Genomic DNA, 144,179 nt, shown 5'->3' with positions numbered 1-144,179 from the left:
TTACCTGAACTCTACTGACCGTAGGGGTTTTCTGACTCCTTGATGCTGTTCATTCCATTTTGGCCAAGAAACATTATTAAAATGTACTAGCATACATACGGTTATTATTTATGTAATTTTTAGTGACAGTTCCTAGTATAGTTTCTTTTTACTAGCAATCCTGATACCGATAGGATACACCTATCATCACATTTTTATTTTAAAGAATTAAATATATATGATATGTATACATATCATATGTACATATATCATATACAAAACATTAGTATTTAAACTGTATTTAAAATAATTATTGGCGTTTTGATTTTAAAAAAGAAAGTTTGCCACATATACATGCAAAATCTTGAGGTATTATTCTCACATCTTAAGCCTCAGGTCTTTGCAGAGCTCTGTTGATTGTGTGCACTTCTGTTTTTGCCATAAAACTTCAAATCGATGGGAGTTTTTTTGATGATTTGCTATAGTTGCTACTTTTCAACACTCTATTCATTTTTTTACCATCAAAGGCTACTTATTTTGGGTTTTAGTCAAGCTATGATTCTTCCTTAATAAACATTGTCTAATTCCCCAAAAGAGATCTTGAACTTTTTTGTTGGAGATTATTATTGTCTTCTCTTCTCTTAAGGATTTTTCTCTCTTCGCAGAGTCTTTGAGTCTTCCGAGTCTCTCTGCCCCTCTGTCCTCCAACACTCCACTCCACTACTACATCCTGGTATTCAGTTGTTTGCATTATACCTTTGGTGGACTGAGAGCTGCCTTCCACTAACATCCACTCATTTGTCCTGGATTCATTCTCAGAAATGACACAGAACAAAATTAATTCCTCTTCTCTTGGTGGCTCATCAAGAAGTACTCATGTTCCCTTCACATTTTCCTTCCAAACCTTATTCTGCCACCAAGTGCTTGTAACATTTAAGCTCCACTCTTTTTACCATCTCAGGGGTCCATTTCTATTTGTCAGTGTTCTTCCTCAAATGTGGTTCATAAAAATGATTGGAATTTTCCAGTTGTTATGGAATCATCAGAGAGTACAGTGGAATATTACCTTTTTGAACTGAAGAAATCTTCTTCAGTTGTATCTGAAGCATTTGTAGCAGGCATATTAGGCAAAGAAGCCATTAGCTAGTCAAAAGAAAAAACTTTAGTTTATTTAATAGCCATTTTGTCCTCAAGATGCCATAGTCAGTTTTCCTTTCCCACTTTCCCTCAAATTTGTTAATAAACATAGTTCATAAATTTAAAGACATAGAAACTTTCATAAAAGTAAATGAAGTGTCAGCTTGCATAGTATTGCTCTTTACAAAAGCAACCCATGTATTATCTCTTGCCCTGGTTTTAGACTCTTTTCCAGCACTTAGAACTGTTACATTTATGTACCTGGGATAAAACCATGTTTATTACAAACATTTACTAAGGATCACCCTGTGCCAGGTACGATATAGTAGGTTTTACAAAGATAAATAAGAAACAATCCACATTTTCTTAGTGCTCACATGAAGAAAATAAAAAATACATAATTCAAAATAAAGTGTTATGTTAGCTAGACAGAATGGAAGTCCAAAGAGGGACCCTAATTTGGAGCTCTGGTTACCAGGTTCTTGTTTTAACTCATGAGAGGAAATTCAAGAACACAATAAATAACAAGTAGGAAAGTGCAAGTTTTATTAAAATGAAAGTACACACTTAAAAGTGTGGGCAGCTACACTTTTGAGTCCCGCTGAGCTGTCTGAATTATGGGCTCTTGTTTTCTTGTGGGGAAGGATGGAGATGTGGTGTCTGCAATGCAGGTGATATTATAACGATATTGTGATTAGCCAAAGCTGAACAGAGGACAAGGGAAAAACTTTGGAGCCTTATTCTGGAGGGGTACTGTGGGCGGTGGGTGTGGGTGGAGAGGATTGTCCCAAGGCTATCTGTCTTGCCTCTCAGTTTTGACTGGTCTCTAGTGCCACCTGGAAGGGAGAGGGTGGCCCAAGGCCATCTATCCTGTCCCCTGGCCTTGGCCTGCTTCTCACAGAGTCAAAACTGGAAGAGGGTTGAGTAAGGGACTAAGGAAAAATTCCTGGAGGGGTGGGGAATGTCCCTTGGCTAACTATCCTGCCTCAGTATATATAATACAGGCATTGCTATAGAAGCATATGAGAACCTTCTAAAACTTCCAGTAGATCAGGCACTTCTGAGTGATTACTTTAGCTAAATTTAAAAGCTAAAGTTTTTTGGGCTCTCAAAAAATATTTCCTGCATGAAGACGTACCATATAAAGTAAAAAAAAAATAGACGCAAAGGATTGAAGTAAGTGAGTATAAAACCTGTTTGCAGAACTGCAAGTAGTTAGGCCCTTCTTAAGAAGAGAACATTGAAGCAGTTTCGGAGGATAGGCAGAAAAGCTAGATGAGGCCTTTGTTAAACTTACTGAGAAAAACTATTGTAAACAAGAGAAACATAATACAATTAGATGTGTGTTTAGTGATTAATCGCCAAGCATTTTCTGAATTTACACCTGCTCAGAACAGTAAACAATGTTATTGAATCTGGTCAAGAAGCACAAAATATGGCCCTTGCCTATAAATTTGAGAAGTATAAACTAAAATATATAAAATACTAGTGGACAAAGCAAGGCAGGACCAAGCTGGGAAGTATTCTTTCTGAGAGCATTCTAAGAAGGTAAGATCATGTGTGGATGGCATAATTGTCCCAGCATGGTCTGGGAGGGCACACTAGAGTCATAGTTTAAAGTATGGACATTGGAGTCATGAGCCTTGTGTTGGATGCACTTAGGCAATTTCTTAAACTGCCCAAGTTCTCATATCCTTGTCTACAAAGTAGCAATGATAATAATATCAAGGCTTGTATTTAACATAATGAATATAAAACATTTAACACAGTGCTTACCACATAGTTACACCACCCTCTCTGCACCCCCCCTCCCACCTCCATAGGTGATCTGTTGTTACACAAACTAGGCCTTGATGGGAAGGGAGAATTTGGACAGGTAGAGAGTATGGGGAAAGGCTAGCTTCTCAGATGAGGGGAATAATGAACTTGAACAAAGCTAGGAACACAGTACATTTGAGTTCACTGGGAAAGAAGTACACTTGAAGAAGTGAAGAGATAGGATTGGACATATGTAGATGATCTAGAGAAGTGGTTCCCAGTTTTGGAACCCTAAGGAAGGGAGTGGGATGTGTAGTTATCATAAGGAAACCTCACTTCTGTCAGTGCTTCGAACAATATTTTAATCTGAATATACATTACCTACCACTTTCCAATATGTGTAGTTGCTGTTAAAATTCATAAAATACAAATTTATTTAAAAGAATCATTAAATTAATAGATATTTAAAAATATATAAAAGAATTACATTCATCAGGTCTCAACTTAAATCTCATGTGCTCAGATTTTTCCTCATTTCATTACTTAAAATGGTGCCCATACCCATTTCACTTTCTAGTCTTTATTCTACTTTAATTTGCTTCATAGTACCAAATACAACCTGGAGTTACATTATCTATTTTCTTACTCCTGGACTACTCTCTTTGACTGAAAATTATTATGACGAGAAGGACTTTTTTGTATTTACTGCCGTCACTCTAGCATCTAGACCAGTATCTCTACATGGTGGGCCTTCAGTACATGATCTACAAAGTACTAGTTTTAAGTGCATACAGTAAATCAAATGAATTAATTATGTTATATACAGCCATTTTCATTTTCTCAGTGAATAATTTAAATTAAAGGAGCATCAGAAGACCCTTCATTTTCTCTTTATGGTCATCATTGGCTCTTTGCTGGCAATCAGAATTCCATTTTAATAAAAGAGGTGCCACAGAAGAATTGCCCAATTAGGAGACAATAGGTAGAAATGAATCATTGTTCTAAAAGGCTGCAGCTTAAACATGTGGAAGAACATTGCTTTTGAGATACAAGTACATGGCATAGCTATTCACTTCAGTGCTCAAATGACAAAGATGTTAATCAGAGCTTCCCCTAAACCCAAACAGGTTAAACCTCTAACATATTATTTAAAATTAGGTAATGTGTGTTGTCACTTGGATACCTCGTCCTCCAAGTGACAATACATTTTGAACTCCTGTAACCTTGGCCACCATAAGACAAAGAACATATGTCATGAGATTGCTTAAAGGTATAATAGAAACAAGATATGTTGTTGTATATTAAGTAAGCAGATCATCAACGGATATACTGAACATTTGATGAGAAATTTGATGTGATTCAAAGTATTTAATATATAGTATTATGTCAGAAGACAACTGAATTTTTAATATCAATGTCACATTATTTGATCTCTTATCTTTATCTTTGATCTTTGTTCTAACATTTGCAGACACGTATCAATTAGATTACCACTAATTATAGGACAAAAGATGATAGCTTCACTAAAGTATTTTATATGTCTGAACTTCCCTCTCTCAAAAGTTTGATAAGTTTGTCTTCACTTCATTTTCTTCCTATCAGAGGAATGGAAATTGTGGTCATATTGTACTCTTTCCTTCTCTCCAGTCAGGCTGTTATTCTTTAAACACAGTACATTAGCAAATTTGTTCTGGATATTTGGCAATGAATGAATACTATGCGTGAATATAAATCACAAGAGTAAGCAAATAAATAATTACACATGGAATAACCTGTTTACTCACATACTCACCTATTGCTACATCAGAATTTTTTCTGATATGTCTGTATCTGAAAAAAAATCCCAAACTCCACCTCTTGCAAATCAAGTAAGATATTTTCAGTGCTGATGACTTGAGTAGTTGCATGTATAAATCTCTTCCACCCACCATAGCATCTGTTACCTATGAAGCACAGAAGTTAGTCAAGAAATTTGTCATGGTTCTCCTAGTGGGACAACCTCCTCTACTTCCTTGGAGCTCACTAAATATGATTCTCTCTTCAGTTCCTCTTTTGTCTCTCAAACAAGTAACTATAAGTCTACAAAGATGGTTTCTAAAGTTTAAAATGGTTGCTTATCTTTTTAGTTAAGGTGAATAAGAAGCGACTCTAGAAAGAGAAGCTAATAGTAGGGGATCTTAGGATCACCAACTATGTTAGTTGGATTTCCTAGAAAACAGAGCCTGAGGCAAAAACCTTACTTTTTTTGTGAAGAAGGAGTGAGGGAAGAGGAGTAATGAAGCAAGAAGGGATGGAGAGCAAATGCAAGGGGTAGATTACCAATCTGTCTAGAGCTTTATATCAAGCTGGTGGGATATCTTCAGAGGTCTGTTGGAACTACTATGTTTCTGAATTGTCTGACCCGGGAGAGAAAGTAAGAATAATTTATTCTATCTTTTCCTGTCTGCCTGTGAACAAAGTTCAGCTTATGATGAATCAACAGTAATATGCTTTGCAGTAGTACCACCTGGCTCTTCCAGCAGCCATGAGGAAGCTGCATCACAAGATAGTGATAGCACCCACAGCAGCAGCCACACTGCATGGGGTTAGCTAGTGAGTAAAAACAAATCAGTGATTCTTTCTACTTGCCCATATGGAGACTTCAGTTTCACAGAATCAGCTGGGCAAGGCAGTGAGCCTAAAGTGTGTCTCAGAGTTAAAGGGAGAGCCTAGGTAGGAAGCAAGAGGTGTGTGAGACATGTTGTCAGGTCTTGCTAGAGAATCCTATGAGGGACTGAGAGCAGCCACCTCAATGAGACTGGTTGGCCAAGCAGATAGAATCCTATGACTCCACGATGAAGATATCAATAAGCTTTTCTCCACTAAATCTGTGGTCTACGCTTATGTAATAAGGTGCCAGGAAATCTTCTGGAGGATTACCAGGAGCATCCTGCAGAAAATTACAGTCTAGAATTGAAGGGATGACAGAAACTTGGTTCAGTTGTAACTCAACAGAACTGGAAGGGAATGAGATCATGATAGAAGATGGCAGTCACTGTACAAAAAAAAAAAAAAAAAAAAAAAAAAAAAAAAAAAAAACTACTTATGGAAATTACGCTTGTAAAAGAAGCAGAGGAATAAGCCATTTCTAATAGTTACCTGTTTAAACTAACTTCATTAAAGATATCCAACCATTTTGTAGTATTCACCAAAGTGAGTTAACCAAATCAAAAAATAGTGCCTGCACTGTGGGAAATGATGTAAGATATGAAAAGAAAACTACTTAGAAGTAAGGAAAACTGGATTGTAATCCAAAGTCTGTTACTCATATTGAAGTTTGAGAAGTTTACTCAACCTCGCTGATATCTCAGTTAGCTTTCCATTTTAATGGGAATAATAGTATAGACTTCACGGCATTATGAGCATTAAAAGAAACAAAGCAGTGAAAACGCTCATTACAGCATTCAGTACAGGAAACCAGCAGGTCTTGGTTAAATCAGAAACTACTCATGAACTATATTTAGTCATACCTTTTTATCTTCTCAAATATTTAATTTAATAGGCAAATATTTATGCCAGTATCTTCCGCCAGCTACCTAACACCAATAGGTTGGATCTTAAAGTAATTTTTCTTTGACTTAGTTAAAAATTGAACTGAGGTGTTGTTATAAACATTCTCTGAAGAATGATTGTTCTTGGATATCAATATCTGGGTACTGATAATAACTCCTAATAACAATACTATCTATTAAACATTTCCTATGTAGCAGGTGGTAAGCTGAGCGCTTAATAGAAATGATCTCATTTAACTTCCAAATAGCCTTATGACATAGAAACAGGCCATCTACTACATAATTAGTTGGGTGTAGTAAAATGTGAAAATGTGAGATCCCTTAAGCTTTTCCTCTGAAAACATTTTATTACTTATAAAACATAATAGGGATATTGGTGGTGCATAAGTAACATTATAAACTAGTAAATTTCAAAAGTATAATTTTGATGTCATAATTTTAGAAAATACAACAAATAATAATATTTTATAATGTTATATCTTGATATATTATAATAATTTTTGGCTTGCTTTTATAGAAAATCATTTGTTAGGTTATCAAATTTATACTTTTATCAACCTAATTTTCAATTAACACATTTGAAAGTAATATCAGTTGCTCTTGGCAATATCACAATTATTATTATTATTATTATTTTGGTTTTTTGAAAGACAAACTTTTTCATTGAAAGTTTATCTTAAATAAATTTGTTTTTATTTTGGATAGTTTTAGGTTTACAGAAAAGTTGCAAAGATAGTGCGGAGTTTCCACCCCCCCAACTTCCTCTAATGTTAACAATTGCTATGGTACATTTGTTATAATTAATGAAATAATATTGATATATTATTATTAAATAAGGTCCATAATTTATTCATTATTTTTTAGTTTTTTTTCAAATGTCTTTTTTTTGTTCCAGGATTCCATCCCAGATACCATATGATGTTTAGTTGTCATGCATCCTTAGGCTCATTTAGGCTGTGACAGAGATGACCTTGATAGTTTTGAGGAGTACTGGTCAGGTATTTTGCAGAATGTCCCTCAAGTAAATTTGTCTGATGTTCTTCTCTTGGTTAGACTAAGGTCATGGGTTTTTGGAAGGAAGACCACAGAGATAAACTGCCATTTTTATTACATCATTATGTACCATCAACATGATTTATCACTGTTGATTTGACCTTGATCACCTAGCTGAGGTAATGTGTGTGATGTTTCTCCACAGTAAATTTACTCTTTCTCTTCCCCTTCCCACACAGTACTCTTTGAAGGAAAGTCACTATTTGTAGCCCACACACAAGGAGTAGGGAATTATATTTCACCTTCTTGAGAATAGAGTATCTATATAAAAATTATTTGGAATTCTTTTGTATGGGGAATTTGTCTCTCGTTTACTTACTTAATAAATCATTTACTTATAACAGTATGAATTCACAGCTATTTATTTTTACTTTGAGTTATAATCCAATACTTTGTTGTTGAAATTGTTTCAAATTTGACCAATGGAGGCTCTTTTAGTGTTTGACGTATCACCACTGTGCTTTTTGGTTTTTTGTTTGTTTGCTTTTGGGTTTTTTTTTTTGCACTTAAATTCTGGGGCTACAAGATACTATAAGCTCATCTTGTATATCTTCTGCCCAAGTTCTAAAATTAGCTATTTCTCAAAGGAGTCGCTCCTTTTATTGGAGAATGGTGTTAAAACTAAGATCTGAGAGTTAAGTGCTTGTAGCTAGTGGGTTGTCCTTGCTTCTAAGCTCTCTCATCTAAAAGAGGGAGGAAATATGTGCTTGTATACATATATGTGTGTATACACTAAGTATACATATACATGTATATAGTAGATACATAGGAAATACATGTGTGTATATATATGTCCAGTGTATGTGCACATATCTATAAATATTCTTCTATGTAACAATTTGCATCCATATCAAACTAAATATGAGTTCATACTGATGTCTCCAAATCTAATTCATTACCACATGGATCATTCTATTTCATTTTTGAGAATTTCTAATTTTGAGAAAGTTTTTTTTACTGATGTAACTGCTACTGGATCTCTTAAGAGTATTTTAGAGGATATGACAACATTTGGATAAATTTCTAATAAATTATTTAAAATATGTTTTAGTACCTCTATACTGATGATTATCATAATTATTTTTCTAAAAATTAAAAAAAATTCTGTTCATAGAAATCAGTTCTGAGTAAGTCTGAAATCTTAAATTCAAATTTACATAATGGAATTTTAATCTTTTTTCTGATATTTCCTGTGACTTGTTGAGATCATTTAAAAATTGAGGGGGCCTGGGTTTATCTTCAAATCCCTCTGGTGTAGATTGACCACGGCATCTGCATGCAGTTAGCACTCAGGGCATAATTGGAAACATTGGTTTTTAATCCAAGGCTTTGCCTAGAATATCACATTTGAGAATGATGCTCATTTAATAAGAAATGACCTGACATGTTTAAGAAACTAAAGTTGACTTTATGGAGCCAATGGTTACAAAGCCTCACTGGCCTGGTACCTAGCTTACAAAGTTCCCAGCCTTACAGCATCTAAAACTTGACTGTCCGAGCCCTATCAGACTCTAAGTTGCCTTGCAGCTGGCTTTTCCCCTAGAATCTGAAGGTCTGCAAGCTAAAACTCAGTGACATGGCATTAACCCTAAAGGACCCAGCATTGCAGCAGATCATGCATGGGCTGGAATTCTCCTTGGACGAGCTAATGCAGAACCACTAAGGAAGTCCAACAACATGCTCAGGTCATGCATGCCCTTGGGCAAAGATATTTGTCAATGACATATTCGAAAAAAGATTAATTCAAAAATATATATGCATCCCTATGTTCATTGTACCATTATTTCAATAGCCAAAATATGGAAGCAACCTAAGTATCCATTGTTAAATGATTAGGTAAAGAAGGAGTGGTACATTACTCGGCCACAAAAAAGAGTGAAATCTTCTCATTTGCAACATTAATGGACCTAGAGGGTATTATGCTAAGGGAAATAAGTCAAACATAGAAAGACAAATACCATATGATTTCACTTACATATGGAATCTAAAGAATAAAATAAATGAACAAATGAAACAGAAACAGTCCCATAAATACAGAGAGTGGATGGTTGCCAGATAGGGGAAAGGTTGGGGGACTGGGTGAAAAAGGCAAAGGTATTAAGAAGTACAAATTGGAAGCTATAAAATAGTTATGGGGATGCAAAGTATGGCATAGGGAATATAGCCATTAATATTATAATAACTATGTATGGTGTGAGGGGAGTACTAGACTTATCAGGGGAATCACTTCATATGTTACATAAATGTGTAACCACAATGCTGTACACCTGAAACTAATATAATATTAAATGTCAACTGTAATAGAAAAAATTTAAAACAATTTTTTAAAATAAATTGAAAGTGGTTTTATGATTTGTTCATAATTCAAAGTGCCTGTATAAGGAAAGAAATTTTAAAACTGTCTTTTGCATTAATAATTGCTTTATTTAAAGTGTCATGTAAAAATAGTGTTTTTTTCCATCAAATGCAATGATCTTTAAATGTGATTTCTATTTCTAAGCCTGTGGGTATTTGTTTTGCAAAGTCGTAGTGATTTTCAAAATCAGAGATTCTAAACTTTTAAAGGAATTCTAATACCTTTTAAATATACTTTAATGAAATGCCTACCTGTATTCCTTTATTTTGTAATATCTTATTGGCATAGTTTATTGCCTATGGTCTTCTGCCAATGCTCAGGCTAGAGAATTAATATTTGTGCATATGCTGCACAGACAGCATCTTATGTATTTGCTAAACTTTGTATAATTTATATATACTAATATTATTACAATAAAATAAAAGTAAATCTACTTTAGAAAAATAAAATAATATTTCTTACCCTTACTCTCCATCAGAAATCATTTAAATTTCATCTCTCTTTTTCTTTCTCTGTACATACATACACAAATACATACAGACTCATGGCAGTACGTATGCAGAGAAATGTATTCATACATTAATCATTCACTTTGGGGTAGAATTACCAGCTTTAGTAAATAAAAAAACAAAATACAGAATGCCTATCTAGATTTGAATTTCAGTAAACAAAAAAATATTTTTTTTTATAAGTTACTAAAGATAATAAAAGTTAATAACTTTAATAACTTAAAAAGTTAATAAAGATATTGATTGTTCTAGTAAATAAGTAACCCATTGGGTTTTAAACCTAGGCTGTGTAGATATGGAATGCAGGAGTATGTCAAATTTCACATAGAATAACTTACACTGAAAAAAAGTTATTTATTGTTTATCTGAAATTTAAATTTAACTGGGCATATTTCTTGTATTTCATTTGGAAACCCTACATTTTAGGCCTTGTTGATAGATTAATGCTGATTTCCCCCCATATCTAACCTAGTTTAAATATAACCAATAGAATATATTTTTTTCAAATCTTTTGATCAGAGTTGGTAGCTCAATATTTCTCCATAAAATGAAACAAAATGCTGAAAGATTCAAACATGAAATTTTCATTCCCCCTGCTACTCTGAGTTTTTTTTTCTTCCATGTATACAAACACACATAAACTACACACACAAGAACATTTCCCTCATTTTCCACTACACATCCTCACTCTCATCGTCATAATGACCTACGATCTTCATTCTTGTGATCTATAACAGTTTTTTTAAAGGGAGTGAAGAAAATGGAACTAAAACATCACACTATGGAAGTAAAGTAAAATAATTTGAGTCAGAGTAACATCCTGTTCTTATTATCCCCTGGTGTCTAAGATGTATCTCTCCAATTACTATGTGAGTCATAGTTCTTCCTTTATTTTGTTGAATCACAGGTAATTCTTGGGTATCAATTTGTTTGTTTGCTTTTTTTTTGTTTGTTTATTGTGCAGAGTTAAATTAGCCTTGAGCTGAGTCCTCCAATCTGTTGTTACTTGATTCTTACCATTTTCACTCATTTCTTTTAGGCTGAGGGTTCAGACAATTTGGGTATCCAGATTGTGACCTGCAACCTACTCCTGCTGTCTAATATATTTATTTTGGCTGTATTTCTTTTTAAATTGGTCAATGGATATTTGCCACTTGGGTTTATACCCTGTCTTTTCTGCCTCATCTTTCTATGGCATTTTCTCTTTTCAGACAAGAGAGTCATTTGAATTTTTAAAAATTACTCTTCAGAAAATGGTGGCCAGGCCAAGAATGAGTCCATTCTTCCCATAATGAAACCAGCCAGATGAAGCCCATGAGGCCCCATATTTGCCCACTGGGATAACATCTGTGGAAGTAGAGGCAGGGGTGAGAGAGATTAGTTGTCATATATACCACCTCTTCATAGCCCTTGCTTAAACTCTGGAGAGGAAGCATGCAGAAAACTTTAGCACAGAGAAGAGACCAATATCTATCAACATCTCTTTAGAAATTAGTAGACAACATAGTATAATGGAAAAAGCAAATCTCTAGAAGTTAAAATCTTGGCACTACCGCTTACTGTGTGACTTTGAGTTTGTTCATGAACTTCTCTGAGCATTGATTTCTTCACCTTTTAAAGGAGAAAAATAATAGTTATCTCTAAGTTCTCTTGTATGGATTAGATGTGAAATAATAAAGCACATGTAATAAAGCACATGTGAAATAATAAAGCACATGGTACACGATTGAAACTCTTGATTATTATGCTCCCCTATTGAAAATTTAAGGTTGAAAGTTGCTAATAAAATACTTTTTATAAAAATGTAAATACCATTGCTTCTGTGAATATCAGCTCTCCTCATAATTTGAATGTGTCCAATATCATTGGTCTACGAGAAAAATGAGAGAGATGATGATATGTTCTTTACCTATTCTAATAGGGCCATAGACATATACAATTTCATCATACACACACACATACACACACACGACTCCTGAATGGACATGCTAAAGGATATTTCAGTGTTACTTAAGATCCTAGACAGGAAAAAACCCAAAGGTATTATAAATGTAGGCCTTATTTTGTTTTCTTATACTGATCTTCTCCGTAGCCTAACCAAGGTATAAATTAACCACATTCATATTGTGGTGGCTATCTCATAGCATAATTATTTAAAGATGTATTCTATGTGTATAAATTTTGAATGCAAACTTATAACTTTATAAATCTATATTACTGCCTTTAGGGGAGAAAAAAGCAAATAAAACTTCATGATTTAAGAAAAGAGTCCCGAGAGTTCCAGAATGCAAGATCTTTTTATACTGAAACTCTGTATTTCTAGAATTTTCTTTATTGGAATTCCCTATGACTACAATGATATGTCAAAATAAAAATTATACTTGAACATGGAAGCCTATATTCAAGGAATTCAAAAGAATGTTCAGTTTAGGTTCCAGATGGGGAGAAGGAAGTAAAATAAAAAGAGGGAAAAGAAGAAAACAAGTTACTAAAAGATCTAGTGGTTTCCATACTTTAGGAAAAAAAACAGGAGGTAGTATTACTCTCCAGAAGATTCAATTTGGAATATTGTAAAAACACAGTATTGTGGAAGTCGGGGATAGAAAGTATACATAATAAGATAATATTTTTAAAACTACAATAAATTACATTTCTCTTTTACATTCTTTTGTGCATGTACAACCCCCTATCATGCCAAAGGTACCTATTTGCCTTGGGGTTAAAATTTTTACAATGGAAATTTTGTAAGAGAAAAATATAGATTTTAAAATCCAAAATAAGATTAATTGAGAGAATGCAATAATTTTGAAAGCTAAACTTTGTCAAGAAAGAAAAGTATTTTCCAAATTCTTTTGGCTCCAATGATCATCTTTTGAGCTAGGCCTGAAAAGGATCATGAAATTCCTTCCATAGTGTAGACAGCATATTACTTCTGTCTTTAAACCAAATTTTGAGGCTTACTGCTTCAAGGAAGGAAGTTGTAACGTAAGGTGAGTTTATATTGGAGAAAGTGAGGAAGCAAACCCTCCATTCTTCCAAATTGGGTAAATTGTGGTAGAAAGAGAGAAACAGAATTGAGGAAGAGAGGTTAGATGCACATGTTAACCTGCTCCCTGTTGAAGTAGAATTTTAGGGTGAATAAAGAGGCAAGTGAAAACAGGAATAGGTGAGTCCAAGAATATTGGGGCTGTGATAGTTAAGGGAAGCTATAAAGTTCTAGGAAAAGTCTAGTGTGTAGCCTTGCCAAGCTTGATATAGGAGTGATGTTGCACATTTGATGGAGGGGGGTAGATAGATAGATAACTTGAGGTGTATTCTGTGGGTACAAGGGAAAAGGTTATACCCATGTACTCCAGTGACGAAATTTGTAAATGCCAAGAGAACACTGGGACTTCCAGAGACCTGGACTCAAACTAGTTGCAGAAAGAAGGGAGTCTGTGACTAGGAGCAAATGGTCAGGACCAGACTGTAGCGTTGGATGCCATCATACTATACCAAGGCTAGACAGGAAAAGTAATACCCCCTGACTCTGAGGCCCCCATTCCTCAGCTGCCTTGGTCACAAACACTATTTACTCATATATCAGTATTCTACTTTAGAGAAAAGCAGCGGAAGAGTAAAACTCAAGAAAAAAATATAATAAAAATGTACTTTTGCCTTAAGAAAAACTTTTAACAATTTTAATGAGAAGTTGATCTTTGAAATCAGGAAAAAAATTCATCCTAGCTAAGGAGTAAAAAGTTGGAAGAATTTAAATGAAAAGACACAGGTATTCAAGTCCTACTGCACACCACCCAGGGCAAAGGAGCAACAAGAGAAAAATACCATCTTTAACAGTGAGGAAAGAAATCACATTTCTTTGAATATATGAATGTACTAAGTAAATGTTGATCTGGTATGTCTCCTAAAATAGGTAGTGAAGAATAGAGGAAAATATCTAGAGCTTAATCTCAAGCCACAGTCTCTTTCTGCACCTACCATCACTATTCAATCATATTTATGAGATATCTTCAAGATAACTTTGGGATCATGCACTATGTAAAAAGAAATCTAGGAACACAGTTTAAAACACTGGTTATAAGGATGCTCAATGAACTCAGGGGAAGAATAGATGAACTCAGTGAAAACTTCAACAAAGAGATAATAAACATTAAAAACGGACATAGAAACTATAAAAAAAGAACCAGTCAGAAATGAAGAATACAATAACTGAAATGAAGACTACATTAGATGGAATCAACAGTAGATTAGATGAAGCAGAAGATCAAATCAGCAATTTGGAAGACAAGGTAGTAGAAAACACCCAATCACAACAGCAAAAGAAAAAATAAAATCCAAAATAATGAGGATAGTTTAAGGGGCCTCTGGGACAACATCAAGCATGCCAGCATTTGCATCAAAGGGATACCAGAAAAGCAAGAGAGAGGGCAAGAGATTGAAAACCTATTTGAAGAAATAATGATGGAAAACTTCCCATCCTGGCCTAGGAACTAGACGTAAAAATCCAAGAAGTACAGAGTCCTAAAATAGATGAACTCAAAGAGGCCCACACCAAGACACATCATAATTCAAATGCCAAAGCTTAGAGACAAACAGAGAATCTAGAAGCAGCAAGAGAAAAGCATCTAGTTACCTACAAGGGAGCGCCCATAAGTCTGTCAGCTGATTTCTTAACAGAAACTTTGCAGGCCAGAAAATATTGGCATAAAACATTCGGAGTAATGAAAATCAAGGACCTACAACCAAGATTAATCTCCCCAGCAAAGCTTCATCTAGAATCAAAGGACAAAGATCTTCCCAGACAAGAAAAACTGAAGTTCATCACAACCAAACCAGTATTACAAGCAATGTTGAAGGGACTTCTTAAGAAGAAGAAAAAAGATAAAAAATATGAATAATAAAATGACAATAACTATATACCTATCAGTAATTGCTTTAAATATAAATGTATTAAATGCTCTAATCAAAAAACATAGGGTGGCTGAATAAATAAGAAAAGAAGACTCAGTGTCCACGGATAGATGATTGAATAAAGAGGATGTGGTACATATATAAAATGAAATATTACTTGGTCATTAAAAAAAAATGAAATTTTACCATTTGCGACATCATGGATGGACCCAGAGTGCACTATGCTAAGTAAAATAAGTCAGACAGAGAAAGACAAATAGTATATGATTTCATCTATATGTAAAATCTAAAAAGGAAAAATCGATGAACCAACAAAATAGAAACAGACCCATAGATACAGATTACAAACTGATGGTTGCCAGGTGAGAGGAGGATTGGGAAGCTGGGTGAAAAAAGGTGAGCAGATTAAGAAGTATAAATTAGCAGTGACAAAATAGTCACAGGAATGTAAAGTACAGTATAGGGATATAGCAAATAATATTGTAATAACTATATGTAGTGTAAGGGGGCTACTAGACTTAACAGGGGGATCACTTCATAAGTTATATAAATGTATAACCACTATGTTGTACACTTGAAACTAATATAATACTGAATTTCAACTGCAATTGAAAAAATGTTTAAAAATCTAAAAAAATAAAAAGAAATTCAAGGACAATAATAAAAGATCCATATAGAACTTAATTTTTATAAGCATCATTTCTCAATGGGGAATTAATCCAAGTTATTTGATCATGAATGCAAAAGAAATAAATAGCAAGAAAGGATGATTAACAAAGTAAACATCTAAAACATGAATTAATAAAAAAAATAGTGAATATTTTGACCCATTCCTGATGTTTAATTTACTTTAATTTTACAGAAGCATAATAATATCACTTGATCATAAATTGTTTTCTTAAACTCAAAAGTCTTGAGGTAGCTATTTTTATAATACAAATACTATTTCTTAAATAAGATTTTATACATTTAGAAAAGACACGATTAATATCTTTTTTAGACAGGTTATCAAGCATTTTAGAATCTTTTCTATAAGTTATAGAACCCAAATTACTAAATAAATATAGAAAACCAATGATGTAACAGTAAGTAAGCAATACTGAAATAAGATCTTAAAATACAAGTTCTACAAGTTCTAGAAATCTAACATAGTTATATAATTCAGTTACAGAGTAGATATTTATCTGAAGGTATTAACATAACCAGAATTATCCAAGAATCTTTGCTGAGTGCCAGCTGCTATTAAGAGTTAATTTGGAAAAATACAATTTCTGCAAACCCAGCCACTAAGTGGACTCCTTTCCTTGAACTTTAGATGGTTATCTTTGGTTTTCTCACTGGTGTAATCTTAATTGTTTTTTTTTCTTTTTTAAAAATAATTTCAAAATTAGAGAATGTTTGGAAGATATTATAACAACTTTATTTCTTTACATAAGTTTTAATATGCAGTCATTATGTCCAATCACCTCCACATACTGTTGTATACATTTCCTACAAACTGGAACATTATTCTAGTAAAACCACCAAAATCAGGATGCTAAGATAAATACATAAATCCAAAGATCCCATTCAAGTTTCATCAGTTATCCCAATCACATTCATTACAGTAGAAAGATCACATGATGCATTTAGTTGTTTAGGCTCCTTCAACATAGAAGAGTTCTCAAGTCTTTCTTTGACTTTCTTTGACCTTGACATTTTTGAAGAATATAGGCTATCTATTTTGCAGGCTATCTCTTCATATGAGTTTCTGCATTTTTTGTCAGAAACATCACAGGAATGATGCTGCCACGTTCTTGTTATATCCTATCAAATAAGACACAATTTCAATTTGCCCCATTGCTGATTATATTAAGCTTGGTCACTTGATTAAGAAGGTATCTGTCAGGTTTCTCCACTGTAATATGTTTTATAACTAATAGGTAATTTGTGGGAGGTTTGTAGAGTCTATGCAAATAGTCTATTCTTTATCAACTTACTAGATTAGTGTTTTTTGACTGAATCAAAAATTGTTATGATGGTTGCCAAGAGGTGATTTTTCTAATAATATCATTCTTTTTACATTCATTGATGAATATTCTACTATAAGAAAAACTGTTTCTTTTCTCTGTTTTTTTTTTTACTTCATTTAGTTATTTATAACAGAATTGCTTCATAGCTTCCTATTTCACTTAATAGATTATAATCTGGTACTATTATTATTTCTATTGGTACTAAAATTTTTCTACATTTGGCCAATGGGAACCCCTTCGCACTGCCTTCTGTGCCTTTTTGACACGTTCCTATTATTCTTTCAGTACTTTCTCATTTTCTGGCAAAACATGCTCACTTGCATCATATGTGAATCAAACCTGGAATCAGTCATTTCTTAAAAAGCCATGTTTACTTTAACAGAGAATAGTGCTTAGAAACCAAAACCCGAATGGAAGGGGTGATCATTACTAATAGGGTACTGTTTCTCCCAAACTCTCTTTAGTGGACAGAGCTAAAGAATATATTTATATCTGTAACTGTCTATGTGTATGTATATACATCTTTACATCTATATTTCTTTAGTAATATGTTGAAAACTATAAATTCATACCAATACCTCTAATTTCAATCCAAAATCACAAAGTTTATTCAAGCTTTCTCCCTTTTAATATTTGTAACTTCCTCTCCTACTGTGAGAAACATGGCTCTTATTATCCTCAAAATATTTACTTATTTAGTCAAGCTACCATTGAGTAATCAACTACTTGACTCCTTGAAAGGTGGCTGCTTCTGCCTACTCCTCTCCAGCTTCTGAGACCCCATGTGAACATACTCTGCTGGACTCCAACCCTGAACTGGATTGCCACTGCTGCTACCTCCCACTTCATGGATGCCATCATCCAGCTTGGGCTCTCTTTAGACTGCTGCAAAGAGATACCTATGTCACTCAGCCCCACTTAATGAATTTTGGAAGGAATTGTAATAGAAGGAAAGATGAAAGCAACCAAGGAAAGGAAGAAAACAAGGAAGCAAGAAGGAAGGAAGTGTGGAACACAGTCTTAATAGATTTGAAAATCAAGAACATGTTAACATTTAGAAAGACCTGAGGAAAAAGTTTATTCTTCCCCCAGCAGTATACGAGACTGCCTTTTTCCCCAGACGTGTGCTAAGATCTGATATTAAAGTGTTTTTTAATGCTCATTTAATGGTTGCAAATGATATATTTCTAATTTAAATTCAGAGTTCCTTGATTTCTGCTGAGATTACATATTTTTCTGTTTTTTGGTCACTTGTGTTTCCTGTTTTATATTTTCTATTTATTAGAAAGTAACAATTCTTTATAGGAATTTTACTATAAAGTACACTAGAGAAATGATGAAATGGCTTAAGTGGGGGGAATCAAGGATATTCTTTCTTTTTTAAAAGTAGGTTTATTCAATAGATTTATATGCTAAAAGGAACAACCCAGGACAAAGTAGAAAAAATGCTGATGCAGAAGAAAAAGGCCATCAATTGCAACAGGGACATCCTTTGACAGACTAGTGGAAACCAGCTCAAGGGAAATAGCCTCAGGTAAGAATAGTTGATCCATGCGTACACAGGAGGGGAAAGAGGGCAGAATGTGTGGATTTAGATGAAGGCAGGTTTCTAGATGTGTGAGAATTCACTTCTGATTTACTTCTATTTCTTCAGTAAAATAAGTAATAAGTCCATCAGCTTAGTGAGAATGAGGAGAAGCTACCTGAAAAGAACAGAAGGTCAGAAATAATTGCCTAAGAGAATGTAAGAATTGAATGGATATATATAGTAGGATTATTAAGTAGCATTCAGGGGCACTTGAGTTTAGTGCCATTAATTTAAATAGAGAAGAGAGTTAAGAGTATATATAGAAGAGTGCTTATTAAGAAGGGCCATGCAATCTAAACTGTGTAACAAAGGAACTGAGGACTTTGTATGGGTGAAAAGCCACACAAAAGGTATAGGATCAATGGATTGAAGGTACTAGTGGGGTCCAAGAATTGTTGGAGTCAGGTTACTAGATGGAGGGACTGGAGAGATAGGCAGTGAATGCATGATAATGTCTTCATTTCTTCCTCCTCCTTAAGTAATTACGTATCTATAAAATGGAGTCCTAAATTCTATATCATTTTCTTATATTTTTAAAGATATTGCTTTATTTTCTTATTTTTCATCTGTGTTTTTAAAGAGTAAGTTGTGTTTTGATATGTTTGATTTGATAATTTTTCCTAGTTATTGGTATTCTTAAATTTTACTGAAATATTTTATAGAGGGGGACGTTTAAAAACACTTTATCCTACTTTAAACTCCTTAGGTCCTTTAATCTGCAGATTTATCTGCAGTTCTTAGAAATTCTTGGCTATTACTTCTTCTAATGTTGTCTCACTCCATTAGTTTCACATAAAAAACCTGTGGAATATATATATATTTTTTTTAATCTTACTCCATGACTTTATAGATAGTCTAGGTAATTCTCTTGCCATTTTAATATCAGAATTCCTTGGAACCATAATTTTAAATACCATTTTAAATGAGTCCATTTGTTCTAGATATTTACCAATAGCAAGACCTGGAGGTGTTTCTATAGTAACTTTTTAAAGATGACAATATACTAAATGAGACTATTTAAAAATATTTTTGTTACTAAAATATTTTTTTAAATATACAAGAAATTACGTATAGTTTATTAAAGGTTATCTAGTTAGAGGTTGAATATACAAATAGGGACTGGCCAGACCACATATAAAAATGTAACTTTAACCCATTGCCTTCATTAACCATCCTAGAAAGCCAACACAGTGTCTGCAACAACAAAAGCAATTGGGCAAACAAAAAACAGTTGGCCTTAAGTGACTATGACTTGATTAATTACTTGATTAATAACTGATACTTCTCTATTTGTTCTCCCCTCCCCTCCTCCAATTTAGGACCAATGAGAGAAAACTAAATATGCCTTGCTTCTAGTTAGCCCTCCTACAGTTTTCTCATGCTAATAGCCTGAAGGACGTACCTAAAGTCCTCTTCCTTTTCCATGACAAAGCTTTCCTCCTACTCAGACTGTCTTTGAGTCTCTGCCAAACATAAATGATGGCTGCTGACCACCTTGCTATAGCAAACTCTGAATAAATAGCCTGAATAAATAAATGGTTGCTTTTGTTTATTTCTATAATATATATGGAAAATTTATATATGATTATATGGTTTAGTTCCAACATTAAATTCCAGTGCTTTATTATTAAATAACTGTTTAAACCTTGACCACTAGGTATAGCTAGTAAAACTGTCTCAAAAATTAGATTTTATGTAAAATGTTTATGTATAAAGTCCTTATGAATTAGTAATAGATAATTCGTTACTTCAACAATATTTACAATGGTTCTAAGTACTAGAGAGGAAGCAATCCATGATTTTATTCTACTAATAAATTGATACACATATATATATGTGTATATATATATCTCATATGTATATATATACATATATATGAGAGATATACATATATATATGTATATACACACACATATGTGAGAGAGAGAGAGAGCAAGCTATAAATACTAAAAAAGAAGTTAGAGGTTGAGGATAGACAGTTATGGGGTCACTATTTTAGACAACATGGTCAGAGAATTCTCTTTGATGAGGTGGCATTAGAGCAAAGAAGTACAGGAAAAAGTCTTTAAGTATCTTCAGGAAGAATTTCAGAGAAAAGAGAATAGAAATTACAAAGACTTAGGGCAATAGAACTGGAACTGAGTGAAGATGAGATTGGAAATAACAGAGAAATAATAGAGTAAGATTATATATGGCCTTATATGCCAAGATAAGACTAAATTTTATTCTACCTGTGCTGAACGGCATTTGTTTATGGAAGACAGCAACATAATGTGACTAATACTTCAATAAGATCACTCTAATTATTGTATACAAGATAGACTAAATAGGGTAATCATGGAAGCAGCGATGCCAGTTAGGAAGTAATTCAGTATTTCAGATGATTGATGATCAGATTGTTGGTTAGGACGGTATTGGCAAAATGGGAATAAGTGGTCAGATTTGAATATATATTTTTAAGGTAGAGCCTCTAGAATTTTCTAATAGTTTGGATATAGAGAGGAGTCTAAGATGACTGCAAGGTTTTTGTCATGATTAACTGGGTGAAAATGGTGCCACTGAGTTTGAGAAAAGAGAGAATATGCAGTTATGAGGATTAGGGAGAATTGATAGTTAAGTTTGAGATGGAAAGTATAAGATGCTTATATGAAATATAAGTGAGTGTGTTGTGGAGAGAGTTAGATGTGCAAGTCTGGAGTTCAGAGAAGAGATTGAGACTGGAAGTGTAAGTTTGAAAATCATGATCATGTAGATAGTATATTTGAAACAAATGAAGTGAATCAAAGAGTCAAAGAGTAAATGTGATAGAGAAGATACTTGAAAACTGAACCTTAAGAACTTGCAAGATTTAGTGATTAGTAAAAAGTAGAGGATTCAGGAAAAAGTTTCTGAGTTGTTGCCCTGTAATGAGCAGTTGTTACAGAGTCATATAAAGTCATAATGCTTTGTTGATTCACGTTTCAGGTATCAGATTCAATTTACTATTGCCAAAGGCACACCAACAGCATAGTGTATAGTAGTTGGAACAGATCTCCTTTGTTAATTAGAAATAAATTAAAGTCAAAATGTAGCTACAAATTTTTTCTTGGGGTAATTACTCAATAACCTTTTAAACATTTAATTAAACTTGTTTAATCAAACGAAAATGTGAAAAATTTATTTAATAATAATGTCTGCTTAATCTTTGAATTTTTAGTGCCTAAAAGTATGTCTTGCAGTAGTAAGAACTAAATAAATATTTGTTCCATGCTTTGATGTTTCATTGGAAAGATATTTAATAATCACAAAGCCATTTTATGTACTAGCAAAGGACATTCTAAAAATTATTACTGTAGGGGATATTTCCCATTCATTTTCTTCAGCAACATAAAGGAATATGAATGAGGAAAAAAAAGGCATTTCTTAAAATAAGGAAAGCATATGCAGGTTCCTTTACCAATATTTTCACTTCTGACTGACTATGAGGCTTTGGTCAAACTGCATAACACTTGGATGTGAGCATAATGTTTTCTTTCTACATGTTGGAAACTGTAAGACCTGATGAGATGTGTGCTGTCCTCAGAGCTCTCTGGAAGACAGTCAGAGATAAAGATAACTGAGATTATAGGTATGTTAGAAATGTTAATTAACCTGCTGCTGTTTTTTAGCATGGCCTTATGATTGGCTAAAGAAAGATAGTATGTGACTACTTTCAAATTGGCAAGAACCCTTTTGACACTGTGGTTCGTGCCTGACCCATATTTAAAGGGTTAAGTCCTGGGAGAAGGAAGTTAACTCTGCTTTGTCTTTCACATATTTTGGATCTCAGAAGAAAGAATATGAAATTTCATTCTAGGACCATTTCCAACAGCTGCCGGCCAAAGAAGTAAATGCTATCTAATGACGGAACCACTTCAAGACTATAAACTACAAGGTATAGAAAACAATGGTTGAAGAAATTAATGCATAATTGTAAATTCTTTTGTTTTCCTTCTTATGCCCTGTTATAGTTTCCTAAGATATGATATATATTTTATGTTTACATTTTACATCTGTCTTGTTCAAATTTTATTCTCTCTACTTGAACCTTGAGTAAGTGATTAGGCATTTCAATTTATCTCTTAGAAACATACTTCAAGTTAATTAAAAAATATCTCTGGAGGTTTTTAACAGTATTTGTTTAGTTTGAAAAGTTTAACTCAGTTCTTCTCAAAGTGTGAATCATGAACTTCTGGGAAGCCCTGAGATGTCATGGGCTGCTGGCATTAAAACTAAAGTCGCATTTTCTGTTTCACTGTGTTGACATTTGTACTGAAGAAGCAAAAGCAATGCAGTCAAAACTGCTGACATCTTAGTGAGAATAAAGGCAGTAGCACCAAACTGTACCAGAAGTCATTATACTTTTTACTTTCAAGAACTCCAGAAAAAAAGAATTCCAGTTTCACTTAAAAATGTTTTTGATGAAGCAGTAAAAATTACTAATTTTATTAAATCTTGACGGTTAGGTACAGATCTTTTTTAATATGCTAGAAGACAAAATGGAAATCATGCATAAACACTTCTGCTGCATACTGAAGTACAATGGTTGTCTTGAAGAAAGTTCCTGGACATTGGAGTTGAAAGCTAAAATAACTATTTTTTCAAATAGCTACATCAGCATTTTTACTTGAAAGAACAGCTGGCAGACAAATCATGGTTATATAGCTTTAGTTCTTTGGCTGATAGTTTATTAAAAGTTAATAAAATGAGCCTGTAACTTCAAGGAAAACAACTAATAATTTGTGATAAAATTAAAACTCTTAAGTAAAAATAGAATTTTGAAAAACTTGTATAATTCTCTGTAAATTTGACAGCTTCTCAATACCTAAAGACTTTTTTATAATGAAATTGATGTTGATATTAAAAAATATAATTTTCTGATGTATAATGAAATCTATTAACATTTAGGACACCTACATGACTATGTGAACTAAGTGAACCAATACTTTATAATAGCCAATGCATGATATTACAAAATTATACACATTAAAAGATTCACTTAAAGTACAACAGAGACTGATGGATTTTAACATAAAAAAGTACAAAAATCTCATTGATATGGCTTCAGATCCTATATTGAACAACTAACCTCTAAGAAACTATCACTTTCAAATTTGAGTGTAGAATCAAAGAATATCCACACTTATTTGAAAAAGTTATCAAAATACTCCTCTTTTTTTCCTATATCTTTGTGTGAGACAGAATTTTCCTAAAATACTTTCATCAAAACAATATATTGCAATATAGTGAATTTAAAAGCTGATAGACATAAAATAAGATTCACATTTTCTTTGAAAATGTAGTTTTTAAAAAATATAAATGTTTAAAATGGTTTATTATTTTTATTTTAAATTAATAAATACATATTTTAAATTTCTTATTTCTAATTCTAATAAAGTAAATATTGATAGATAGCTTACATAAGCTGTAGTTATTTAGGGTTGTCAATAATTTTTAAGAGTATGAAGTGATCCTGAAATCAAAATGTAAGAGTACCTCTGGTTTAATTCTTTGCAAGAGAGAAGTCAGCCATAACAGAACAATGTAATTGTAAATGTGGTAATTTATTAGCTTTGAAGCTGTATTTTAAAAATACGTGAGACCACAAAAAATGTTATCTGTGTTTTTTATTCAATGAATCAGCCCATCACACATTTAATATAGTAATTATGCATCTAATGACTGTGCAGATCAGAACCTTTAAAAAGTATATTGCTAGTGAGTGCTCTGGGTGGCATTTTTTTGTATGTCTTACTTAACGTTTATCTCTTGGCCCCAAGCATTTAATACAATCAGTTCCACAATCACATTGAGGATCTCTGACTATATATTTTGATGATCAGACCTTTGTTTGACCCTACTTCAAATAATCTTAGGTTTGTCATAGATCATGTGATTAAAACCCTGGAAGTATAATTATTTTAGAATAGAAAAAGACATTAGAGATAATGTAGTCCAAATTTTTGGCAGAGACAAAAAAAGAGGCCCAGAGAGGGGTAGACAATATACAAGATTAGTATGTGACTAATTCTAGAACTAGAATCTGGTTTCTTAGTCTAATACTCTTTTCACTATACTACTGTTTATTCTTTCCTGATTTTTACTTTCTGATAATGTGAAATCTCTGTTCTTGAGTGCAAAATGTTGAATTACAAGGTTACAGCTATTCCATAGACCTAAACCAGTGACTTTTGAAATTTTCACACATTCTTTCAGTCTACTAAAAGGGCCTAATTTTATTAAGTTAATGTCTTGAGATATTAAATTAGAGTTGGGAAGATTCAATATTGAAAATCAACTTTGGAACTTTAGCTTAATTTTCCAGGTAGTACTGTAGTAGTTGCTGCTACCATATTTGTTTTATGAAAAAAAAATATAGATATTTTCACTGTGATTATTTGGGTAACAATGCCAAACTGGAGCTTCTGAGAATTTATAGATTAAAAAAGCATTTGAAGAGCCATGATCTGAGAACATTCTGAAGTTTATACCAAAAGGAATTTTGAGCTTTGTAATCTTCAGAATTTCTTATTTTTCTTCTCTCACTTTTTTCTTTTATTTTTTATTGTTTTATTCCCATTTTTTTCTTTCTCTTTCTCCTCCCTTCCCTGTCCTCAAAACTAAAATTAATTTTTACATTTAAAAAGATATTACATTTATTTAATAATTGTATGTTGTCAGTTTTCACAAATAAATATCTTTTTAGCCTTATATAAATGTCTTTTTATTTTGTAAGATTTTTGTGGATATATGTGCAGTACTTTTTCTTCTTTTTAAAATGTATATGGCTTTCTCTGCATGGGTCCTGAAAATTCCTTAAGCCTATTACTAGTTATACTGTACACATGCTTGCATTTGTGAAAGAAATAATTTTATAATTTTTACGGTTGGCTAATAGTCGTAAAGTTATTAAGTTTGATATATTTACTTTTTGAATCAAGTCACTTCGAAATTTTTTATTAGTTTAGCAGTTTCCCCCTTAAGTATCTTGGATTTTCTATGTAGAAATAGCATTTTTACCTACCAACCTTTCAACAGTTGTCTTCTTACAATTTTCTGCCATATCATATTATCATGAGCATACAGAAAACTGTTAAATAATATCTAAATCCCTTGTTTTAACAATGAGAATAAACATGGCTCAGAGGAAAGGATAACCCAGGTTAACATTAGCTAGTTTAAAAAGTATACATATTAATCTGTAATCAATCCCTATAATCCTTATTGAAACAGGTGTAAGGTCATCGTCTCCCTTGATGTAAAAAAACTGAGTGGTTATTCATGTAGAATTGAAAATAAATTATCCTCTTTTAAATCTTTACCTAAGTATATTTGATAAAATTTTAGCTGTTTATAATAAATTTCTAGAAATTATATAATAACGATTAAATCTCTGTTTGCAACTGGTCTTTATTCTAAACCAAAATAGATAAGGGAATAACTTGTAATATTTGAGATGTGTCAGTAAGCATAAACTTCTCATATTGCTATTAATTAGGCATCAAACTATAGCTTTCATGAGGAAATCCTGACCAACCAGCATTGCATCATGACTGGTTTCATTCATGAATACGTGCATAAAGAAACTCCTCCAGTGAGAAGTACTTAAATTATGCATAGGTAGTGAGAGAGATAATTATGAAATTAGTACAATCATTGGAGATGAATGAAACAAAACAAGTGGTTTAAAAAGGGATGGAGAGTAATAAACTGCATTGTTATGTGAATTTGGAATGAAATAAAAAATTGGCCAAAATTCAGTGATAATAAGTATATTTTTAGGTAGGGAGTAGAGTTGGGGAAGAAATTGAGAAATGGTGCTCAGGTCAGATCCAGACTTGGAAAGACATACTCTAAATAGCAAAGGTGGGGAGTCTTTAGGTGACACCCACCTTCAACTTGGATATTGGTTTTGAGGTACTATTATCTCTGTTGTCTATGTCTACTAGTGTAGAATTCAAAGAAAATAAATTAGCTCTTTAATTTCTATTTTCACCACTCATTATCAGAAGTCCAGTTTAGTTTCAATTTGTTTATTATTATTATTTGTTTCAAGTACATATTAAGTAGAAATTTATATAGTTTATCAAACTTTGAAATATATCTAACTCACAAGACCCCTTAATTTATTCTAGAACAGTTTCTTGGTAGTTCTAATTTGGATGGCTAAGGATCAAATTAGAGATATATTTCCAAAATCAGTACCATTACCTGTTGGTAATAAGGATGACTGTTTTGTGAAATGTATATGTCTATCTATGTGTGTACTGTGCTAGATATAAAATATATTTTTACGGTGGAACATAGGAAAAAATTTAGGGGGGAGATCTGTTCTAAGATGTGTTAGAATCCCCAATATTGACCATGAAAAATCTAATGCCCACAAGAATAACTTTAGAGCATGATGTAAGAGGTAGAGTGGGAGTGGGGCGTTAGTGGGAGTAGTCTAGCCCCCAACAGGAAGAAGTATTTTATCAATGACATTGTTTAGAATTGCTGGTGCATGGTGACAATAATAACCACACAACTTTAGTTAGTTTTCTTTTGTTTTTAAATTCTTTACAGATAACGTATGCCCTTCCCTGACCCCTTATTTCTTGCATTCAGAATATACTGCTTGTACAACCCCTGACTCCAATCTTGGTATGCTACTGCTTTACAAAAGCAGTGGAAATTCCAAGTTATTACATATCAGAGTCTCTTTTATCATTATCAATAAAGAAAATAAGCCATTTATGAATAAAATATATGCCACTGTAAAACCTAAATCAGCCACCAATAAAGGAAGGGAAGTATTTAGAGGAAATACTTAGGAGAACTGATTTTCTCTTAAGTGTAATTTATTAGAAGATTTCTTTTTCTCAGCAGCTAAAAAAGCCAAAGAGTTCTAGAAAGCTAACAATACAATTTTTATGCATAGAGGTTTTTTTCTTTTTCTTTTTTTTTTTTTACTTCTAAGTTCAAAGTAAAAAGAGGAAAAAGATCACAGTTACAACTTCTTGAAGTCATACATAGGGTAAAAAAGAATTATAGTTTGGAATGAAACAAATCAGTCGATGAAAGTGGTTTTTTTTGTTGTTTTGTTTTGTTTTTTACTATCCCGTTTATTTATTTTTTACAATTAAGTGGTTTTTGTATGTCCACAGAGTTGTGTAACCATTATCATAATCAATTTTAGAACATTTTTATCTCTACAGAAAGAAACCCTATACCCATTCTTCCTCATCCCTCCCAACCCCAGGGGAATGTTAATTGGCCACCTACTATATCAGACACTAGAAGACATCTCAGAAGCAGAAAATTCAGTTTTTTGTCTTTAGGGATTACATGTAGTTGAAGAGACAAAACTAGAATATATAAGACAATAATAAATTACACAAAACTGCATATCATTAAGGGCTAAATTATGTATCATAGGTTATGAGTGCTAAGAGAAGTATATCAGAGGAGAAGCTAGAGTTCTAGAATAATATAACACTACTTCTAAACTATGGATAAAGGTGATGGGGATGATATAATGTTTATTGAGTGATTACTCTTGTTAGATAATTTTCCAGGTTATCTATTCATTATTTCATTTGCTAGTCACAACTATAAATGCTATTTTCACCCTTTTTTTAATAGATTAATAAATTGAGGCACAGAGAAAATTTAGTGACCTAACTAAGGTCACAAAGTTAGTGGCAGAACAAAAATTAGAATCAAAGCAATTGGTACCCAGGAACTGCAGTTTAAACTGCTGTCTTAAACTGTCATATTTAAGTGAGAGAAAAGGATAAGGAGAACAACCTAATAGAAAGGAGGCTGTGATAATAAAACAGGAATTACAAAGTCAGAGTGAATATTACATTTTAGAGATGAGAGATCTTGATTAAAGTTCATGATGTGATACATCACGAGAAATAAAGTCGGGATAAATTTGATTTTTAGAAGATTCTGAAATTCATTGAGCACATTCTTGATGGCGTAGTAAATAAGAAGCCATTAAAATATGTTTTTTAATAGTCACATGTTGAAAGCCATGTTAATAGACAGTCTTTAATGAACATGAAGGTGAATCAGAAGGAAAAAAAGAACAAGAGCCATGGAGTTCAGCTGGAAAGCTGTTATAACAGTCTGAACTTGGCTAGGAAGAAAAAGAAATATATGGACCAAGAAGATATTGTGCTGAATGAATTAAGTCAGATAGAGAAAGACAAATACCACATGATTTCATGTACACGTGGAATCTAAAGAACAAAATAAACAACAACGAGAACGGAAACAAACTCATAGATATAGAAGATATTTTGAGGGTTACTAGACAGGAGAGGGGGCAGGGGGGATGGCGGAAAAAGGCAAAGAGATTAAGAAGTACGACTGGATAGATATAAAATAGTCATGGAGTTATAAAGTGTAGCATAAGGAAAATAGTCAACAATGTTGTAAAAAATATGTAAGGGGAAACAGGGGGACCTGATTTAGTGGGGTCACCACTTCATGAGTTATATAGATTTCTAATCATGTACAATTGAAATCAATATATTATTGTATGCCAACTATAATTGAAAAAAAAACCACCTCATTGAATTGTACAGTGTAAATATACTTCATTATACTTTAATAAAATTGGGGGGAGAGGGAGAAGAAAAATATATGGACCAAAGAAACAATTTGAAGGAATAATTATCAGAATCATTGTCTGGATACAGAGAATGTAATTGAGGGCTGAGTCAAGTATACCTTTCAAATTTTGAGTGTAGGTAATTGAGACATTGGGTGGTGCCACTGACAAAGACAGAGAAGCTTGTAGGCACAAAGAGTTACTGAGTTTGAGATACCAGACTAGACTATAAATTCTCAGAGAACAGGGTGGTGTCACATTTACCATTTCAGACTTAGCAATGTGATAAGCATAGTGCCTGGCACATATTAAGCGGTCAAGAATATATTTTTAAAAATATGACTGAATGTGATCATGGTAGGATAATGAAACAACGGTAGGCATCTATAGAACTACAACTTCACCGAAGGAGTAAAGTGGGGATACAAATTTAGGAGTTGTCTGAATAGAGGAGAGCTCTATAGTCTTGAGAATGAATTAATTTGTGAAAGAGAAATTTGTTTTGGAGAAAAAATTCTGGAGGACCTAGTACAGGAACTATCTACTTGAGGTCTTAAAGGACTTCCTTTAATTTAAAAATTATAAAAAAAGAAATAAATGCTTATCTAGCCATTGTGTCACAAAATAGTCTCTTTGGATTAAATCCTGCTTGGGGAGCTTATGGTGTGTTGATTAGTCTGACACATTTTTTCTTTCAGTCAAAGCCAGTTGAGATACAGCTTTCAAGAATGTAAAGTAGATTAGTCTGTCTTACACGGATCCAATATTATTTGATAAAAAAGAGAATATCTCAGTCTGCTTGATTGCAAATGAGAATCACCTAATGATTTTTTGAAAGTGTACACTAGAAAATGTTAATAGATCATATTCGTAGTTTATACTTCCTCATTGAGGAATGGTATACACCAAAACAACGTAGTGGTAGTGGTAGCGGTTAACTCTGAACAATAAGGGGAGAAACTACAAGAATAGGTATTCATCTGAGATATTAGTCATAGCTTAAAGGAGGCTGGATATATTATATTTTTTAAAGGTATGAGAAACAAAAGTTTGTACTTTCTCCCATGCTTCCTTGAAAAAGGTAATACTTCCCAATAGATCAAACTTCTGTTTATTTATTATTTACACTCAATCTTTTCTATTTTGTGAGGTGAGTTTAAATAAAACCAGATAATTTTAGTCATAAATAATTCACCTAAACAAATAAACACAAATTGCAATACATGAAAATATGATGACAGCAAACCAACAAATATCAGTGTCACTGTCAATTGAAACTCTAGTCTTTCCTTTGGGTATCTGGGATGCCATATGTGACATATGATCTGACAACCAAGGCTGAATAAAGATTCCAGTGTTAATCAAAATATTAAACATTAGTGAAACTTTGCTCTTTTTAAATTATTTAGAATAAAAAATGCATGTAAATAAATTCTAGTAGTTTCCTCTTACACTTCTGCTGATGATGTCATACCTTACCCGCTTTGTGCAGTGTAAGCCTCTACAAGTTAATAGTTGAAGATAAATTGGCAAAAATCAAAGCTTTCTCTTGGGAGTGGTTCTTCAAAATTTCTGGCAGCAGGAAATATTTCCTAGATGTTATCTTAAATGCTATCAACAGAACTATGTAAGGAAGTATTATCAAGATCTGTCACATCACCTTTGGGATCTACACAGCTTACGGCAACCAATCTTGGTTTATCAAATGGAGAAAACTCAGCTTTCTAAATATCAGGATATTAACAATTTCATGCAAAAAAATAATAGTAGAGGTAAAGATTTCCTTAATTATTCCTTTATTCCAGATTGATTCTTTCAGACTACATCCTCCATAGAAATGTTTTTTAAATAATAATAAAAAAATTAAGAGTAAAATTCAACTTTGAAAATGTCCCACTCTTCCAAGTTTTACTTTCAACATTATCTCGATAGCCCAAATAAACTAAACTCAGCCTTAGAAAACTGTTTATACATATAATTCAAAACTGCACTTTTCTTGAAAATTATGACATTCCACTGAAATCTATTTTATGAGTGAGCGAAATAAGGGCATTTAATCATTTAATCTAAATTGTTGGCCAAAGGTTAGATAGCAAATTTGTAGTGAAGTTACCCAAGAAACAAATCACGTGAAAATGTGAATGAGACATAATGAAGTCCTTATATACAGCACTTGGAAAATGTTGGAACACATTTAATTCATGTTAGAAAAAACTAATAATTTTGGAAGCCAATGACAAACAGTTTTATACCTACTTTGTAAAATCAACTACAAGTGTTCAATTTAGGAGAAATTTCTTAATTCTATATTATGTATTAAAGAGCAAAAGGATCAAAATGTTTCTTAATCCAATTATTTAAATTTTTAAATTTCTTCTCTATGTGGACTAAAAGTTGCTAACAAATTTCATAGTGACACCTCCCTTTCTTCCAACATAAGATTTTGAGTCAAAAACAAAATAAAGTCAAACCTGTTTACCTTATATATGAGAAAGTTAAAATTTGAATTAAAGCAAATTTTCTTTATCATAGTTATTGACAGTTACTGAAATTCTTGAGTCTAAGGTATTGCAATACCTAAAAGGAAGTCAAATAATCATGAGCTGAAAGAATGTTGGAGAACAATGCATAATTTGAAGTTATAAACGCAGTTAGACACTAGACAACTGGATTCCTTTTTCCCAGATTTTCTATAAATTCTTCAGCATTTTTGTACCTAATATATAAAATGCATTGGGTAAAAATTTCTTCTAATTTCTATCTCACTCTTTATTCCTAATCATTTAATAGGGGCTAGGAACGAGTCTGATATATAATGAAAATGAATAAATAAATATAGCTCTAAAATATTCTATAGAGTCATATTTGTATGTCTCACAAAGCTTTTACTTGGCAAGATATGAAACCTAAGGTCAGTAATACTTTAATTCAAATATAGAATGAAATAAAACTGTGTGTTGATAAACACTGCTTGTTTGATTTCTCTGGATCCTGGAGTTTTCACTGTAGTAGTCAAGTATGTTACTGTAGTCCCTTGTACTTCTGCTATCACAACATACTTTACTATGATTATTTGCTGAAATTTGTCTTTGCTCAGTTGTAAGGTCTTTGCAGATGGAATTTAATTTTGTTTGCTACAGTGTGCTCGGCAATTAGCACATTTCGTACATACTAGGTGCTCAATAAATATTATTTAATGCATATGCATAAATAAGTGAAAGTCTACATCCAATTTCTAGGATTCTTAATTTGAAAATTTCTAAAGATGACAAAGGTAGCTTGATTATTTTGAATGACAACATATTTTGAAATGAGAATTATACAGATACAACTATTCAATATTTTTTTAAAAATAAAGTATAACCATGTAAGATTTCTTTGCCAGACGTGTGAACTGAAGCAATCTTTCATAGGGACAAAGCTGGATCTGTGCTACAGAATCCTTGTGGTTATTTTCTATGGTTCTTTCCACACCTTTGCTGACTCTCCTAGAGGAAAAGGTTTCAGCTGCTCCATTTCCAACTAGTAACCTCATCGTGTTCTTAAGTAAAAAAATAACCAGATGACCAAGTCAATAGCAATTGGCTACTAATTAAGGCTAAACTAGTTGTACTACTAGTTAAGGTTAAACTTGCTCCAGGGGGGAAAAAACAGATTATTTGTGCAAAAGATTTTGATAATGCTCAGAATGAAACTTCGAATTGTGGTCCAGTAATCGTCCCTCTGACAATTAATGGTACACAGGTAGAAAATGATTTGGAATAATATTATAACCTAAGACAGAATGAATATCAATAAGAAGAGTGAGAAACAATGACTTCTTTAGTTAGGAAATGCATCAATTCTTGGGGAAGAATATTCCTGGACGACCGAATGCATCTATTTGAGAGATGAAGCAGAAACATTGATGTGGAGTTCTCAGATTATCAGTTTGTTGTAGAAAAATCATTATGAAGGAAATGCAATCTCAACTATAGTCATGAGCTATGCCTTCATGGTTTTGCCTGATGGTGTCAAATATGCCGTTTAGAGAGCTTTCAATATGGTTTTTGTTATTGTTGTTGCTTCTGTTCATGAGCTTGGCCATTTCTTATTCATCAACCATTCCTATTATCTACTGCATTAATTATCTGAACTTCATGATGACGGAGAAGCTCAGACTCTCTGTGAGGTCCAGAGAAACCCTTCCTTATATTACTATTTGGCATGGTATTATTGGTCACCTGTGATTCTGTCATTTGATTTTAATGCTATTATCACACTTAAAAAATTTTTAAAGACAAGTTCTTTTGGTGAAAGGATTCTTGACATTATGAAGTTTGTGTTATTTTAATTTTTTTCCTTATAGCCTCCTCTACCATATAGCATTCAAGCTGTTCATCAAGTTGGAGATGAGGCTCAAGGCTGTTTTTTTTTTTAAAGATGACAAGTGTTAGTCAATGCTGCTATAGAATGTCAGGAACATACATTCCTAGACTTCCTCAACCAAGTGAAAAAAGTTTACACAAATATTATTAAGCCTTTTACCTATAAGACCTATCCTTTGTGGAGAACCAGCATTGAAAGTGTGATCTTTCATTAAATATTCTTATGTTCTTTCTTCAATGGAGGAAGATAATCCATAAACTACAGATATACTGAAATTATGATAAAAAAATTTCTAAAAGTTTCCAAGAGTCAAACAATTTGTACCTAAAATATTTTCCAATAATGTCACCCACAGAATGAAAATAAACAGCTACTTGATTAGAAACAGATTTTCAGTGCTACTGATATTAGTCAATTCATTTCAGTCTAACCACTTGCATATCTACTGTGTTCCCAACATTTAGCTAGATTATAGATAGATCACAAAGTATAAAAAGTGAACTCTACATATAAGAATGTAGAAATATATTTTATAATTATTTGTGAAAAAACTTAAGTATTTTATAATTATTTGTGAAAAAACTTCTGTATCTTTAAATACAGAAAATGCTTAACTGTAAAAGTAAAAACTGAAATTTTATAAGATTTTTGTGGTTTTGAAAATGTCTAGGATATAAAGAATTGAAATTTTCTTCATGTTTGATATTTACTTGATTCTACTATTGCATAATTGAAAACAGAAACCTTTAAAACCATTAGAAGACCATCTAAAGACCACTGTGTCAGTTTCTGAAGTCTTCACTGCACGGCTTAAAACAGATCAATTGTTTTAACTATCGTTACAGATATTTATCAGCAAGGATGTCATTTATCATTTTAATACTTTATATTTAAATAATAGCAGAATATGTCTACAACTTTGATGATGGTTATAATAAAGTAATTAAGCTACTTATATTGAAATAAAATAATTTCTCTTTTATATGAAATATGTATTTTGCTTAAAAGTAAAAGTTTTCCAAAAGAAACAATTAGAATCTGAAAAAAAGATTGTCTTGAACTTTGGCTCAAACAACTTTAAGATTTACTCTTTGAGATTTAAAAACACAAAACAAAATACATATGTTTGACTTTCTCAGTTCCATAATTTAGTGAGCATATGGAAATGATCTATGGAAATGAACTGATCTTATAGTGAATGTCCCCAGTTTTTGTTACTTCCACTTTTTGGACAAATAATTGTTATTAATTCTTATAGTATATTAGAGAAAAGCCACACGACTTGGTTTTTTTTTTTTTAGGTCAGTGATGCATCCATTCTAATCCATGGGATTCATTGTTTCCATCATGGCAGTGTTCACAAGAGTGAAGGTGTGATCCTTCATTAAATATTCTTATGTTCTTTCTTCAATGGAAAAAGAAATACACTCATTGCCTTAATAAGTACAAAGCAAAACATAAGGTCAGCCCTCAAACCTTAGGCTATTAGTAAGTATAAGATTAAATTATATCTTTGCTGATAACTATTTAAGTTAATAAATTTAATTAATTATTATCGTGTGCAATTATAGGGAAATGTATACAATCCCTCTATAGACTTTAGTTATCTTTTTTGATTCCTTTCTTTTATTTTCAATGTTGAAGAAATGTGATCAGTTTGGGAGTATCTTGACTTTCCCCTTGATGTCTTGGTATAATGTCATTTTATTGTTGACTTTTCCTCATTGATATTCTGCCTCCTACACTTATTGTCTTTGATTGATAACAAGTCAATCAACAATGCAGCAATAAAAATCATTATGGTGCCTGCCCACATGTGGCTACATGTGCTGAGAGTGCTGAGAACGAATGAAATAAAATTCACATATAGTAAATTCAGTTCTATAGTACAAATTACTAACTCCTGCCAACCTTCAGAATTAGCTGATAGTTTTTCGGCCTTATAAAGAACATTCATTTAAAAATCTTCATATGTTACATTAGTTAGAACCTAATATATCAATGATTTATTTATTACAAGTAAAGCAAAGAACTTGAGACAATATTTTGCTGAAAAGAGAACCATATAGAGGAAGAATTTTGGAAAATATCACTTTTAAAATCTGTTGGAAACAATTAGCAATATAGTGCTAATCCTAGGGATGGAAAAATGAGAGCAGAGAAAGAATAAAGTACCTAATATTTTTGAGGGCTTTATTATGGACCGGGCAGCATTTTAAGTCTTTTATACTTCATATCCCATTTAAACTAGGTACAAATATTATCCTCATTTTACAGAGGGAGGAACTGAGATATAGAAAGGTGAAGAACATTCTCAAGTTCACACAGTTAGTTAATGGTAGCATCAGGAACTGAACCCAGGCGTCTTCTCCAGGAGCATGTTGTACTCAACCTTGCCGCTCCACCATGGTCAAGACGTCTTCACAGAAAATAAAAAAAGAGTTATTTTACATAGTCACTGAAAGCAAAAGGAGGGGAGAAAAGAAAACAAAGAAATAGAACTTTTAAAACCAAAGAAGATAATTTGCGAGAATGATGTAGCAGAAAAGTTTTCTGTGGGAGACAGTTAAACCTGTATTTTTGAGCTTTTAAAAATAAGATAGCTTCTCCTGCAATCTTTGTTTAAGTATTACTGTATTTCTTAATCCCCCCCAGTTCTATGATCCAATATAAAAATTGTGATTTTCTTAAATAAGAGAAGAAATACGTACCTGCCACATGGTTCATTCCAGAATCCTCAAAGCTGGTTTTTATACTGAATTTGTACATGCTTCTTCTATAGCATAATTTTCTTCACTAAAGCCACATACTATATCTTCTGCCATATTATTATTTATGAATGTAAAAAATGGAATATTTTAATAAATTTTAAGAAATAATAATTATAAGAATATTAATTCATTAATAAGAAATATTTTAATGTAACCATTAAAGGCATTTTAAAAGTATATTTTCACAATGTTAATTTCAAGTTAGCACAAGTACTATCATATAGAAAATCAAAATAATGGGTTATAATCATATGCTAAAATTACATAACTTTTTAACACCTTTTTTGTTAGATTTTTATCATTTTTTACTCTTGAGAAACAAACCTGCAAAGAACAAAATTACTTTAGTTAAATTAAGTTATCATTTTCAATTTACTTAAAGTTATTTGATAAGTTTTGTGAACCATTTATTCAGAAATATTCATTTTTTAAAAAATTATATTGTCACATCTTTTTGTCATATTGTTGATGATTATACATACTGATAATCTGCTTCTGTTTTTTCACTTGCAAAATGTCTTGGGAAACAGTTCATATTAATGCCTTAGCAGAATATTATAATGAAACTTTAAAATTAGATTCATATTCCATAGCATTTTAAATTAATGTATTCTATAAAAACGACAAAGATGCACGTTATAGCTTTTTTTCCTCTTTAATATCTCTTGGCTCTGAGCCTTTAAAAATAACTCTTAAAATTGTAATATTCATCCTACAACTTTACTGATCTTCACTGGAAGTTTATTCATTCAGGCTAAAATGTCTGTGGATGAAAATCATTATCTAAAGTGACTATAAATATTGGGACTTTACATATACTAAGATGGATTACAATATTTCTCATGATGAGAAAGGAAAAAAGAGGTTTTTTTTAAGTTTTCTTATTTTGCCTGTAGGGGGTAAACAAATTCTTGTAATAAAATTTGTTCCCTTTAGAGCTAAAATAGATACTATTAGAAAAGTATAACACAGTCCTGTCATTTTACTTATGAGCAAAATAAGTCCCAAGCAGCTAAGCAGCTTGACCAGACCACCAAGGTGGCAAAAACAAGCACCCTGGCCTGTAGCCCAGGTCTCTTCCACACCACCAAACCTCATGACTCTCCTCAAAAGGGAAGAGACATATAATTTTAATGAAGTAAGAAGTGCCATCGATGTACTCTAATTTTTTTTTTTTTTTTTTTTAAAGAAATCGGAGTCACACGTCAGTTCTGATCATTCCTCCCCAACCAGAAAAGTGTGGCCTTCTGAATCATCACCAGGTCTGTGCCTCCACTGCTTGGGGCTTCTCTGTGGAACCAGAAGTCACAATACTGATTATGTTCTTATCAGTCTATAGCCAGGCCTCAGTCACTAAACCCGTCAGACTTGTTTCCTTTCTTGTTGCTAATGACTGTCATTATTTTCTAGCCTCCCAGCCTTGACCTGGCTGATATAGATCAGATGGTGACTGAATAGAAGCTGTCCCAGTGCTGGGTCCATGATGTATGCGTAAGTACTCAGCTTTTCTCATTCAAGGTTATCAATGGGGACACAGGTTTACAACTCCTGGGTCAGGAAGGATAGATGTTGGCTGGTGGAGAGTGCTTTAAAAACAAGTTTTTCATGTGTGTTACTGTATTTTGTCTTAAAGTTTTATTTTGTTGTTGTTTTTAAATGTAAAAATATTTTTAAACAAAAGGAGCCAGTGTAGTCCTTTCTGTCTAAATATTAGAAGTAGAAATGATAGGCAGTAATAAATTGACAATATTATATTTAAACGTTTAGAAAAACTTGTGCTTCAAAAATAAAGTTTTTAATATTATTCACTTAATCTTTAATATGATCAATAGCTTAGTATAAATTTTTGTCCATTGCTTATTGAAGTATATCCTGGGAAAACTTAAAATAAACATGTAAAAGAAGAATTTATTAGAATTTTTTATTTCTTAAACTCTAATAGAAAGTATGGTAGCAATAAGATTATTGTATATACCATATGAATGAAATGATGAAAATTAAAATATTTATATCTAAAAATTATTGAATTGACAAAATCTAAACTACGTGGCATTTGTCATAATTGAACTCTAATTTGTTAATTAATGAATTTAAAGTAAAGAAATTTAAATACATTTATGTTTAGGTAATTTCAGGATACTGTTTAACAGACATAAAGAGGAATAACTGATATCTGATCAGAGTGACTTCATTAAAACTGCTTAGTCTAATTTGCTTCTCAAAAAGTTTCTTGATCTTTCTAGACACCAATTTCCTACATGTTCTGCATGAATTAATGTTTCAAACTTATTCATGATTTTGTGATAATTATAATTGTACAGTCATTTGATTTTACCTTCAATTTAAATATAATGCTTTAGGCCTGTAAGCTCTGACATTAAATGATGAGTGTTCTTGCTCTCTGTACTTTATTCTCAAATAAGAGCATGAGCCAGAGGAAGACCCCATTTCATGAATAAAGCTTCCCCCAAAGATCCTTTTGTGATGGCATGTTATAGCATATTTTCTGAACTTCTTACTAAATTCAAGAAAGTATATTTTTTATCTACCAAGATAAGGATAGAGTAAGACAAAATATGCAGTGGAAAAACTTGCTTCTATATTTAACAAACATTTATACAAATATGATATGTTAACCATTTTAGTTTTAAAAAATTAGTGAAGAGCTTTCCTAACAGTCTAGTTCTCCTCTTCCCAATTTATGGCATCATCTCCACTCACTCATTTTTCCACTCTGAAAATATCATTAAAAACATGGAATTTCTATAGTGAAGCCTCATCAGCTTTAATTCAGAGTTTATAGTTTTGAAGACTTTAAGTATCCTTTCTAATTGGATTCTAGATCAGTATTTTTTTATTAAATGTATTGGGGTGACGTTGGTTAATAAAATTATATGTTTTAAGTGTATAATTCTATAACATTTTAACATGGATATTGTCAAAAACTTTGGACTGTGCCATAGAGATAAGATAAGAAGGTTACTAGTTGAATTCATTAGTAAAGGTATTTTGCCCAAGGGATATAGTCTCAAAGAGTGGATGAGTTAGATAAGTAAAGCTTCCTTGCAGAAGTTCTTTCTCATTGAGGTATAGTGGAGAGTACTAGCATGAGATTTAGATGTATTTAGATCCAGCTTTACACTCATTTAAACAAGTCCCTAACCTCTCAAAACTACTTCTTTTATTTGTAATATGTGGGGAGAGTTTACACTAAAATAAATGGGGGAATTTGTTACCATTAATAGAACTTGAAATCATTATTGTGGACAAGCATAAAGCTATTTTTGGTTTATTGGTTTATTATTTAGTTTATTCTGGTATTATTTATTTTTTATCCATTGTGTTAAATGATAATGAAATAATATCTAATATTAATTTTGTTACACTTTTACTATATCATTAGTAGTAAGTATAAGTATTATATTGTGGAACTGTTATTTCAGATATGTGATTATGCGTGTGCCCCATGCTGCGATGTAGAACATTTCTAATTGTGGGTCATGGTCAAAAATATTTTTAAAAGCATTGCATTAGATAACTTTAAAATCCTTTGGAGTACTTAAATTTATGATTTGTAGAGTAAACAGCTAATTAATGTGGAGAACATTAACTTTCCTACGGCACTAGAGAATCATTTAAATTCCTAGAGTATAGTTTTTTTGTTTGTTTGTTTGTTTTTTTACTAGTTTCTGTATATGGAGCCCACCACAAGTGAGACAGAGATAAGAGATATGGTTAACAGCAACTACAGACCTCAGATGCAAGAAGCAAATCAATAAACCACATTTTGATGTCACACTCTGATAAAAAAAGAAACAAGGTGCTGTAGGGGTGTCCACTCAACCTCATAAAAACCCTTTTGAATATGCAATGATTGAATTTAGTCTTAAAAAGCAATAGGAATTAGTTCAAGGAGAAAGAAGGAGGTACTCTGGAATGCAAGAACATAGCCCTTGCAAAAGTCAACTGGGATCAGTCAGACTGGGAAGAGGCTTTTGTACCAGATTAATGTTTCTGAACTATATTATGAGAGTTGAATAAAAATTAAACAAGAGGAAGAAATAATGAAATTTGCAATTAGAACCATGAGGGTGGATGAGAGCAGTTTGATGGTTCAGTTACCGTCTGGGTACAGTTGCAGACCTACGTGGAGTGGCAAGGAGACCACCTATGCACATGTTTCTTTTGCCTACAATGAATGTTCCTTCTTACATTTGGTGAGACACTATAGTCTTCCTTCAAGATTCTAATCAACATTACTGTGCAATTTTTCTCCTACCTTCACATCTTGCATCTTAATTATTTCTGAAGCACGGCCATCCTATTCTAACTTGCATTACGCATTGTATATACTTCTGTCGGCACTTCACTGTATGGTTAATTATTTGTTTTCAATCATGTCTGCTCAGTTAAGCAGAGAGCTCTCTCTTATTCCCATTGTCAAACATTGCCCGGCCCACTGTAGACTCTCAATATTTATGTGTTGACTTATGATAAAATATATCTAAAGCCAAAGACCAGGTGCTGAGAAAAAGGGAATCTTAGGAGTAAATAAGAATTTCAGGTTTACTTTTCATTATATATCTTTTCAAGAGGGTCTATGAAATATTTGAGATACGGTAATTCAGAAGGCAAACAAAAGCTGAAATGATTTTTGTGGATAAGCATGAAGATATTTTTGGCTTATTGGTTTATCGTTTGGTTTATTTTGATATTATTTATTTTATCTGGAGAGTGGAGAGAATTCATTCCAAGTAAACTTATATTGTGGCACTGAGGGGGTTTACTATAGAAGAGATGAAAGTATTAGATAAATGCTTATAATCTAGACTTTAAAATTTCATTTATTCACTAATTCAACAAATGCTTATCATTCTAGCTTATAGTGTACTAGAAGCACACTATCCACACATATGTACATACCAACATACAATGTATACACATGATATATGTTGTACATATCTGTTTTATGTGTATACATACCCATATCACATGCACATGAACGAATACATATACAGACACATATATGAATAAAACAAAAATATTCTCTACTTGTATGGTATTTACAGGAGAAGACATAATAAACAACAAAACTAACAAATTGATTTGAATTATAAATATGATAACTATGAAGTAAAAGTTTCTTACTTTTTTCCAAAAATTTTTTTCTAATTCACTTCATTTATTTTATAATTCCTGATTTGATGATAATGCTGGTAAAACTAACTGCAGACTTTCTTTAAAATAAATTTTTAGTTTATATGATTATACTCTATAGTCTACTTTTGCTTATCTGTAAGATAAATGAAAGCTAAATTTGTAAAATACACTTTTAAAACACTACATACTGAAAAAGTTTCCAACTGTGCTTAAGAAGCCTTGTGAAGATCTAAATAGGACCCCTTAACACTATTTAACAAATGTAAGAAGACAGCATGGAAACAAGTATTTGCCCATGAAATAAGGCCATGTTGCTACACGCAGTTACTTGCAGTAGTCTTTAGAAAGGATATTGTGTCTTGGAGTACTGCGGGGTTAAGTGTGTTAGGTAGTGGATAGATATTTAGGGACAAATAGCAAGAAAGTTTTCATACTTTTGAATCATATAATCACTATATGGCTTCATAATTTATAAGGAAGCTTTCGAACGCTTAGCATTTCAGGAACATTCTTATTGAAACTTCAGATTTGAAAAACAATTAAAAGACAAATCAGAGATGTTCGCATTTGCTTTTTGAGATTCTGTACATTTTCTTCCAGTAGTATATATGAGCAAACTCTGATCCTTAATTGATGCCCTATAGTTGCCAGTATTTAAAATACATTAACCTGTCTTTAAATTATTTTGTAAAGGTTTTAAGATTTTATAATTAATTGGTTAATATTGCTCAAAATTTGAAAACAGGCTGCTTTGAGGCATTCAACAATTTATGTAACATTATCATTGGATGAAGAGTGCAGCCCACTTCTTAGGTATTTCATATAAAATGAAAATGAATTAATTTAAAGTATAACTATAGAAAATACAGTAGCATGATCTACTAGTGGGAACCATAGGAAATTGCCTATTTTGTAGGTTAAAAATGACTGAATACCAGAAATTTCATGGTTCAAACTTATCCGGTTTTTTCCAGATCTTGTTTTATTTATCCTAAAATATAACATATAAAATGACTATTGCAACTTTAAAATTATATGGTTTAAAAAACTACCAAAGAAACATTTGAAAAATTTTCTGTACTGTCTAAAAAAAATTATTGGTTTGGATACTAGAATGTTAAACAATCTCAAACACACGTTGCAACAGGTGAAATAAGACAGAGCAAGTTGGCAAGAATTAACTCTCGAAAATAGAAAAAAAAAATCCAATGCAAAACAGTGTAGGGTGTGTTCTAGCTACTATTGCTAAGCAAAAAGTGGGGGAGGAATCCAATTAATCGTTTGACCTATAAGATATCAATTGCCTTAACTGTTGTATCTATTCCTCTTAGACCATTGACAGATTCTTGTATAATCAGCCGAATAAACCTGAAAAAGCAGAAGGATCTAAAAAGAATGAAGCCTTTAGTGTATTACAGTAGTGTCAAATCATAAGCTATACAAAGTAAGAATCTACAGTTTCATCTTGATAAAAGTTTCTAAAAATAGATTAAAAATCAGGTCAGTTATGTTACTTTCATCGTTTACACTGAACTCATGATTTCAGTCATGCGTGTAGACCCGAACACATTGTAGAGACCTGTTAAGGACTGAGTTTGACAATTAGCATAGACACCACCTCGAAACTACATCAATGGTGTCATCTTAGCTTTTCTCTCTACTGAGTTCATGAGGCATTTCCTGCTGCATTATGACCATACTATTTACCTTCCCCTCCCACTTATCATGCATCCTTCCATAATCATCTTTCTCCTTGGTGGTTACTAATCTCTGATTATACTGTCATTTTCAATCTCACACTTCAGTTGCTTTAGGTGGTACTGGCCACTATTTCTGCGACTGATAAGGTAGAGGAGATCTATTCATTTTTTTTCATTGCTTATATATCATATCACTTTTAAGAACATATTAACTCACAGGATATTATGATTGGGTATTTGGGATATTATCCTATAAAATGATTGACACAAGTACCTTCACCTTTTCACATATTTAGCAAAGTTAACTCAAAAAATATGTCCTCTTTAGAGGTAAACACAGACTTAGATCCCTTGCCTTTCATGATTCATCTTTTTTTGAGTGACTATTTTTTGCTTAAGACTGCTCCTGTGTTCTTTACCCCTTGGCTCAACAAGAGCAGCAATAATTTAGTCAATATTTACTATTTCTTTAAAATTAGAAAAACCATTCATTTCTTCTTGTTTGCATTTATTTAGTTGACTAGCTGTCATCATTCTCTTGCTGACAACAGCTTTTTAAAGAACATAAACACTACTTATAACTAAATTTTGGCAACATGGAAGAAATGGCTTATTAGCCAAGAACTTTATTCATAAACTTAGGAACTTTGAATCAATTTTTTAGTAGTGTTGTGTATATCTATTTGTATTGTGTAGATTTAGTTGACCTAACTCTCAGGACCCTCTATTAGCTGGAAATTTTAATGACTTTGGTAGAGTTGCACTTTATTATCGAGGGACATTGTAAAGCTGAGTTCAGATTTAAACGTCAACCTACATTTTCTCAAAAAAAATTTTTTTAAGTGTGTCAGGAACTCAGAGAACATATCTCTAAACTAATGAAGATAAAGGGTGTTAATCTTTGTGATTGTTTTTCTGGAAGTGATTGAATAAATGTTAAATAAGATACACTTTCATTTATGGTCTATGTATTAGTTGTTCTAGATGCCTGGAACTAGATTATCTGCTTTAATTATGTTATCTATACATTAGAATAAATGAAATAAACATTATTTAGAATGTAATCTACCTATTAGAGTTGCAATTTTCTTTGATTCTTATGCTAATGTTGCATTTATAATGCTTAATTTCTTAATTACAAAGGAGAAATACATAAAAACTAGAATGAAAATCCTCCAATAAAAAATGAGATATGACTACTATTACAAATATAGTTGTAAGCTTTATTTCTGTAATTCTTTTTTAGAGCTTTATCTGTAGCTAGATATAATACTATAAGTTGATTAATGGATTATTATGCAAATATAGAATTAAATTTCTGTTTATTTATGAAAATAAAAGTAGAATCTAACAGTATAAAATTCACTAATAGAAACTTAGGTATTCCTACAAAGACAAAATTTAATACTTACATTGTTTAAACTATACACATAGTTTGTAAGTTTTCTTTAAAAGCTTAGAAGCTAAAATTCATATATTCTATGTGATTCTATAGCTACACAGTATGTCTTTTTAAACTTCTGGGAATTAGATTATTTTATTACAACAATTAATTAATGAATCACTTAATGTGTACTCAGACCTTCAAAAAGTAAAAAATAGCTATTTGAAAAATTATAAATCTGTTGAAATAGCATATAGGTTGTATGATATTTTAGTTCAATTCTCAATGAATAATAAGGAAACTCAGCATTTGAGGGGAAAATTCCAAGAATGAGAAGCTCTAAAGTTTCTTTGTATGCAGCACTGTAACCTACTCATTACTTATTTCACACATGGCCTTTCAGAAATGTGACAAAGATTCTGGGACATGTTAATTTTGTTTATCTAATATGCAGATTATATCAATCATAAATGAGAACACTGTTGATCTCTTTTATCTAGGACATTAATATCTTAATCATAGCTCCTCCTTTTTAACTAGATTGCAAAATACCACTGAAACGCAAACCCTTAGAACAATTATGCAGGAAGCTAAGAGAAGAACATTGGCTGCATATTGAAAGCAATTGCATTTTAAAATTCAATTAAAATTTATACATTTGATTATTCAGTTTGCCAGAAACTGCATAGTAATAGCACATTCTATTTGGCATCTATCATATATTTATAGTAGAACTGGTATTTATTGCAAGTTCAAATTTATTATAATTAATAGGACTTTAACTATTTGGTCTTTGAATAGTAAACAAAACATTGAAGATTTTTTAGAAATGTCATACCAAAAATGTTTGACAAATATACAAAATATTTGTCAGGAGAGTATGTGTTTAACAGTTTATGAATTCTTTACCAAGTACTAAGATTGTTTTAAGTCTACTCTCATCTCTAAAATATTCTAAACTCAAGTTGTATTTAGCAAAATTGATTTTCCAAGAAGCATTTTATGTTGTGTTGGCCGAGGATGGTTACAATTATTTTAGTTGAAAGAAATGAACTTGAGTTATTCAGAGGTAATTGAGCTATCACATAAAAAATAATTAAAAAATTAAAGAATTGACATAAGAGGTATGAATCCAGTCAGTAGGTGTGCTATACAGATACAGAAGGAAAGGTGAGGCTTAATATGCACTTTCGTGAATGCATCATAAATAACATATACGTTTTTCTTTTCAATTTCTCTTATGTCAATATTTGAAAAGAGAATTCTTGGATCATTTTTGAGTTAAAAAAGTAAATGCCCTGCCTTTACTTAATCTGAAGTCCAAATAACAAATGGAAAAGTCCTATTTTTAGATGATGTATTATTGTTTGTCTACAGTCTCATGGGACAAAATAAAACCTGAGACCAGGGATTCTTGGTTTGATTCTGGGAAATTATTATGGTTGTTCTTAGTTGTTGTTTGTCAAAGGTTGATTTATATCTTAGTTGTCCTCAGGGAATGCTGACAAGTTGTGAATATGGGGTACATTGTGACTCATATTCACAGGTGAAATTTTTCAAGTTGACTAGATTTTCTAACTAACTGCTATTCAAGGGCCTTTTGAAAACAGAAAAGAAACAAAAGACAAACTTCTGCCCTTCAGGCACTTAAAATCTTGGAGAAGTAAACTTTACACACATAAGCAGAAAGTAAACTAACATGCAATCAAGGACTGAACAGTGTAATAGACCATAAAGTACAGGTGTAAAGGACTGAAGAATGTTAATAATATGCCAAGATATTTATACATAATCATCACAGGTAGTATTTGTATAATTTGTATGCCTTTTGTCTATATCGCATCCCTGTTAATACTGTTTTTCCAACAGTTTCACAATTACTAAATTTAAAAAATATTCAGAGTAATGTGATACAACTCTGTATATTTACATTATTCTCTAATGAACTTTATATTCTATAATATTGGCCAGATTTATAAAATTAATTTTGCATACTCACACACACGAATTTTTGTGGAATTATTGTACATATTTTTTTTTTTTGCAGTGACTTTAGGCTGTTCTCTTTAGCACTATGTTTTCATCCACATTGGTTTTATTTAATTATATTTACTTGACAAGCTTCTACTCACCTAACATGCAGGCAGCATGTGTTGCTTCCTCTGCCAATGCTGTCCCCTCAAAGTTCACCTAATTAGATAATCCTTCAGGTTCTAGTTTAAATGTCCTCAGGGAAACTTTCCCTAATCCCTTACTCTAGATAAGATTTCTTATAAGCATAGAAGACAACCTTTCATTTCTCTTAGCTTTTCATGGCAATTACACACATATTTCTGTTACCTTTTGGGGTGATCCAAACTCCTGCATTGCCCTGGTAACACTTGGGTACTTGTTTTTTTGTTTTTTGTTTTGTTTGTTTTTTGTTTTGTTTTGTTTTGTTTTGTTTTTTACCAATGCAGAAAGAATTACAGCTCAGCGAGATTTAGAAAAGGTAAGATTTATTAAAGACACATTTTAAGGTAGAAGCAGGTCACACCTAAACAGGCTATAACACCGCAGAAACAAAAGGTATGATTAAAGTATGCCCCAAGTGAGGGGCGGGTTACAGAGAAGAAAGCTGTAACCTCGTGGACGTAGGGAGGTCTGTATTGTACTAGGGATGTGATGGGGAGTGGTTATAAAGGTGTTCCTAGATGATTGGCACGTGAGGTCATTCTGATTGACATTTGGCTGTTAAATAATTCCCTGCCTACTGTGCATGAGGTTACCCAGAATTCAGTCTGTTATAATTAATTTTGAAACTTCTGGGCAGAGGCATGATATTAAAATGATGGTATAACGAGGCTGAGTGAAGAGAGGGTCAGAGTACTCCTTACTGTACATGCATCTATGGCTGGATTAAACTAGTTATACGTTTATGGCCTTCCTTCATTTGTCTCTCAGGATGCAGGAGTGATTTATAACTACAAAATGGGGAGGCCTTTTGAGGAGGTCTTCGGGTAGTCTCTGGGCTAAGCCTTTGCTCCTTTGTTCTCCTGTCACTCATGACTAACTACATAACATTTCTATATTTTTTAACATCTGCATTTCTTCCTTGGCTATAAACTCGATGATTAGTCTGGTTAAACACTTTATTCCCATTGATTAAAAATTTTCAATGGCTATTTTTTGTATGAATACATAAATGCTAGATTCTTTTAAACCAAGCGCAAAACTGAAGACCTGATATCAAAAAGTTGATGGAAATCTTTGGTAATTATAATATCAAGCAAATGTAATGGGTGCTTCCAAATTGCATAAAACATAGACAAAAGTTTCTCAGGATAACCTTGAGAAAGAAGAACAAAGTGGGAGGTATCACACTATCTGATATCAAACTATACTACAAGGCTATAGTAATCAAAACAGCATGGTACTGGCATACAAACAGATACATTCATCAATGGAACACAGAATAGAGAGCCCAGATATAAATCCACACCTATATGCTCACTTAATAAATATCAAAGAAGGCAAGAATATATAATGGGGTAAAGACAGTCTCTTCAATAAATGGTGTTGAGAAAATTGGACAGATACATGCAAAAAAAAGAAACTCGACCACCTTCTTACACCATATACAAGAACAAAATGGATTAAAGACTTAAATGTATGACCCCAAACCATAAAACTTCTAGAAGAAAACATAGGCAGTAAAATCTCTGATATTGTTGACAATAATTTATTTTCAGATATATCTCCTCAGGCAAGGGAAACAAAAGAAAAAATAAACAAATGGGACTATATCAAACCAAAAAGTTTTGAATAGCAAAGGAAACCATCTACAAAACAAAAAGACAACTGACTGATTGGGAAAAGATATTCGCTAATGAAATATCTGATAGGAGGTTAACATCTAAAAATATATAAAGAACTCATACAGCTCAACAACAACAAAAAGCAAATAATCAAATTAAAAAATGGGCAGAAGATCTGAACAGATACTTCTCCAAAGAGGAAATAAAGATGCTCAAGGTCACTAATCATCAGAGAAAAGCAAATTAAAATCGTAATGCTATATCACCTGATATCTCATCAATAAATCATCAATAAATCAAATAAATCAATAAATCAACGATCAAGTGTTGGCAAGGATGTGGAAAAAAGGGAACTCTCATACATTGTAGGTAGGATTGCAAATTGGTACAGCCGCTATGGAAAACAGTCTGAAGGTTTCTGAAAAAAATCAAAAATGGATATATCTTTTGACTCAGCAATTGCACTTCTGGGTATTTATCCAAAGAAAACCAAAACAATAATTTGTAAAGACCTATGCACCCCTATATTCATGGCAGCACAATTTACAAGATATGGAAGCAACCTAAATACCTATCAACAGATGATTGGATAAAGAAGCTATGGTTCATATATACAATAGAATATTACTCAGCATTAAAAAATGAAATCCTACCACTTGCAATGACATGGATGGACCTAGATGTTATTATGCTGAGTGAATTAAGTCAGAGAGAGAAAGATAAATACTATCTGATTTCATTATATATGGAATCTAAGGAACAAACAGAACAAACTAATCAAAAACAGACTCATAAATATAGAGGACAATCTGGGGATTGCCAGAGGGGAGGGTATTGGGGGGCTGGGAGAATGGGGTGAAGGGTTAAAGCAGTACAAATTAGTAGTTGATAGATGGTCATGGTGATGGGGAGCATGGTATAAGGAATGCAGTTAGCATTAATGTAATGGTTAGGTGGAAAGCCAGAGGAGAGGAAGAGCAATTAGGAGATTGTTTTATAAACTATATAAATGTCTACTCAATGTACTGCATATTTGAAACTAATAAAATAAAATTTAAAAAATGTTTCTCAGTGGTTATAATAGTTTCTTTTTAAATGTTATTGTATGCATGTAATACAAAGCCATTGTCCAAAGTATCAAAAACTGAGATATAATAGAGCTTGAATTAAATCTTTTTTGAAATTTAAGAAAAATAAACTTTTTATATTTTTGGAAGAAACCTGAGGTTGCATGATTAACATTTAAGTATGTATAACAGTTTGGGTGGTTTTAATTTAATTAATTAAAAACCTAACCTCAAACTGGCTTAAGCAACAAGACAAATTATTATTTAAAATAACAGTAAACCCAAAGGCAGGGCTAGTCTCAATGGTGTTTGATATAACAGCTAAAATTTATTATATGAAATTCAATTTCTTTTTATCGCTCTACTTTGCTATCCTTAGTAAGTCAGTTTTATCCTCAGGCTGGCTCTTTTCAGAATTGCAAGATGGCTCCAGCAGTGCAGGGATCACATCGACACACAGCGTCAAGAAGAAAAGAAAAGGAGCCATCCCTTTGACTTATTTTCTTTTTAAAAAGATTTTTATTAAAATACAGCTAACATACAATACTGTATTAGTTTCAGGGTGCACCATAGTTAGTCATCAATTATATACCTAAAGAAGTTATTACTATGATAAGCCAGCAACCATCAGATTCTGTACAATGCTATCACAATACTATTGGCTATATTTCCTATGCTGTACATTATAGCCTCATGACTTATTTGCTTTATATGTGGAAATCCGAACCTCTTATTCCTTCACTTTTTTCCCTCATTTAAAAAAATTTTCAATTACAGTTGACATTCGACATTATTTTATATTAGTTTCAGTTGTACAATGTAGTGGTTAGACATTTATATAATTTATGAAATGATCTCCCTGACCAGTCTAGCTTATGGAATATAGTCAATAATATGGTAATTTTTGACTCATTTTCAAAGAAAGGAAGTCTTTCCTAGCAGTCCCCAACTAACCTCCCCTTACATATCATTTGCCAGAATTGAATGCATGCCCATTCTTGAAAAACCATTGGCCAGGGTAATGGAACTATCAGGATTAACTAACACTAATCACCTGGGGGCAAAATACATGTAGAGATGTGATTTTATAAACTTTTCGCCCATATACAAAGGATATTAATAGTTCTTTTTATAATTCATTGAATTGACGATTGAGAACTCTTAGAGGCAAAACTAGCCAGAAAGGTTTTTCAGTGAAGATGCTCAACTTCCTATTTAAGATAACATTAAATAATAATGGGATAATACTTGTATTACGTGCTCAGATTTATTTTTTGGTATATCTTTCTTTTTTTATTACTGCAAATACCTGTTTAAAATTTTAAGAAGTCACTTTTACCCACCACCATGTTAGGGAATGAATATGAAAGGAGACTTGACTATGTTCAGCTGTGAACATGATCTGACCACTATGTCTTTTCCTTTTAGAGTACTTTCTTTCCCTTTGATACTCAAGATAACTGAAAATCAAATATTTCTAATTATAACATTCTTCTTCTGGGAAAGTGACAGGTTTCCTCTAGTCTCAAAAACAGACATTTTGAAGTAATAAGTATTGAAAAGTTCTCATGCCATAGTACAAAAAAAAAGTATATTTTTATGATTTCATTCTCTCTCCTTGTTGTAATTTAGTCTGTGGAAATGGAATAGTCTAAGCCTTGCTGAATCATTCAGCTAGTTACAGCCTTACTAAGAAGGAAGGTACTAGTAGAAGAGAATTTTAACATAAAAAATTGCAAGCGAACATACACAGGATTTTCCAAGGATATTAGCCATAAATGCGTGGACTCCACCAAGAGACTTGTTACAGAAAAAAAAATAGCTAGTCTTCTTTTCTTTTATTTATGAAAATTATTTTTGTTGAATGTTAGATAAGAAAAATTTTCCTTATGTAAATCTTTTTTAAATTTTGTTAGGTTAATACTTAAGTATTTCATGGTTTTTAATGCAACTGTATATATGGTACTATTTTTGTAATTTCAATATCCATTTGTTCAATGCTAATATATGGAAATACAGTTTGATTTTTATATATAACTTGCTATTCTGTGACCTTTGTAAGCTTACATATTAGTCCCTTTTTGGTAGATACTCAGGATTTTCTAAAGAAAATCCTAAGCCTAGAAAACACTTCAGGTGACTATTCAATGAAAACAGTGAATAGTGAATGAATACTAATGGAACACTAAGTTAGCACTAAAAATTCAATTACTTGATTACTAGTCTTTATTCAAATGTGTGTGTGCTTTGTTAAATATTAAATATTAAATTTTTGCTGAGGTTCAAGGGTTCCTTTGGGCATTCAAAATTACATATAAAATAAATATCATATTTGTTTTCTGTTGCTATTTGTCTCCATTGTGTGTGTGTGTGTGTGTGTTTGTTTTAAGGAACGTTGTTAACCTCAATTAATCCATACGATTAAAGAGGTATTGCTAATCATGGATATTCCCAGAAATGAAGGCTTTTTGGCAAGAAGTAGAAAGAACTGTGCCCAAAGAGAATATCAAATGTGTATCTATGCTTCAGGTTGAATACAGATATGTTAAGACATGTGTAAGACATGAAAAAGAATTTCCCCTCAGGGTTGCTGCTGGGACAACATCTGATTAACACATCAATATTTATGCCGCATATGGAGGAGTATACCTCATTTACTCTAGGCTTGGTTATTTGCATTTTTTTTAGTACCAAGGTTAGTCAAGTATTTAAATTCTCATATTGATGGCATCAATTATCTGATAGATTCACTTCATCTACTTTAAATGAATTAATTGTACAGGGTTTCCTGTAACATTTTAACGACATTAATAATAAGCACAGAAATATACCCAATGAGAAAGTCATTGTAAGAATGATCAAAAAGAGATAAATAATGTTGGTCACACTCATTAAAGAATATTTATAGAGTCCTCACAAAAATAATTTCTCTTTTGTACTTTTGTACTTGGTCAACTTATCCTCCTTTCTTTTGTGTTACTGAGTCAAACTAATATACAACTTTATTCAACACAAACTCTTGGCTTTCTGTTTCTAATTTTGAGAGGCATCACTTAGTTAATTGATTTTAAAACAAAGTCATAGCCTTAAATTATGAGTGAGAAAAGAATACTTATAATGTTTTCAGGGAACTGTGCTTTCATCATTTATATTCACCTGTTATTTAATGCCTATTAAGATTTCTCAATTCTTGAAAGATATACAGGAAATGCTTTCTCAACATGTCCCTAACTGTTTTCTCAAGTCAGTAAGGAGATTTGGCCAGCTTGTGGAAGAAACTGGAAATGTTCACGTGATTTTGATTTATGTGATAACAGGGACCAATCTATAGATTTGTTCATCAGCAAATACACAGTGCCTGTAATGTTGCTGGGCATAGAGTAGGTTCTCAATAAGAACTTTTTGAGTGAATTACATGTGACAGAGGATTAGATCCATTTTGTGTGATCCTAAAGAAATATAACTAGTGTTATGGATATAAAGTTTAGGAATGCATTCCTAAAAAACATCCTTGGGTTACTCAAAAGTGAGAGAAGTTTCCTCAGGAAATTAGGAAGGAAGGGTTTTAAGAATAGGCTGCCTAATGTTGTAGTAGTAATATGGTGAAAAAGATTTTACCATTGTGAATGAAAAGGATTAATTATAATTTGACTATTAATTATAGTTTAACTATGAATTCTGAGATTCTATATGGGTTTCTGGGCAAAATCAAGAAAGGAGTCTTCAACTTCCCACTCCCATACTTACAAATACATTTGTATTTGCATCTAGTCTCAGAGGAAGCAGGTGTCTTTGTCAAAGACAAACTTTTCTAGATTCCAGCTTTTCCTATCTGTGGCCCTGGGACAGAGAGGGAATACATGGCTTATGTTTATATCACTGACTGCCTCCTGATTCCTTAGTCAAAGCTTGCCCAGGAGTTTCCTATGTTAAAAAAGATTTTATAGAGGTGATCCTTGAAAGATGGAAAGGTGCTCCTTGAGTGAATGGCAGGTAAAGGATAGAGGATGGAGGGGCTGTGTGACTGATCAGGCTGTGAGATCTCCATCATGGGGCACCTTTGGGGTTATGCTAAAGAGTTTGTATGTCAATGTGAAATTCAGCTTAATTCTTGCAAAAATGATTACATGATTACATACTGGTAGAGTTCTATACATCCTCTCCAACCAAGAACAGTTCTGTTTTAAATTAATGTTATGCATTAGAGTTCCATATAAACATTAATTTGAGAAAGGGTCTCACCACCTTCAAAATGTTTCTTTCTCCTGCTCAATCGAAACAAGTTGCAATCCTCCTTATCTCTTCTCTTTCTCTCACCTTTTGCAACCAATTCATCAACAAAGCTCTATCTTAAGATATATTCTGAATCCAATTATATATTCTGATGTCTTTACTGCTATCATCCCAGTCCAAGCCATCATCTTCTCTCACCTGAACTATTGCAATGGTACCCTAACCAGTTTCCTTGCTGTCCACCTTTCATGTTACCCCTAGCCCCCACCACAGTATATTCTCCACAAAAATGAGTCTTTTACCAGAACCATTCCGTTCCACTAATCGAAACTCTATAATGGCTTCCTTTCTCATGCAGCATAACATAAAGAAGTCTTTACTGTGACCTGATAGGTTTCGATATGGTACATGTCTCCTTCTTTGACCTCATCTTCTTCTCTTTTCTGCTTACTCACTGAACACTGGCCACATTGATCTCAATCTTCTGCAAACATACCAAGTCAGCCCCCACTTCAGGAGACTCAGATTTATTGTTTCCTTTATTTGTAATATTTTTCCTTCAAACATCTGCATGAGTCAATTCTTCCCTCAGTTCATATCTCTGCTTAGATGTCACCTTTGTAGAGGCTTCCCCTAATCACCTTAGTTTCACCCTTCCTCAAGACCTGCACTCATTCTCTATCCCCTTACTTGACACTTTATTTACATTTATGTGTAGTTTTATTTATTGCTCACTGTCTGTCTTTCCAAATAGGAGATATGAAGGCAGAGGATATATCCTCAGTCCTGTTATAGCTCTACTACTTAAAATAGTGCCCAAAACAAGTAGATGCTCAATGAACATATATCAAATGAATGAATGAATGAAATTAAAGGTGTCTTATTAACAGTATGCTTGACAGTCATAGTAACCATAAAGTCTTCTTGAGGCAGAAGATTTTGAAGAGCATAGTATATTTTTAAAGGACACAGGGAAACTACAGAACTGTTACTCATATTTGTAAGAATTAAATTACTATATACTGCTGCTCGCATAGCTGCTTTGACTTTGCTGGTATTACAGCCTGAAAGGAGGTTGCTTCTGGGTACTGACAAGATGATAATCATGATTTTAACAGGCATCCATAAAAGGGGATAGATCTTGTTCTAGATCCAGAACTCATAGATCTAAAAATATTTTTTAAGGAATTTTTGGAAAACATGAAAGTTTTATCACAGATATCCTGAAAAGTCTTATATGCTTTTTAATATCAGACTGCACTATGTAAATAGAATTTATTGGACTAACATTCCCTCCCATCCCCACATGTAAAGAGATATTACACATTCCATTAAAGGAGCAGGATGCTATGCAATTTCTGCCCACACTCTGCAACTTTGCTCTTCTCAATTGCCTGCCAAACCAGTCATGTCTAGCTGATAGGGAAGCTAATTTTGATGACTAACACATACTTGAAATTTTCCTCATTTCCCACCACTTTGCCAGTTTTTTATTCTTTTGTAGTAACTTATCATGACATTTTTATAATATGCCCTTATGTGCCTTTTTGATCAAACCAAAGACATTTCTTACCAGAGTCATTTGATTTGTGTTCCTACTCTTTGAAACTCTTATCAAGTCCAAAGCAAATTTTGCCTTATTATGAAAATATCAATGTCATTACTACTTAAATAGCTGTATCATTTTAAATGTGGCAACAACACAATCAGCTTCTCTATTTTACTACCCACTATTTGCCAATGTTTCTGATTCATGTGTTCAAGTATTGCCAACAGTCTTCTCATAGAAAGAGATCTCTCAAAAAGAATTTCACTGCTATTAGCTAAACTAAATTTAAACAATTACCATGATTCTCCAGATTCTCTTAAACTCATTACTTCTTGTTTTCTATCTAAAATATGTGAATTATTTTCTTTCGTCAATTTTGTAAATTTTTCTATTGAATGATAGTAAAAAAATTCTATTAATCTTTGACTTTTGAATAAATTCATGGCCATATTCCTGTTATGATAATGAGAAGTTGTGCTTGAGAGCAAGAATGATTGGTGTAGGATGTACTTAACTAGTATTACGTGCTGGGGAACTCCCTTTATCCTTCAAGGGCTAGCTCAGCTGTCATATTGTCTAAGTCTTTCGTGTACCCATTTTTGTCCCTTTCCTAAGTAACTTTTATTGTTTAATATTCCATGTTTTCTTATCATAGTACTTGATAAATCTATTATTTTCCCTATGACACTATGTTGGTTTTATTATTTTATGTCTTTCTACTCTACCATAAGTCCCTTGAATACAGAGTCTATGTCATTTTCGTTCGTTTAATAAAAATTTTTGTATTCCTAGTGTTTGGACTTTATTAGGCACATAATAAAAGTTTCTTAAATAAAATTGAATTAAATATAAGAAAAGAACCTGTAACAATTTTGCTAACGAAATCATACATCATGTAGCTCTGGGTATATTTCAATTTCAGTATCAGCTGAGCTTCATCTAGAAATGACACATTTTACATAAGCATACCAATTGTCTTATTATTAATATATAGTTTGGGGACGTTTTACCATGAATTCAATAGTCACATAGTAAGACTGTGGAAGAGAAAAGTACTGGAAAAACTTCTAATCTATTTAAAGTTCAGAGAAAATAGGTGATTCCTGAGTTTACAAGACCAACCTTTGCCTCTGCATCAAAAAATAAAATACTGTAGTTTTAGTGATATTTTTTATTAAATGGCTCTATTATATGTATATACACATATATATGCATATATGATATATATGTGAACAGCTTTGTTCTACAGATTCTCACATTAAGATCAATAATCTAAAAAATATACCTAGGTTGAGGTCTGAGAGACTGGGATATGTCTATACTATTATGAAGTCTAGAAATGGGAAAAGTGACCTCAATATATTTCAGTAATTAACTGATTCAAATCCCAATTTTATAGTTGAATAAACTAAAGCCCTGGGAGGTTAAGTTTAAAAAGAGGTAGATTACTGTACCAAACTACATGCTAATCAGTGACTTAAGTCATATCAAGCAAAAGGCAGGCATAAAATGAATCCCAAATATGAATTTAAAACTTAAACTTTTTGTCATCTAACTGATTGCGCCATCTAGCAAATACCTGGTAGTGATGTTTGGTGATTAAAGAAGTTTTGCTCTAGCCTAGGGATATCTCTCTCATCATATGAGTATCCTCCTATGATATGTACAATTCACTGGAACCCTATATGCTTACATATATTTCAATTTAACTCATTGAAAGGGTTCAGATAGATTAACTTTGAGAATTCTGGAATAAGAATCATTGAGGCAAAAATAGACTATCTTCATTATTACAACTTATTTGTAATTTATTATTCTTTACTTTTAATCTGGTCAAAAATTCTATGACTTTTTCATATACTTTCATATTTCATTGGATTTTTTAACAACTTCGTTCCATGGATTCTCACATTAAGATCAATGATTTAAAAGATATAGCTAGGTTGAGGTCTGAGGGACTGGGACATGCCTTAATCATATAACAATCTCTCCATTGTGTTAACATAAAAGACACTCATGCCATTTAATGCATAAATATATAATAAAGATGGCCTACTTCTGCATACTTCTACTTAAATTATACTGATTAACATTCCAATTAATTTGTCATAAAAGCCTCTATTTTAAGAAAAAGTCTATAAAACAAAGTGGAAAAGCAATTCTATTCCAATTACTTAAATAAATTTCTTAAAAGTTCAAAACTGAACTAGCTGTAGCTTCTCTCTAATAAGCAGTTGTCATATGTCCAATTGTCAGCCATCTTTGATAACTAATCATAAAGCTCATTACAAATGACGATATTGTAATTGAGAGGGGCCAAGCTTTCTCACCTATTTATTTAGGTATGATTACAGTGTTTATCATCAAAGTAGCTGCCTCTAAAAGAGGACATAACTATCAGGCTTAAGTGATAATCCACACAGGTAGCACTTTGGAACAGGCAGTTTTGTAGGTTATATTTGCTCTCTTGATCAGAATATTTGTGTGGCTGGAGAGAGAGAAAGGTGTAAGACCGAGCTTTTTTAATATGTCTTTTGGGTCTGTGATAATGTAGTTAGTCTTCTATATCTTAGTTAAATCATAAGAATGAAATAGCAGCATATACCTAGGAAAAATGTAAGCAGAGTCTACTTCTGTAGAAATATAGAAGGAATTTTTTTCTGCTAAAGAAACTGAAATGCTTCTCTTACTAACAAAATTTTAAGTTACAGAATGTTCATTGGTTTATGGCTACTTCTCTATAATAATTTTTCAATGGCCATTTCATCCAACAGGCCAAGTTATTTTTCAATAAAATCACTTCATACACTTTTCATGTGTCAGAAACAGACTTGCAACCATTCTACACATGGCAGATTTCTTCTTATCCTTCATGTCTCAGCAAAAATGTGATTTCACTGAGAGAACTTTCTTACTTTTTCCAAACAGTCTCCTCTCCTCACTCAGTCTTTTACCTTTTTATTTTCAATCACAGATACCTTATTCATCTTTTTACTAGCTCTTATTACCACTCGTAAGGATCTCTATGTTACTAGTTTTATTTGTCTTCCCTTACAGACTGTAAGCAGGATAACAGCAAGGACCACACATTCGTACTTTATTCACTGTGTACTCAATAACTATTAGTGTTTAAAATATGATGGGTGTTTATGAAATTGTTTGTTTTGTATTTAATAATACATTTTAGAATTTTTTGATTTTGTGTGCAAATGATTTTTATAGAGCTAGGATCTAGGCTGCATTTCTTTCATTCATCATTCATGCATTTATTCAAAGAGCAGCAAAATTTATGTTAGGAATTATACTAGATATTAGGGTTAGATAAGAAGTAGTATAATAATCTGTTATTTTTCTCAATTGGTATATTTTCTGATAATTCCTATTCATATAGTTCTTCAGAAATTATGAATTATCTCTACATGATTTTTAAAAATATCCTCACAACAACCTTGAGAAGTGAGGGATATTATCACCCTAATTTAATAGACAAGGGATTCTTAGAATCAGAGGCCTCAAGATAACAGGGTCAATATGTGACCAAACAAAGGTTTGAACCCTTGGATTTCCCATGCTGAATTTTATGCTTTTTTAAATACTCTTTTCATGTGTGTTTAATTATGATGGCTATTGTTCTATTTCTACTCAAAATTCCTAAAGGCTTTAGTTTCTGTATTTTGTTAACTGTAATGAATTTTTTAGTATGATATGGATTTCCAAACATGATAGTTGTTTTATATGTCATCACTACCATGATGTGATATCATAACAATGCCATTTTTATTTGATGTCTACATTGAAGCATTAAAGGATAAAGCAGTATCCCAGAAAGGTTGTTAGAACAAAGGAGTGAGTTTTATTTTAAATATTCTAGGTTGCCTTCAGACCAAGGATCATGTTTTATTTTAATTCTGCTAAGTGGTTGAACTAGTCAGGACTTTTTTTTTTGTACTGCAAACTAATAGATTTATATTCTCAGAGTTTATGTACCTAGAAATAAATTAATTAATTTTGCGATGAATCTAGAAACTGATTTTCATAAGTTTATAAAGAAAAATACATAAGTAACTTTGAAAATAATTGTCTTGGATTATAGATAACTTTGGAGAAAATATGGAAATACATTTTATTATAAACTGTCAGATCATCCCAAGAATGATATTTGAAGACAAGACCAAAAATAGAACAAAAAAGAGCAAAACAAAGCCATGAGCTTCTGTGAAGGAAATAAACAGGACTATCCTCTAATTCTTTGGATTATTTATTTGTACTATTTTGGATCCTAACAAAGTTGTAAAAGGTTTCTATTCCTCATTTTAAAGATTAGAAGACTAATTCCAGAATTTAACTAATTTGCTGATATAGGCAAAACCAGGATTAAACCCAGTTGATCTGTGTTTATTTCCATCATAAAAAAAGCAGTCCACTTCAAGCACATACCAACATTTTCTATTTAACATTAAATAGGCTGTTTTAATAGAGAAATAAGTTTGAGTTGCATTTTCTCTCCATTTATGTTTTCTCATTTTTTATTTTCACTTTATTTTAACAGAAAGAAAATAAAAAAGGGCAAATAACCCTTCTCCCCCAAAATAAACACTGAAAAACAAATTTATGCTTAATTCTCTTCTTTAAACAGATGCAATGCAAGGAACAATGAAAAAGTTCCATTGAGATTAGACTCATTCAGATTAAATGAATAATTGTCACATACAAATCAGAAGAAACATAGAAATATATAAAGGCGTTTTAAATGTCATCAAAAGAAAACAATCTTTTTCAAAGTTTGAACCAGTTGCAAATTTAAAAATTTCTTTCTAACTTTTTATAGCCAAGTTCTGAAAGTTTATTACACACGTAGGACTCCTTTGAATTTTTGTTTATTTAGGGTAAACACTACTTCCTTTGCAATTAGCTGGTGTGCGCATACAGCTCCTGCTAGCTGTACTTCAAAACACAGAAATGAGTATTTGGTAAAACTTATTTCAACATGACACAAAAATTAACATTCTAGTACATCAAACTGAGAATAGCTGATCATCTGACAAACTCATTTTAAAATTAAATTTGACCATGATAAAAAAAAGTTTCCTGTACTATACAGCATTATCGTGATGTAATATTTGGCTATGACTTCCATAAATTTGACAGAATTTGATTTTTGTCATTTCTTTTGCTTCTTACAGAGCTCAGGGTGCAGCAATTGAATTGATAAAACTTAGGAAAAAAAGAAGTGAGAACTTTTTTTAAAAAATTGCAGCAACCAAAATATCCTCACACTAAATAAAAATGAATATTTAATGCCATAGATTTTGGAAATGGAAAATTCAATTATGGGTGAGGAGAAAGTCCTTGCACATGGGAACATTAGAAACTTTTTTTTTTCTGCATTGTTTGGTATCAGCCTTAAGAGTTACTTTTATGAGTCATGCAAACAGGTGTTAGCAACACAATTAAAATAAAATGAGTCAAAGACAAAGTACACAAAATGGATACTTTCCATTTGGCTCAGACTTAAGTGTAAGGTCAGCACATCCCTCATTAACAACATTGATGCTACATCGGAAACACTTTCTCTTCATTTAACCTTCCTCATCTTGCTTGGAGGCACAATTGCTTACCTGGACATTGAAACAAGGGAGCCATTAATCCTTTCCTTGTCCCATAGCTAAGCAGTCAACAAAACTCAAGGGTTGGCCCTAAACCCATCTCTTTTCCACCCCACTGCCTCAGCCTTACTTCAGGCACCCACCATCTCTCCCCTGGAACTTCAAAATGACCTCTCACCCAATCTTCCTGTGTGCACTTTTGCTCTAATCCTCATTCACACCTCTGTGACTATTCTAAATTCTCCACTGAATTAAAATTTTTATTGGCTCCCATCTCCTATGGAGTCAGTTTCAAGCTCTTTACTCTGGGTTATGAGACTCCTTGTGAGCTGGTCCAGCCCACCAGCTGTGGGATATCGTTTTTCTAGTACTACAGTGCTTTGAAAGACTAGCAATTGTGGACATACTTTGGGAGACCATAAATTTTTTTGAGGGCAAAAGCCATATATTATGTAAATATTTTTATTTTCAGTGCTAGTTATTATTAATGAATGCTATTTCACGTTGCTAGTTTTGTTGTTGTTGGTTTGGTTTTTGTTTTGTTTTGTTTTTGCACGTTTTTTTTCCTTCTCTTTTTCATACTTGGAGAATTTTTATTACTCAAAATTTTAATCATGTTGCCTTTTAGATAAAATCTCCTGACACAGCCCTCAAAAAAGTTATTTTCTCTTGTATAAAGTTTTTTTTTTTGACACATTTCACACTATGTGTTAATTACTTGTTTCTACCTCCATATTCTCTTTCATTGCGTGAGTGTTCTAGAGCAGCAATCCCCAACATTTTTGGCACCAGGGACCGGTGCTCCTATGAGAGTCTAATGTCTGATGATTGGATGTGGAGCTGAGGCAGTGATGCTAGCGCTGGGGAACCACTGCAAATACAGATGAAGTTTTGCTCACTCTCTTGCTGCTCACCTCCTTCTGTGTAGCCCCGTTCCTAACAGGCCATGTATCATTACTGGTCCGTAACCCAGGGGTTGGGGATCCTTGTTCTAGAAGCAAAGAGTGTATCTTTAAGTCTTTATACCTCTAGGGCTCAGGAACAATTTCTGAAACATAATTATAATGTAGTAGGTACTATTCTAAGGACTTTCTATTATCTCATTTAATGAATAAAGTTTAAATAAATATTTGTTAGATAAAATTAAAAACAAAACATCTACAAGCATTAATATCTTATTCGAAGATATTAAATATTAAATCCCATTTGGAGATTCAGAAAATAAAGTAAATAAATGCCAACTTACAAATTGGAGAAAGAGAATTTAAATGGCTTAAGATGTTTTGAGAGGAGAATTTGAGATCTTGCTCCTTGGCATATGTCATCAATTTGGTTCAAATAAACTCATAAGAAAAAAAATAAAAATGTTTTGGGTGATCAGATAGTACATGAATAAGAATAGATAAGAGTCAAGTGGAAATGAAGAGTCTTCATGGGGACTGAAGTTTTATCAGGTACAATTTACAATTTGTGATTTCACTGAGAAGTACTAACAAAATGTGAAGAATTATGATCAGGTCTTCGAAAGTAATGTGAGTACTTTTACAGACAAGCCATTAAGAAATTTCAAAAAGTATTAAATTTAAAAAGTTTTTATATTAAGATTTTTATTCTTAATCAGTTAAACTGATGATTCTTATGTAACTTTGTTATTAAAAACTCCCATATTAAAATATGATAATGTTATTTATTAATTACTTTTTCTTTAAATGGGTCTTTGTATTTCATCATCCAAATTTCAAATTGCCAATACATCAGACAGAAAGAAGTGAGAAGATATCCTCACTTGAATGTCAACATTAAAAAAGTTTTAGTAAAGTTTTAACTAAAAGTTATACTCTGATTGGGGTATAGGGGATGGGTATACAAATTAAAACCTTGTGTTCTTTTTAAGATCTAAGTATCCTATTATTATTTAATGATATAAACTATTTTCGTAGAGTAACGTAGCAAGTAGACATAATGAATGTTTTTTGTCTCACTGTTTATTTCTTTCCATTATCACAGACCAGTTGAATTTTCAGAAGCTGATTACCCACAAGTTGAATATCAAAGAAGACAGCAATTTTGGGACCCTATTAGGCTAGCGCTGTTCACATTGGCAATTGTAGTAATCATAGGCATCGCAATTGGTATTGTTACTCATTTTGTTGTTGAGGGTAAGTATCCAGGTCACATTTCTATTGCTTAAGTGCTCCATGACTTAATATCTCTGTTGTATAAATATACTATGTGCATATTAGCATTTTAATTACTAATCTTTAACTGATGTTAAATTATAGTTTGCTATGGTATTGAGCTCTATGTTACATGTTTCCAGCCAGTGAAGTTTACAATATACACTACTACATGCATAGACACATCTAAAAGAAATACATATTTAAAAAGAGAAAGAATGACAAGATTATCTTTAGAATAAGTCAAATCACATGATGTGCTGAGTTTAATATACTTTGTTCAAAATCAATAAATTAATAAGTTGCCCCAAGAAAAGCTGATGATATGAGAAAAGTTACCAAAAAAAAAAAAAACCCCGTCTTTAAAGGGCTTAAGATTAAACATTATTTTGAGGAAAAAAGGGATTGTTTCATGACTGGGGGGAAAAGTTAGAATTAATTACACATTTATATACAAAATGGATAGTTAGTATCATAGTTAAACCAAATGACAATCAACCAAGATTAACTTACCTTTGTCTTTGGTATGGGTATTTATATATGTGACTGAGACTTTGCCTAAAATTTTACAGAATTATATGACTCGCAACAATAAAACCATACTTGAAAGACCTCCCAGGCAGAGATGAATATTGTCCAACATGCCCAACTTGTTTTCCTTCCTACTTTATTGGGGGATTGATAATATCCATTTCTTAGACTCTCATAAAATAAAAAAATAAACCAAGCTACTCTTTGCAATTGTATTTTACTTGTTAATATCCTCTTTGGTTTAAAAGGTAGTGAAATAGTTTTCTTTTTAAAGTATGCTCCACCCCCAGTATGACAGGTGCTCAAAAAAGCAAAAGTGAGGGAATAGCAAAAATAATGGGAAAAATAGCATTTAAAAATATCATAGATTGTGGTAGGCTGAATAATGCTCCTCCCTCAAGGCATCCATGTCTTAATCCTTACAACCTATGAATGTTACCTCACATGGCAAAAAGGACTTTCCCAGTGTGATTAAGTTAAGGGTTTTGAGAGGGAGAGGTTATTTTGGACTTTCTGATGGGCCCTACATGTCACCCCAATGTCTTTATAAGAGAGAGGCAAGAAGGTCAAAGAAGGAAGAGGACCATGTGACAAAAGAAGCAGGGGGAGAAGAGTGGAAAGTGGTGCATGACCACAGGCCAAAAAATGAGGATAGTGTCTAGAAGCAGAAAAAAAGGCAAAGAAAAAGATTACCCCATTAGAGCCTCCAGAAAGAACCAGCTCTGCCAACACCTTGGTTTTAGCCCTAAAACCTACTTCAGACTTTTGACCTGCAGAACAGTAAGAAAAGAAATTTATGTTGTTTTAAACAATTAATTTGTAGTATTTTTTTTACAGCAGCAATAGGAAACTAACACAGAGGTTAACATCCAAGAATGTGAGAAATCTATTACATGGATTACCCATGCAGTTAATTGAGAGTTGCCTGATTATAGATAAAAGTTTAGTAAAACAAAGGAGAAGATAGTCTATGACAAAGGATAAACAAGTGGAAGGGGGTAAGGTAGAGATATCTAAGATCACACACTCACATTTCAGAAAAGTAATGTACATATTTTTATAGCATAAAGAAATCAAAACCAAGTTAGTGAAGGAAATCACATTGCAGTAATCAGGATAATACCATGAATAAGTAAATATATTTTTAAAATACTAAAGAGTGGAAATAAATTGATCTGAAAGGCAGGAGAGTAAAAATAATAAAATATGTGAAACAATCAAAACAGAAGTAAGAATTTTAGCGGACTTGATAAAATTTATATCACTAGGATCGAAGTGTATTTGATAGTTATTTTTATCCTAAGAATCTCAAAAATTATCAATGATCAGCTTTCGCTATACTATAATACTGACCAACTATCTACTCCCTGCTATATCAGAATATTTAAAATAAGGATTATAAAATAATACGGTGACTTTTGAATATTAATGGTTTGTCAATGCCCTCCAACCAGAGACCACTGGGAACATATATGTAATTGAAAAGGTTTGATTTATTACATGTTGCTGAGAAGGAGAGTATATGCCATGGGTAGCCATGGATCAGCTTAGTCAGAGATTGTTAGAAAGTATGTGTTATAAGATTTTGATTCGTGTTAGGTTACTTGAGGAAGGGTTTTCTTTAGATTGGATGTTTTCAGGAAGCTAGATTAATGCTGTAATTTTGTATCTTAATGAATCTTATATAGAAGGCAAAAGCAATAAAGTGACGCTGTAACTGTTAGAGAAGCAGCAGTCACTCATAATAGCTAGGATAGGAAGATATTCATTCATTCGTTTGTTTGTTTGTTGGGACAGTGCTTTTGTTTGAGTTCAAACATATCTATGGAATGGTCTTCATCTACTTGGTCACAGGGTGGTCTTGTCTAATGATGTTCAATGAAATTGTTTATATTCAAGAGGAGCATAGGGGGCTACTTTTTCTCTTTCTCGGGTTTTATATTTACAAGTCCATAAACTCTTGGGTATTACTTTAAAAGATAATTTCTGTGTTAGTAATTAAATATTAAGTGCCAGATAACTTCCCTAACTTTTTTTGTTATTTTTCATAATAAAAATACCGGTGAACTGTTGGGTTCTTTTTATCTTTGGAATTTTCATTTCAATCCTCTTTTTTTTATTCAAAGGGAAATAAACTATTTCAAAATAAAATCCTATTTGAAAATAAATAAAGATAACGACATTATAGATATTTTCTGATCCTTGTTTCTACTCAACATTTTTGCAGGAGTCATCCACTTTTTTGCAGATAATTTTAGCCCATTTATTTTCAGTATTGATTACTAATATCCTATTGTCTTAAACGTGCCATAATTGTCTTTATCTTTTTGAATATTCAAGGATAAACATTTAAACCAGATTGCTATGAATCTTCTTATACCTATATCTTGGTACATACATGCCGGAGTTTGTCTAGGGAACATATGCAAATGTAGAATTGCCAGGTCACTGGACATGTGCTTTTATACCTTTATGGATAAGACCAGGCTGTTTTCTACCATTACGGCAAAGGAGTTCCCATTGTTCCATAAACTTACCAATACTTGTTTTTGGAATACTTTTATATATTTGCTAATTTTGTGTATACTGTAATGTTATCACTGTAATTTAAATTTGTATTTGCCTGACTGCCAGTAATATTGGACACCCATCCATGTCTTAATCGATTATTTAGATTTCCTTTTTTTGTGAAGCGTCTGTTCAAATAATTCCTCCATTTTTTATTGAATCATCCGTCTTTTCTTATTAATTTGGGCAATTCTTTCTATATTCTGGATATACATCCATTGTCAGTTGTATGTGTTGCAAATATGTTCTACCAATGAAAATACCATGGAATGGATGGATAAATAGGTAGATAAATAGATGTTGATAGGTAGATAGATAGATAGATAGATAGATAGATAGATACTTTCAGAATTGTAAGAGGATTTTTTAATATTAATAAGGAAAATCACCACCACCATTCACATGAAATATGCCATTAACTAGAAAAATTCCAACATTGAATTTTTTAGTTGTCTGGTTTTTGTTCTTTTTAATTATCTAGAATTATATCATAAGTCATATTTTTCAACGAATATTTCATGATCCACTTTAAGTTTTTCAGGATTATTTAGAATTACTTATTATGCCTTTTGTTATGGTTAAAAACAAATCTGTTTTATAAAATGTTGTACAAAATATTTTGAAGAACATAGTCTTTAAAATTGTATTTTCACTAAATCCAATTTTCTAAACCTATTTTTAAAGTTTGACTTTTTTTTTGAAACCTACAAGTAAAGTCTGAATTGGCATAGTATCATTTGTCTTCCCATTCTGCAGAACTGGCTCCACTTTGAGAATGTAGGGAACATGTTCTTTCATGGAATTTAGAATCAAATGAATCTTGGTTTTAATCTCAGGTCCAGCATGTATTAGTTGTGTGATCTTTGGAACATTACTTTTTTACTTCACTAGCGTCAGTCAATTAAAACAGTATTTTTAGAAAGAGAAAGATAAGTTAAAATAATAATATCAGTTACTTCTAGATGTTAGGGTCGTACAATTGTTTTTATTCTTTTATATATACTCATCTGTTAATTGCAGAGTTTCTGAAACAGCATTTATAATCTGAAAACAATGTTTTAAAATAATTAATTAAATTAAAAATTAGATATATAATGCACTTAATAAATGTTGAATATTGAAATAATTATTAATTAATTCATCACTTTATAAAAAGTTTAAGGTACTGTTCTCTGTGTTCATATTATCTGAAATGGTGCATCCTCTTCAAATGCAAAAAACAACATGTTGAATGCAAACATTGTACTGTAGTTTCAACATAAATCCTAAAGGGAATGTGGCAAAAAATATGTGCATGAGGTAGGCAGGATCTAGGTCAAAGAAAACTTCCTTGTGTCATAGCAAAAAGTTGAGACTCCTTACCATAGACAATGGAGAAAATTTAAAGTGTTTTAACCGGAGAAGCAATATTATGAACTTTTTTTTTTTTTTAATTTAAAAAGATCACTCTGCTACTACGTAGGGAATAGATCTGAAGAAAAAAAGAACTTGAGGCTGGGTAATAGTTGGAAAACTATTACATTCCCCAGACAATAGATGATGAGGGAATAAACTGCAGCGCTAACAGTAGCAGAATTTGTGAATAGAGGATGGATTTTAAAAATTTAGGTGGTAACATAGTCAGAATTTGCTGATTAATTAGGAAGAGATCAAAGATTATTCCAGGACTTCTAGTCTAAATGATGAAGTAGATTGTAATGGTAGCATTTAAGGTAGATAATCTAGATGGGGGAATTTCTTTTATAGAGAAGTCATTTGTTTTGGATAGACATTAGCTGAGTAGCTGATGTGGACCTGAATTAAAGATGCAGCTTTTCTGAATGGGATAAAGGATTCAAGAGATATCAGTGGATTGCACCCATAGAACTTAAAGACTGCACAACTGATTTGATATTGGAAATGAAGATAAAGCCAAGCTTGGGTAGTTGTGTGGATGATAGTGCTGTTTATGAAGACAGAAAATATAGAATAAAGAAGGTTTGAGTATAGAAAGAGGTAAATAATTATTTCTTTTTTGGAAATATGTTGTCTATTGGTGTCTATTGGATGTCCAATGATTAGCGCCTGAAGCCAGTTGTTACAGAATTGAAACTCATGGCAAAGAGCTGGTCTGGATATAAAAATTTTGGAGACATCAATTGTTAAAGTAATTAAACAGGAAGGTCATTGAACTGAGGTGATGCTAATGCCTTTGTAGCTTTCATAAGCAAACCAAAACCTAAACCAGAGTCAGTGCACTCATCTGAAAAAACAAAACTTACAACAACCAATTACAAACAGGCTTTCTCACATAAAGCAACCACTTAAACTAGAGCCAATCAAATAATTATCTTGCTTTGCTTCTGCTTCTTCTCTATAAAAATCTCCTCTAGCTCCTATCGGTGGAGTGCTCCTAATCACTTTGGTTTGGCAGTGCCCTGCTGGAATTGATGTTTGCTCAACTAAACTTGAAAATTTAAGTATGTCTTGGTTTATCTTTTAATATCAACAAATAGTCGACGTTTGAGGCCATCATAGTTAAGATTATCCAGAAGGAGTTATTTAAAATGACCAAGCCAAACACAGATCATTGGGTGGCTCAGGATAGAAGGTGGAATGAAGAGTTCTCTAAAGTAACTGAGAATGAATGGTCAGGAAGGATGGAAGAAAGTGGGAAGATGGCTTCATAAAGCCAAAGATGGAGTTTCAAGGAACATGGTTAAGGCTGCAAAGGAATTAAGAAAACAAACAAACAAATAAAGGTGGCCACTTGATATTACAACTGTGGTTCCTGACAATGGCGGTTTTAGTGGTGTGTTAGTAGATTACACAGAATTGAGAAATGAATGGGCAAAGAGAAAGTGTAAACAATAAATATAGGCTTCTATTTAAGTAAGCTTATCAGTAGCATAGAAAAAAAAATAGCCTGTTCAATGTATCTTCATAATACAGCTTAGCTATGATACACCTATATTACAGTTCTTTGATGAAATTGATAATTTTTATATGACTTTCTGCAGTTATTTTTAATATTTACTTTTCACTGTATGTTACATGTCCAATTGTATAAAAATTTTGATATGCGTAAACACTGTTAATGGGATATTCTAAAAGTATGCTTTGAGCCCTGAATTGTCTATTTTAACTGGGTATGATGACACAATTACTATTTGAAAAATGCTCATAATAATTTTTGTAGTAAGAGGAAATAAACCGCATTATAGTAAGCCTGTATTCTGGGAGGTAGAGGACAAGAAACTGATTATCTTTAAGCATGGATCTTTTGTTTATTTTTACCTTTCAGATGATAAATCATTTTATTACATTGCCTCTTTTCAAGTCACAAATATAAAATACAAAGAAAATTATGGAATGAGAACCTCAAGAGAGTTTACACAAAGGAGTCATCAGATTGAGAGGATGGTAAGCCCGATAGAAATTTTTAAAGTTTATGAATGTGTTTTTCTGCCTTACTTTGAATATGATTGTCATAGGAACTTAGCCTCTCAATGCCTCAATTTCTTCTTCTGTAAAAATGAGCATAATATAACTTGTGTCTATTATAGAACATTTGATAAACATGTGCCATGTGCCACATATTAAATTAGTTTTGTATGCAAAACTAAAGTTTTGCATACAAAACTAATTTAAATATCTCACAGCAAATATATGAGGTAGATGTTCTCATTATCTTAGCTTTTCAAACTAAGTAACAGGTACAAAGATGCATGACTCTTCAGTTAATAAGTAGTAGAACAGGAATTCTAATCTATGTTTTAACTTTATCCATTATTGCATCTCCAGTGCCCAGCACATAGAAAGATCTCAATTAATATTTCTTATGCCTCCATGTAATCATGAATTGCACTTTGGTCTTTTCAAAGGAAAGGACTAGACTTCATATTTTTCAGTGCTATCAACTCTGAGACTAGTGAAGCAAAGCATCTCTCCAGAGAAGATAAAATAATAGGGGAAAAAATGAGTTACTAGTTTCTTGGCCAAAGAAACAAGATATTTCTTATCATCAGAAATAAACTTGTACTGAATTAAAAAAAAAAAAAGAGCATAATATGGTATCTACGTCATATGGTTACGAGGATTAAATAACTTAATATATGTAAAATACTTAGAATAACACCCTGTACCATTAAATGTACGTAAATTAGAGTAGGTAACTAATTGCCTAGTAGGTAACTAACTGAGGAAACTGTTGGATAAAACAGTTGTTTTCCCTATTTTCAACTATTTGATTATCTTTCTCGATTCATTTTCCTTAATCTGTTTTTTAACTTAAGAATATAGGATTTCCACATTTGTCTTTATTTTGACTTTAAAAGTATGTAAAGGGTTACATACAAGGATGCATGTCATTAATTCCTGATATCAATCTCAAATATAGTAATCTCCCTCAAATATTTGGTTTCCCTTGAAAACATGCATTTATTAGGCAAGCTAAATCTTTACCTGTCATAGCAGAAAGTCAAATAGAATAATCTTCTATTTTCAATCTCATGACAACCATGTCTACGACACCATAGATTTGTCAGTGTATCAGTGTATCAGTGTATCAGCCTAGAGTACTCCTTTAAGCTTATGAGAACTATTGGGGAAAAGAGAAGTAATGTGTCTATAGGATATGAACTGAATTAATATGATTCTTTATGATTAGCTATAGACAATCTCTTAATTAAAAGATAAGGACTTAGCACTCCAACTCTTCACTCATTGCATTCACCTTTCTCTGAATTAATAAAATGTAGGGAAGTGTTTTCATTTTAGTCAGTTACTTATCTTTATATAAGTTAATTCTAAATGTTGAATATCAAGAAACAGTATTTTCATATGCATAGCTATTTAATGATTTTCACTTAACAGTGCTTTTTATAATCATGTTGCCAGAATTTTTTTCTTGCTTTATTAGTTGGGGAATTTATTCAGAATTATATCCAGATTATTTTATTTTTATTAAAATATAATTGATATATAATATTATATTAGTTTCAGTGTACGACACAATGATTTGATATTTGTATTTATTGCAAAATGATTACCACGATAAGTCTAGTTAACATTTATCATCACACACAACTATAATTTTTTTTTTAATTGTGATGACAATTTTTAAGATCTACTCTCTTGACAACTTTCAAATATACAGCTGGTCCTCAAATAATATCATTTTATTATAAGATTGATACGATGTCATAGAAACTTAACTCTTCCTTATATCAATTAGCGTATGGCAAAATTGTTTTTGTTATATATCATTTTGCCTAAAGTCACAGAACCTATTAACTATAGTCATCATACTGTAAATTACATCCCCATGTCTTATTCATTTTATAAATGGAAGTTTGTATCTTTTGACTACTTTCATCCATTTTGCCCATCCTCCATCCCCTCTACCCCCTCCACCCTCTAAATGATCTCCACTTTCTCCTTAGGGACATCAAGTAGTCAGTATACTCCTGGTAGGATTTCAAACCTAAGGGTCAGTGTTTTAAAAACATGTTCGTTTATATAAAAATAAATATAAATAGAAGTTCAGATATTTTTCACATCTATGAAACATTGGCTTCACTTTGGAAATCAATGTCAGAATAATTCAAAAAGCTAATACTATAAATGATATGACAATTATTGTTGGATAGGAAGATGACTTCCATCCACAATGCAGAATTTTCAATATAAAACAGCTACTAGTGTTGGCTCTATACCTTTCTAATTTTTTTTTAAATAATAGCTTCCCACCAGAACCTTCTTTACTGTGCTGCATATGCTCTAAAACTACAACTAAGTTTAAATCTTTAAAAAGTCTTTTTTCCTATCTTCTTTCTTTTCTTTTTTTTTTCTAGTTTAAGGAAGTAACACAATGCAAAAACACCTTTGAAGACACATAATATTCTCTCTAAAAACATTTTTCCATTTAAATTTATTAAGTCTTTTCCTGGTTACAAGCTAAAAACTACATCTGAAAATTGAAGATGTGGGGTCACCAACCTTCCAAAGAATGGACACATTGAAGTAGATGCATAGCAGAGCTTTCTCTAGCTCCAACTAATTTATCCCTGTATTGGCTGGATCCTAAAAAGTAGAGTCTCTGATAAAGGTTCTTGGTTAAGCGATTTATTAACCAAAAGCTTTCAGGAAAGTCTTGTAAGAAAGTTAGGGCAACAGGAGAGAGCAGAGTAAGAAGCTAGACAAAGATATGGTTTCAGAAGTGCAGGCTCAGCTTGGTTTCTCTGGGATATCTGGAACCTAAATTATAACAGAGATGGTTCTGTCCAGAGATAAGAAGTCTGAGCTGTTTGCGTTATACCAACAAGGGCTAACCAGGGAAAGTAGAGCATAAGCTCCCAGACACCACTGGGAAAGGTATTCAGGTACTCAGACAAGGACAGGCTTCTGGAGAAGTGTAGGTTTGAGCTGGAGAATGAATGTGCCTGTCCGGTAAATGCAGTTTGGGTAGGGAACAAATATTTGCTACATCTCTTTCATCATAATTCATCATCATTTAAGTGAACTCAGCTTCTTAAGAAATTTCTTAAGAAAAAAGAAAAACTTTATTTGCTTGTATGTGATTATAGACAGTAAAATTTCCATTTACCTACGTCTCCAGATCATCCAAGGCATGATTTTGACTTTGCTTTCTTTTCTTTTGTTGCTCTATAAATGATATCATCCTTTCCCATGATAAATAGGACACTTTAGGTAGAAAATAACAGAAACCAAATTAACGAGTAAAAGAAAAAAGATGAATAAAAGAGAGAAAGGCAAGGAGGGACAGAGAGAAAGGAAGGAGGGAAGAGTGAGGGAAAAAGAAAGGAAGAAAGACAAGACTGTTGGGAAAAATCTAGAGATTCATCCAGCTTCAGGTATGGCTAGATTCAGAGTGTCAAACAATGTCCTCAGGCTTTTAATTTTTTAAAAATATTTATTATCCTTGTGGCAGATAAGATAGCAAATAGCTACTTTACACTCACATTTTCACAGGTTATTAACTGAAGGAGGAAAAGATAATTTTCCATAATAATCCTTGGAGGAAAGTTTAAGGAACCAATCTAGTTGTCCTAATTTGGAACACCTGCTCATCCCTACAATAATCACTTTAACTGAGAGAGTAAAATTGTGCCACTGTTGTGAAAGATGGGAGAAGGGGGAAATTTAATCTTCATTTGAACCATATAGAATGAGTTCTCTAAAGCAGGGGTCCCCAACCCCTCAGCTGCAGACTGGTACTGGTCCGTGGCCTGTTAGAAACTGGGCCGCACAACAGGAAGTGAGCGGCGAGCAAGCAAACCAAGCTGCACCTATATTTGCAGTTGCTCCCCAGTGCTAGCATCATCGTCTCAGCTCCACCTCAGATCATTAGGCATGAGATTCTCATAGGAACCCCGGTGCCAAAAAGGTTGGGGACTGCTGCTCTATAGGAAAGAGGGGTTCTCTTAAGGAGAAAAAAAGAGAAGTACTGATAGATATGCAATAGCTCTAAGTCCAAAATTTTAGTCTCTAACTCAGATGTCTCCTAATCCCAGATTTGTACAGTCTATTGTCTATGTGACATTTCTGCTTGGACCTCTCACAGGCATCTAAAAGCTATCATATCTAAATCCAATTATTAAAAGTTGCTTCCCTATCCCATTCTCTTATTTCTATTTTTTCCCCACTCAATAAATGATATCGCTGTCCATCTAGCTGCTAGAATATCTACATTTCCCTTATCTTTTTGTCTAATCCATTCACAAGTCATGTTTCTACTTCTAATTTATAATCTCTATCCTAAACCCAATATGTTTCCTCAGATAGGCAGCTTACAGTAATCACTGCTTCCACTTCAGACTCCCTCTAATATCTTATCTCTATAGCAACTAGAATTAGCTCTTAAAAACACATTATGTTATTATTTTGCTTAAAATATCACAAGTGGCTTCTGAATGTGTTTAGAATATCTATGCTCTTCTCAAAGGCCTCCAAGGACCTGAATACTTTGTCTCTGATTATTCCTCCAACTTCTTTACTCTCCTCCTTGCTCACTCTTTACCTATATTGACCTTTTCTTTTTTCTGTTTTGATTCTCTGCACATTCTATTCCTTTTACCTGGAAGATTACCCCGTACTACTGCTCTTTTTGTATCTTATTCCTTTTGATCATTCATATATCACTTAAATGTCACCTCCCTGGAGAACCCTCTCCCATTATAGACCCATAGCCATTATTCTCTAGGACTTTACTATACTAGTTGCCTTTTTATTTATTTCTATATTTTCAGTCCGTGAATATAGGCACCACAACATTTTGTTCACTATTCTTTATCCAGTGTTGTCACAATGCCTGAAATATGAGAGACTCCTAATCAATTGTGTTGAACAAATAAATACATAAGAAAAAGGGAAGGAGACAGGGTAAAATGTGAGAGTTGTGAGAGAGTACAAAAACCAGGATATTTTTCATTGCACTGTTAAGATTAACCATAGCTGGAGAATTATTCAATTAATGAAAATGTTATTGTGCAATCCACTTTGTGCTTCTGTGAAAAATACCAAGGTCTGCACAGCACAGTTTCTTCCTTATGGAGTCTATAATATGGTTTATGTATGGAAGCTTGTGCATAAAATAATGCAAATTGAAGATTCAGATAACAATAGAAGAGCTAAAAAGATGATATAACAACATGAGAGCTGCCACAGTACACAATATAATGGTCAAATATATGACTTGAATGATCAGTATTTTAGGAGTTCAAAAAAAGAAAAAAAATCATTTGAGCTGGCAGGAAGCTTTCTTGGAGAAGAAAGGGAAAGGGAATTTTTTTTGTTGGTGTATTTGCCGTCTGCTGGTATATATTCCCCAGATAGTAAAAGGAAGTCTGCAGAATTTGCCTGACTTGTTTTCATGGGTGGACCTGGAAAGAGATTCCAGTAACTACTGATCTTTTTCATGAAAACTTAATCTGCATGTAGTTCCCAGACAGAGGGGAAGGCATAAGCTCAAGCTTGCTGGAGACAGTACTGGGTATACTGTTAGTAAGAGCCACATGTATTGTTTCAAACATGTTGTTTTGCTTTTTAATGTTAGAGATCAAACCAAAGATTACAATTGGTAACAGATTTTAAGGTGAACTTTTCCATTTTACCATGATCTTAGATATCTTGTTTTAAATGGAATAATTGGTAATAAAATGATCTGTTCTTAGGACTGGATCATGAAAAGGGAAAGATACAATTGATTTTTGTAATTTAGACTAATTGTAATACTAATGAGTTCTCAGTAAAAAAATATAAACATGAGTTAAACATCTCCATAAATAACTTACAATAATGATTACGTTTCTGGAGAGGACCAGTTCCCTTAGCCCTGTTAAACTCAGAAGCAGGAAAAAAGCAAGCTCCCAAGAGGTTATCTTTTATGAGGTTTAGAGTCAGGAAATAAAAGATGTATTGAGGCCTTCTTTAAGGGTTCCTGCCCCACAACTTCTCTCATTCCACCAACCTGAACACCTGTTGTCAAGTACAGAAGGAACTCAGGGCTGTCAATGTCACTTAATGTACTTAAGAACACAAGATCTAGAGCCAGATTCCTTGAATTCATATGCCAGAGCCATTACTGTCTCTTTTTTTTTCCTTTGGTGTTTGTTGTTGTTGTTGTCATCTATGCTTTATAACTTTATAACAACTTTACAAGGTAACTGCTGTATAATTCCACTTTTACAAATGAGGAAACATAGGTACAGAGAAGTCAAATGATGTTTCTAAAATCACCTTCTAGTAAAAGAGAGCTTTAGTAGTTGACAATGTGCTTAATCACCATACTAAACGCTGGAGATACAAAGATGAATCAGACACACTCCCAGCCATCACACAGCTCACAGTCTAGAGTGGGAGAAACACAACTGCAAACTAGCATGATAATTACTGTAATAGAATCATAGGCAAGATGCCGGAGTGTTCACCTTTGTCTGAGGAGGACAAGTCAAAAGTAACTTGGTTGTCACTGGAGTTTCTGAAAAATAACAGAATTTTCACTGAAGAAATTTCCTGAGGAAAAAAAAAAGTGTGTTGTTGGAAGAAGGAAATGAATGTGCAAAGTCACAGAGGTGTGAACCTGTCTAGTGGGCTTAGGAAAGAACAGGCTTTAGATAGAGACTAGGCTTTGGAAGTGGGAGTGGGCAAGGGCCAAGAGAAGGATTTGCACTTTAGAAATATCATTCTGGTTGCTAGCATTGTGGGGGAACAATGGAGGAGAGGAAATATAGACTAGAACCACATACAGCTGTAAGTGAAGAGACTACTCCAAAGGCCTGGACACAGGTTTTAATGGAACTGATTTTAGACCATTACAGTGGGATTGAGGGAAAGGAGGTAGAATCAATATTTAGGAGCTAAAATCTACTGAGTATTGTTACTAGTTTAGAAAAGTGAAGGAGAGGGAGGAATCTCATGGGGAAGGAGGCAATAGTCCCCCTTCCCGAAGGATGTAGCAACTGAGGGGCAAGATTTACCATGGAAGTGGGCCTTGTGTAAATTTATGTGAACCTGTAATTTCCAACTCTCAATCTAGTGTTTTTTTGTCTCTAAGGCAGCTCCTCAACAGTCTTTTGGGAATCAGGACCCTTTAGGAAATCAGTTTACCAAACATCCCAAATCATTCAATGGTTCAGACTGGAAAAGCTGAGTAATAAATTGTTGACAGTATGGAGCATGGTGAAACTTATTTCTAAACCTAGTACCAGTTGTGAAAACCTGCCTGCCACAGAGAGATGACTAATAAGTGAGGGTGTCAGAGTCACAGAATAAATATTACATTTATTAAATAAATAAAATCTTTAAGAAATTAATAAATTAATATCAATAATGAACTGCATACCATATTCGAGAACAAGCCAAACTTAGGGTGGACTTTCTTAAAAATGAGGATACTGCCTTAAAAAGAAGCGCAGATATGTTAATTCATTTGGTGAAAATCAAAATGAACATTATTAATAGCTTACAATATGCCAGGCAAGGTGTGAAATGTATGACATATATTATCTCATTTAATTCTCAAAACAACTCTATGAAGTTGATATTGTGATTATTATTGTGATTTCAGAGGCTTAGCAAAATTGAACAATTTTGTTAAGGTTGTTCAGTTCTATAAGAATTAGAATCTGATTTAGTCTTATCACTGTGAACAACCAGTTCACATATCTAAGAATAAATCGAAATCCTTGCTATTGACTCAAGTTTCTAGATATAAGTCAGGGTAATATTTTTCTTAAGACTAATACTTCTTAAAATTTTTCTAATCAGATGTCTAGGATATTTCAGCGTTCTTCTGGAGCAGGTCGGTTTATCAAATCTCATGTTATCCAAATAAGGTATGTGAACTTGGTTTGCAACTTTAAACTAGAACCATTAACAAGCAATTGCTCTGCTTCCCTGAGCAAATCTTTGCAGGAACACAAAGATTTCATAAATCCTGAGCAGCCTATTTTATATTGCCTAGCCATTTCCCATTACCAATAGAAATATGTAAAATGCTCTATGACAAGAAACAATATCAATTATTAGATTAAAAAAAAAAAAAGTACTCTCCCAGAGAAAAAAAATACAGGAAGAGGAGGAATGGTGCTGCTAACACACCCTGCTCCTTAAACTAGCAGCTCAGAAGAACTTAGTTCTGTTCTTTTTGATTGTCCTAATGAGCCTATGAGTTTCTCTGCAATAAGGTTTTTCTTTAATGTCTTTGCATTTCTATTATTATTTTTAATGCTTTTCATTTTTATGTGCTGATAAAAGACAATATACATAAATTGAACATACACTTGTTGTCAGAGGCTAAAATAAATTACCAGAATCCATTCTGAATGTGCTCTTTATGTCATTTATATCATCCAAAAGCTTGGCATTTATTAGAATAATATATCTTTTCTACCTATTTTGATTAAAGTTTTTAAACTATTTCTGTAGATATTAATATATAATATATACACACATATATATTTATAATATTTATCTATCTGCTTACTTCTTTATAGTAAATACACATATGTTTAAGGAGCCTTTTCTTTCTTTCTCCCCCAAAATCTCCCCCTCCCTAGTTTTATTTCTTCCTTACTTTCCTTCTTCCTTCCCTCTTCTCTCTCTTCCTTCCTTCTTTCTTTATATGTTTCAGATGAAGTTGATTCTCCAAAAGTGACTAGAGGTTTTCTAGACCTATATCTTACAGTATAAATTAATATATTTGAAACTTTTATCAAAATATTTCTTTTTATAACTGCTTTCTCTAATCATTCACTTATCAAACATATTAACTGACCATCACACCCCAACATATCAATGGTTTAACACAATAAAGGTTTATTTCACTTTGGTGGTTCAGTTCAGCAAGTCAGAAGTGTAAGCAGGGGAAGTGCTGGTAGAGATTGTGGAAATGCCCACTGGACCTTCTGCATCTGGTTGGCAAATAAAGGAAGAGTGGCAAAATAAAGGAAGGCATGGAAAATGGTATGGGAGGTTTTCAGGAGTCAGGCCTGGAAGTGGGGTCCCTCATTTCTCTACACATTCTATTGCCCAGAATTCACTAGACAGTTTCAATAAACTGCAAGGGAGGCTAGAAATGAAGTCTATATCTGTGCTCAGGGTTTGGTGACACAAAGCATTGTCCCTGCCACATCACTACTGAAGAATAATGATGTTGATTACAACTTTGGTTCAGAATTCCTTGAAAAGCAAATCATTTAAGTGCACAAAAAGCATTATTTCAAGAACGTTTCCTTCTCTCACAACCTCCTCTAGACTATAAGCTAAGTAAGGGGAGAGAACAATTTTTTTTAGCTGTGTATCTTAGCCAGTATTTCTAGAGATAATGTAAATTTGATATACACATATGCCATCCATTGTTTCTTTAAAAATTAGTGTGAATGTTAACATTTAAAAACAATTAATTGTTAGAGAACTAGCTTTATTCTCTCTATCTGTATTTTGTTTGTTTGTTTGTTTTTTCTTACTCTTTAGTCCAGATGAAAATGGTGTGAACATTCTTGTGGTGCTCATGTTTCGATACCCATCTACTGGTAGTGCTGAGCAAATCAGGACAAAAATTGAGAATATTTTATATCAAAGTCTAAAGACAAAACAGTTGCCTTTGACTATAGACAAACCATCATTAACACTCACATGTAAGTTCTTTTATCATATTTGTGATTCCCTTCCCTTACAATCCTCTCATAAGAATTTAGGTCAATGTATTCTCTCATTTTAAGAATTCACCACTGATATACACATATCAGTGTGGAATAAAACTAAAATAAAAATTTTCTATAAGGTGAAGTTTAGCTTTATGAAGATTTGTCTTATATTTGATTTGGGCCTCTGCTTTGGTTTCTTAAAATTTTTCCATGTATTGTCATATTAGATCATTTCAAAAGCATAACAGAGTAGATATTATTTTTACCATTTTAAGGAAGCTGAGATCAAGGAAGATGTAAGACATGGGACTAGCAAGCCTTAAGGCCAGACCTGGCCCAGGCATTCTAACTCCCAGAGGACTTTACAGGTCAGTTCTGGGGGTTAGCTTTTACAGTATCAATGCAATAGACATCTTTATTAAGGTTTACTCCTGTAGAAAGAATCATTGACATAAACTGTGAAGTTCTCTTGCTTATTTACAATTTAAAATATTTTTTCATTCATCTCTTCATTTATTCCTCACAAAACAAAATTAGAAAAAGCTGTCATTTTGTTTTCCCCCAAAAGTGGAAGAAAATGAAGTTCAAAAAGTTTACGAAACTTAAATTACCTCAAAGCTAGCTGGAATCCTAGCTGAGAGGTATTTGCTTTGTTTTGTTTTGTTTTGTTTTAAACCAATACATAATTAGAGAAAGCAAAACAATGTTTCAGATAAGATTGTAGCGCCAAGATAGGGACTTTGTCTTTTTATTTTCTTACCTCTCCCCCCGAACTCTGGCATATGTCTCACACACCATAGGTGTCCCAGCTTTGTTCATTGCTTCAGATTATTTCCAAGTTCAGTTACTTCTGATTTAATACCAAAAAATAAGACTTGCTCTTTGAACCTGAAAGTATTTACCCTCCCAGCAACCATGAATTTAAGAAACGGATTGTCTAAAGTTAATTTCTATGCTGTTAGAAATTATAAAACCCCTTTAAATATATTTTGATATGGAATTGCATACACTTTAATGACAACTTTTTCAAGAAATAGTTAGAAATATTGAAGAGTATGGTATCCGCTTTTATTATCAATCAATTATATTCTAAAATAAAACATGGTATTTTCCAGGACACTATAAATGGCAATCTCAAATTAAATCTCAATTCTGATAATTACCCCAATGTATGATCATATATGTTAATGTAAAATATTTATCACAAAAGAGATGTCAAAGTGTAGAATTTCTCATTTTACAATTAAAAAATTTTTTTTTTGCTTTCTTGGTCATGTACGCTGAATTATTATACATGTTGTTTTAATATCAAAATAACTATTCTATCACCATACTCAATAATCAAAATTCTACTGCATATATTTTTTTCTGCCACAAACATATCTCTTCTTAAATAAAGAAAGGTAAAATGTCCAGGAAGTCTCTAGTAGGATTTGGGACTCACATCCTTCTTTTAGGAAAATCAGTGTTCCCGAGCAACTTATTATATACTTCTCTATTTACTTTCTAACAAAACAAAACAAAACAAAACAAAACAAAACAAAACAAAACAAACACCAAGCCACCAAAAATCCAATAAAACTGAGTTTAAATAAACACTTTGAAGGGAAAAAGATGTCACAGAGGGAAACAAAGTGGAGGAAGAGACTGTGGTATGGGTGGGGTCCCTGGACTGGCTGTATATAAGAGCTTCATGCCAGATCTACAATCTTCCACTTTATTCACCATGAGGGAGATATCCTCAGTGGGAGAAGGTCATCAACCAGAACTGACTGAATTCCCACCCTTTGCAGACCAGGGTCTAGAAACTGGGCTGTGAGGGGTCTGTGATGTTTTTAGCTATCTGGAGTTGCCCTTTCAACAGGACTGCCAGGGCTACTAACACACACAGGCTAGAGAAAGTGAACACCAGTTGTAATGGGAATTGGAGATTGTTTCTTTGAGTTACACTAGAACTCCCAAAGAAAGCAATCAGGGACATTTATCCTTATCATTCTTTCCAATTTCTTAACTTATTTTTCTGACTTTTTGGCAAAAATAAAAACAAAATGCTCTTTTTATTTTAAAGTAAAATTATATATTTTGGACTACATCAGAAAGTTATTTATAACATGGTTATGAAAAATCTCATGCCCTCTTGAAATATGTATGCTTTGGATAATAAGCATTTCTTATCGTGATCATTTGAATAAAATTACATGAATATAAGGATATATTTTTCTACTAACTAATTCATGTTTTGTTTATTTCAGCTATCGACAGCAAAAAGATGAGAAATCTTCTCAACAGCCGTAAGTTCCAAAACTCATATTTGACTGTCTCTTTCATAGCAAAGATAATAAGTAAAAGCCAAAGAAAAGTTAGAGATAGAATTTACCTAGGTTTTTTTTTTTTTCCACTGAGGTATAATTAACACGATATCATAATAGTTCTAGGTATACAACATAATGATTTAAAATTCATATATAATGCAAGATGTTCACTGGAATAATACCAAACTGTTTTTGTTCATTTTGTTTTTGTAAGACAAACACTTAGTCTTTTTATTATTGTTTATTATTTTTTAAACATTTAAATTTCTAAACTTTCACCAAATACATTTTAAGTTTTGTGACTTACATAATGTAAAAAAATTACACAGTATTTTTAATATTATAACATATGTAATTATATTTCTAACATTCTAATACTTAAATGATTATCTTTTACTATATTCTTTCACAATTCAGAGAGTGTTTTAAAGTGGCAACTAGTTAGGCTTCTTACATTTTTGTTGAAATATTTGGTACGTATTAAATTTGCCTTCCCCTTCCCCATATCGACGAATATTTACAGTCTTTTGTGGACAAATATATGCCCATTAAAATGTTGTAGAGACACTGAAAAACAATGATTATTCTCTATTTATAACATGTGACATCTAACATATTTCCAAATATTGTCAATATTCATATATTTGTTCGTCCCATTTATGTTTTCTGGTTTTTGGTACATATTTTCCTCTATTGTACTCTTTCTGTAATATACATTTTGTTTCTGTTTATATCTTCTTGTTTGCCCTATGTTTGTTAGATCCATATATAAACCTTTATTTTTTATTTATCAAACTCAAGGATAAACTAAAAACTATACATAATGAGGAACTTCTAAATTTCTCTTCTCAACTTAAGTTGACTTTCCAATTTTTGATAAATAACGTCACAATTTTACTTATAACTAATCTGTACATACTCTAGCAATATTCTTTTTTAAAACATCATGTTCCATTTTGTCCCCTAGTTAAAATTGTTTATTCCCCACCAAAGTCTCTTGTTATACTTTTACTATTTTCCATTCTTGAGTCTTGATTTAGATTTACCTTTTTGCCTGCTAAACTGTATCTTCAAGTCATTTTTGAACAAAAAAAATTATACGAATAATATATTTTCTGAGTACTTGCATTTGTAATAATCTCTTTTCATTTTCTTTATCTTAATGTCTTGTAGAATTATTGGGTGATAAATAAATTTTCCCAAATATTTCTATACCTATTATTCTGGTTTTTGGGGGGGTTTTTTAGGTTTTTTTTTCTTTCTTTTTTCTTTTTCTTTTTTTTTTTTTTTGTATGTTTGTTATAGCAGCCTAAGTCTGGTATGATTTTTATTCTTATGTGGGTTCTCTTCTTTGTTCGTGAATAAAATTAGAAAATATTTATCCCATAATTTTTTTTTTGCCCAGACAGCTAGATATGGTTGTGTTTTGCACTGAATTTTGACAAGGACACGATGAGCATTTTCAATGTGTGCACTACTATTTTCTTGCTCTGGAATAACGTTACTTTGTTATAAATTTAATGATTGATTCTGCTTCTTTTTTTTTTTCCTTCCTCAGAAAGACAAATGATTTATTATTTGAATGCCCATTTTCTGACCTCCATATCAAGAATTATTTTTAATTCCAGTTCAGGTTCCTTTCCTCTGCATTCTGAAAGATTTTTTTTATCAGATATGTACTACTGAAAATCACTTGTCTTCATTGTCTGGTATAACTTTTTCTTTAATTCTTCCATGTGGATTTTATACCTGCTATGACATTTTTTTGTGATTTTTTAAAAATTTTATTTAATCAGAGAGAGCCCTATTGTTTTATGTACTCTTATCATAGCATATTTTTTTCCCTGTGGTTGTCTGCTTTTGTTATAGTAAGGTCTTGTTTTCTTGCATATCTTTGCTGCTATCAAGCACATGTGTCCGAATTTTTTTTTGTAGAAAATAACTTTCAGAGACATATTTGTCTTCTGAGTTTATATATCATCTGATTTGGGTGGCCCTAACCGTGCTGTATAATTAAATGCAGGCTTAAGTTTTGCTCTTGCACGCAGAGTAAATGAAAACTATACTAGCCTCCCCCTTTGTACCACCAGCTCCATTTATTCACTGATGGCAGTACTCCTCCTTTCTCTGTTTAAATTGCTTTTCATGAAGTATCTGTTTATTCTTGGTGCTATAACAATACCACAGATTGGGTAGTTTATAAACAGCAGAAATGTTTGCTCACAGTTCTGAAGGCTAGATGTTCAAGATTAGTATGCCAGCATGGTCAAGTGAGGGCCCTCTTCTGATTTGTAGACTTCTCCTTGCAATCATCACATGGCAGAAGGGGCTAGGGATCACTCTGGAGCCTCTTTGTTAAACTGCTAATCCCATTTGTGAGGGCTCCACCCTCATGATTTAGCATCTCTCAAAGATCCTTCCTACTAATACCATCATCTTTAAGGGTTAGAATTTCAACATATAAATTTTGGAGATACACACTCAAATCATTGAATGAAGTAACTACATTTTCATAGCAATTCTCATCTTTTTTGCACTCCTTAAAAGGATGGTGCACTGGAAATTGTGGCTTTTGAATACACACATAAAACAAAGATTTAACGAGTCACAATGGGATTATTCAAACTATGGTTTTGTTTGGTTGGGGACAAGTGCAGTGCAGCTTTATTTTCTGGGCTGGGAAGTGACAGTAGCAGTGAGCCCATGACTTTGCCAAACTTCTTGCTTTCCACACATTTCTAGTTCACAAGATAGAACTTGTGTAGTCAAAGAAGTTGCTTCTCAAAGCAACATGTTGTATATCACAGTTACTGAAAATTACTATCGGAATTTATAATGTTTTCTTATTTTTCCTTAATTTTTATGATTTTGATTCTTTTGTTTTTGAACAATACTATGGATTCAATTTTTCATTTGCAATATGAGGATAATAACCCCTACCCTAGAGAGTTATTATGTAAATTAAAGAAAATATATCTAGTGCTATGTACAGGGCCTGGCTCATAACTAGTAGATATTATTTATATTATTATTACCTTCATACATATTTTAAGGGCAAGTCAGGAGAGAAAGTACTAGGCACAACTGTTATGGTACCATATTAACATAGAAACCCTATTTGTTTAATTTTATGCTCACCTTAAGCCAAAGCTATTTAATCCTGGTGCATTATGATGAATCTGAAAATATAATTTCAGGCAACAATATTTACCTGTTTCTGAATAAAATTTCTTTTTGGAAAAGAGAAACTTGTGTTATTAAAAATATAAATAATTTTAAAAGATACACTAATAAAGTATACTAATATACTTTCAAGTCTTATTTAAGGTTGATTTGAAGCCTCATCAGCTGAGGGTTTATTATCAAGGAATTAGAATTTTTAAAAACTAGACTTTTAAATTTTAGAAATCTAGAAAAGGTCATTATTGTTTAAGACTTAAAATTCAGAGCTTTCCAAAGACAAAGTATAGATTCATGTCAAGGGAGAATCATGACCTACATTTGGTATTGGGCTCTCTCTCGGTAGTAAAAATACAAATGTTGATGTGGTTTCTCCTAATTTTATATCCAATTCTGTCACTTACCAGTTGAATAACCTCTAGAAATTTATGTTCTCTCTCTAAAGCTGAATTTTCGCATTTGAAAAGTGTTTTATTGTAAATGTATCTAAAACAATTAGCAGAGGATCTATACATTTTTGATGCTCAATTAATTATCTACCTATTTATTTATTTCTATATGCTTTATGTAGAGAGACAGAAGTTAATTTCTGGATTGGATGCCTTGAAATGCTAGTAAATATTTCTTCTGAATCTCAGTAGAATCAGTAGCACCCCTACAGAATAACCTTGGAGACTGAGTGCTAGGAAGGGATTAAAGAGTAGCAGGTGCAATGGATTATCTAAACATCGATACTCAGTGCAAGTCAAGATATGCTTTTCACCCCTTCCTATTCATGAAAACGAGTTAACACATGTTTCTGTGACAGGCTGTGGAATAAGGATGACATCTTCAAACATGCCATTACCAGCATCTACTTCTACAGAAAGGATTGTCCAAGGAAGGGAAACAGCTATGGAAGGAGAGTGGCCATGGCAGGCCAGCCTCCAGCTCAGAGATGCTGGTCATCAGTGTGGAGCCAGCCTCATCAGTAACACGTGGCTGCTCACAGCAGCTCACTGCTTCCGCAAGTAAGTTCACCAGGGCTGTTGGCAGTTGCCATTAACTGATTCAGTGTTTGGCAAGAGTGCAGCCTCACCAGCTTATTCTTTGCTCCATTATCCTTGCTCTGTCCCCTAAAATGCATTATACTTACTCTATGCCCTATTCACATTCATCCCCTCTCTATTTTCAGTATCTGTGATGTTTGGTTTTTATCATTTTCATGGTTTTTATCATATATTTTTTTGTATTATCATGATACTACCATTATCTTTCCTACTATATCATAAATGATTTTAGTATAAAGACTATTACATTGAACTGTTTGTTTTTTCATTGTTGAGTTGCATGAGTTCTTTATAAATTTTGGATATTAACCCCTTGTCAGATGTATCGTAGGCAAATATCTCCTCCCATTAAGTAGATTGTCTTTTCATTTTGGCAATGGTATCCTTTGCTGTGCAAAACGTTTTAGTTTGATGTAGTCCTATTTGTTCATTTTTTTCTTTTGTTTCCCTTGCCCAAGGAGATATATCAGAAAAAAATTAGCAATTGCTATGTCAGAGAGTTTACTGTCTATGTTTTCTTCTAGAAGTTTTATGGTTTCAGGTCTTACATTTAAGTCTTTAACCCATTTTGAGTTTATTCTTGTTTATGGTATAAGAAGGTGGTCCAGTTTCATTTTTTGCATGTATCTGTCCAGTTTTCCCAACACTATTTATTGAAGAGACGGTCTTTATTCCACTGTGTATTCTTGCCTCCTTTATCATAGATTAATTGACCATATAGACATGGATTTATTTCTTGGCTCTCCATTCTGTTCCATTGATCTATGTGTCTATTTTTATTCCAGTACCATGCTGTTTTTATTACTATAGCCTTGTAATATATTTTGATATCAGGTAGTTTGATACCTCCAACTTCTTCTTTCTAAAGATTGCTGTGGCTACTAAGGATCTTTTATGGTTCCACATACATTTTTGGATTATTCTAGTTCTCTGAAAAAAATGTCATTGGTGTTTTGATAGAGGTTGCATTGAATCTACAGATTGCTTCGAGTAATACGGTCATTTTAATGATGTTGATTCTTCCTACCCATGAGCATGGTATATGTTTCCATTTATTTGTATCTTCTTCAATTTCTTTTTTCAATGACTTATAATTTTCAAAGAATGGGTCTTTTAACAGCAAAAAACACAAACAATCCAATTTAAAAAATGGGCAGAAGACCTGAACAGATATTTCTCCAAACAGGACACACAGATGGCCAACAGACATGTGAAAAGATGCTCAGGGTCACTAATCATCAGATAAATGCAGATTAAAACCACAATGAGATATCACCTCACACCTGGAAGGTTGGCTATCAGCAATGAATCAAAAAACAACAAATGCTGGTGAGGATGTGGAGAAAAGGGAACTCTCATACACTGTTAGTGGGATTGCAAATTGAAACAATCACTATGGGAAACAATTTGGCAGTATCTCAAAAAATTAAAAATAGAATTACCTTTTAACCCAGAAATTGCACTTCTGGATATTTATCCAAAGAAAACCAAAACACTAGTTAGTAAAGGTCCATGCATCTCTATGTTCACGGCAGCGCTATTCACAATAGCCGAGATAGAGAAGCAGCCTAAGTTCTCATCGATAGACGATTTGATAAAGAAGTTATGGTACATATATACAATTGAATATTACTCAGCCCTTAAAAAATAAAATCTCATCATTTGCAACAATGTGGATTGACCTAGAGGTTATTATGCTGAGTGAAATAAATCAGACAGAGAAAGATAAAGATACCATATGATTTCACTTACACGCAGAATCAAAGGAACAAAAGAAATGAACAAACTAAATGAAACAGACTCAAATACAGAGAAAAAAACTGATGACTGCCAGAGGGGAGGAGGGTTGGGGGGCTGGGTAAAAAAGGTGAAGAGGTGAAGAAGTACAAATGACACAAATGATTAGTTACAAAACACTCACAGGGATTTAGAGTATAACATAGGGTATATAGTCAATATTACTGTAATAGTTGTGTGTAGTGCCAGATGGGTGCTAGAGTAATCAGGAGGTGGAGGGGAAGAAATTAAAAAAAAAAAAAAAAAGATGTGTTCAATGATAAACTAAACAGAACAGTAGTAGAAGAATTGGAAAGCAGGTTAGCAGAAAGACTGAAGCAAATAGAGAAAAAGACTATTATACATGTAACTGTTGTGGCCTGTATAGAGTAGACCAAACCAAGTATGCTCTCAAAGGCTGTTTATTAGCCGGCGGCTGTCCTGTACAAAGGAGCAACCCGAAATGCCAAGATACAAGGTTTTTAAGCCCTAAATCCCATTCTTCATTCTATCTTAAACACAAAGGTCTATTTCTCTCCTATTCACTACCTGTCAACCCACTGGTCAGGTGTGCAAGCGGGGAGTACAGAAGCAGAAAGCTTGTTGTTAGAATGTTATGTTCTTATCGGTGATTGCCTATGTTCCCATGGGCAATAGCCAGTATTCTCATGGGCGATGGCCAAACAGTAATTTTCAGCTTATATACAATTGATTATTTTTCGTGCCACGCAAGCAAGCAGGGTTACACAGGCTAAAATTGGCAGTTAGCATATGAGCTCATTGTTACAAGTTTCATGATTAACAGAATGCGGTTAGGGGTTCCAGAAACTAGGCCTAAGGTATAGACTTCCTTTGTCCAGTTTCAGATTTTAATTATCCTTTAACCTTTTCACATTTCAGCAGGCTGTCACATAACAAGTTTAAATTCTTCCATGTAGTCAAGGAGAAAATTCGACTTCTGTTTTATTTTGTTTTGTTTTGTTTTCAGTTAATCCTTCTATCCTTTCACTCTCAACATCAACTATCATTTTATAAATAAGAAAAAAAAATCAAAGGTATCACTCTAGAAGCTCTCCCTTCCAACTGCTTTATTTAAGAACCCCAGTGGGCTTGTGAGAACTAGAGAGGTGTGTAGATGTTTGGAGAGACTTGCCAACTTGTCTCATTGCCCTCACAGCATGGAAGACTAGTCATATAGGCCCTGAGAGAAGCAATCTGCTTGTGATGTACCTCTAAAAACTCAGTTCATGTACACAGATATACACAGGCACTCTATTGCCCCAGGAGATAAGGGCACACCTTCTTTCCTTCCTGAGGTTTCAGCATCAGGATACAGAATTTTTTTTTTTCTTTTTTTTTCAAACTCTAAAGATAAAGGCTCTGAATGAAGCCCTGGCCAGTGACACTGTTCACACACCCTTTCTAGTATACTATCTTTGGTGAGTCTAGCGGGCTCTTGACTATCTTTCTAAGAGTAATATTTAAATAGTTCCAAGTTGCCCACACCTTTATTTATGGGGTAAATGTGTAATAGGAATGACCTAATGAATTTAAGGTGATTGTCTATCACTCTCTCATGAGACAAAAGAAGAAAGACTCACTTATATATTTATAACTCCCAAAATAACTGGTGTCGTGCCTTAGGTTTTACTTGAGTTTCACTAATTTTTTTTAAGGTTTTCTGATTTTTTGTTCACATAGTGCTCCAGTCTTCACACTTGTTTTTGGGAGTGGCATCCATTTTGGTTTATTACTTAGCCTTGCTTATGTTAAAAATAATAAATCCAGAATATTAATTTATTAACATTTAATGAAGAATATAAACTAAAGTGATTGAGATATACATTTTGGCAGGTCTAGTACAGTCTCTGTATGCTGACAAACTAAATGGGAATTGGCCACTGAGTTTGATAAAATAGAGATAACTGGTGACCTTGATGAGAGAAATTGCGGTGATATGATAGGGATGGAAATGAATTGAAGAGAGAATAGAGGACAAGAATTGGATTCAGTGAGCTTAGATGCCACTTTCAAGGAGTTTCAAATGAATGGGAACAGAGAAATTTGACAGGTGAAGGTGGTTGTGGACTCAAAGGAAGTTCTTAAAATATGAGTGACATTATAGCATATTTTATGCCAATAATAATAATCTAAAAGAACTGGGGAAGGTGATGATCTTGGAAATGGTTCAGTTTTGAGATGTTATAATTTTATTGCACAGTTAACATATACTGTTGTGAAAGAAAAATACAGGGTACTTTGAAAACAATACCACAATTATCCAGAGTTTTTAAATTTGCCCCCATTAAATAGTGTATTTTTTTTAAAGACCATGTTTAAGACAAATTTTAGTACCTTTATGCTCATAGAAAAGGGTCCTATGAAACACTGTGGATGGGGAGAAAGTTCTTGACAGGAAAGATATCATGAGACTTGAGCCAGCTCTCTCTGACATTAACCAGCTGGATATGTCCCTTACCTGGGCAATTCAACTTTTAAGTCTCAGTGTCCCTATTCACAAACAGGTTGAACTGCGCCTATTACATGAGGTTTCCCTTCTGATTGACAATGCCTGAAGAGGTGGGTTTCTATTTTATGTACTCAAGCTTCTTGAGGACTGAAGGCATGCATATCTTGTATCTTCTGGTATTCAAATGAAAGCTTTAGCCCTAAGATTTCAGCTTTGAATAAAATCTTCCTTTAAAATGTAAATAAGTAAAACAACTGAGAGAAGAGCCCTTCCCATTTCCTGGTTCCCACCCCAGGGCTCTGCCTGCTCATGCCTGGGGCAGTGCCTAGTACTTTGAAAACCACTGATCTTTCAAGTTTTTATTACACTTACACATCTATGATTCATCAACACAGTAATCCTGCATGCACAAGGAAATCTTCTTTTTCGATTCTCCTCTGTGATTTCCTTCTACATAATTTTTCTCTACGAAGAGAATTTCAAGTTTCTATATATTTCTAGTCATTCTCGATGAAGATAATTAGAAGACAGAACAAGAGGTGACAAGTGAATCATAAAATAAGAGTGGATGAAGTGTCTGATACAGAGGAAGAATGCCCCTTGGTATATATAGTACCAAAGCAAATTAATATCTACACATTTCATTGAAAGCATAGAAAAAAGATAATCTGACAAGTTTCTAATAAACAAGGAGTTAAATACTGGAAATTAATTGTATAGCACCCATTACTATTATTAATCCAAATAAAGTATGAAAATTTCATTTAGTTGCTTTGCTTTTTTTAATTTTAAAGGAGTAAAATATTTTTAGCTTTCATACTCTCACTTATATCATCGGTATTTTTCACCTCTTTTTTAAATAAGGTCATCAACAGCAAATTCACCATAGGTATTTTTCAGGAGCATAATCCCAATAGTTCGGGAGAAAAACAGTCTCAATCTTTTTTAAAGTATAAAGTTAAGCATCATAAATTTTATCCTTTAATGTTTTGCAGAAATAAAGACCCAAGTCAATGGATTGCTACTTTTGGTACAACTATAGCACCACCCGCAGTACAACGAAATGTGGGGAAAATTATCCTTCATGAAAATTACCGTAGAGAAACAAATGAAAATGATATTGCTTTGGCTCAGCTCACTACTCGAGTTGAGTTTTCAAATGTAGTCCAGAGAGTTTGCCTCCCAGATGCATCTATAAAGTTGACACCTAAAACAAGTGTGTTTGTTACAGGGTTTGGATCCATTGTAGATGATGGTGAGTATTCAACCTAATTTACTTAGTACAAATATGTCTTAGGCTGCAACAAGCTGTCTTAGGGAATCCCTTTTTAGAGTGTGTATAAAAATAATGTTGATGCTTCCAGTGTGTATGGCCCTGAGCAGAACAGGGGACTGTGAGTTAAAAAGTTAAAGGAAGAAGGGAAAAAATGGCATAGATGATAGAGGCTCTGTTCATCCCTCTGGCAAACAAATCAAAGTTGTGATGGAAACAAGGAGCAAGGAGCAAGGAAAAATAAGCTGAACAACTAAGCTGAAAATAAGATGAACAACTGAGGAGAAATCCCCAAATCACCCTGCAACGGCAGAATGTAGGATGGGGCGAGGATGCGGAGCTGCCCAGTCTCGAGCGGCTGAATGAGACAGAGGCTGAGGCAGCAGCAGCAGCAGCAGCAGCAGCAGTGGCAGATGCATCTTAAAGGGATCGCATCCACAAGTGAATTTTCACGATGATGGACATACTTGCTCTGAGCCCCAGTGCTGATTCTGCTGCGTGCAGGGGGCACCAGAGACTTACAGGAAGACATTGTCGGAGTGAGGGCAAGATTTGCTCTGTACAGAAGTGCTGACAGTATCCATTGTTCTCTGTTGAGCCCTCCCCACTCCTAGCGTGCAGCCACAAAGCCGCCGTAGCCGAGAGGTCATCAAACTGGATAACAGAGGTCCTCCCATCCAGAGGATTCCCTGAAACTCTACCTCCTCTCGTTCACAGCCCCACCCAAGCCACATCCAGGTGTATCCTCAGTGAGTTCAGGTGTTTCTTGCTGAGCAGCACCTAGACTCACACTAGAGGCAGCGATCCTTGGTTTCTGGAGTGGCCTTTTGAGGCAACTATAAGCACAGCATCTGTGGATTGCTTGCTGAATCTTAACAGGTGGCCCTAGAGGGCAGAGGCTTGGGTGAAATTTGGCCTGCAGCTGAACCCCTCTTAGGACCTTGCCACAGTACACCTACCACAGAAAGACACACTAATGATACTGGGAGACTTAAGAGCTTTGCTTAGTTCATAGAAACAGACACAGAAAGGCAGCCAAAATGGGAAGATAAAGAAGCAGAAACCATATGAGAGAACAGAACAGAGATCCAGAAATAATGGAGTCAAGTAATCTAACAGCTGCAGAGTTCAAAACACTGTTATAAAGATGCTCAATGAATTTATAGGAAATGCAGATGAATTCAGTGAGAACTTTAACAAAGATAAAAATTTTAAGAATTAAAATGGAAATTATAAAAGAGAACTAGTCAGAAATGAAGAACACATGATCTGAGATGAGAAGTATAATAAATGGAATAAACAAAGGAATGAACAAAATGAATAAAGGATCAAATAACCTATCTAGAGGATGGAAAAGCCAAGGACATTCAATTACAACGGCAAGAAAAAAGATGCCAAGACTATAAAAATAATTTAAGGAGCATATGAGACACTATTAAGGGTCCAAATATCCGTCTGATCAGCGTACCTGAAGAAAATCAAGTGTTGAACAGCTGGTTGAAGAAATAATAATGAAAAACTTCCCTAACCTGGTGAAGGAAATGGACATAAAACCCCAGGAAGCCCAGAGAATTCCAAAAATCAGGAATCCGAAGAGGCCCACACCAAGATGCATCATAAGTAAAATGCCAAAGGTTAAATACAAAGAAAGAATATTAAAAGCAGCAAGAGAAAAACAGATAGTTACCTATAAGGGAATACCCATAAGACTGACAGCTGATTTCTCAAAAGAAACTATGCAAGACAGAAAGGCTTGGCAAAAAATATTCGACAGAATGAAGAACCAGGATATACAACCAAAAATACTTTATCCAGCAAAGCTGTCATTTAGAGACGAAGGACAGATATAGAGCTTCCCAGACAAAAATAAGCTAAAGGAATTTATTAGCACCAACCCAGTATTACAGAAAATGTTGGAGGGACTTCTTTAAAAAGAAAAAACATGTATCAAAAACAGGAATAAAGAATGGTAACAACTACATTCCTATCAATAAGTACCTCAAATGGAAAAGAAGTAAGTGCTCCAACCAAAAGATAGAGTGGCTGAATGGATAAGAAAATGAGACTCCTACATATGCTGCCTACAAGAGACTCACTTCAGATTAAAAGGTACACACAGGCTAAAAGAAAGAGGAAGGAAAAAGATATTGTTCTGATGGACCTAGAAGGTATTTAAGTCAGACAGAGAAACATAAACATTATATGATTTCACTTATATGTAGAATCTAAGGAATAAAAAGAACAAACTCATCAAAAACAGACTCACAAATATAGTGGACAATATGGTGACAGACAGAGGAGAGGGAGGTTTGCGGGGCTGGGAGAATGGGGCGAAGGGTTAAAGAAGGACAAATTAGTAGCTGATGGATGGTCATGGGGATGGGGAACACAGCATAGGGAATGCAGTTAGAATTAATACTTTGGCTAGGTGGAGAGTCAGGGGCGGGAGCAATTGGGGAGATCATTTTACGAACTATGCAGATGTCTAACCAATGTACTGTTTACTTGAAACTAATTTAAATAAATAAATAAATGAATAAATAAATAAATAAATAAATAAGAACATATGGGTTTAAAGATGGGGTTGAATAAAGTTGAGAAGAAAAATTCTGCACATCAAAAAAAATAAGTTAAAGGAATCAGGTCCTTACTCTTGAGGATTTCACAATTAATTGAAGTAGTGTTGAGAAAGGGAAAGGCTATTATAGAAGAAAAAAACAGTTTTAGGTGCTATGAAAAGGTTCAAAATGGTATGGAAGTAGAAGGGAGTGTAATTGCATATTGTACATTTCCCATATGTAAACACTCCTGATTAACATGTACTTCAAACCACAATCTTATGATAGTCTTTTTTTTTTGTCAAAATTCTTCCCTGTTTTAATTAGCATTTATACTAATCATAAACATGAAAGTGTTTTGTGAATGTTTTGAGAATTTCAATTTTGATTAGTTAATAGAATCCATATTTCTTCCTCTGTCCCACTTAATATGAGGTTTAAAAGACATCAGTTCTAAAATTTTATAACTGCAGACCAGAACTTAAGATTTCTAGTTACTAGTTTATTTCCTTTAAAGAGAGAGTTGGATTGAATGTTTTAAAATGGGAAATAAAGCAATAGTTAAAGTTCTATCAAGGATATCCAGAATAAACTAGGAGACCAATGCTAATGTATCATAAGCTGACTTTTTTTTGGACTGAATTCTATTACATGTAAGATTTCTCAAATGCTCTATGCATCGCCAACTTGACTTTGTAAGAGGTTGTTATAAGGCTCCTTTAGTGCTCCCTTGCCTTACAGCTAGCTTAGGGATACTCACTGATAGTTTTAATCAGGAGCCCTAAACTACTTCCTTTCCTTCACATATTCAATTGTGCAGTATTCTCTCCCCCTAATTCCTGGCCCTACTCTGTGCTGGCATCAGATTGCTAGCATATATTAGGCGTTTGTTCCATTTCCCATGCTTTAAGACACCCTTAAATAACACACTACAGCAGGGAATAGAGCAAATGGCTCTGTGCAGCTCATAGCCTGGTTTCTATTTGAATAGCTTTTGGAAAATTGGTCAATTTCCCCAAGCCTCAATTTCCTTATATGAAAAAATATGCCAGTCGGACAAGGTCAGTGTAATGGACCTTTTCATGAAAAAAAAAGTACACACACACATACATATACAAACACACACACACGCATATATATATATATGTTGCATGTATTTTGGGGGGGGGCGGGAGGATATCCGTACATGTACTTTTAAGGGTTCGAATAGTTTTCAAAGATCCACAAATATGACATAATATCGGGGCATATATGTTTATGGTTCCTTGCATGTAGACATTTATGATGCAGAAAATAAAATCAGGCAACAAAATAATAAAATAATATTGTGCTTTTGCTCCTAGGAGTATACCATTTATGTGTCTTCCATGTTTTAGTTACAATTGTATTTGAAGAACCCATTTTTTTGTTTTATTTTATTTTGTGTATGTAATAGGACCTACACAAAATAAACTTCGGCAAGCCAGGGTGGAAACCATAAGCACTGATGTATGTAACAGAAAAGATGTGTATGATGGCCTGATAACTTCAGGAATGTTATGTGCAGGATTCATGGAAGGAAAAGTAGACGCATGTAAAGTAAGTCTAAAGTCAAGGTCAAAACATTAAAAGGAAAGTTTTCATTAGCTGTTTCTAAGTTTGGCGTATATTTCACTTGGAAGCAAAAAAGAATGGCCTCCATTTCACCAAGGACTCAGTTTATTTGATAATTATAATAACAAAAATTATTATATTGAATGTTTACTATGTGCCAAGTGCTATGCACTTTTTATTTATTATTTTATTTGCTATATTGAAATCAAAACAGTATTATAATTATCTGTTTTACAAATTAGAAAATTAACATCTGTTGCTCCTATTTCTGGTTCATACAATTACTCTTATGGTCTATTGTTATTTTCTTAAACAAAATTGAAAACAAAAGACAAAGAAGCCTCTCCACTGAAGACAATTTTATTCAGCTCTGTCGTCATCTCTCGTGTATCTTTTTTCATCCCTACCTTCGAGTCTCTCCCTTCTTGTCCTTCTCATTCTATGATTTTGACACTAAAACAATTTTCTTCTTCATCTCAAGCCCTGCAATATTAACACTAACCCATTTGAATGCTGAATTCTTAGTTCCTAGATCCTCTAATCTCCAGTGATCCTCACCCCTCCTCAGCCACCTATTCTAGGCACACACCTTGAGCCTTGTCAACTCTTTTAAGTTAGGAAAAAAAGGAAACACAAGTAACACTTTTTTGACCCATAACGCCTCCAGTTAGCACCCTATCTTCTCTTTATCATCAAATATTTGGAAAAATGTTTGTATCCATTGTCTCAATTTTCTCAACCCCTACTAACATCTCAAACCACTTCTATATGGTTTCTACCCTATCACTTCATGAAAAAAGCATTTCCTGAGATTTTTCAATGACCCACCAATGACCTCCAACAAATGATTTTTGATCTTAATTTTTTTAACCTCTTAACAGCATTTAACAATGTTTACGCTCTTGCCTGAAATATTGTTTTTCCTGGCTTGTAATAATTTTCCTCATACGTCTCTGTCTGCTTCCTCTCCATCTCCTTTTCAGGATCATTCTCTTAATCCCAGACATTAAATTTTGATCTAGCCTGTGTCTGTTCCTCTTTTTTCTCTATACTTTATCCCTAGAGGATCTAATTCTCTTCCATAGCTTCAATTATCATCTTTTTTGCAGACGGTAATTATCTGCAGTATAAATTCACAAATTTATACTTTTAGCCCCAATCACCCCTTTCATCTCCAGACATATATTCTACTCTACTTGGATATTTCGACAGCATCTCATTTAAAATGTTGCACCTGATTCTGCTCTTATTTCCCTCTTCACCTGATCTTCTTCCTATGTTTTATATCTCTGTGAATAGCATGCCCTTTTTATTCTGTTAAACTAGCCAGAAGACTAAAAGCTATTCTAACTTTCTCTCCTTATCCCTTATCTAATTGATGACCTAATTGAATGGTTTTACCTCCTTAAATGTCTCTTGATCATCTCTCTCCGTCTCTACCTTTCTCTCTATATATCTTTCCTACCTTCACCTCCTTTTCTCAACTGCCTCAGCCACTTTAGCCATCTACCATATCTTCTTGTATTCACTCTATGCTCCTTTAGTCTAGGATGGTTTCTAACCAGATGTAATCTGATCATGTCAATGTCAATACCCTCTTTAAAACACTTCAGTGGCTAACCTTCATTTTTATCTTAAGATTAAAAAAAAAAAACAACAACTACTCAAAATGATGCAAAGGGCTCCACTTGAACTAGTCTCTTCCTTCTTGTATATCCCCATCGCATACCACTTGCTCCCTTATTGTCTTTTCTTCAGCCTCTTTTTTCTCTAAAGGCCCTTGAATGTGCCAGTCATGCTATTCCTTCTACCTAGAACATGTTTTATCTACATTTTCCTCTTCATGGTTAACTCTTCTTCCTTTAGATATCAGCTTGATTATATCTCATCAGGGGAAACTTTCCTGGCCTTCCTGACCAGTCAAATTACCATACTGTACATTTCTATAGCACTTATCACAGTCGAATTTTGCATTAATTGGTGGGTTTATTTAACATTGGTTTTTTTAACCTAAACTTTAAGTTCTATGGGCATATGGACCATTCACTTTTGGTCATTATGATATTCTCAATGTCCATCAAAATGCTTGGACATACAGTAGAAATTCAATAAATAGTTCACAAAAAAATAAAGAATGTGGAAGAGGCACAGAGAGGTTAAGTTCTTACCCTAGGTCACACAATTAGTATTTAATAGAGCTGGGCCTGAAACTTGGCAATTCAACTACTGAGATGATACTTTTAACCTCTATGTTTATATCTGTTTATTTAGTTAATCTTCCATGTTCCAAAAAAAATTTCAGGGGGCTTATATAAAATTCAGCAAGCAAACATAAATTTGAGTTAGGTGAGTAAAAGAAGACCAAGAATAGGTCCATAAAACATAAGGTAACAATATTCAGAAGAGATCATTGAAAATTTTCACCTACGCACAAATACTAACCTCATACTTTATATACATGCTTACCAAATGATGCATAAATATCTAATCAAACCAGCAAAAAAATTCAAGAATGCTGAACCAGAAATAATGTAACTATTTAATATGGATGTTAGTCTTTCTAAAAAACAATGCACTTTAAAGTTTAGCACAAAATTTTAACTCAGTTGAGAGAAACATTACATAATTGATATCTAGCCTAGTTGCATGTTCTATGTATCGATTTCCTATTTTTCTGTGGAAGAGATGATTGAAATGACCTTCCTACCAAATTAAATTAGAGTTAAAATTTTTAAATATGTTTTTATTTTTTTCTCCAGGGTGATTCTGGTGGACCTCTGGTTTATGATAATCATGACATCTGGTACCTTGTTGGTATAGTAAGTTGGGGACAATCATGTGCTCTTCCCAAAAAACCTGGGGTCTACACGAGAGTGACTCAGTATCGAGACTGGATTGCTTCAAAGACTGGTATCTAGTGGGAATTGTTTATGAATTATATTTGTGGCACATGGAGCTAAAAACTTCTACATATTGTATATTATTTATATTCATGTGGTTTGGATCAGTGCTTTTGCTGGATGTCAAGAAATTCTTTAAACTCAGACCAATCTAATATTTGAGGTGGCCTTTGTGACTAAACTCTCTTTCTACCCTGAGGGAAGAAGACACAGCAAATGACAGGTAACACTGATTCCTCACTCACAAGGGAAACTGTTTGTGATACTTAATAATAAAATGAATATTTATAAATGGTTTTCCCCAATGGAAGATGGGGAACATCATTTTCCACAGGATATGAAGAGCTTCCAGAGCTGCTGAAAATCTTACCTCATATACTACCTGAAGCACTTGAGATTCTTCTAGCAAAAAATCAAACAATAGTCTTCCCTGAGGATTCAGGACTTCAATATTCTAGCACAAATGACTGGACACATTCGATGGCTAGAATGGAGAAGCATGAGATTTGCAATATAACTTGAACTCTAACCTGGGTTTATAAATAATAACGGAGCATTATTATTAACCACAAGAATTGCCATTTAAAAGATGTTTAAATGTATCTGAACTTGCAGTTAATATTGCTTTAAATACACAAGCACTAGTTTCAGGCTGCACGTCGTATTGTTAGTAGGCATTTCTGACTTATTCTGAACAGCATCATTAGTTGGTGTTAGGCCAGAAATGAGAATGAAAAAGAGACTCTTGGGAGCATTTTCCCTTAGTTAAAAAGAAAATAGAAAGAACTGATGGGATCTAGGCCAGCAGAGTTGGTTGCAAATGATTAGTAACAGGACGAACACTCTAGATTTCTGGTAGAATAAGCTATCCAATTGTTTATTTAGAAATTTCTACATTAATACATGGCAACTGGTGCTTTCATAAGTTTTCAGCTTCTGACAGTTCAGATGTCTATCAAAATGTCAGGTTGGGAGAGTTGATTTGCATAAAGCACTAAGGACAGTGCCTGACACATATCATGCACTATATAAGTGTTTGCTATAATGGGTAGGAATGTCTCTGTGAGTTTTAAGATAAATTAACTTAATTTGTCAAGTTAGTTAATGACTTTGGGGCTTAAAACTGCACAAAATCTAGTGGTGGAGGGTACAGGCTTTGGAATCAGGCTGCCCAAGCTTGAACATTGGCTGTGCCACATATGAGCTATTTGACCTTGAGCAGGTTTCTTAACACCACTGTGCATTAACTCGTTCATCTCTACAATGGGAATAAAAATAGTACCTACCTCATATGGTTGTTATGAGGATTAAATGCATTAATGCAAATAAAGCTCTTGGAACAGTGTCTGCATACAGCAGGCTGTCAACATCGACTAGCTACTATTAATTATTATTTGTGTGCTTTGGACTCGATAATAATATTCTTTTTAAAAAATGTTCCCTGTTTCTTTAAAGTCATGTAATTAATTTCAGAATACTTCAAATTACACTGTAAAAAGTTTAGGTGAACCACTAGATTTTCGAAATCACTTTTTATGTCTCATTAATATATTTTGAATTATGTCTGCTTGTAGACATGTAGCTATAAAATGTGTAGCCATCTGGCCTCAGAGTTGTGACTGGAAATGCAACTGTATTCATCTCCAGGCCTCTGATGTGAGACTTCAAGTGCTAGATTTCTTGTTCTGATTTATCAGAGAAGAAAATTAGGCTCCCCGTTTCTTTAATGATAGAAAGTTTTGTTACTTTCCATGTATGTGTTTATATGTAATATATGTAAACAATATAAGTATAACTAAAAAAGCTCCTAGTTATTATTTATATCTCAGTATTAAGATTTAAACAGAAAAGGGTCATCCATATATACTTTTCTTTTTTAAAAAGTCACTATATTTCCGAGTTGATGACTACTAATAATAAGAAAAAGCAGAGTGAAAACATAAATCTTTAAACTTCTTTTCATCGGCAGAGAAACATCCAAAGCTTTCTGGAGAATATGTAGCATATTTAATTTGTATTTGATTGACAATAGACCTTTTTTATACTAAAGATAAACACAGCCTTTGCTTGAAACAGGAAAACAAATCTGCCTACAAAAAAAAAGTTATTTTCTACTATATAAGTTCTATAGCAATGGATATGTGCTTTTGTGTAATTATATTTATATTTTAGAAAACTGTGATAACTTTTTGCATATAAGTGTCTGTGAAACTATATATACTGATTTAAATGATTCCATGCTTAATTTAATTAGATTCAATGACATTTTTACACAAATGAGAGGAATATATCCAAAAGGCCAGAAGTCAATCTAAGAAATGGAAAAGTGGATTTTTAATACAGAATTTATATGTATTACTTCTAGTTTGGTGATGTCTAACCTATTGTGTTGTGTTATAGGAATCATGCAATAGCGTTTCCTCAGGTTTTCCATCTACCAAATGGGACATTGAGTCATCTACTTCATGGCATTGTTGTGAAGCTTTCTTATTGAATAATAAAGTTGAAAAGTTAAAGAATGTTTAAAACCTGCTCAAAAGAGTGCAAAGTTTATTATTGTAAAGGTTTGTCAGTACAGATGATGCTGAAAATGCATTAAGATTGTAAAGAAGTTTTTTTACAGTGTTAGCTTTTTTATTTATCAATAGTATTGCCTTGTGAATTTTGCAAATATATTGTGGTTAAAAAAAAAAACCTGAGCTTTGCCTCTTATGCTGTGAATGCTATAATAATAGTCACATCTTTTCATAAAAAAACAAAAAACAAAAAACAAAACCAAAAAACAAAAAACCCTCTTCTGTTTGTCTGACTCATTGTTTTAAAAGACAGGTCAATTCCAGCAGGCTCACAGTAAACTCTACAGTACATAATCCCTGTGGGGTCTTGATGGAATTTTGGGTGCCCTGACAACTAAGGTGGTCATTTTTAATGCTAGAACAAGATTGGACCCAAATTTTTGCAAATGCTTAATTATCTCCTCTCAGTGAAATCTTCATGATTCAACAACAATAAGAACAAAAATATATTCATAGGAAACTCCCCTTTGGCTGAATAAGGTCATCGCTTATGAGAAGTATTCTATAGTCTTCACCATAGAGCCAAAAATGGCCATGGACATGGCATAAAAAAAAAAAAAAAAAGAAATTAAGAGTCTTTGACCTATAGGGTAAAGACAAAATCCATTTTCTTGATGTACAAAAATTTCATGATGATCCTCTTCTTATTCCCATTTTAATCTCCCACCTTGGGTTCTTCACTTTTGCCATTCTTCATTTTAGTTTTTTAAAAAGTACCTTTAGTGCTTTAAACACACTGTGACATTGCATGCACAAATGAATTCTATTGCACAGAAGCTCTTCCATCCTTATCACTTCAGCAAGTTTGCTTTCTCAAACTGTGCCAACTGGCCATATCTCCAAAGTATGCAAGTGTTGAATTTTCACTAAAATCTATTAATATTATTAAACATGTAGTTTAAAGGTAGAAAACAATACTTTCTTTTAGTATTGTGGTAGGTAGAATTCTGCTTCTCACTGTGAATATGATGAGATATCATACCCATGATTATGTTACATTACATGGCAAAAAGAATTTTGTAGATATCATTAAGGTTACTAATTAATTGGCTTTGAGTTCATCAGAGGAGATTTTCCAGGTAGATCTAATCTAATCCTTTAGAAATAGAGTCCTTTAGAAGTAGAGAGTTTTCTCTTTCTGGTAGCAGAAAAGTCAAAGAGAATCTAAATGTGAGAAGATGCACTATTGGCTTGAAGATGAAGGTGACCATGTATCGAGAAATGCAGGTAGCCTCCAGAAACTGAGGGCAACCCAGGCTGACAGGCAGCAAAGAAACAGGGACCTTAGTCTTTCTGGAAGGAACTTAATTCTGCCAGCAGCCCAAATGAGTTGGGAGGCGATTCTCCATCACAACCTCCAGATAGGAACCCAGCGGAGCCCACACCTTGCTTTCAGCCTTTGAGACATTGTAAGCAGAGAAGAGAGGTGAGTTCTCCTGGACTTCCACTTACAGAATAAAAATACATATTAAATGACAAGTTTTTTAAGTGGCTAAGTTTGTAGTAATTTGCTAAATGTTAATAGAAAATTAATAAAAATATGGATCTTTATTTATTAGCTAATTTGAATCTGTTTTCATATGTCCATTTATTAATTATAATTATCATGTGTTCCTGTTTGCCAAAAAACATTTTTCAAAACAAAAGAGAGATTGAAAATATGAATATGAATGTTGATTGTCAAATATACTAAAAGAAAGACTCAGTAAGTATTGAATGTCAAAGTGTTTTCACAGATGCTGGTAAGAGCATTTATTCAAAGACACCACAGTTTCTGGCCTCAAATCTTTCACTCTCTAACAGGAGAAATGGGTCTTTAAACCTGAAAATAAGCAAATCTAAAACTAGATGCCCACTTAAAGGGAAAGTATGTATTAAGTGTTGTTCAGGTAGTGTGAGAGCTGAGCAATTAAAGGAAAAGATCCTGAAGGAGTTATCTTTAGAGTATACAGATGGAGTCTGATTCAATAACTTGAATCTTACAGTGAGGTGGAGAATTGAGAGCTGTACTATAAAGAAATGATATTTTAGGCATGTGGGCAAAAATGCATTGGGAAAAAAGATTATATCAACAGAAAAGAAAACTCAAAGTCAAAGAAGGTAGACACCACGATAGCTACAAAGGAGAGCACATGGAGAGGAGACCATCAGCAGGAGAAGCCCTTTAAAATGGTAATGGGTGCAAATACATTTTCATTTGCTCACCTTAAAACTGGATTCCTCTTCAGAGTAGACACAAATGAGTTATTGGGTTAGATATAATGAGTACATGTACCATTGCACTAAGAAAAGCAAGTCAAGGGCTATCAAATGCTTTATGAAAACTTCTGATCTTGTTTCACTCTTGCCTCTGAAAGAGATGAATGACATGGCCTGAAGACCAGACTTGTATTGACTCAGAATGAAGAGTGCTGCCTCTTGAAAGAGAAATACTAAATCATTCAAAGCGTTCAAGGTGTTGCTTAGGTTTTGAACATGACATTGTTTCTTACTTAATTAGCCAGAACCAGGAAATTTTTCCTGCAATAAAGACTATTAAAGTGATTCTTCACCTCCAACCATACTATTGGTTAAAGTTAATCCATCCCAACTTGTCAAACTAGTTTACCTTAAATCCTTAAGCATTCTTTAGTCAGTTTACAAGTCTGAAAAAATGCCCAGGATGCTACTCATTTGATGAGAATTCACAAAGCAGCACGGAGGTGAAGGAGTTTGCATGGTCAACAGCGTATGATGTATCAGTAAGTTTAAATTTATTTCACATTTGAAAAGATTCATTTTAGGTTGTGGTTTCCATTTCAGACAATTATTCTGAATTTCGAATTTAGTAGTTTTTTTTCCCTACTGTTCTTGGGTAAAATCATAACATAGTAATGTTAATACTTTTTATTTCAGGAAACTATGCTAACAATTCTATATTTAGGATTTGAAAAGTTTAACAGGTTGGATTTTAATTGAAAAGGTTAACATGAAAATGACATAATCACAGAGAAGGAAGAAAAACAGAGAGCCTGAGGCAGAATTCTGTAAATTTATAGGAATGGAAGAATGGAGCAAGGAAGAAAGTGTTTTCTAATTTATACTTTGAAAATAGAGGAAATACACAAGTTGTATAAGAAGTATGATATTTCAACCCCCATTCTGAAATTGATAAATATATTTAAAATTCAAAAAATGAATCTGAATTTTAATGTCCTTTGAAAACTTCTTTGCCTTTTAAAATAAAATTTAAAAAACAATATAAGAACAATTTGTACATAAGAATATAAAAGTGAGAAGCAAATAAATAATCTCAAGATTTTTGTTGTTTAATAGATTTAGAAGGAAGTCTAAAGAAAACAAATGAGAGAAAAATAGAATGACATAAAGGTAAAGAAAAATGACATAAAGGTAGGAAAAATAGACTGAAATAAAAATCTGGGGAAAGTGAAAGACTTACATCTGGTAATACACCAACAAACCATTTAGGCCTCTCTATTTTTATTACTTTCCACTTTCAAGAACAATTTTTCAAAATTGTTCCCCTTGGGTCCAAAATTCTTGAAAATTTTATGATTCCACTCCACATCAAGATAAAAGAGTAGGACTACTTTATAACTTTTTGCTTTGATTTTTCTTGGCTTTGTGACTCAGAATAATACCAAGAGGTGAGAGTGGAGGGATAGGTGAAGAAGTGTTGAGGAGCTATTTCTACTCTTCCCTTTGATAATCTGTGCCTCAGTGTAATTAAGTCTCAGAGGGTTTTATCCATTTAAAAAATAAATAAATAAAACTTTATTAGTTTTTGTCACCTGTAAGTAATGTGAATGAAATATACTTTATTATTTGTTGTTGTACATGCCAGTACCTAGTAGAATGCCTGACACAGGTATATTATTTGAACTATTTAATTGTTTTTCGAATTTATTTGGGACCAACTAATTTTCAATAACTCATCACCTACTGGTTATTTCAATCTCCATGTCACTTAACTGGATTTCATACAACTTTGACTTTTTTAATTTTATTATTTTTACTTTTCTAGTAAACCACTCTGTATTTAGATACCATGATGTAAATAGATATAAAAGTATTTATAATATTTAGTCCTTGTTTTTTTTTTCTAAAATAAACAACTGTGGAATAGATTCCTTGGATTATCACATTCCTGTAATGAGGGTCTGAATAATTTTACATTTCTCTTTGCCTCACAAAGAAATATTAGTGTCTCTTTTTTGAGATGTAATTGACATTTTAACATTATGTTAGGTTCAGGTATACAACATAATAATTCATTATTTTTATATAGTGCAAAATGGTCACAACAGAAAGTCTAGTTAACATCTGTCACCATACATAGTTTCATTTTTTTTCTTGTGATGAGAACTTTTAAAATCTACTGTCTTAGCAACTTTCAAATATACAACAGAGTGTGAACTATAGTTGCCATGCTTTATAATACATCTCCATGACATTTCTTTCCATAGTTACAATTTTTTTTCTTGTGATGAGAACTTTTAAGATCTACTCTCCTAACAATTTTCATATATACAATACAGTATTAACTATAGTCACCATGCTGTACACTTCATCCCCATGACATTTCTTTCACAACTGGAATTTTGTACCTGTTGACCACCTTCATCCATTTTGCCCCACCCCCCCGGCTCTGGCAACCTCCTGGAGTCTTTTTTCATGCAATAACACCCATTAGTGAATTTTAAGTTATTTCTTACATTTGCTGTTAAAATCAAGTTTTGGTTTTATAATAAGCATAAAAGAACTCCGTCAAGTGAAAACATAAATATAAAAAAACATGGCCTAATGATTTTAATTTGGAAACCAAAGTTGTCATAAAAATGAGAGGGTCCCCTCATCCCCTGTAATAGTGTCTTGGACTCTAGTAGATCAGCACTAGCAATGTAGGACTAGGACAAAATACAAAAAAATGAAAAGACAGCCCCTAAACTGAGTAAGAGTAATCAGTATCACTGATATGGTATAATTCCAAGTTTAAAAATGCAATTTAAGCTTTATCAGAACATATACACATATATTATACATATATATAGATTCATATTTTATCATATTTCTTTAAAATAAGACAACAAGATATGAACATATCTGTTTTATATGTGGTTAAATATTTTTACAAAAAAATTTTATGATAGATTATCTTTTATTTAAATATCTATTTTTTTCAATCTTGGTAAAACCATAACACTGTTATAATAAACATACTTCTGGCTTATTTTTACACACATTGAAATTGTTTCCTCGGGATTAAATATCTTTTGCACTTTCTCTGGAATGTCATCCCATAGTTAGCAAACTACGTCCTAACTTTTTTTACTGAATATTCTCTATATTCCTAGAAAATTCAAATATAGTTGTTTTTGGCCTTCAGGGCATTTTTCACAGCCCTTTCAAGTAAGGATTTATTATTAAAGATTTAGGCTTTGCTTCTTACTCCCTAATGCCACCTCAGACCATTACTCTCCACATTCTCATAAACTGCCTTGTTCCTTTGAGGCTCATGCAATTCTGCTCCCCACCTTCTTTCCTTTCTCATCACTGTCCTATGGACTGATGATTATGCCCTGATTTATTAAAGACTAACACTTCTTTCCCTATCTCTTTATGTAGTCCAAGTCCTATGTTTACCCTAGGTAGCATCAGTGCTCATGTGGTTATTTTCAACATCTCATTCATTTATTTCTTTGATCTTCTCATCTCTATAATCTTTTCTTCAAATGTTATTTTCATGTCCACACCTTAGACTTTGTCATAACTTAGAATTAGTCTCTCTGAATCATAACTCTGTACAACTATCACTATGCTAACCTTCCTTCTTACAGTCTTAGCTATTTAGCTACTTCTAATACATGAGATTTTTTTAATTCATTGGCTCTTCTAATCAATGAATTTTTCATATACCTCAGTTGCCACCCCACCAAACACTCACATGCACGTGCGTGCACACACACACATCTTTATTTCTCTTGTGATCCATAAGTTCATTATTTTAACAAATTTCTTAATGATGTCTTAAACTACACTAAATTCTCTTATTTTATATTTCTTTCATGATTCAGACCTGGATAAATTTTAGAGAGAATATAACTCTCTGAACAATGGCTCACTTATGTCCAGACCACTGAAGAATGCTACAGAAAATCTTACAAATGTTCAGGAAGTGCCAGTTCATCTGAGCCCTCAAAATTGACCCATCATTCCTACGATATCACTGCAATTTGCTGCTATGACTATTTTCAACTACTCTAGCCGCCTCAAAGTTCCAATTTTTACCACCAGCCCTTCCAGGTTTCAACAACTTTAGAGAGAAAAAGTGATTCATCAATTAAATGAGAATTTCTTCAACTTCCTGTCGTGGAACCAACAAACCTACCTCTATATCCATTCATGCTTTTTAGAGGATGCCTACACTTTTTCCAAATTCTCCAACCTATTAGATTGAACCATATGAAAATGTCAATATATCACCACTTTTGACATACATTTTTCATATGTGTAAACCTAATAGTTTAGAATCCATGACCCTTCAAATATGCTCTCAATGTAATTCTCCCAACCTCAGGATCTCCACTGGCTAGTTTATATTGCTGCAAGTGTACTCAAAACTGTCCCATTCACAAGAAAAGAAATCCTCTATCAATTCCATATGCCTTGATAACGTATCTCTTTTTTTCCATCTATAATAAAATTCATTTAAAAAAAATCCATTTTCTCATCTTCTCACTTCCAATTTTTCCTCAAACCCACATTTGGTTTGTTTAATATTTGGTTTATAATTCCAGTACTCTGTTTCTTTGTCTGTTACAATCACCAATGACTCGCTATTGCTTAATCCAATGGGTACTGTAAATTTTTATATTTGATTTCTCATCAGCATTTAACACTGTGTATCAAGCTCTCCTTGAATATAAAATATCCTTTTATCCTTTGTTATCATATCACACTTATTTTCCTTCATATTTCCTCCTTATCTTCTTCAGCATTTGCAAGGATTCCTCATTTTTGCCCATATCTTAAATGTTAGTCTGCTTCAGGATTTTTCTCTGAATCTTCCCTCTTTTTATTATTTTAATAAAAATATGTTTTTGAGCATCTGCCATATTCTAGGTTCTAAAAATACAATGATGAATCTCACACAGGTCCTAGAATTTATAAATGGTAAAGTAAAATTGTTAGAGTAAAAGAAATGCACGTTTAATGGCTTTCTATTTGTATTATCATTTTTCGTATTTGTAATATATAACTTACAGTTTGCCACTTGACTTATTTTTGAAGCATTTTTTGTTATTTCTTTTTTTATTAAAATTATTGTGGTGACATTGGTTAATAACATCAAATAGGTTTCAAGTGTACAATTCAATAATACACCATATGTCTATTGCATTGTGTGTTCACCACCAAAAGTTATATTACCTTCCATTAACAAATATTTGACCTCTTTACCCCTATCTACAACTCCCTGCACCCCTTCCCTCTGGTAACCATTAATCCACTGTCTGTGTCCATGAGTCTTTGTTTGTTTGTCATATTTGTTTGTTGCTTTCCGTTTCATATCCCACATATGAGTGAAACCGTATGGTTCTCAATGTTTTCTGTTTGACTTATTTCACTTAGCACGATAATCTCAAGATCCATCCATGCTGTTGCAAATGGCAGTATTTCATCTCTTCTTATGGCTGAGTAATATTCCATCGTATATATGTACCACATCTTCTTTAGCCAATCATCTATCGATAGACGCTTCAGTTGTTTCTATGTCTTGGCCACTGTGAACAATGCTGCAATGAACAAAGGGATGTATATATCTTTGCAGATAAATGCTTTCAAGTTTTTTTGTGTGTAAATACCCAGAAGAGGGATCGCTGGGTCAAATGGTAATTCTATTCTAGCTTTTTGAGGAACCTCCATACTGTTTCCCATAGTGGCTGTACCACTTTGCATTTCCATCAATAGTGTATAAGGGTTCCTTTTTTCCCCCACAACCTGTCCAACACGTTATTATTTGTCCTGTTGATGATAGCCATTCTAACAGGTGTGAGGTGTATCCCCTTGCGGTTTTGATTTACATTTCCCTAATAGCTAGTGAGGTTCAGCATCCTTTCATATCTTTGCTGGCCATTTATATGCCTTCTTGGGAGAAGTATCTGTTTGGGTCCTCTGCCCATTTATTAATTGGATTTTTTTTTTATTATTGTTGAGTTGTATGAATTCTTTATATATTTTGGATATTAGGCCTTTATTGGAGGCTTGTTTGAAAATATATTTTTCCATTCGGATGATTGCCTCTTATTTTTGAAACTTTGATAAACAGAAGATTTGATGCTATCATTAGGTTTTTCCACTCCTTTTTTTTTCAAAGTAGTCCAATTATTTAGTGTTTCCTTTGATAATTTCTGCCTTTATATTCAGTTTTAGAAAGTGAAAATCTCATTTATAAACATGATGGTAAAGAGTGAAAATAAACCAAGATCATATGGAACTGATTTTTCTAATATCTTGGCTCAAAAAACTTTACAAGCAAAGGCAATAAAACAGCAAAAATATACATAACTTATACAAAAAGGTAATTTTTAGGAGAGTTCTCCTCATGTGGCATTTAGTAGTATATGATTTTTTTTTAAGTATTTTTTTGGCTAATGTTGACATGATACAATACTTAAATGTCCCTATAGTAATAAGTAATGTGCAATAATTATTTTATACTATAGACTTACAAAAGAGTAGTTTGTAGACTGAAATTACTGTTATTTAATTCATACACAATTAATCTTGTTTCACAAATTCATGGCACAGGTTATTATTTTATTTTTCTGGTTTATTAGTAATCTAAAAGTAAATTTCTTCCAAATTTCCTAGGTATTGACATATTACTCATCAGAATGCAATTGTGATCCTCAATTTGGGTAAATAAATCAGACAGAGAATTTCAGGCTCATACACAGGGGTCATAGTGAGTAAATATTAAGAATATTTCTTATGCCAACCAAGAATCTAAATAACAATAAGATGAGCTCAATGTTATTTCATTTCAACAACAACAGCAAAAAGATATTTAATTACTACAAAGAACAAGACTTGTAACTGGGCACATGGTAGAGGAATAAGGAAAACATAGTCTCTGATAAGCGGAAGAAAGAGAGAACAAAAACTAGTAATAAATACAATGTAATTCAGAGTTGAATAAATGTTAAGCCCAAGTATAATCAGTACACTTTAGCATTTAGACCAGTCCTCATGTCATTGGTGATATGTGAGATAACTTTAGGTAGAATTTATTTTAATGTATATGAAAGAAAATAAAACTACTATGTCAAACTCAATATTTGATGGATATTATTGCTTAGAGAATGGCTATATTAAAAATGAGTCTATTTTTTAAAATAAATAAAAATGAGTCTATTTTAAAAAATTAAGGAAATTGATTTAGAAGTATTAATTCTTATAGCAAAATTGTAATGACTGCACCTAAAAACAAAACAAAAACAAAACAAAACTATAACAACTCAAAGCAAGAACAATTTTAAGCAAGACAGAAAATGAAAACTGTAAATAAGCACTTAAAGAAGAGTACGTTTTTCACAAGTAGGAAAATAGGAGAGAGCAATTCTAGACTAAGATTATTAAACTAACAATGCAGACAGAGTACCTCCTTAGTTAACATAATAGGTGTTTTGTTTTGTTTTTGACTAAGTTGAAACTACAAGTTACAAGCCCTTTTTAATAGAAAAAATGATCATTTATGAGTTTATTTTGGAAGGTACTTATACGCTACAGCAGTCACAAAAATATGTCACAAACAAGGAAGGGAGAATTCTAGGAATAATTTTATTTTTAAATTTTTTAAAATTTAAAATTATTAAATTTCATTGTTATTATTGTTTTTTATAATTACTATAATTAAATATTGTTTTGATAGTAGCTATATGATTCTGTCAATTCTTTCAAGTTTACACAAATGTAGCTCGCTATAATTCTTGCAGTTCAAACTCTAATACCGATTCTCTGGCAAAATATTCATGTCTCCTCTAAAAATTTTCCAGCTTACAAAAAACTAATAAATTACCATTTAGATTACTAAAATGTTTCCATTACAGAATAAATAGCAGTTTAGAGCAAATGCCATGGAAGAAGCACTGGATTTGAGGCCAGAAAACCTGACTTTGAGTTAAGATTCCTCTAGTTAATATATATGTGTCATTAAACCAGACTAAAGTCCTGTTTTTACCTCTGAACTGACATTTGAAATAAACACCATGAAAACTACAAAAGATTATAAATGTAAAAGGTTATTATTTCTAATGGACTGAATGGAGGTACTAATGAGAAGAGGGTATAGTACATCAAAGTAGGATTTTTTTAAATTGAATTTATTGGGGTGACATTTTTCAAAAAAATTATGTAGATTTCAAGTTTATGATTCAGTAATATATCATCTGTATATTGCATTGTGTGTTCACCACCCAAAGCCAGATTAAAGTAGGATCATGACCCTTGTGCCAGGAGCACCTATGTAACAAATGACCAAGTGACTTTCTAAAGAATTATTATACTTTGATTTGGATTCCTACCCAGGTTTCTGAAAACAAAACTTATAGAATGATTTATTGTGTCCCCCTTATTGTGTTCCCCTTTGGTGGGGAATTAACTCTCCTCACCAAAGGACTTCAAGTCTCTCCAAAAGGAATAATCATTTTCTGGCCACCACCACTTTATGTGGTGCCCTGAAGGTCACAGCCCAGACAGCCAGTGACCTCACCAGCTTGATATTTATACACCATGTGATGCAGGCATGCCTCTCCTGCATGGTCTACTGGGCAGCTCCACTGTAAGGCTTTGGTTCCCAAGGTATGAGACGCTCTCAACTGTTGCCATGTACTACTTTTATGAGTCTTGGGGCTCTTCCAGACCCCTGGATCTTGGTTGAAAATTAAGTTATTTCTTAGTACAATTCTTATCTCATATTCTCTTCAGTTAAATATCGTCTCTACAGAAAACAGAGCAATGTCAGTTCAATGAATTAACCAGAATTTATTGCCTACTTTGGGCCAAGTACTGCGTTAAATGTTACTGTCGAAACAAAAAGAAAGGCAGGGAATATGGACACTGAAATAAGATATAAATAAAGCACAATGAGGGTAGAAGATGGGTTAATGGGAACTTGTGAATGCTCTCCTCTGATCGTTTCTATTTTCTCAGTGAAATGGAATCAAGGCAATCAGATGAGGGTAAGAATGAAGGAGGAGGTATTAGAGATTTGAGAAGAGAATGTATAAAATAATTGTCTACTTCTCACTAGGGGAAAGAGACAGTAACTTAATTAGTATAATGGCCAGGAGGCACTGATGGCCAACTTAAAGTTAATGGTCCAGTATTTAAAATAAGATTCATCAGCATTGCTGAGCAATTTTTTCCAGCCACATTTGTATAAATACAAAGTATCTAGAAAGCTGCATTTAACCAGATTTGGAGTTTTACTATGTGATTATGACAAAGTGAGAGAGAATTATAGGACTGAGGGTCTGTGCCAGGGAATGAGTATAATGAAAGATCATGTGATTTATGCTAAGAGAGTAATGCCAACATAAAGGCGATGGGAGATATTGAAATGATGATAAAATCAGTGGATCATAAGTACTAGTGGGATTGAAGTCAGGGTACAAAGGCAGTGAGCTGGAAAGATGAGTGGTGATAGTTGAAGAGTTGGATGAATAAATTTAGATTATGAAGAAATTGAAGCTTTTGGTAATGACGATGTACAGGGCACCAGTATGAGAGTGGGCAGCTGAAATAGGGAGAAGGACAAAGTCATTGGCACAAATAACCAGTACAGAAAATAGAACATGACCAATACAACAAAATAGATAGTAACAAAGCAGTATAGGAAACTTGAAGGGAGGTGCTAACTGGCATGAGATAGCTGTGAAAGGCACTGGCCTTAAAAGAGGGAGAGGGAATTAGAGCAGCACATTGAAATGTTTCTAGAAATGGAAATGCCAGCAGCTGGGAAAAGGTTAGGAAAATAGAGAAATGGAAGACATATTAGGTAGAGGAAATGCTGTAAGCAAAACAGGAGTGGGTGGATGTAAGGAATAGAATGGCACATGTGAAGGCAAGTATATATATTAAGAGCCCAAAAGTAATTAAATGTAGCAAATAAAAGACCCTTCTTTTAAAAATGTAAATTATATAATTTCTTTCCCATATCTGAAGCTGTCCAGTGGGTTCCTATAACCCATAGAATTAATAACGTCTTGTCATGGCCTTCAGGGGTCCCATGATTTGGACCTTGCCTGGCCCTCTGGCTTAACCTTCTCTGCTCTTTCCTGGACCCACCATCATCTAGCCACACTGCCCTTATCTCTTTCAGGAACTCAATAAGCTACTCCTGTTCCAGCTCTAGGAACTTGCATGGTTGTTCTCTCCTAGTTTTTCTAAAAGGTGTTTCTTCACAATTAATCTCTCAGCTCAATGGCTTCTCTTCAGGAATGAGTCCCTGCTACCCATGCTAGCCTTTGGTCACTCTCTATTCATTAATATGTTAATGAGTGAAACTTATTCTCTGGCTTATTTTCAGTTTTCCTGAGAGCAGGAACTTGTCTGTTTTGTTCACCACAGTTTTTCTAGCAACAGAATTATTTTTCAGCACATAATGGAATCTCTATAAATATTATTAATATCAATGAATGAATGAATACTACACTAAAGAATTTATAGTCTATGTAATGATAAATATCTGAGGCTTTTTACATAAAAGAATCGCATTATCATAATTGTATATTTAGAAGATAATTCTGGCAATAACATTGTAGAATGTATTTGAGGGGAAATTATCTGGCGATAAAGAGATCTATTAATGGCTATTGTGATTGTCCAGATTAAAACACATTGAATGCCTGAGGTAGCATGATTAGGTGATGGACTTGTGAAGAGAGAGATACTGTATGATTTGAAGTTTCAGAGAATGAGTTACCTGGAATATTGTGAATAATTTTATTCTAACTTTTGTTTTTTAAAATGTAGTAAGGATAAATAATGCATTAGTAATAAGCAGGAAAAGATACCAATAAAACTGAAGCAATATTGGCCAAAGTAGGTGGGAAGTACTGTTTTGGACAATCACCTTATCTTCAATAGCGCAGGTCAATGGCATACACATTCTTTTTGGTTCTCATGGGTTTTAATTACCTCAACACTCTAAAGTTTCTTTCAAGGAACAGCTTCTTATGAAATTTCACCACGTAAATTTGCATTAATGAGCAGACATTTGAAGAGTAGCATTCTCTGACCTTGATTGTTTCCTTTTGAACTCTTAATAACTAAAGCACCAGTTATTTTAATCATGTTTTACTAATGACATCAGTTAACTTTTTATTTATGAAACATTATGTCTTTCTTATTTGCATAACATGGCATTATAGAAACAAGATACATAGCTTCTCAGAATATAAAAGGAAGCACAAATGTTCATTTAATCTTTTGTATAACTTTGAGTATTCCTACTCACATCACGGATTTTACGAAAGTCTCATCATATCTGGTCAGCATTGCTAAGCCACTATTATTATGAATAATACCACCACCACCTCCTGATGTTTTAACAACAAAAACTTTCTTTCAGAGTTCTGTTTTCCCTAGGCAAAGGATTAAAACCCTAGCTATGTGATTCACCACTCTTGCCATGTCTTAAATTGTCCCATACATTATTGTTATCCGGTAATCTTTTCCCCATGGATGCTCCAAAATGTGCTCACCACCTGACGCCTTCTCTTGAACCCTGTGATTATTCTTGAAGGCTCTGATTGTTCCCTATTCCCTAAGCTCGGAATCTTTTAATTTACTGGAACTCTCTCTTTGGAGATTATCAGGATTTTGCTAAGCTCCTAAACTGCTTCCCAATCTGTGTGTAGTTTGAGCCCAGTGTTGCCACTCAGGTTCCAAGGTCCTGGGCATAAGTCCCCATCTCTTTCTTTCAAGAGCAGTATATCTACCATGCAGCAGACACTTTCCATCAGCTCATTCCACTCTATTTATGTATTCTGTGGTATGCTTTCTCTGTTGCTTTGCAAAATAAAAATACTAAAATAACTCAAATTCCTAAGTCCTTACCATGTTTTAGTTATTGTTCTAAGTGCTCTTACATATATTAACTCATTTAGTCTGTACAAGAATGTACAACACACACAAAGTGGATATTACTCTCATTTTATAGATAAGAAAGTTGGGACACAAAGAAGATGAATGACTGACAAGGTCCTATAGTGGGGGAGCTGGAGTAGGAACTCAGATTGGCTGGCAGCAGAACCCACATCCTTAATCGCTTTACTAAATATCCTCTTTCGAAGACCCCGAGCACTTCAAATCATGTGGCTGCTGCTGTGACAGAAAGAAATTTTTTTATTCCTCATCTTTCAATCACTGCGTGACAACATTTGGTTATATAAAGCAAATTAAAAAGCTACAGGAAAAATAACAGACATCAGGAGAGCTATCTAAGGGGAAAGGAACTGAAGATGTGCCTTGGTAAAACATCATAACATTGAAATAAAATGTCTGACATTGAAAAGAGCAAGAAGAGTTCATATTATTCTGTTGAGGTTTTTGTTTAAGTACCTCCGCATGAGACAGTGTGGATAATGAGCAACTCAGAATTTAGGGGGCCAGTGCCTTATTCATTAGGCCATGGGGACAGACTCAACTCGAAATTTAAACAAAGATAGGGAAAGGAGTAAAAGGAGAACTCTTTTCAAAATGCTTTGACTCTGTGAAAGGTTTTCTGGATTGACCTGCTGAATGGGTAGCTTTCGTCTCTGCTCATCTTTGCTCTGACATGAATACCTCAAAGGTGAGGTCACTTGTACTTTTCTTTTGTTTGAATGTCAAAGAGTTCTCTAAAGCTGGGTTTTCTGGCACTACAATGAACCTGCTTAGTCATTTTTCTGGGATTGTGTGACCAAAATTAAATGCTTTCAGTTGAAAGGATTAGGAGGAGGGAGAAGCCAAGAAAGAAAAAGAGGGAGAGAATTGTCCTTTAGCAAATTTTGAGTACAAAATTTGTAATTATATCTTAATTCCAGGTAACTTCTTAATCTCATGCCTCCCCTTGCCATGTTTGAAGTAATTCATCTTTAATTTAGGGCTGCCTACTGCCTTATGACACATTCTTCATTTAGTAGACAAATATTTACCAAATATTTATGAAAGTCCACCAATCTAGAATAACCACTGAAATTAGTCATTGAAATTATTCAATGTTTAAATTAAAATTATCTTAGTACTAAAAAATTAGAAAGAAAATCTTACTTTTATACAACCCATCTAAGAATAAATATTACAAGGTATGACTTCCTGGTTAAGGAAATAAACAAATTTTCACTCGTGATCCATATGTTCACCCTGAGAAAGATTCATTTGATGTGAACCCTATGAAGGAATTTATCTGCTGAGATGGACCCCCGCCATGACCAACCAAGGGCTCAAATTTTATGAATAATAAGAGCCTAGTGGCCATTTGCTGACAGGGACTTCTTACGTATCCAGTATACCAGGAAGAAACATACTAAAATCTCAGCTTCCAGCTCTATGCCCCACTCGTTTACTCCGTCTGAGTCAACCCCTTCAGGGAAATCCTAGTTTCTGTCTTTCTGCCATCGAATTGAGACCTGCCTCATCCAGTCAGAACTTTACAATTTGGATGCCTCATTTACATAAATTGACCTAATTGGGAACTTGGGCAGGAACTTTTGCTCTAAAAGGCAGCCTCTCCTTTGTCTTGGGAAAACACAATTTAGGTTGCTACCTGAATCCGTGTCTTCTGGGCTACAGCTCCTTTTGCTCAAATAAATGCTTTTTATTCTTATTACAATCTAAAAGTTAATTTTGGTTTGCACATACATAAGACTGTAATTCAGTCATAATGATGTTTCTGATGTTAGAAGTTGAACAGTTCAGTGGGAAACCGTTCCTTTTGAAGATGAAAATTTTATTGCAAAACAAGCTCCCTCTTTAGGAATGGTTCTCCATATCTAATTCAGAGAGAAGTTAGTTAGAAGATGGGTCTAGCATTTTCAAGCTTTAAAAATATTATCATTATTTTTCAGCCATTACTTCCTCTAAAGAGAAATCATTAGTCTTTCTCTAAAATTCTCTTAGAAATTCTCTGCGACTCTGGTAGCAATTTGTGTACATTGTGCTCCTTCTCTATAAGGCTAAATTCCTTATGAGAAAGATTTTTTTTTTTTTTGTATTTCCCTGTGTTTTGTACAAGGTAATGCTCAATAAATATCTACTGTTAACAAATAAATACACACATTAAATTCACCTCTATCCTCATTCATAAACTCTACTTTTTCAAGTACGTCCTTGAGAAATCCTTATCCTTGACTCACATCTCTTTGCCTTTGTTTATGCTGTTTCCTCTGCCCATGGTGCATGTCATCCTTGCTAATTCCTCCTCCAGCCTTCAAGCCCCAGTTCAAAGGACAACTTTTCTAAGGCAAAACCATTTGTACCCACTTATCTCTCATAGTATATTGGGTATAATTCCATTATGACATTTGTCACTTGTATTATAATAGTTACTTAATACGTCTCTAGATTATGTATCCTAGAAGATGGGAGACTATTTTATTCATTTTTTCGAATCTTGAGCAGAAAGTGTTTGGCACACAGAAGAAACTCGGTAAATGTCAACTGAATGAGTTCACAATTGCCGGTGATCTTCATTGATAAGGTGATGAATATGTTCATCGGTTCTTCCCTGTGCCCCAGTGGATCCTAGCTGTTTTAAAGATACTTTACATATTTGCAGATTGTTGTAGATACTTTTGTCTTGACACCAACCAAAGAGTAGTAGTCCAGAGTAACTTTAGATCCTTCCAGAAACACAGTAGAACTCAGAATTAGTACTACTTGAGGTAGTTATCAGAGCTCAGATTGTAGCTTCTGGTGTGGGGAAACTGCCTCTAGATTCTTTGACAAGATACAAAGATATAAGAGCATTATTACCCTTTCCAAATCATTGATGCCAAAAGGCACACCTCCGTTATATTTTCATTTATTTAGCTAGGGCTTACTTTCCACTTTAACACCACCTGCTACCAATCCCAGGGAATATAATTTCTTCTCCTTTTCACATGTATAATTTTAACAGAATAAGAACCAGTACCCTTTAACTTTCAGAATCATATTTCTGTCCAGTTCTTTCGTGGATTAGGTATTCCTAGACAACCCATGTTTGTCTCACTTTAGCCTGCCTCCACTCAGGTTTGGTTTTGAGACTGTGGGCCCAATATACTGGGATGGGGACAAGGCTTTATCACATTTCCCTAATTCCACAAAAGTTTTCCAAATGTCAGTCCTTTGAATACCACTTTTATACTTTTTTTCCATATCTGCATGCTATTAATATTGTCTTAATATTTTTCTTTAAATTGATTCATTATTTACTCAAATAAATATGCTCTTATCCTATGCAATGTCATCTATAAAAATCACAGGTTTGAAATCTTATAATCCTATGAAATAGATATTCATCATATACCACCAGTGGTTTTCACGCCACCGAGTTCCTGCGTCCAAAGTCCTGAGCTATCACACTTATTTCTTTGTTTATTATATTAATGATCTTTTCTTGGTTTGCTTATTACTTATTACTTCTTCCTTATCATTCTGTTCTGTTTTCTTTTAGTCAACCTGTCCTATTTTAAATATACTTCATATGTATTACAGATACTTGTCTTACAAATGGGGATTATGGATTTAAGTATAGATGTGTGAAAAGAGCCCTAATAGCCCAAGTCCTGGTTCTAGCTCCCACAGTATACAACTTGAAATTTTAGCAATCACTCTGAGCCTCTATCTGTTCATGCTAGAATGACAACAGTGACCCAGATGCCCTCACTCTTTGAGGCTGTGATTTGAAACATATGAACCAAATATATGGTATTAATTCATTTACAAAGAAAAAACATTTTAGAACATCTAGTATAATAGACTAAGAAATATAAGAAATAGTCATCAGTTGTAGTATAATTCTGACTTTTTAAAGTCAAAATATAAAGTCAAATGTCAATTGACAGTATTTTTCCAATTTTTTATAGAAAAATATATTCAAATGTTACCAAATGCAATATGAGCTAACCATGAATTCCAGAAAAAACATTCTGTATCAAAACCATGTGAAGCCGAGATTCTAGTGTTTAATTTCTGTTTGTTTTTAATATACAACTCTCTCTCAAAAGGCCATCAATACTAGGTAGAAGAACAAGTTCATTGAAACCATGGATGATTGCCCTTATTATCACAGCTGTTGTGCTGGTTCTAGCAATAATCATCGGTCTCCTTGTTTATTTTTTGGCATTTGGTAAGAATCAATCTCATTGTATTATTATAAAAATTTGAATATACACTCAACCTTAATATTTTCTAATATTTTAGAATTCAATTTTCATTTGCAACAATTTGTATAAGTGTACACATATTTTGCATGATGTAATATTAATTTGCATAAATTTATCTTTATCAGGGAAATAATAATCCTTTATGCATAAATTTGCTTCTGGCATTTATAATTTGACTTGGTGCACACAATAGTACCTCTTGAGCAATGCAATAGATTTATATCTTATGTTATTTTATGGTTTAACAATACTTAATGTACTGAAAATAAAAAATTACTTTAGGAGCAATTCTAACTTCAAAGTCAACTTATTGTGTCAGGACACAAGTGACTAGCACATGACTATGAGAATGTGTGATCTTAAAAAAGGAAGAAGGCAGTACTAGCAATAGCTACTGAATGTTTAATTCTCAGAAGTTCATCACTTATAGAACTTTTTTACATGTCATCCCCTCTATTTCTGATATTTATACAACTTATATGAACTAAGAAGAAACCAACCATTTTTGTTATCCCTTCCAGATCGGAAATTTCACTATTACCAAATCTCCTTTCGGATCCCCAGTATTGAATATAATCCTGATTTTTCAGTAGAACACTCAAAATTTAGGACTGACCTGGAACAAAAAATCAAAAATGAAGTAAGTCTAAACTTTACTGGCATCATTTCTACCCTGACAATACTATTAGGAAGAAGGTTCAAAAAAAGTAGGAAGAGAGTTGAGAACACGCCAAATTGCATCTATGTGAGCTTTGCCAGATAAAATACAGAATCCTCAGTTAAATTTTAATTTCAGATCCTCCAGAAAATATACTTATTCAATATTTTAAACATGCTTATACTAAAAAAAATCATATATTGTTTATCTGAAATTAAACATTAACTGTATTTTTATTTGCTAATCCTGACAACTCTAACCAATATTATCTCAGGAAAAATGGGAAAATACGTTGGACAAAGGATAATTGCACCAGAGACGGAACAACGTAAGCCAAACAAAAAAATAAATAGTTTGAATACAAACATATATGGAGGGAGGGAGGTGGGGGAGAGCCAGGGTGGGGGAGAAAGAGAGAGAGAGAGGGAGAGAGGGAGGGAAGGAGGGAGAGAGGATAGCTGGAAACATGATTTAATCATTCAGGCACCAACAACATTACCAGAAATCATTTATTAAGCACCTACTGTGTGTATAACCCTGATACATTTCTCACTAGGCAACTCTACTAAACATTTATTCCTGAAAATATACCATAGAAACATACAGACTACCACTGAAGATTGCAGTTGTACAGCTTCTACTAAGCTTAGCATGATCAAAGATGACAGATTATTCTTGCCAGGTTCAGAAATATTTCATTAGCTATTTTCCAAATAAAAGCAGAAGCTGATGAAATGAATTGAAAGATGCAAATAAGTGAGGTTGGCTTGTCTTTTCAAAAATACGTACTAAAAAATTTTGATTAGGAAAAAAAATCAGGACAAGTTATAGAATATTTTGTTACAGGAAGTGATATATTAAATTAGAAACAGTTTAAGTTTTGAAGTTAGGACATCTAAATTCATATCTCAATTTTACTCTTTGTCAGCTGATCGACTTTGCAAAATGTACTAACCCCTCAAGGTTTCAACTACAAAATAGGGATAATCTCACTCCCCCTGTCTGAGTTATTCTGAGAATCAGTTAATGTTGTGAATAAAATGTACAAAAAGTAATATCTAAATAAATGTTAGCATCTGTTTTCTGTAATCTCACAGAACTTTTCATACACCTCTGCTAGAGCACTTACCATCCTACAACATCATTATTTTATATGTCTATGTTCCTGTAGATTTTTGAGGGGCTAAGTCTACTTATTCTTATAATCCTGGTCCTGTCACAGTGTCTGCCACATGGCAGGACCATAAAAATACTCATCGAGGAGATGACTAGTAAATAAATGGCCAATTTACTAGTATTGGCCCTGTCCTCTAGACAGCGGTCCCCAACCTTTTTGGTACCAGGGACCGGTGGTCCTATGAGAATCTAAAGCCTGATGATCTGAGGTGGAGCTGAGACAGTGATGTTAGCAATGGAGAGCGGCTGCAAATATAGATGAAGCTTTGTTAGCTCACCCGCAGCTCACCCCCTGCTGTGTGACCTGGTTCCTGACAGGCCACAGACTGGTACCAGTCCACATCCAGGGGGTTGGAGATCCCTGCCATATAGGATTTGTATAGTTAACTGTACAAACAAGGAGAGAGACTCAGGTCCACTTTGGAGATCCCTGCTCTAGAGCATAAATGACGACAACATAAAGAAGTACAGTAATTTAGACGAGGATTTGGCAATTTTTTTTCTGTAAAATACCAGATAGTAAATATTTTCAGCTTTGCAGGCCGTATAGTTCCTCTACAATTACGCAAAACTGTCATTATAGTGCAACTGCAGCCATGGGCGATATGTCAACAAATAAGTGTGGCTATGGTCCAAGAAAACTGTATTATGGACACTTAAATTTTATAAGATTTTTAGATGCCACAAAACATTATTCTTCTTTTGAATTTTTTCTTCTATGAAGATAACGTGAAGAACATTCTTAGATGATGAGCACACAAAAACAAATGGCTGACTAGAGTTCTCCTAAAGGCTATAATTTGCTGACCACTGATTTAGGCTGTAAGTTACAGTTCTAGCAATCATTTTTCTAGCAGACATGATTAAAACCAGTACCTAAAATAAAATTTAAAGACTTCTTATGGAGTTTGATAATTTAGACTATTTATATGCTCAATTGCCATGAGCAATACATGGTTCACAAAGCTGTGATTTAAAGAGAAAAAACAAAAAATAATGAAATTGAAAAGAGAATGGAAGGAGAAAGGCAGAAAACATAGTAATTATATAAAATATAAATATTACGTATAATATAAATATAGGTAAAAAATCCAGAAGTACATATACTAAAAAGTATAAATAGCAGGTTCTCTATACAGTGATTTTGAAATTATTTCAATGTTTTTTATTATAGTTTGCTGTATTGCTTGCTTTTTATAACTTTTTACGATGAATATGTATTAGTTTTGTCATATAAATGTACATGTGTGTAAAAAACCTATTTCATGAAAAGACAAATTTTTCTTCATATTCAGGTAGAAGGAAAACACATGGTCATTCGTTTTTAAATAAGTATTGATTTCTCAATAAACTTATGCTACCAACCTATCCAATATGATGTGACATGGTACTTCACCAGAGAAAATGTCACAAATCAAATCAGATGAATGAAAAGTACTGTTTAACATACACCCATTTCACAATTTGGTAGCTCTTCTCTTCTGATTTGTGGAAATAATGAATCAAGACTCAGATTTACTTAAGGTTTGGCATATGATCAGTCTTTTCTTATGAGAAGCCAGGTTGATGAATCACTAGTAATAACTAGGTTTATAAAACCACAGACTCTGTTACAAGCTGTGGTTTTAGTAAGAAACAATTTCTTCTAGGAATTTATATTCCAGAGAAATTATCCTATATTAGAAGTCTAAAATGACACATAAATGGCATATATAGTCTAATTTTATTCTAAGTAATCATTTCATGCATTTTTCTTGATTATATTCATTTTAAAGAAGTACCCAATAAATATACATTCTCTTCTCACCCATTTATCATAGGATAAAAATAAAGCCTAAAAACTTTCCCTAAAGTCTAAAATACTGATTCTTTAATCACATTCCTGAGGATGATAACTGAGTTTGAATGATAATGGGTGAAAAGTCCATATATATCAAGTTTTCAAAGAAAGTCTCCGTGCCTCTAACTTCATATATATTTTATACTGGCTGTTGAAATATTTAGTTTAATTCAGCTCTTCGTATCAGCCATCTTTGACTTTGTGACAAATTGTTCAAACATCAACATCCAATTGTAGGGATGACCTGTATAACTACAGGATTATGCCCAAATGAGTTTTCTGTGGATAGCCGTAAACAAATTTAGAAGCAAATGTTATTTGAATCACTGCAGGTTTTATACAAGCATTTTTGTGATATATTGAAATGTGTGAAATTCATATTAACAAAGTTATATATTGTTGTTTTTTTTCCTTTTCTCAGATAGACATGATATTTCAAAGATCCAGTTTAAATCGTCATTATATCAAGTCTCATGTTGTCAACCTTAGGTAATCACAACTAATCGATTTGTATGATGAAAAAGCAACTTTGTATTATTTATTCTTCAATTATTCACTTTGTACACATGATCTAAATATCTTAGAAATATCAAGAACAAAAACAATTTGATATTATTACATTTAATTGTTTTTCCTCCTGTACAGAGGACCTATAATAGGGGGAGAGAGAGGACCTATAATAGAGGGAGAGTTTCTTAACTTAGGTAGAGATGAAATATATTCTATTGGTTGTCCTTTAAGACTTGTATCTCAGTTAAAGATTCTCAGGATCATTAAAAACTCTTCTCAATTTTACTTAAATTTTAAACAACATATATTATGAATTTTAAAAATATATATACACACATGTAACCACAGAGTTGATGGATTTAACAAGTGCTTCCACTTTATTTTTCCAGAAGAAAAAAATTCTAGAACTCTCAGTTACTCTCCCCTACCTGTATATGATCAAGTTTTACAGAGAGTAATTCAGGTATTAACACATATAATTAAGGAAAGGGGAAAATTTTCATGATAATAAAATGTATAAAATATTTATGCTGTATTTTCTTGAAGATATAACTAACATTTAAATAATAAGGTATAAAATAATAATTACTACAGCTAAGACCTCATTCATTTATTCTGGTGTTTTTGTTTTTCAGGTCAAGCAATGATGGTTTGAAAACAGATGTACTGCTTAAATTTCAGTTTGTTTCTAACAATGCACACACCATAAAAACGCAAGCTGATAACATTTTATATCAGAAGCTGAAACTAAATGAAAGCTTGTTGAAGAAAGATACATCATTATCTTATCTTAGAGGCAAGAAATATCATTTTTCTTCCCTTGTTCCAGCTCATCATTTTAACAATCTTCTCATCTATAGAGAAACATCTTTATTTCACCATAAAATGAAACCTCTTTTCCTTTTTAAGTCTCCCATTTACTTGATAATAAACAAATTTCCACACAACCAATACCAAAGATTATCTTCCTTTGTTTAACATGAAAATAATTATGAAATGAGAATTATATGATAATCTAAATAGTATTTCCTTTCTTTTAAGAGATCTTTGGAATTGTTTAAGTTAATTCAGCATGCATGTGATGAAAACCTACACACAGCTACTATACTTATCGTGACTCCTCGTGTTACCTCATTATAGCCACACTCATCCCCTGTGCCCGTCTATAGCCCCTGGCAACCCCACTAATCCATTCTCTATTTATATAATTATTTTGTTTCATGAATGTTACATAAATGGATCATATACTTTATATCCTTTTGAAATTGGCATTTTTTTTCATTCAGGATAATTTTCTTGAGGTTCATCCGTGTTGCCCTATCTATACTGTATTCCTTTTCATTACCGAGTAGTATGTCATAGTATTTCACAGTTTGTTTAACCATTCATCCATTGAAGAACATCTGGTTAATTTCAAGATTTTGGCTACTACAATGAAGGTGCTAGGAACATTTTTGTACAAGTTCCTATGTGAAAATAACCCTCTATTCCTCTAAATGCCCAAGAGCTCAATTGCTGTGTCACATGGTAAATCGATTTTTTTTTTTTTAATTTGAAAGGAACTACCAAACCACTTTACAGAGTGGCTGTACCATTTTGCATCTTTATCAGCAATGTAAGAGTGACCCAGTTTCTTTGCATCATTGACAGAATTTATATTTTCACTATTTTTCATCTTAGCCTTTCTGATAAATGTGTAGAGATATCTTATTGTGGCTTTAATTTGTATATTTATAATAACTAATAATACTGAACATCTTTTTATGTATTTGTCATCTGTATATCCTCCTTGATGAAATGTCTGTGCTGAGTGTTTTTTGTAATTGCTTTTTATTTTAAAAATGTCATTGGACGTTGTTCCATAGTGTAGCGGTTAGCACATCTGCTTTATACTCAAGAAAAGTCCTGGGTTCATGCCCCAGTGGAGCTGTAATCCATGGTCTTCGGCCATGCCACCCTGAAGAAGCCCCATGTCTGAACTCAGAAGCTAAGCAGGGTTGGGCCTGGTTAGTACTTGGATGGGAGACCACCTAGGAAGGTCAGGTGCTGTAGGCATAAATAATAATAAATAATAATAATAATAATAATAAAATGTTGGAAGTTTGAGAATCCTTTATTATAGATATAAGGCCTTTGTCAGATGTATAATTTGCAAATATTTCATCCTATAAATTTCTCTTTGCATCCTATAAACAGTCTTTCACAAGGTAAAAGTTTTTAATTTTGATAAGATCAAATTAATCCATCTTTCCTCTTATAGATTATGGTCTTTGTAATAAATCTAACATTTCCCATAGTTTTGGGTCCCTAACAATTTTCTCCTATGTTATTTTATATGTGTCACAATTTTATATATTTTACTTATACTTTTCAGATATTTTATGATTATTTCTATATATTTTATAGTTTTATATTATGATCTATAATACATTTTGAGCTAAGTTTTATATAGGCTGTGAAGTTTAGATAGAGGCTCTTTTTAATTTAATTTTTTTTTTTTTTGCTAACGGATATCCAATTGCACTCTTTATTGAAAAGTCCATCCATTCTCAATTGAATTCCTTTTGCTCCTTTGTCAAAAATTAATTGGAAATTTTTATGTAGATCTATTTGTGGATTCTCCATTCTGTTTCATTGATTTTTCTATCCTCCCCAAATCACTTTCTTATTACTGCAGCTATATAGCAAGACTTCACATAGGGAAGAATGATTTCTCCCACTTCATTTGTCTTTATCAAAATTGTATTGAATACTCTAGTTTCTTTCTTCATAAATTTTAGAATAATCTTGTCTGTGTCTACAGGAAACTAGCCAAGATTTCGATAGAAATTTTGCTAAACCTATAGATCGATTTGAGAAGAATTAATATCTTTACTATGTTAAGTATCGGTATTTTTTTTAAAAATTTATTATTATTTATGCCTACAGCACCTGGTCTTCCTAGATGGTCTTCCATCCAAGTTCTAACCAAGACCAACCCTGCTTAGCTTCCGAGATCAGACGTGGAGCTTGTTCAGGGTGGCATGGCTGTAGACCACGGAACATGGCTGGGGTGTGAATCCAGGATCTTCTGCGTGTAAAGCAGATGTGCTAACCGCCACACTCTGGAACCACGTCCAAGTATTAGTATTTTCTAACCCTTAGAATTTGAATCCTATACATTTTTGTTATATTTAACTGAATATTTGAGGGTTTTTTGGAGAAATTATAAATATTGTGGTCTTAAATTTTTATTTCCACTTGTTTGTCTTCAGTACATAGAAATGCAATTGATAATTTTGTATTGGTCTTGAATCCTGCAACATTTCTGAACTTGCTTATTAGTTTTAAGAATTTATTTTTGTAGATCCCTTGGAGTTTTCTATGGTGACAATTATGTTGTCTACAAATAGAGACAATTTTAGTTCTCTGAAATATAAATGCCTTTCATGTGATTTTTTACTTTTTAATGTTTGATTTAATACATACAAATTCTTTAAACAATAAAAATAATCAGACAGCATCACAATCTGGAAATTTTTTAATATAGAAAACAGTTTTTTTTTAATTTTATTAAATTTATTGGGGCAACATTTATGTGTTTTTATTACCTTATGTAGTACAATGTTAAATAAGAGAGATGACAGCGGACATTTTTGCCTTCTCTCCAATCATAAAGAGAAAGCATTCAGTCTTCCATCTTTAAGTATGATGTTAGATATAGGTTTTTTTTTGTAAATGCTCTTCAAGAAGTTGAGGAAGTATCCTTTTATTCTTAAACTAAGTTTTTATCATAAATAAGTGTTGCATTTTTTTACTGAAGTAAAATTTGCATAATGATATAAACTTTAATGATTTTAAAGTGTTCAATTCAGTGGTATTTAGTACACTATGTTGTGCAACTATCACCTCTTCCTAGTTTCAAGACATCTGTACCATCTCAAAAGAAAATCCTATACCCATTAAGTGGTCACTCCTCATTCCACCTTCCCCCAGTCTCTAAAAAGCACTGACTTTCTCTCTCTATGGATTTATCTATTCTAGAGGTTTCATACAAATGGAATCAGATAATATCTGACTTTTTGTATCCGGCTTCTTTCACTTACAATAATATTTTCAAAGTTCCTTCATATTGTAGGATGTATCAGTACTTCATTATTTTTTATGACTGAATAATACATCACTATATGAAAACACAACATTTTGTTTACCTGTTCATCAGTTGATGAACATTTGTGCTGTTTCCATTGTTGGGAAATTATAAATACTGCTACTATAAATATTAGCGTACAAGTATTTGTTTGAATGCCTGTTTTCACTATTGTTGGATATTTATCTAGGAGTGAAAATGCTGGAAAATATGGTAATTCTATGTCTAACTTGTCAAGAAACTGTCAAACTGTTTTCCATGGTAGCTGCACTATATTTCATTCCTACCAGCAATGTATGAGGGTATTAATTTCTCCCAATTCTCACCAATACTTGCTCTCTTTCAATTTTTAAATTTTGGCCAACTTAGGTATCAAATTTTGTTGAATGCATTTTCTCCGTCAGTCTACATCATCATAAAAGTGTTTTTGTCTGTTGAGGTGGTAGATTAATTGATTTTCAAATATTGAACCAGACTTTCAAATCTGGAATAAGCCCCATTCATCATTGTATATTATTATTTTTTATACATCATTGGATTCAATTGGCTAAAATTTTGTTGAGAATTTTGCATCTAACTTCATGACAGATATGTTTTCTTTTCTTGTTGAGTTAGTCTTAGCGTCATCAAATGAATTAGGAAATACTAGCCTCATCAAATGAATTAGGAAATGTTTCCTTTTCTTCTAATTTCTGGAAGAGATTGTGTAAATTGGTGTTAATTCTTATGTTTTGCAAAATTCTTGAGTGATGCCATCTCGGCCTGAGGATTCTGTTTTTGATAGATGTTTTTTGTTGTTAAAACTTTGACTTCTTTAGTAGTAAGACTATTCAGGTTGTCTTCATCATCTTTGCTGAGTTTTGGTAGTTTTTGGTTTTCCAAGAAATTTTTTTATTTTTCTAAGAATATAAAGCTCTTCACAGTATTATTTTACTAACCTTTAAGGGCTCCACTCTTTTGTGATAACCCCTCATTTCATTCCTAATATTGGTGATTTATGTCTTCTCTACTTTTACCTTTTTGTCATTCTTTTCAGAAGTTTATCAGTCTCATTGATTTTTTTCATACAACCAGTATTTTTTTGTTTTATTAATTTTTCTATGTTATTTTTCTGTTTTCAATTTTATTGATCAAAATTTTGACCTTGGTTGATTTTTCTCATCATTATGTCTTTCTTCCTTACTTTAAGTTTATTTTGCTCTTCTTTTTCTAGTTTCTTTAGGTAAGAACTGGAAGTATTGATTTGAGATCATTTCTCTTTTCTAATGTAAGCATTTAATGCTGCAAGTTATCCTCTCTATAAAGCTTTATCTGCATCTCACAATACTTGCTATATTGTATTTTAATATTTACTCTATTCTATGTAATTTCTATTTTCTTTCAGACTTCCTCTTGAATCTATAGATAATTTAGCAATGTATTGTTTGATTTCCAAGTGTTTGGAGATTTTTCCATTATCTTTATGTTATGGATTCCTAGTTTGACTCCATTATAAACAGAGAACATATTTTGTCTAATTTAATTTCTTTTAAATGTGCAGAAGATTATGACCCAGGATATGGTCTATGCAGTGGGCCTGGGCCCACTTATGTCACTGAGTGGATGCAGATTGATATAACTATGGATATATCAGTTTTCCAGCTGGTTGGGAAGTGGATACTGGAATGATCAAGGGTTCTCTGCTGTCACTACTGCTGACAGAATGGATTGCCAGCCCTGGGTTGTGAAGCAGAAGGTTTGGGCTTCCTAATATGCCTTTGTTTCACTTTCTCTTTCCTAGTATTTGGATAGAGAGAAAAGATGTTTCTTATCTTTTTCTCCTTCTATGCTTATTGGTAGTTCCAAATTCTAGGACTTTCTCAGTCCCCAGTGCATAGTATATATGAGATAGAGAAAACCCAGGAAACTCTCCTCAAATTCTGAAGTCTCTAGCCATTCTGCTTTCTTCCTTCAAGATTTCAGAGTTCTTTTATTATTATCTGATAGATAATTTTCAGAGTATTTCATTGTATTTATAGAAACAAATCAAGGAAATGTGAAACGTGAGTCTATTTTTGTCTAATCTTGTTCTAGAACTAGAATTATTCAACCTCTTTTATCCTGCAGATAGAATACATCTGTTAGATAATGTTCATATATGAGATATAGCATCATAACAGTTTATCAATAGTTTCTGAATAGATAGTAATTAATCTAAGTTGTGATTAGCTGTGAACTAACCTCTCTCTCTCACTGATCCATAACCTACAGAGGGTGACACTAAACTATAACTGATCTTACAGTGAAATGGTTGCAGTACAAGCTTTTGACCTCAAGAACTATTTAAATCGTGTTCTTAATAGTTTGCCTCATAATATTATTGTGATAATATAATAAGTAATGTGAAATGTTTGTTACAATCCCTGGTAAATAAAACTCAATACATTATTAGTTATAATTACTGCCCATTTACTCATTTAGCAAGTATTTATTGAGAATCTATTTGTGCCAGGAACCAAATTCTCTGTCTTGATAAAGCTATCATTCTAACTGGGGTAAGAAAGATAATGATACGTTAAACAAGACAATATCCAATAATATGAAACTCCATGCAAAAAATAGAGAGTGAAAAGCTAATTTAGATTTGGTTATCATGGAAGACCTCTCTGAGGAGGGAATTTTTAATCTGGGATCTGAATGACAATGGGGAACCAACCATAAAAAAGGCCAGTGGAAGAGCATTCCTGGCAGAAGGAGAAGCTAGAATAAAGAAAAGGCAGGAACACCTTGGCACAGTCAAAAAACAAGAAAGCCAAGGTAGCTGTTGCATTGTGACTAAGAGCAAGAGCAGTTCACCATGAGAACAAAGACATGAATGGGGACCATGTCATGCAGCTACAGGTAGGAAGTTTGTGTTTATTCTAAAGGCCAGGGAAGCCATTAGGGGATTGTTATTATTGGCAAAATCTAATTCTAAGAGATTTACTCTAATAAACTACTAAGCATAGTTCCCTGCGATGAATTCTGTTTCTCTTTAGAGTCTGACCTACATTAAAGACTCATTAATTCTCAGGCTTACTAAAACTTCACACTAACTTTCATTAACAAAATGTGGGTCTAGACTGCTTATTATACTAGCTGGCATAAGAAACAATTCATATAATTTTGAGGAATAGCCACTGATAATGCTTTTTTCTATTACTTTATGAAAAAAATGACTAACATGTTTTGAGGATTTATTAGTACATTGGTGGGGTTTGATTTTACAGGGAGTGTCTGTGGACAGGTATCTAGGATGGTTTTGAATGCCTTTACCATAACACTACTGTGTGAATGAGGACAGAAGGAAAGGGTATTCACACATGTGGTAGTACACATGTAAAAGTGGTCCTAAACCCTCTTCTGTTTAACTTATATTTTAATAAATTGGTATGGCATGAATTAATTATATGCAAACAATATCTTTCTCTATGCATGTGATTTTATAATCATGAACCTGTATTTTCCTAGAGTCCACAAACAATAGTTAGAAGAGTAATTTATATCTAGCCCTCTCCTTTTGTAGGATTTTATTTTATTGCTTTTAATTAAGAATTTTCTGATGAATTTGGTTTCTTCAAATTAGAAATACTCATGTCATGTAGGTATATATTTTAAATTATAATTGTTTTATTGCTGAGCAATCATTTTGTTTTTTTTCCAGATATGAATGAAGTACAAGCAGAGCATATTTTGAACAGCTGTAAGTTCAAGAATGTCACTGAGATGTTTATAAATCAAGTAATAAAATTCGAAACACTTTTAGAGTTTCTCTGTGCCCATGTTTACTATTTCCCAAAAGTATATAATATCTCCAAATGGATACATGATTTAATTCTCCTCAAGGAAAAAATAAATTACTACTAATAGTTGGAAATATTATATGGACTCCTTGGAAATAACTTGCTCTTCCTTACAGAAAGTTTCACTGATGACTTCTTTTCACATTTCCCTTTCAATTTATCTTATTTATTTTATTTGGCTCGCTTTGTTAAAGTAGAAAATTCTGCTTAGAATTAAATAGCACCTACCAACTTTAATATGTGAATGTGACATTTATACTATAGTAATGTGATAGTTGTAATACTAGAAAAGTGTTTTAAAATAGTACAAATGGTATTTTTCTGCAATAGTACAAATGGTATTTTTCCATACATTTCACACTCAAAATTGTCAAACATTACTGAGACAAAACTGCTGCATATAAGAACATGACTCAGAAAAACATTTAAAAAAATTAAATGAAATCGCTTTAAATACATCAGGGGGGTTTTAAAGATTTTATTTTTTAAATTGAATCTGTTTTCAATGTGAATAATCATTCTATCATATGATTTTGATTATTTTTTAAGGCAAGGCAAACCTAAAAATGTTTTTATCTTTAACTATGTGCCAGACATACCCACACACATTTATAACTGGAAATAACCATCTATTCTCTTGCGACAGGTTGTGGTTTAGGAAGGGAGTCTCCAACCATGGAAAGAATTGCTGATGGATATGTTGCAAGGAAAGCTGATTGGCCATGGCAAGCCAGCCTGCAAATGGATGGCATCCATTTCTGTGGGGCATCTCTGATAAGTGAGGAGTGGCTCCTGACTGCTGCTCACTGCTTTGACACGTAAGTCCTTGGTCTGTATCAATAAGCTCAGAAATTTCACCTGTTTTTCTCACATTCACTTCCCGTAATTCTCATCCCTTTGTTGTTAATCATCTTAGGCCCCCCAGTGGTACTCGTGATTGTCTGTCAGGCTTAGAAAAAAGAAACAATTACTGAGAAATAGTAGAAAATATTAGATAGAGAATCTCCAGTTCCAAATGAATATATATTCTCCAACAATCTCAACTTTAAGAACAAGCCAACACTGTCAAATTTTAAACAAATGCACCAGTTTTCCTGAGATACATTGTGAATTTTTTAAAACTTTGCCAATAGAATCCCAACTCACAAACTTACATCTGATTATCCCACATGAATAACTTCGGTGCTGTGCTTTTATTTTTTATATGCTTTTTGAAGATTTAACATACGGGACATTTAGAGACTATAAAGTGACACAGTAACTCTAGTGGAATATAAAATGGGAAAATATTCTAGATAAAATTTTAACCTAAAAGGATGAGAAAACAATATATAAAGCATAGCTCTAATTTTACCATCTCCCTTCTTCTCTCTCTCTCTTTCTCTGTCTCTGTCTCTCCCATCCTCTCTCCCTCCCTTACCTCTCCCTCTGCCTTCCTCCCCTTCTCTCTACATAACTATGCATACCTACATTTATATAACTATTCAGGGATATAAGTGTGTATGTGTGTATATATGTGGGTACATGTCTAATTTTTATTTATTTATATTTTCTTCAACTAATATGTATTACTTTTATAATGTATTGCTTTCTTTAAAAAAAAAATATCAACTCCCTCTGGAAGAGAGTAATTTAAGCTACATTAGAATGGCGGGGGGTGGGGCGGGGGGAGGGGGATTGTCACCAGCTAAATTAAAGTAAAGCAGCCCTAGAGGAGAACTTCAAACAAGAATGTGGGAAGATCCCAATCAACTATCATCTTAAACAATTTGCCCTTCTCTAACCCTTATGTCCAATGCTCATCCAGAGTCCTGGACAACTTTAGATCATAAATGAACCAACTATAATCCTTTTAATCTGTGATCAGTTACAAAAACCCCAAACTCTGGACGGCTAGTTTTGGAACAACTCTAAGCCCTCCACTAATGAGAAGAAAGGTGCAGTTAATTATCGTTCATGAAAACTATGCTGCCCATAAGCATGATGACGACATCGCTGTGGTGAAGCTCTCCACTTCTGTCCTATTTTCTGATGAAGTACACAGAGTCTGTCTCCCAGATGCTAATTTTGAAGTCTTACCTAAGAGTAAAGTGTTTGCCACTGGATGGGGAGCTTTAAAAGCAAATGGTGAGTATCTCAGTAAAAAAATTCAAGCAAAAAAATGAAACCCTTCATTTGAATGGACATATAAAATAAGATACTAAATCAAAATATAGAAAATAAGAGGTTAAGATATAAAATCAATATATCCTATGAAAAATATGGCAAAAACAACAAACAAAAACCCAGATATGGTGAATTATGAAAACTTTGGCTATTATTATTATATATTATTATTATATATTATACCATATCAAGTTTATTATTTTCTTTATAAGTTATTTCAGAAACTATAGAGATTCTGCTATGGTTGCATGATTCTTAAAGTATGTGACTTGGAAGCAATAGCAAAGATAATCTTCTGCAATGTCTCATGCAACTAAACAGAAATAGCCTTAAGCAAGCAATTTGAATGTCATTTCTGACACTAAATATTAAACAGAGGGCTTCTGATCCATGTATCTATGGAATAGTTTTTGAGCTAGTGATTTTTATAAAGTTGATAAATATGACATTTTACTACACTTAATAATACACAATAACTACAGATAGACCTTTAGATCCTAATATGAGTCTCCTATGTCTCTTGGTGCTACTTTTTTACATATAGTTTAATCTGCCCTTTGGATTCTTGTTCCAGGCTCTTACTATGAAGTTATAGTCTTATTTATGTACTTGTTCAAAGTATAGCTTTTATCTACTGAGTCTTCATCAATTGATTTATATAGAAGTCTACTTCCCTTCAATATGCATTCCAAAATTCTGACATTGGGTCCAGGTTTATATGCTTTTGTTACAGTCCAAGAGTTCTTTTCCTTATCTCTGAGGGATCTGCTTTGTTTTATAGGCAATGGTGATGAGTATGAAGAGGAATTAAACCCTTTGGGATTAGAAAAACCACTTATGGGTTGGATAGAAACAGATAACATCAACCACTAGGGCAGAATCATTGTACTTCCTCTAGAATCTAATTAAACTTAATATCACTCTCTCTCAGAGTAGTAGTTTGGGAGTGATTTGGGACATTTTCATGAATTATTTAATGTCCAATAGTGTTTAGATTACTGAGTATTGGTCTGTCTACTGTAAGAAGTTGCAAGAAGTTCATGAATAACATCATGAATTTGTTAGACATCAGTCCAAGATTAAGTAATAGATATTTGACTATGGTTTTTTCCTGCATTTTGAAACTGAAATAAGGACTATTGGGTTTTCTTCTCCTACCTCCCAAGATCTATCCCATTATATCTAATTAGAAATCTTATTACCAGACAGCTTGTAAAACAAAAGCATTCTATTCTGGATAGTTTCTATCTTGAATAGTTTGGAATAGTAAAATAGCTTATTATATTGTTAAGCATTTAAATTGACTTTTTAAAAGCTGAAATTAAAGAACTAAAAGCAATTGAAATTTAAAACTAAGTATCTTAGACCAATGAGCTAAATTAAAAAAATAGACATACAGAAATTAAAAGTAGTTGAAATACAGCTGAGTAAAGCCTGGGAATACCTATACATTTTAACTGCCAATTAAAGACTACAAAAGAGATAGTATTGAATATTGCTGGGCACCTACACAAATAAATAGTTGAGATTGTTTAAAAATATGTATAAAGAGCAGATGGTGAAGAAATTCTCTCACTGGAAGCATTTCAACCAGATTTAAAAATGAAGTGAAGAGAGAATTGTCATACAATGCCCCTCCCATGCTTACAAATGATAACTGAGGTGAAGAAACTCACTAGAGAATTTTCAGTGACTATAGAGGAGTCAGGCTTAGTTTTTCAGCAAGATGGTAAATCCTAGGTAAGTTAATTTACTAGTTATAAACAGAGAATTAGATTTATTTATGATGAATAACAAAATCCCTAGAAACATAAATTTTCTTTTAAAAAAGTTCTCGCAATCATCATTTATCATTAACACTGAAGTGCAGCTTTTAGACCATGATGGTTTTATATATAACCCTATTTCTCCAATAGCTTCCACTGACTGAAATCTTTAATGGGGCAAGGTACTGTCATAACTGATTGTTCATTACTTTTTAACCTTCACAATAAATATATGAGAGGTATTATTTTCTCCTTTTTACAGATGAGTAAAGTGATGCTTAGTAGGATTAAGTAACTTGTCCAAGGCCAAATAGCATATAAATTGTACAAAATGTACAAATTCATATCTGCTGCCTCCAAAACCAGAGTCCTTAGCACAGAATTACCCTGACTTGTTGATCAAATTAAAAACACTGCCCTCCTTCATCCTCTCAATTGTCTTCGAACCTGTTACACAGAAGTCATCCAAGAAATATAACTTGAATATGATCAGAGTCTTACAACTTCCAGACATATGTTTTATCATTGATCTATCCTTTGCAAGATGCAATTAACTATCATAAGCAGAAATGTGTAAATTCTTCATCTATTTATTTCTTCTTTAGGTCCCTTTCCCAATACTCTGCGACAAGTTGAAATAGAGATCATAAGTAATGATATATGTAATCAAGTTAATGTATATGGTGGTGCTGTGTCATCAGGAATGATTTGTGCTGGATTCTTATCAGGAAAACGTGATGCCTGTGAGGTAAGGATGGATTCAAATCTACAAAAATGGATTCGTTGAATAAAGATGAACTTACTAACCATAGACCAATGTCATTTCATGGCACTTTATAAAATTAAGTTGTGAAGGAGAGAGGAGAGTATAAAAAGAGGAAATGGAAGAATCATAATAAATACTCTTCATTTAACACCCTATTATTGTCCAGATCCATATGTAAGAATTATCACCAGCTGCAAGTTAGGATTCTGATTAGAGTTGAAGAGAATAGCTTTTGGTAAACCAGGGTTTTCACACTCTGTCTACTGAGCACTGAGGTGTACTAAGAAGCATGTGAAAGGAAGAGAGCTAAAGACACAAGACTAGACACCACACTTGCTTCAAACAGGATTATCTCTCTTATTTAAAAAAAAAAAAAAGTCTGTAAGGGGCTCCCACATAATACTTCTTTTGAATGAATAGGTTCATTGCTAAAAGATAAAATTGTAGATCAGTTGTCCAAACCTTTGGTTAAAGATATCAGAGAAGTCCTCCTGATTCATACACTTCCAACCAGCTCACCAGGGCTACGGATTCCACCTTGGTTTGGAGCAAGATCCTTTGAGTGATAAATGATGCACATTGGCTTGGAGTGCCCTTTCAATACCTTCCTCCTCTCAAACCAACTGCTGCATAATGATACAGCATTATCTTCCTATCAACTGGTATGAGTGGAACAAGGTGAGAGCCAAACTCAAAGCAAGAGATTATTTTCTACCTAACGGAGTTAGGAGAGGCTTCATGAAGGAGGTGGCATTTAGTTGAGCCTCAAGTCATCATTTATACAAGAATTGTATGCCTAACTTAGGTTCAGTTTGCACTCTCTGTTTATATAGAGCAAAACTAAAAACTGTACAAGGATAAAATTGAAACCTTAGCTTTATTCACACTATCTTTTAGGTGAAGATATTAATAGAGATAAGCAGAGAAAATAAGATAATAACAGAGATAATAAGTAATAAATATAATTATCATATTAATACTAATAGCAAAAATAAAATTAGTTTTACATACTGCAATTCAAATATGAATTTATTAGACATTCAGGTGCTGATTAACTCTTATTCTGACATCCCTTTATTTATTACTTTGACAATATTTTTTCTTCTTCTCCAGGGTGATTCTGGGGGACCTCTGGTTATAGCATGTGATGGAAACATCTGGTATGTTATTGGAATAGTAAGCTGGGGAATGGACTGTGGAAAAGAAAACAAGCCTGGGATTTATACAAAAGTGACTCTTTATCGAGACTGGATTAAATCCAAAACTAACATGTAATGCAACAATCATCTCTACCTCCAAAATGTAAATGTCATGTATGGTCTCTAGCAAATTGTGTCTGGTATGTTTTACTATGTATATTGTCATTGAGTTCAAGATGCAAATAAGCGTGATCTGACAACTCTCCCCTTAAATATGAGGAGAGTAGGCTTTCTTTCACATTATCTAAAGTGATTTGCTGACCCTGAACATACAAAATATTGTCCACTCCACAAACATCTGCCATTGCTGCTAAGTATCTCTGATGACCTCCTGATCACCTTTCTGTCCCTACTACATACTTGCCATTTTAGAATAATCCAGTTTAAGCAGATAAGTACCTACTGGCAAAGCATTCGCTATTTTTACCCATGACAGACAACACTGCTCTTCCATGATTCCACAGTTTTTATCTTCCTCATCAAATAATCCTTTTTAAGAATCTGTAGGTCCATGTAGTAGACAAATCAAGGTTCTCAGTTTGGCCCAATGCTAAAACAAATGATGAAGGGGCACTAGACATGAAGCCGGGACTTAAGAGCTGGCACTACAGTGAATCCTATCCCCTTTGCTCCCAGATGAACATTTAACCTCTCTATGAAACTTGAAAAAAACTGACATTTACACTTATACCTAAAAGTGCAGTTTTAAACAACTACACTAATATTTACTTTGGACAATGATTAAATCTTTGGACTGAACGGCAGGAGAACTGGAATTCCTTAGCATGGAATTTTGTTCTAAACTATGTAAAAATGCCTTTTGGCATTCAGAAAATAAAATCAAAGTTTCCTGGTCTTTTTGTTAGATGAGAATGAGAACAGACAAAGACTGAGTGAGAAGGAGCTACTTTCTATCTCTAAAAATGGGAGAAGTCTAATCTTGGTGTAAATTTACTTTTCACTCTGTTTAGTTATTTCCTAATACAACTTATTTTCTAAGCAGTTTTATTTTCAAACAACTTCAGAGAAATTAAAGGACCGATAGAATGATAAGCCAACATAAATTAGTTATTCATAAATCGCTTACATGGAAAGCCAAAATAAAATTAGACATTTGTAGACAATTTGATACAAGATTTTGGGGAAGGCTTTACTGTTTAAAAAGGTAGACATTCTTTGAAGAAAAGTGTTTATAGAGAATATGCAAATACTCGAGAAAACAACTTTGTCTATGGCCATGCTACCCTGAACAAGTTCAATCCCGTCTGATCTTGGAAGCTAAGCAGGGTTGGGACCAGTTAGTACTTGGATGAGCGACCGCTTAGGAAGACCAGCTGCTGTAAGCATAAAAAATTAAAAATTAAGGGATTAAAAACTGATAAGGTCCTTGAAATCTGTGAGGTCAACCAAGGGTTGCCTCGCCTAAAAAAAAAAAAAAAAAGGAAAGAAAGAAAAAAAGAAAAGAAAACAACTTTGGAATATTTTAATTATTATGAAAAACTGTCATTTTCATACATATTTAAACACATTTTTGTGGCACTGTACATGACTACATGACATAGCTAGTGTTCGACAACAGTCAAACATTTTCTATGCATCTAAATCTTTATTCGTTTCTCCCTCTCCTTTTATGATTCATTTAGTTAATGAAATAACTGCCATGTTGATTTTTTTGAGTTTTATACCAAAAGCCTCTTTTGCTGCACATAAAATTATATTGTATACATTAAAATATATTTATAATTACAAGTCAAACTCATTCTCTTTAAATCATCACTGTTCTGCAGGATTTTTCGACCTCGATACTATTGACATTTTGTCAGAGATAATTTTATGGGGAATCGGGGGGGCGGGCATGGAAGAACAACAGTTATCCTCTGCTTTCTAGAATGTTTAGCAGCATTCCTTCCCTCAACACTAGATGTCAGTAGTAAGCCCACCAAGTTGTAACAAACAAAAATAAATCCAGACATTGCAACATGGCCTTGAGGAGCAAAATCGCCCTCAGTTGAGAACCATTGCCATGGGATCAATAGTCAAAGGAAAAAGTCGCTGTTAAAAATCTTGCACCCCAAATTTCCTTACATGGGTTGGAGAATATCTTTCTTTTACTTCTTTTTATAATGCTGATGCATTAAGAATGTTGAAAGTCCATCACAATCACACTAATATCTAAGCAATTCTAGCCAAATTAAGATCATTTGGAAACTGAACCTGATTGGAGGAAAGAGGCTGTTTGAAGGCTGAGGTGCTACAGGCAAATAATTCATCCTGATAGATAGTTAGATACATACATACATACATATCTATATACAAAGATTCATATAGATGTATTCCTGAGAGATTTCTCAGATACCTAAATCCTGCAAAACTGCACCATGTGTACTCTACTTAGTATCCTCAGAATGCAAAAATGGATACTACTTGAAAGAGTTATGTATTTAGCTGAGGCAAAATGGCCCAGTACGTCATTCATTAACAATGCAGAACAGAGAATAGAAAATTGCAAAAAAAAAAATACGCCATGCACTGAAAACTGCATTGTCCAATATGGTAACCACTAACTGGATGGGGCTATTTAGATCTAAATTAAATTAAATACAATTAAAAATGCATTTCCTCAGTCATACTAATCACATTTTATACACAAAGTAGCCACCTGTAGCTAGTGGCTACCACGCTGGGCAGCACAGATATCCATTATTTCCATCATCACAGAAAGTCTTATCAGATACTACCAACCCCGAGCTTTTTATGCAACTACTTACATACTCACTTATTCATTTAACAAACATTTCCTGAGCCTCTATATGTCAGACATTGGGTATTCTAGACACTGGGTATACAAGTGTATATAAAAAGTAAGTTCTGTTTTTAAGACCACATAAAAAAGGTAAAAGTGTTTTTGATAACTGCTGTTGAGAGTAGCAGAGCCTTGGGGAGTGTGGCTAAACAGACGTAGAACAACCACTTTTAGACTCTCCCTCCTCTTGTGGCACTGGTCCACCACTGAAGAGGTGAATCTCTGTACAGCAGTCCCACCAGAGATCCACAGATAGATCGAAGTGGTCAGAAATAGTTTTTTTAACCTTCTAAGATCTCGAAACTTCCCCCAATTAGTGGTATATTAAAGAATCAAAATGAGTTTTTTGTTGCTTTTTAAATCAACAGGAAATTTTTTTATAACACAAAAAGATAATATTAATGGCGACCAAAGAAATGAGTAGCATGTAATGGAGAAGGATCTAAGCAAGTGACTTAGTCACAAAGTTAAAAATATCAAGAGATGTTTTAAGTAAGAAGCCAATCCAAATAAAACAAATTGTATTGTGCTGTCTGTTAATGTCATTTTGGTTTCCAGAGGGGAATGGGGTGAGGGGAAGAGCAAAAAAAAGGTGAATGGGAGTAAGAGACACAAACTTTCAGTTATAAAATAAAATAAGCCACAGAGATGTAATGCACAGCATAGAGAATATAGTCAATAATATCATAATAACTTTGTACAGTGACATTTACTAGATTAGAAGATCACTTCAAAAGGTATATAAAAGTGAATAACTATCTTTCATACCTGAAACTAATATAATATTGTGTGTCAACTGCATTTAAAAAGAAAGAAAGAAAGAAAAACACTGTGAGACAAGCACTAAGAAACTTAGACCAAATGTATTACTATGCTGCCATCTCCTGGCTCATGCTATTTTAAAAATATATTTTATTGTAATCTCATTTTAAGCTATAATGTTATACAAGCTGTTTTCCAACATAGTAACACATAGTAGAGTAACATAAAGAAAAATCTGGCAAACTTTCCCCAATTTTCTCCTAAGGTAATTAAAGTTTAAAGTTTTGTATATCTTCACATTTTTCTGTTTATATAAACATAAACAATCAATTCACTCATAAAAGGTGTACCTACTTTATTTTTCAAAAATGGCATCATTTTATATGCACACGTGTATATATACGAATATGTATGTGTATATATATATATGCACGTGTGTGTGTGTGTATCTGGGCTTTCATTTCTGCAAAATGGTGAACTAGCATAGGATAGTCCTCCAAATCAACTATAGAAGATAAACTGTAGAAGAAAGAGGTAAATAATGGACTCCAGGCCAGGAAATTATAATTAAAGTAAGAGACTAGAAGGCTGAGGCTATCCTGAACTGGCATATGCAAGGAGGGCAGGTGGCTGAAGCCTGGAGTGGAATGAGAGAACACTTTTTAAGGTTTACTCTCGTGTCCCCCATCACGCTGCCTTGCTCTATGTTGCCTTGAGACAATGTCCCCCTAATTTCATACCAGAAACTAGTTATAGAAATGCAACCACCGATTTTGGAAGTATGAAGGCAGCTGTCTACTAAGGTGAGGAGTTTCTAGAAAAAGTGGCAACTAATCAGCTACTTTCAGGTATTCTCTCCCTCACTCTCACTCCTGCAGAGCTCCCAGCCGGTGCATTAAAATTTAAGAAGACTGTTTCCTCCCTGTGCTGCTTCACTCTAAGAATCTACCTTTGTAGCTGCTTATCCTATCGTCCTTTCACTCACAGAGCAGAGCCACCATTGAACCTAGTTATGCTCGAGCCCCTTTCTCAAGCTCATTTCTAGTGGCTTTGATAAATGGAGTGTCCTCTGGGCCTTTCCATGGAACATATCTCCCAGGGAATCTTCTGGCTTCACACAAAATATCCAATCCAGCATGCCCATTTCCCTCAGGCTCTATATTTCTTCCTCTACTGTCTGCCAGGGAAAATAGAACATTTCTGCTTCACTCATCTTGTCTGTTGCTTTCTTCATGCTTAGCTGCAAATTTGCCCAATCTCCATGAGTCCTTGCCTGGATGTTAAATTCCATGTCTCAAGAAAGCCAACGAATTTTCCTTATGCAGTCTTCCATTCAGTTCTCCTCCATCAAACACCGTCAAAACCCAATCTCAGGAACAGGAGTACTACTCTGTTGGTACCTACTAATTCTTATAGCACTTTCAGTGCATAGTGTTCTTCCTCCCTTATCAGATCCAGTACATTCCTAGCTCAGTGATTGGCCTGGTTGTCAATTGAGGAGGTGGTAATATCTCTTGAGGAACTACCTGTTGCCTTGTAAGGGAAAGGGTTCTGTAGCATCTTCCAGCATGAGAGAAGGGCTGGCTCTTACTAGAGAGTAAGGGACAACTTCTGCAAGTTCTGAAGATTCAGGGAATATTCAAAACTAATATTTTCAAGGATATCCATCTACTTGTCTCCATCTTACATCTGCTTATATTTCAAGGTTTTAGGTTTCCCTAACCAGGGCTCTGACCTAAGCATAACAGATTTGCTTTGACAAAGTTTCAAACTCTGGAATTCTAACGATTAGATCTTCAGGCTGCTGTTTAGCTGGGTCTACTCTTTCTTTGTAGGAGATTAAGGCCTCTTTGTAATTGGCTCTCACATAGCCTTTAACTGATTGTTTCTCCCTATCCCAGTGCAGAGAAATAATGCAGTTTAGCAGTAACCAGCCAACTCCACTATCTTTGTAGGCACTTCTTCTCATTTTTAATTGCTTGGACCATCACACCACAGTGGTGTCCCATCTATCAAGTTTTCCAATTCACTGCTGGTGAAATCCTTAGCAATATAGCTATCTTTATTATCAGAGAATATCTGTGCCCTCCATGCCACTCAGGATGGTGTCCTCTTTACACAATAGAGAGTGAAATGAGTTAGTCAATCTTAAATTTTCTCAGACCACTCAATCAGACCTCAAGGTGGGATCTGAGGTAAAAAAGATTTATTGGAAGAAGCTTATGTAAAGAAAATGGAACATATGATGGAAGAGTCAAAGAGATCCTTCAGAATACACTTTACATCTGACCCTTTTGCAGGAAGGAGGGAAGGAAATAGAGTTCTATAGTAAGAGTCTCACGTAGTAAAGCAGTTCCAAGAAAATTTGGTGAGGCCTATGGGGAGTATTCAACGCAAAGTCATCCAACAGAGGAATCCCACATCTCCCCAGAATGGGAGTGCCTTAGCAACTCTGCTGGTCTTGGAATGCATGGCCACAGTGTGAGTGTGGTGGTGGGCTCAGAGCATAACAGCTTGAGCCATCTATCAATTATATTCTTCAAAGCTGGAGATCCGAGAGGCATATTTCCATTATCATCACAATCATAGATCCCTGCCTGAAACTATGCACAAAGGTAGACTCCAGAAATGGATTAGAGAGACATAAGTGAGAAGGGAAGAAATAATAACTGTGTGTGTGTGTGTGTGTGTGTGTGTAGAAGATTGTCTTTCTGATTCAGGATAAAGACTAGATTGTTAAAGCACAGCTAGAGAATATTCACTCTAAGGCAAAAAATACATTTGACTATTTACTGCTTCTATTAGGTACATAATATCCATAGAATGTAAAAGGTATTTAAAATGTCTAAAACTGAAGAGGTAGTGATACTAGAATATATAAAATATTCCTGCAAATCAAAAGAGAAGAACAATGTCGGTAGAAATATTGGCAAAAGCTATGAAAAAGCA

At 33.2% G+C, this 144,179-nt stretch overlaps 2 protein-coding genes and 2 pseudogenes across 2 annotated transcripts; all 4 read left to right on the top strand.

Annotated features, from left to right (window-relative positions):
• Positions 1-38,045: 38,045 nt before the first annotated feature.
• On the top strand, positions 38,046-99,349 carry LOC120588152 (transmembrane protease serine 11F). The gene is made up of 10 exons (XM_039845350.1): positions 38,046-38,105; positions 63,118-63,269; positions 69,670-69,788; positions 77,655-77,722; positions 79,362-79,525; positions 81,787-81,825; positions 85,835-86,036; positions 91,317-91,576; positions 95,588-95,730; positions 98,505-99,349. Exons 1-10 carry the CDS (start codon positions 38,095-38,097, stop codon positions 98,661-98,663), a joined length of 1,317 nt encoding a protein of 438 aa, XP_039701284.1. The 5' UTR covers positions 38,046-38,094; the 3' UTR covers positions 98,664-99,349.
• A 20,124-nt stretch (positions 99,350-119,473) lies between these two features.
• LOC120587956 (transmembrane protease serine 11G-like) lies at positions 119,474-137,878 on the top strand (the record flags this gene model as incomplete). The annotated part of the gene is made up of 9 exons (XM_039844960.1): positions 119,474-119,597; positions 120,156-120,274; positions 123,730-123,797; positions 124,454-124,614; positions 131,630-131,668; positions 132,415-132,586; positions 133,636-133,895; positions 136,306-136,448; positions 137,580-137,878. Coding segments are annotated over 9 exons (1,248 nt in total), but the record flags the coding sequence as incomplete, so codon positions are not given.
• Positions 125,758-125,873, top strand: LOC120588610 (uncharacterized; annotated as a pseudogene).
• Positions 137,879-138,892: 1,014 nt separating the features above from the next.
• On the top strand, positions 138,893-139,011 carry LOC120588634 (uncharacterized; annotated as a pseudogene).
• Positions 139,012-144,179: the final 5,168 nt, after the last annotated feature.

Source organism: Pteropus medius, unplaced genomic scaffold, assembly GCF_902729225.1.
Source record: "Pteropus medius unplaced genomic scaffold, Ma_sr-lr_union100, whole genome shotgun sequence".
Lineage (NCBI taxonomy): Eukaryota > Metazoa > Chordata > Mammalia > Chiroptera > Pteropodidae > Pteropus > Pteropus medius.
Note: the sequence above shows the minus strand (reverse complement) of the source record. Positions and strands in the feature narration are given on the sequence as shown.

Coding starts and splice junctions, on each gene's coding strand:
- LOC120588152 (XM_039845350.1), top strand. Junction 69,789..77,654: donor GTCATCAGATTGAGAGGATG/GTAAGCCCGATA, acceptor TTTTCTAATCAG/ATGTCTAGGATATTTCAGCG. Junction 86,037..91,316: donor GCAGCTCACTGCTTCCGCAA/GTAAGTTCACCA, acceptor AATGTTTTGCAG/AAATAAAGACCCAAGTCAAT.